Source organism: Ovis aries, chromosome 2 (assembly GCF_016772045.2).
Source record: "Ovis aries strain OAR_USU_Benz2616 breed Rambouillet chromosome 2, ARS-UI_Ramb_v3.0, whole genome shotgun sequence".
Classification (NCBI taxonomy): Eukaryota; Metazoa; Chordata; class Mammalia; order Artiodactyla; family Bovidae; genus Ovis; species Ovis aries.
The window spans coordinates 188,715,005-188,859,183 of record NC_056055.1 but is presented as its reverse complement, the minus strand read 5'-3'; the positions used below and the strand labels follow the sequence as shown (position 1 = coordinate 188,859,183).

Genomic DNA, 144,179 nt, shown 5'->3' with positions numbered 1-144,179 from the left:
TGGGAGGAATATTTGGGGGTTAGGTGGGGACAATTTCTGGAACAAATGGTAAAATCAACATGTTTTATGAGCAGTTTAATTAAGAGACTCCCTAAGAGTTGATCTGAATTGTTCTGGATGGAATGATCATCTGAGTCCCATTGTAAGAATTAAGTTTGTAATGGCAAAAATATAATGTACAGAAAGCAACACTACACAGAGAATTATTTGTCTAAAGTATATTTTTGTGAGTATGCTTTTTAAATAACAGTTCCTAATTTTACTGGGAATGTATCAAATTCAAAAGAAATCAAAGCAAAAAATTGTTATAACTATAACAAGACTCTCTCTCTCTCTCTTTTTTTTTTTTTTAGCCTTATTCTAATAATCTATAAAACAGGAGAAAACTCAATCTGATGTCATTCTATTATCTATCATTATCTGTTCAGTTCAGTTCAGTTCAGTTCAGTTCAGTCACTCAGTCATGTCTGATTCTTTGAGACCCCATGAATTGCGACATGCCAGGCCTCCCTGTCCATCACCAACTCCTAGAGTTCACTCAAACTCACGTCCGTTGAGTCGGTGATGCCATCCAGCCATCTCATCCTCTGTCGTCCCCTTTTCCTGCTGCCCTCAATCCCTCCCAGCATAAGAGTCTTTTCCAATGAGTCAACTCTGTTAGTTTCTGAAAAAAACATATTTTCATTGACTAGTTGAAGGTTTCCCATCCATTACCACAACAAGTAGTTCCTATCCCTTTATTAGATTGGCAAGTTATTTATATGTAAAAAAGTTTTGTCAGTGAGTTAAAAGCTGCTTGCTATAGTTGCTATAATAGAATGTAATCATTTTCAGGTAATGGCAACTGGGGAAGAAAGAATGGAAGCTTAGTAATTTACATAATTCCTGCCTTACCCTTTATCTCTGATCCACTCTGAGATTCCCTGCGAAAAGACAGCATGGTTGGGAAATGAGAACTGTCTAAAAAGTACCTTTACCTTTAAAAAGACCTTTTTTTTTTTTTTTCCTCCAGCTTCCTTAATTTGAAAATAAAATTGAAATTTTAGAGAAAAAAGAAAGCCATCAGGTAACCCCATGTATTTATTTTTCATCTGTATAGCTACTGGAACTTGAGAATAAAAAAAAAAAAAAAATGAGAGTGAGACTCTCATCATGCATCGCAAAAATCATACCAACTTACAAGAATGTTGTCTCCCTTGCAGTCTTTTCAAAAGTTTTAAAAACTTCTGAGTGTTCTCAAGAAAGACGGAATATGGCCAGGAGGCTAAATTCAACCAGCAAATGTACTTTGGTCTGCACAATTTAATTGTAATTGAATTTGTTAGGTAGTTAGCATAGGGAACAAAGGAGTCCAGAGTGGTGGTGACTAAAAGACAAAGAAGGGAAAAGCCCACAAAAATAGAACAAAGGAAGGTCCAAGGACCAGAGTGAGAACTCAGGTGAAACAAACAGCCCTCCTGGCTAGCCCAATTTACACATGGCAGGTTCAGGGGGAGAAGAAAAAAACAAAAAGAGGAGCCAGTATTGAGCCTCATGCTCTTCTCTTCACTTCTTTTGGCTCGGCCCACCCTCATGCTCAAGGATGTATTTTCCTTTGCTTACCAAATAAAACTGAACTGTAATTGAGCTGTAACACTGGTCTATCCGTCCCTTCAAATTTTTGCTGCAGAGATACAGAACCAAGGAAATTACACAGTCCCCCAACAAATTTAATATATGTAAATTTAAGGTTTACATAAAACTCTAGACAGATATCCAAATCTCTTTTCTAAGACCTTGCAAGAAAATAGTTCAAATCAAACTCTTTTTAATTTAAGGTGTCTTTTTAAAGTTTATTGTCTAAAATGAAACTAATCTAGCTGATGCTAACTTGGTACCAAAAGAGAGAAACATATGAAGCTAAAACCTTTGGAAGGGACTTGCTCTGTTGCTGAGTTTGAGGTTAATATACATTATCAATGTTTGTATCTTTGTGAACAACAGGCATATTTTCGAGACTAATGAACCAGCGTCCCTGTCCAACACACCTGTATGTCCTTAGAAAGAGTGGTAGAGAAAAATGCTGCCAATGTTAGTCCACAGCTCCTTAAAACTCCTAGAATCTGAGCACCTCCTGGGAAGCTGAGAACTATACAGCAACTTTGCATATATGATCATTTGGATTTTTAGTATTTGTGGTAATCATATTAATGGCCCCAAAGAGGTCAGCACCTTAATCCTGGGAATCTGTAAATATGTTAGCAAAGATAACTCAAGGTTGAAGATATAAATAAGGCTGCTAATTTTTACTTACTCAACTCATATTAAACTAAGGAGAATCTATTGAATTATCTGGGTGGGCCCAATGTCATTACTATGGTCTATAAAAATTGAAGTGGGAGGCAAAAGAGAGAGAATCAGACAGATGGCTGCATGAGAAAGCCTTAGCAGGAAGTTGCTAATGAAGATGGAGTAGGGACCAAAAGCCAAGGAGTGCTGGTGGCCTCTAGAAACTGAAAAAACAAACAAGCCAAACAAAGGAAGCAGATTCCCCCCTAAAGCCTCTGTAGAGAAACAGAGCCTTGAAAAACTAATTTTAGCCTAGTGAGGCCAGTGTCAGACCTGTGATTTAAAAACAAAACAAAAGACTATAAGATAACAAATCTGTTTTCCTTTAAGCCATGACGTTTGTGGTAATTTGCTACAGCATCCATATAACTCTATAATATAGATTTTCCTAACTGAAATAGAGTGATGTTAAAACAAATGCTAAACACGAAGGAATGCCTTTGGAATTTGACAGTGGGAAAAGGCTGGAAACATTTTAAGGAACATGATAGAAAAAGCTTAAATTGACCTGAACAAATGTTAGTAAAAATATGAATGCTAAAGGCTCTGTTGGTAAGGCTTAAGAAAATAGCAAGAAGAATGGTAGATAAAGTATATATTGCCTTTGAGAATACCTAAATTGTGATGAGTAGATTATTTGTAAAAACATGTGCATTTATATCATTGCTCATGAGGGCAATTGCTCAAATGGAAATGAAGAACAGTTTTGTTAGAAATTGGAGAAAAGCTGTTTCTTGCCATACAGTAGGAGAAAGCTGCACAGAATTGTAAAATGTGTAATTTCACATTCGGTTGAGAAAATTTCCCAGCAAAATTTTGCTGCCTGGTTTTTTCTTGCCACTTATAGTAAAATGTGCAAGGAAAGAGACAGCTACAGATAGGAACTGTTAAGCAAAGTGAAATCAGAAATTGGTGATTTGGAATAGTCTTAGTCTATCAGATCACAAAAAAACATTACACTATGAGATTCATGATAGGAAATCTGCTCTAGAGAAAAAGCCAAAAATGTGGCTAGACAACCCTTTGCTGATATCTCAAAAAGATAAAAAAAAAAGTCAGAGTATTTACTCATGTGAAAGGCTCTTTGAGGAAATTAAGCATATGACTCATAGATCCTCTCAGCCATTTAAGCAGAAACCAAAAAATTTAGATGAGATTAAGTAGAGGAAATTTTCGTCTCATGGAGTGAATCCCAGAGAAATGCATGGAAGGCTCACATATGTTTGGAGAATTGTGAATAGTAGAAACAGTGCCAGCTTGGAGATTATCCTGCATTTTATAGGTAGGCTCAATGAAATCAGGAGATGACTTAAACTAGAGGAGGGAGGCAGTAGAGAGAGAACTGGACAAATGGGAATACAAGAAAAAGTAACTTTTAGTTGTTGACATTAACAAAAGATAAAAGAAGGAGAAATGAATCAAGGGATATAGATGACCTTTAGAAACTGGAAAGGACAAGGGAGTTGATTCATTCCCAGAACCTCCCAGAAAGATGCTTGCTCCTTGGAAGAAAAGCTATGACTTACCTAGACAGCATATTCAAAAGCAGAGACATCACTTTGCAGACAAAGGTCCATCTAGTCAAAGCTATGGTTTTTCCAGTAGTCATGTATGGATGTGAGAGTTGAACTATAAAGAAAGTGGAGAGCCAAAACACTGATGCTTTTGAACTGTGGTGTTAGAGAAGACTCTTGAGAGTCCCTTGGACTGCAAGGAGATCCAACCAGTCCATTCTGAAGGAGATCAGCCCTGAATATTTATTGGAAGGACTGATGCTGAAGCTAAAACTCCAATATTTTGGCCACCTGATGGGAAGAACCTACTAATTGGAAAAGACCCTGATGCTGGGGAAGATTGAAGGCGGGAGGAGAAGGGGATAACAGAGGATGAGATGGTTGGATGCATCACTGATGTGATGGACATGAGTTTTAGTAAACTCTGGGAGTTGGCAATTGGCAGGGAGGCCTGGTGTGCTGTAGTCCATGGGGTCACAAACAGTTGGACATGACTGAGTGACTGAATTGAACTGAACAGAACCTCTATGAGGGAACATAGAAGGATAATTTTTTCAACAAATATTGCTGAAGCATCATTAGAAATTCACAGGCAAAAACATAGACCTCAACTCACACTTCACACCTTACAAGTGATTAAGTCAAACTGATTATCAATTTAAACATAAAATGTAAAAATATAATTGTTTTATTTAAAATGTTTAAAAGTTAAGAAAATAAGAGAAAATCTCTGATACATATGGCTAGGCAAAACTTGACACCAAAAGCATAAACCATAAAAATGCATTGAAAAATTATTCCTCATCAAAATTAAAAATGTTTGCTCTGCAAAACCCATATGAAGAGGCTGAAAAGAGGGAAAATGTGTATACCAACCATACATCCCAAAAAGGTTTAGTATCTAGAATATTTAAAAACACTCATAGTTCAAAAGTTAACAAACAAAAATTCAGTTAGAAAATAGCAAATTACATAAACAGACACTTGTTTAAGAGGCTAGACAGGGCAATTAAGCATTTGAAAAGGTAGGGTATCAAACATTAGGACTTCCCTGTAACTCAGACAGTAAAGAATCCACCTGCAGTGCAGGAGACCCAGGTTTGATCCCTGGGTCAGCTAGACCCCTGGAGAAGAGAATGGCAACCCACTCCAGTATTCTTGCTGGAGAAGGCCAGGGACAAAGGAGCCTGGAAGGTTACAGTCCATGGGGTAGCAAAAAGTCGGTCATCACTGAGTGACGAACACTACTACTAAATAAACATTGAAAGTTCCGTGAAATATTAGTACGTGTGTATTAGACTGACTAAAATAATAATTAGTGACAATAGTTCACTATCTGTTGCAACAGGTAAATAATATGGAAGTCATAACTTTTATCCTCACAAGAAAAAAGCTTAAGAAACTGAATCAATAACTTTTTCTGATTTAACATAGAAAACTGCCACTCCAGAGTTGCAAAGATGTATAGATACAGAGTCACAGCTTCAAGAGCAGAAGCTTCTGGAGTTAGCAAGAGACAGAAATACTTAAACAGCCATTAATGAAATGTTGAAAGTTGAATGTGAAGTAGCTTGAGAGTCAAAACTCTTGCAGTCATAGTTTTAGATAACCCTCCACCAATCCACTTCCCGGCAGACGCTCTTGAGATGCATCCTTGATAACTGGAAGCTGTTCGACCCTCTGGCCCTAAGGAGAAGTCGCTTGAAATTCTTTGTGCCACTGCGTGGCCACAGTATCCACTGGGGGACGAGGAACACTGGCCTGAGGATGGGACTTTAAATTACAATAGGAACGGAACGTCTCTCAGTCGTGTCCGACTCTTTGCAACCCCATGGACTGTAGCCTACTATGCTCCTCTGTCCATGGGATTTTCCAGGCAATAGTACTGCAGTGGATTGCCATTTTCTTCTCCAGCAGATCTTCCCAACCCAGGGATCGAACCCAGGTCTCCTGCATTGTAGACAGACGCTTTACCGTCTGAGCCACCAGGGAAGTCTTCCATCCTGCAATTAGACTTATTCTGTAAAAGACAAGGGAAATGGACAGAGGTCCCCTATGTCCAAATTTTCTTCTGACTAAGGAATATGAAGGAACTCTGTTTTAAGTATGTGATTGTTGTATGCCCTAAAAGTGAGCCCACTAGGTAAATGGTGTTAGGCACAGGCAACCAAGAAAAGGAACCCCCTCGTGAAGGCTCACCTCCCACACCTCCCGAGTTGCCTGGTGCTCCTTCTTTGTATTCAAACATGCCCCCATATCTGGGAGCATCCCCCCCCCCCAAAAGTCAGTTCGAGTATGTACCTTAGTTGAAACTGGAGGAGAATTCAGACCAACACGGTCCATAAGCCCTTCTCCCTCTTAGAACTAAGACAGATCAAACAAGACCTGGGAAGCTATACAGATGACCCAGGCAAATATATAGATACATAACAACATATTACCTTGGCCTTTGTCTTGACATGAAAAGACATCATGATCATATTTAGTCAAACTTTATCTGACCCTGAACATACTAGGGCCTTAAAGGAGGCCCAGAGGTATGCAACAGGGCTTCACATGTCCAGTGATAGATACCCAGTAGGGGAAACTGCCAGAGAAGGCAGTGGCATTCCACTCCAGTACTCTTGCCTGGAAAATCCCATGGATGAAGGAGCCTGGTAGGCTGCAGTCCATGGGGTCGCTGAGGGTTGGACACAACTGAGTGACTTCACTTCACTTCCACCTTTTCATGAGTTCTAACACCAGGATTTATAACAAGTTCTCATGTTGAAGATGGGAGAATAATCCCCTTGTGATTTGAGTAGTAGGAGAAAAAAGTAATGATTCTGAAACACATCTGGGGGAAAAGTAACCACTTTGAAAAATTCCCAAAGCATTTTGTTTCTCATAACACAGACCTGGTCCCAACAAAAACTACCAGAACCTTATCCGAACTGGGGAAGAGGAGAACAATTAGTTAATTCCAGACCTTCCAGCCTTCCTGCCTCCCGTAAGAGGGCCAAAAAAGACCTAAGGAAATTTTCTGAAGCTCATAATGCAGAGAGTCTGATCTATTAAAAGAATATAGATTTACTCACCGTAGTATAGAATGCATCCTCTTCTCAGTATTTAACCGCTACATCAACACAGGGTTTCCCAGGTGGCTCAAGTGGTAAAGAATCTGCCTGCCAATACAGTAGCTGCAGGAGATGCAGACTGAAACTCTGGGTGGGGAAGATGCCCTGGAGAAGGACATGGCAACCCGCTCCAGTATTCTTGCTGAGATAATCCCATAGACAGAGGAGCCTGGCAGACTACAGTACATGGGGTCACAAAGAGACATGACCGAGCGACTGAGTACACGTATCAACACAGTTCCAGTATAATAAAAGTGGATTATAACTGAGAGATCTTCAAGACACAGACTATTATATAAGAAGGAGTTGTCAGGGAAACTCTAAGACAAAAACAAGTTTACTAGAGGAAATTGAAGCACCTGGCATCTATAGTTACAGCCACCATGAAACACAGCCCACTTCTAGACAGTTCTAAAATAGCCTATTTACCTCAGTTCCTATTATCTCATACATTATGTCCAGTTTTCAGTAAAAAAATTATAAGGCATTTTAAAAGGCAAGAAAAACCATAGTAGAGAGTCAAACAATCATAACGGTTAAACTCAGATGCAGCGGAGATTTTGAAAAAAAAAAAAAAAAAGACCTAGAATTTAAAACAACTATGATTAATATGCTAAATATTTCTAGTTAAAATGAAAAGTATAGGGAAAGAAACAGAATTCTATATCCAGCAAAATTATCCTTCAATAGTAAATAAGAAATAAAGTCATTTTTAGACAAATAAAAATTGAGGAAATATGCCTATCTTGAAAGACAAGTGAAATTCTTTTTCCAGAGAAATGGAAAATGATATAGATAAGAAATCTGGACCTATGGATCTATCAAAAAGAGATAGAGAAGGATTAATTAATTAATTTTTTTTATCCTTAGCTGATCTAATAGAAAATTATTTTTCAATATAATAATAGTAACAATATATTGGGTTAAAATAGCTTATAGATACATACAATGAATGGAAACAATACTATAAGGGATGGAGGGAAGAATTGAGAATATCCTATTATAGCTTATGTGGTCTATATATAGAGTGGTATAGTGTTATTTAAAAGTAGATTGTGCTGTTTGAAAATGGAGTTAGGTCAGTTGTAAATATTTACTACAAACCTTAGAAAAGATACTAAAATATTCCAAAAGAAATATAATTGATATACTAAGAGGAAAGAAAATGAAATACTTATTTAAAATCAGAAAAGACAGAAAAAAGGGGAATATTTGTTTTTAAAATAACAGTATAAATGGAAAAAAATAGAAAGTAACAAATATGGTATATACAAATGCAATTATATCAATAATCATGTTAAATGTGAATGGTCTAAAAACACCAGTTAAAGTCAGAGTCTAGCTTCCCTGGTGGCTCAGTGGTGAAGAGTCTGCCTACCAATGCAGGTGACACAGATTTTATCCCTGACCAAGGAAGATCTTGCAAGCCATGGAGAAACACCCTGTGCACCGCAACTACTGAGCCTGTGGTCTAAATACTGAAGTCTACATATCTTACAGCCCATACTCTACAACAAAGTGGCTGCCACAGTGAGAAACCTGTGCACCTCAACTAAAGAGTGGCTCTCACTCGTCACAACCAAAGGAAAGCCAGCACAGCAGTGAAGATCCAGCACAACCAAAAATAAATAAATAAATTGCTGAGATATTTTCAAAAAAGTCAAAGACTTATCATAATGATTAAAAAAAATCAAAACAAAAGAAAAAAGCAGTCCTCTACTCAACTATATGGAGCTTCCCTTGTGGCTCAGCTGGTAAAGAGTCTGCCTGTGATGTGGGAGACTTGGGTTCCAACCCTGGGTTGGGAAGATCCCCTGGAGAAGGGAATGGTAATGCACTCCAGTATTCTGGTCTAGAGAATTCCATGGACTATATAGTCCATGGGATCTCAAAGAGACACAACTCAGCAACTTTCACTTCACTCAACTATATGCCGCATTAAAAGAATTCCACTTCAAACACAAAGACACAGATAGATTAAAACAAAGGGGTAGAGGAATATACAGCAATATAAAAGTAACAAAAAGAAAGCTGGAACAGCTATACTAACTTCAGAAAGTCTTAAGAGAAAAAAAATTGAAAATAAAGAGAGGCATTAAATTAAAAAAGTAATTTCTTTAAGAAGACATAATAATCCCAAATGACAAAGCACACAAATATGTTTAGCAAAAATTGATAGGATTTCAAGGAGAAATAGACAAATTCACTTTTATAGTTGGAGATTTTATCACATTTCTACCAGTAACTGAAATACTTAGCAAGCAGAAAATAATAAGCATATAGTTGTATTGAACAGCACCATAAATCAACTAGATCTAATGGACATTTTATACAATACTTTAGCCAACAACAGCAGAATATGCATTCACCTTAAACTCACATAAAATGGTCAGAAAAGTAGACCACATTCTGGGATTTAAATATTTAACACAGTTAAAATAATTAAAATTATATAAAATATGCTTTTAGACCACAGCCTCTGCTATTGAACTCTAAACTACAGATTAATGACAAAAAGACAGCTGGAAATCCCAAAATATTTGGAGATTTAACACTTCTAAATAAGTAACATATGGGTCAAAGAAAAAATCTCAAGGGGAGTTTTTAAATATTTTAACTAAATGAAAATATAACTCAACAAAAAAGAGAAATTTATAGAGGTAAATGCTTCAATTAGGAAATGAACAAGATCTGAACTCACTGATTTGAACGTTCACTTTAGATAATTTAACAGTGAAGAACAACATGAGCATAAAGTAAGGAGGGGAAAATAAATAATAAAAATTAGATTAGAAATTAATAAAGTTGAGAGGAGATCAAATAGTAGAGCAGGAGACCATGAAACTTCTTGTACATAACACACACAAAATACACCTACATGAGAAACAATTCTCACTGAAAACGAAATGGAGAGGGCATAAAGACTCCACCTGGTTGTAATTCTGTACAACCAAGGCTGTAACAATGATCCACACAGAATCAGATAGGAAGAAAAGGGAAGCAATCAGGTTAAGACCTGAACCCCAGGGAGGAAGATAAAAAGAGATTACATGGATAAAAATCTTGGGAGTGACTGGTTCAAGCTACATATGAGACATTCCAGTTTGGGGGTTCAACCCAGGGAAGATGACACTTTAGCTATAAAACATGATGAAGACAAATTGAAGAAAATATAAAGTAATGGAAAGATATCCCATGCTCTTGGATAGGAAAAAATAATATTATTAAAATGGCTATACACAAAATATTTTACAGATTTAATGCAATCCCTATCAAAATACCTGTGACATTTTTCAAAAAATATAATGAGTAATTCTAAAATTTATATGAAACCATCAAAGACCCTCGCAGTTTTAAAGAAATATTGAAAAAAAAAAAAAAAAGAAAAGAAAGAAAGAACAAAGCTGGAAATATCATGCTCCCTGACTTCAGACTACAATACACAGCTGCAGTAATTGCAACAGTACAGTACTCACACACACACACACACACACACACACACACACTAGGTAGAATAGAGAGCCAAAAAATAAATCACACACTTATGGTCAATTAACCTACAATAAAGAAGGTAAAAATATGAAATGAGAAAGACAGTCTCTCCAAAAAGTGGTGCCAGGAAAACAGACCAACAACGTTTTAAAAAAGGAAATCAGAACATTTTCTCATACCATATGCAAAAATAAACCCAAATGGACTAAAGACATAAATGTAAGACTGGAAACCATAAATCTCCTAGAAGAAAACATAAGTGACCATCTTTTGACATAAATCATAGCAATATTTCCTAAGACAAAGTAGTAAAAACAAAAATATGAAATGGGACCTAATTAAACTTAAAAGAATCTACACAGCAAAGAACACCATTGACAAAATGAAAAACCAACCTGCTGAATGGGGAAAAAAATTTGTAAATGATATGACCAATTAGGAGTTAATATTCAAAATTGATAAAAAGCTTAAAGAATTCAATAAGTTCAGTTCAGTCACTCAGTCATGTCTGACTCTTTGCCACCCCATAGACTGTAGTAGGCCAGGCTTCCCTGTTCATCACCAACTACCAGAGCCTACTCAAACTCATGTCCATCAGGTCAGTGATGTAATCCAATCATCTTATCCTCTGTCATCCCCATCTCCTCCCGTCTTCAATCTGCCCAGCATCAGGGTCTTTTCCAATCAGTCAATTCTTCCCATCAGGTGGCCAAAGTGTTGGAGTTTCAGCTTCAGCATCAGTCCTTTCAATGAATATTCAGGACTGACTTCTTTTAGTGTTGACTGGTTGGATCTCCTTGCAGTCCAAGGGACTCTCAAGAGTCTTCTCCAACACCATAGTTCAAAAGCATCCATTCTTCGGTGCTCAGCTTTCTTTATATTCCAACTCTCACATCCATACTACATGACTACTGGAAAAACTGTAGCTTTGACTAGACAGACCTTTCTCTGCAAAGTAATATTTCTGCTTTTTAATATGATGTGTAGGTTGGTCATAGCTTTTCATCCAAGGAACAAGCATCTTTTAATTTCATGGCTGCAATCACCATCTGCAGTGATTTTGGAGCCCCCAAAAGTAAAATCTCTCACTGTTTCCATTATTTCCCCATCTATTTGCCATTAAGGGATAGGACTGTATGCCATGATCTTAGTTTCTGAATGTTGAGTTTTAAGCCAACTTTTTCACTCTCCTCTTTCATTTTCATCAAGAGGCTCTTTAGTTCTTCTTCACTTTATGCCATGAGGGTGGTGTCATCTGCATATCTGAGGTTATTGATATTTCTCCCAGAAATCTTGATTCCAGCTTGTGCTTCCTCCAGCCCAGCGTTTCTCATGATGTACTCTGTCTATAAGTTAAATAAATAGGGTGACAATGTACAGTCTTGATGTACTCCTTTCCCGATTTGGAAGCAGTCTTTTGTCCCATGGCCAGTTCTAACTATTGCTTCTTGACCTGAATACAGATTTCTCAGGAGGCAGGTAATGTGGTGTGGTGTTCCCATCTCTTTAGGAGTTTTCCACAGTTTGTTGTGATCCACATAGTCAAAGGTTTTGGCATAGTCAATAAACCAGAAATAGATGTTTTTCTGGAACTCTCTTAATTTTTCAATGATCCAGCAGATGTTGGCAATTTGATCACTGGTTCCTCTGCTTTTTCTAAAACCAGCTTGAACATCTGGGAGCTCATAGTTCACATACTGTTGAAACCTGGCTTGGAGAATTTTGAGCATTACTTTGCTAGCACGCGAGATGAGTGAAATTTTGCAATAGTTTGAGCATTCTTTGGCATTGCCTTTCTTTGGGATTGGAATGAAAACTGACCTTTTCCAGTCCTGTGGCCACTGCTGAGCTTTCCAGATTTGTTGACATATTGAGTGCAGCACTTTCACAGCATCATCTTTTAGGATTTGAAATAGCTCAACTGGACTTCTTTCACCTCCACTAGCTTTGTTCGTAGTGATGCTTCTAAGGCCCACTTGACTTCAATAGTAAGGCCCACTTGAATTCAATAGTAAAAGCTAAATAAACAAGAACCCAATTTAACTTTGGGCAGAATATCTGACTGGACATTCTTTCAAATACGTAGAGAATGTAAACAGGCACATGTTAGGATGCTCAGCATTGCTAATCTTCAGAGAAAAGCAAATCAAATCCATAATGAAATATCTCCTCACATCTATCAGAATAGCTATCATTAAAGATCATAAATAATCCATAATGTCAAGGATGTGGAGAAAGGAGAACACTTGTACATTTTGGGGAGAAATATAGATTGGTTCAGGCACTATGGAAAACAGGATGGAAATTCCTCAAAAAACTAAAAATGGAACATCCATTTGATTCAGTAATTTTACTTATGGATATATATGTTTGATACCATGAACTCACTAATTCAAACAGGTGTATAAACCCAATATTCATAGCCAGCGTTATTTAAAATAGCCAATATATGGGGAAAAAAACCTAAGTGCCCATCACTAGAGGAATGAATAAAGAAGTCGTGGTGTATTTTACACACATAAAATGCTGTGGAATATTGTTCAGTCAAATAAAGAATGAAACGACCATTTGCAATAACATAGATGGACCTAGGCAGTATTACATTTAGTGAAATAAGTCAGATACATATCACTTGTATGTGGAATCTAAAAAATAAAAAACAATGTATAAAGATTTTTTAATATGTATATATATAAAAAAATAGAATCAATTTCACAGTTATAGAGAACAACTAATTGGTGTCATTGTATAGAAGGAAAGAGGATGAAGCAAGATACAGTATGGGTTTAAGAGCTACAAACTACTCTCTGTGATATAGATAAGCAACAAGGATATAATGTACAACACAGTAAAGATATTTTTGCATTAACTTTAAGTGGACTATAATCTGTAAAAATATTGAATCACTATGTTTTAGTACATCTAAAACTAATGTTATAAATCAACTATATTTCAATTAAAAAGGAAATTGATTAAATTGAAATTTAAAGGGAATAGGGAAAGCAATAATATCAAAAGCTGTTTTTTCAAAGTTAACTAAAATTAATAAATATGTAACTATTCTAACAAGGAAGAAAAAGACACAGATTATTAAGACAGCTACTGAAAGAGGTGTCATAACTGTTGATCCCATCAACATTAAAGAATTGTAAAGAAATATATCCTGCGTCAGACATAGACTATATAATTGACAACTGTAACTAGCAAATTTGAGTTAAAACCAGAAGAAATCCTTGAAAATCATAATATAAAATAACAAAACTCACAGTGGTGGCTCAGATGGCAAAGAATCCACCTGCAAAGTGGGAGACCTGGGTTTGATCCCTGGGTTGGGATGATCCCCTGGAGGAGGGCATGGCAATCCACTCTAGTATTCTTGCCTGGAGAATCCCCATGGACAGAGGTGCCTGGCAGGCTAGAGTCCATGGGGTCACAAAGGGATGGACACGACTGAGCAACTAAGCACACAGCACAGTAATGACTTTACAGGATATGTATAATAAAAACCAACTATTTTTCTGTATACTAGCAATCAGCAATTGGAATTCAACATTAAAAATACAGTAACATATCCATTAGCACCTAAAATGAAACACTTAGGTATAATTTGAACAAAATGTGCACATGATCTTTATGAGGAAAACTATAAACTTTGGTGAAAGAAATCAACCTAAACAAATGGAGAGATATACCATGCTTACTGACAGGAAAAAAAAATATTGAAATTTCTGTTCTTCCCATTTTTTTTTCTATAGATTTAATCAAATCCCAACCAAGATCCCATCAAGTCATTTTGTATATATCAGTAAAATAATTCTAAAATTTGTGTGAAATGTAAAAAACCATAGAATAGCCTACATAATACTAAGAAGAACAAAGTCAGAGGGCTGTCACTTCAAGTCTTCAGGGCTTACTATAAATTTATAGTTATCAAGAGGGTGGTACTGGCAAAATAACTATTAAAAATATAAATGGAACAGATTAGAGATCCCAGGAATAGTCAACTATAGTTGTACAACTATAATCAACTGATTTGTTTTTAAAAAGAGCAAAGGTTATTCAATGTAAAAAGATAAAAGTCTTAACAAATGGTGCTGGAACACATGTATATCAACAAATTAAAAAAAGTATCTGTAAAAAACTTTACTCCTTTCACACAAATAACTCAAATATGGATTATAGTCTTAAATGTAAAACAACAACATAAAAAACACAATGAGGATGGCATAGGGGATCATCTTAGATGACTTCCAGTTTGGCCATGAGTTTTTAGAGAATGCCAAAAGTATAAACCATGAAAGAAAAAAAAAAATTGGATTTCATTGAAATTAAATGTTCTGTATAAGAAACTACTAAGTAAGTGAAAAGAGAGGTCATGGAATGAGAGAAAATATTTGCAAAACACTTGGCTGATAAAGGATTTTTATCCAGAATATATAAAGCCTTAAAATTCTACAACAAGTAAATAATTTAAAAACGAGAGGGCAGCAAGAGAACTGGACACCTCTCCAAAGAAGATATACAGATGATAAGTGTACAAAAATATCATGATTATTTGCCATTGGAGAATTCCAATTTAAAGAAATAATTAGATTCTACCACAATAACCTCAGATATGCAGATGACGCCACACTTAGGGCAGAAGTGAAGAGGAACTAAAAAGTCTCTTGATGAGAGTGAAAGAGGAGAGTGAAAAAGTTAGCTTAAAGCTCAACATTCAGAAAAAGAAGATCATGGCATCTGGTCCGATCACTTCATGGGAAATAGATGAGGAAACAGTGGAAACAGTGACAGACTTGAATTTTGGGGGCTCCAAAATCACTGCAGATGGTGACTGCAGCCATGAAATTAAAAGACACTTACTCCTTGGAAGAAAAGTTATGACCAACCTAGATTGCATATTCAAAAGCAGAGACATTACTTTGCCAACAAAGGTCTGTCTAGTCAAGGCATTGGTTTTTCCAGTGGTCATGTATGGATGTGAGAGTTGGACTGTGAAGAAAGCTGAGCACTGAAGAATTGATGCTTTTGAACTGTGGTGTTGGAGAAGACTCTTGAGAGTCCCTTGGACTGCAAGGAGATCCAACCAGTCCATTCTGAAGGAGATCAGCCCTGGGATTTCTTTGGAAGGAATGATGCTAAAGCTGAAACTCCAGTACTTTGGCCACCTCATGCAAAGAGTTGACTCATTGGAAAAGACTCTGATGTTGGGAGGGATTGGGGGCAGGAGGAAAAGGGGATGACAGAGGATGAGATGGCTGGATGGCATCACCGACTCGATGAACATGAATTTGAGTGAACTCCGGGAGATGGTGATGGACAGGGAGGCCTGCTGGCATGCTGCAATTCATGCAGTCGGCAAAGAGTCGGACACGACTGAGTGACTGAACTGAACTGAACTGAACTGAACACACTTATTGGGATTCCTAGGTGGCATAATTGGTAAAGAACCCGCCTCCCATTGCAGGTTAAACATAAGAGACATGAGTTCAATTGCTGGGTTAGGAAGATCCCCAGGAGGAAGGTATGGCAACCCACTCCAGTATTCTTGCCTGGAGAATCCCATGGACAGATGGAGCCTGGCAGGCTGCAGTCCATAGGGTCACAAAGAGTCAGACAATACTGAAGTGATATGGCACGCACGCACACCAAAAACACTTCTTGGGCTTCCCAGGGGGTGCTAGTGGTCAAGTCTGCCTGCCAGTACAGGAGATGTAAGAGACATGGGTTCGATCCCTGGGTTGGGTAGATCCCCTGGAGGAGGACATGGTAACCCACTCCAATATTCTTGCCTGGAGAATCCCATGGACAGACAGAACCTGGCAGGCTATAGTACATAGGGCTTTAGAATCAGACACAACTAAAGTGACTTAGCATGAACGTACACACAACACGTTTTAGAATGTCTAGTGGTGGGGGCATTTTAGTCACTAAGTCATGCCCAATTCTAGTGATCCTGTGGACTGTAGCCTGTCAGGTTTCTCTGTCCATGGGATTTCCCAGGCAAGGATACTGAGGTAGATTGCTATTTCCTTCTCCAGGGGATCTTCTTGGTCTAGAGAATTAACCCAGCTCTCCTTTATTGCAGGCTTATTCCTTACCAACCTAGCCACTAGGGGAGCCCATTATTATGTCTACAAACCCCTAAATACACACATGGAAGAGGATCTGTAACAACAGGAACTCTCTTTCATCCTGGTGAAGATGAAAATTCACACAGACACTCCAGAGTACAACTTGGCAGGTCCTTAAATTTTCAGATATGCAACTATCATAAGTTCAGTTCAGTTCAGTTCAGTTCAGTCGCTCAGTAGTGTCTGACTCTTTGCGACCCCATGAATCACAGCACGCCAAGCCTCCCTGTCCATCACCAACTCCTGGAGTTCACTCAGATTCATGTCCATTAAGTCAGTGATGCCATCCAGCCATCTCATCCTCTGTCGTCCCCTTCTCCTCCTGCCCCCAGTCCCTCCCAGCCTCAGAGTCTTTTCCAATGAGTCAACTCTTCGCATGAGGTGGCTAAAGTACTGGAGTTTCAGCTTTAGCATCACATGACCCACCAATTCGAATTTTTCATATATTTTCCAGAGAAAATGAAAATTTGTATACATAAAAATTTTATATGAATGCTTATAACACTTAAGATTTTTAGTAGCCCAAACCTGGAAACAGCCCAGATATACATCAATGGGTGAATTGCTAAGCAAAGTGTGATAGATCCATACTATGTAATACTACTCAGCAAAAAAAGAACAGTAGCAGAATATCTTAGCTGTATTATGCTGAGATAAATAAAGAAATAAATTCTGAAAGGTCACCTACTGTATGATTTTATTTATACATAATTTCTTAGTTGACAAAAATATAGAAGTGATGGACAGATATTCTTTGCCAGGTCAAAGACAAAGAGGACTGTGGGTTTGGCTATAAAAGGTCAATACTTGTCATCATTGTGGTGATGGAACTGTTCGATATCTTGACAGTAAATATCAATATCCTGTTTGTAATATTATACTATAGTTTTGCAAGATGTTTCAATGCAGAGAAATTGGGTAAAGGGTACAGTTTTTCTCCAGATTATACCTTACAAGTGAGTCTGTAATAATTTAAAAATTTAAAAAATATCTTTATAAATGGGAGGAATGCAGTCCTTATATGATGTGCTCTCTCAATCTCAGGTTGACATTAAAGTGAATGCTGCAACAAGGCAGCATCATGTCATATGAACCACTGTGTCAGATGGGTCAGGAAACCTGGTAGTGATAAACAACACCGAGAGATGAGGAGCCAACCTCCCACGGTCATTTGGATTACAACAATGGAGAGACTGATTTATGTGTGTTATATCCCCAAGGGCTTCCCAGGTGGCTCAGTGGGGAAAAAAATCCACCTGCAATGCAGGAAATGCAGGTTTAGTCCTTGGGTTGGGAAGATTCCCTGGAGGAGGGCATGACTACCTACTCTAGTATTCTGGCCTGGAGAATCCCATGGAAAAGGGAGCCTGGTGGGCTATGGTCCATAGGGTCACAAAGAGTTGGGTACAACTGAAGTAACTAAGCAAGCACACACTTGTGCCCAAGTCAAGTTTTTCACTGGTTCCTCTGTTAAATATAACCAGATTGCTTATGTTGCTGCTACTGCTAAGTCACTTCAGTCCTGTCCGACTCTTTGTGACCTCATAGACGGCAGCCCACCAGGCTCCCCATCCCTGGGATTCTCCAGGCAAGAACATTGGAGTGGGTTGCCATTTCCTTCCCCAGTGCATGAAAGTGAAAAGTGAAAATGAAGTCGCTCAGTCATGTCTGACTCTTAGCGACCCCATGGACCGCAATCTACCAGGCTCCTCTGTCCATGGGATTTTCCAGGCAAGAGTATTGCAGTGGATTGCCATTGTCTCCTCCAAGATTGCCTATGCTACTGCTGCTGCTAAGTCATTTCAGTCATGTCTGACTCTGTGCGACCCCATAGATGGCAGCCCACCAGGCTCCACCGTCCCTGGAATTCTCCAGGCAAGAACACTGGAGTGGGTTGCCATTTCCTTCTCCAATGCATGAAAGTGAAACGTGAAAGTAAAGTCACTCAGTTGTGCCCAACTCTTAGCGACCCAATGGACTGCAGCTTACCAGGCTCTTCCGTCCATGGGATTTTAGAGGCAAGAGTATTGGAGTGGGATGGCATTGCCTTTTCCGAAGATTGCCTATAGTATATACTAAACTATCCCATCACCAGTATTCAGTCTTTCAAACCCCAAATGTCTATTTAAAAGACTTTTGCCAAAGTTACAGAACAGAACTCAGGAACATAATGATAATATTATTAGCAAAAATAATAGTTAATACTAACTGAATGCTTATTGCATGCCAAATATTATTCTCATTGCTTTACAGGAACTTTATAATTTAAATACCCACTAGGTCCAGGAGGTAAATAAAATTTGAATCACATTTTTTACCTGACTTAACTGATTTACAAAAGAGGCTAAGTGATTTTCCCCATAATGAAACATTTTGTAAGTAGTGGAAGCAGGGTTTGAACTAAGCTAATATGACCCTGGAGACTGTTATCAAAACACTCTGCTCTATTGCCTTTACAGAGCAAAATACTGTAACTCATAAAATGATCCCTGGAGAAACATATTCAGAGGGAAAAAAAACATAATATTAACATTGGAGCAGGTATACTGAGAATAAATGATAAGCATTAAGAACCTGGAAATTGTATATAGGTCTAGTACTCAATTACATAGGAATTCTGGTAAAAGAAATAAATCATTACAGACCATCTGAAGTTTCAGGGTCAAACCCTTCATAGGTACGAGATTCTACATTAGAGCGGGGGGTCAAAACTGCTGATAGTAGACTCTCTGGTACCAGTACACCTACAACTGAAACCTGGCTCTGAATAAGGTCATAATACCTGATATTACTTTGCCTCAATTGGTCTATTTCATAAAAGAGTGGGAAAAGTAGAATATTTGTCATTGAGCTATTAGGGAATAAAATGGGATAAGAAGTGAAAAACTTTTAAACAATTCTCAGAAAAATTAGCTATTTTAACATGTAAAATATGCAGTGCAAATTAAATTTTTAAATGTTAAAAAACTCCCTGGGAGAAAATTAAAGTAGTCTAAAGATCCTAGGCAATTCAATACCTTTGGTAATGCAACTAGTATTAGTATCTTCTTTTTAATGAGAAGAAAAGGACATAAAATCACATGTTCCCAGTTTGCTGAGTCTTTGCAGTCCTATTGTGGTCTCAGGCTAGGTGTTTGGGAATAAAGAAGAAAAAAATATACTTGTATAAAAAGGTTTCTACACACATGGAGTAGCTAAAATAGAAATATGAAAAACTTGGAGACTTTTCATACTCCTTCAAAATCTTGAGTTTATACAAAAATTCATTTTTATACCAATAATACATTTTGTTACTAATATGTTTTATTGCTCTTTGTCTTCCACCAGAAACTTCTGTTTCCTTCCATATTTTCTTTTCATTATCTCTCTTTTTTTCCTTTCCTGTTGCATACTTCGTCAAATGTCTTATAATTCTCAGTTGTCTACTGATATTGAAGACGCAGATGGTTGAAACACTGAAAGGGAGTTCTATATTCTTATTAGTTAATAGAATTGTTTTTAGGATGACCCCAGAGGAGCCAAACAATAGTTTCCCCCTGCCCTATTCAAGATGGGAAGGAAGAGCTGTTGGTGACAACTATTAGCTGTCTCAGTTCATTCCAGCTATTATAAAATTTTAAAGAACAATCTTTTGTTATAGTTGCCAAGGGGCTAACATTTGGGTAGTAGGCATTATGGCTGGAAGTGGGTGAAGCAATGATGAGGTTCACTCTTTCATATAAAAGCATTAAATCAGTTATATATTTTCTTGGCTACATCTTATTTATACTTATAACCCTTCTTCCTAGGCTTCCCAGAGCTCAGCCCTCCTGGGAGTTCTATAGGAGAACCAGATATATGGATATTTTCTCTTCCTCTGTTTGGTGTCATTGTCAAGCTACTTACAGTTTAGGGTTTGTGTGTGTGTGTGTGTGTGTGTGTGTGTCTTTCATACGTTTAATGCTTTTGTTTTCTGAGAGGAGAAATTCCTGTTTACATTGTGTTTTTTTGTGCTACGTTTGTTGAACAACTTTATTGTGGTATAAATGATATACAGAGAATAGTATGTACTCAGTATGTACCATTTAAAAAGTTTATGTAAACACCCATAATACCACAACCACAATCACAAGCAATAGACATATCCAGTACCTCCCGAAGTTACTTGTTTTACTTTTGTGCTTGTGCTTGTGGTAAGAACATTTAATATGAGATGTGCCTTATTCGCAGATTTTGAATTGCACAGTGCTACAGTTATCCATAGGCACTATGTTACACAGGGGTCTCTGGCATTTGCTGATCTTGAAAGTCTAAAACTTGATACCCACTGAGAAACAAGTCCACATTACCCCCACCTCTCAGACACTGACAACCACTGTTTTGATTCCAGTGCTCTACAGGTGAATGGAAAATGAAAATGCAGCAACACAGACAATGGAACATTACTGAGCCTTACACAGCAGAAACACTGCCATTTGTGACATCAGTGAACCCGAAGGACAAGATGCTGGGTGAATAAAGCCAAATTCAGAAGGACAAGAAAAAACTGCATGACTTCATATGTATACATGAGATATCGCAAATAATCAGACTCATAAAAGCAGATAATACAATAGTTTGTTTTTAGTCAAATACTTTATTTCACTATAAGACATCTATGATTGAGAAGAAAAGGATGTAAGTGTGTATCATTTTTTTGCCATGTTGAAAGAAACGGCCACTGGTAATTTTGGCTAACAGCATGTAAACTATAAACTTTGACACTTCTTTTTAAATATTTTCACTGCATTTTAAAGACTATAATGGAAATAACTATGTTGTGTCAGGTGTATCCTTTCTAGGACTTCATCTCTTCTTTCCCCTAGTTTATTGACATAAAATTTACATATAATATTGTGCAGGTTTAAAGAATACAGCCTAGTAACAGGATATATACATTTTTGTGAAGTGATTGCCACAAAATTGTTAGTTAATACATCCATCACATCACATATATACAATTTTGTGTGTGGTGAGAACTTTAGAGATACCATACACCAAGTAATTCCATTCCTGGGCATGTATTTGGAGACAACCATAATTCAGAAAAGATACATGCACCCCAATGTTTATTGCAACACTATTTGCAGTAGCCAGGACATGGAAGCAACCTAAATGTCCATCAGCAGAGGCATGGATAAAGATGATGTATACATATATACAATGGAATATTATTCAGTAATAAAAGAACACAATTATGCCATTTGCAGAGCCATGATTGGAACTAGAGACTGTCATATAGACTGAAGTCTGTCAGAAAGAGAAAAATAAATATTGTATGCTCCTGCTGATAAGCCACTTCAGTTGTGACCCTTGAGACCACATGAACTGAAGCCCACCAGGCTTCTCTGTCTATGGGATTCTCTAGGCAAGAATACTAGAATAGGTTGCCATTTCCTTCTCCAAAATATTTTGTATTAATGTATATATGTGAGATCTAGAAAAATAGTATGCTGCTAAGTCATTTCAGTCGTGTCTGACTTTGTGCAACCCCATAGACGGCAGCCCACCAGGCTCCCCCGTCCCTGGGATTCTCCAGGCAAGAATACTGGAGTGGGTTGCCCATTTCCTTCTCCAATGCATGAAAGTGAAAAGTGAAAGTGAAATCATTCAGTCGTATCCGACTCTTAGCGACCCCATGGACTGCAGCCTCCCAGGCTCCTCCATCCATGGGATTTTCCAGGCAAGAGTACTGGAGTGGGTTGCCATTGCCTTCTCTGAGAAAAATGGTATAAATGATCCTATTTACAAAGGAAAGACAGAGACATAAATATGGAGAACAAACGGATGCATACCAAGAGGAGAAGGAGGTGAGATGAATGGGGAAATTGGATTGACATATATACACTACCATATACACTGCATTATATATATAGAAGGAAATGGCAACTCACTCCAGTATTCTTGCTTGGACAATCCCATGGACAGAAGAGCATGGTGGGCTATATATAGTCCATGGGGTCGCAAAGAGTTGGACATGGTGAGTGACTCAGCATGCACAAGTATATGTACAACTGATAAACTTAGCTATACAGGAGAAATTAACATGGCAAAGCAACTTTACTCCAGGCATTTTTTTTTTTTAAGGAACCATATTCTGGGCTATGTTATAAGATTTTGAACAGAAGTGTATGTAGTTGATTCAATAAAGTATGTTTTGAACACTTTAATTAGAAAAAAAAAATATTACTTGCTAAGCAACTTTCAAATACACAGTATTGTTAATTGGACTCATTATGTTGTGGATTGCATTCCCAGAAATGCTGATCCTATAACTGGAAGCTTGTACCCTTTGATCAGCTTCATACTTTTCTCCCACAGCCCACCCATCTCCCACCTCCAGTAATCATCAGTCTGCCCTTTGTTTCTACTAATGTGACATTTTTATTCCACACATGTCACACAGTATTTGTCTTTATGTCTGATTTATTTCACTTAGCATAATCTCAAGTTTCATTCAAGTGACTTCAAATGACAGTATTCCCTTCCCTTTATGTCTGAATTGTACTCAACAGTTTCACAATGTGTGAGTTAAGAATTGAGCTTTATTGAGAAAGGGGGAAATTCAGAAAGCCACGTTGGCAAAACAGAAAATCATGTGATCCTCATGCTTTCTTAAAATAAATTTTCCATTTCATACATAAAGATATAAAATACATCCACACAAAACATGGAAATCAATGTTTTTAATATACTCATGCATATGTACAACCACTGCGTCGATTTTCATCATATGGAAAAGAACCCTTAGCTGTCACCCTGCTAGACCCTCACCCACCACAGCCCTAAGTCACCACTCATGTAATTTTTGTCTTGATAGTGTCACTTATTCTAGACATTCAACATAAATGAATTGCACAATATCATGTCTTTTGTGACTGGTTTCTTTCACTAAGTATTGCTTTAAGGTTCATCCATGTTGTGACATGTATCATGTATCAGTATGCTATTGATTTTTTGTGTTGTCATTGAAGTATATGACAATGAATGGATATACCATATCACTTCTCCACTCATCAGTTGATGGACTTTTGGATATGACCACCTTTTGAGTATTATGAATTATAATACTAATATTATTAATTTACATGAACACATGATTTTATTTCTATTCAGTATATACCTATTGGGTATATACCTATGCTTGGTTCATTTGGTAAATCTGCTTAATCATTTGCTGAGCCTCAAGACCATTTTCCAATGTGGCCATACTGTTTGACATTTCCATAAGCAAGGATTTCAATGTCTCTACATCCTGGCCAACACTATTACCTGCTTTTTTAAATTTTAGATGCACTAATGAATATTTTTTATGCAGTGTAAGATAAGGAAAAACATCATTCTTCTGTGTGTGGTTTTCCAGTTGTTTCAGCATTATTTATTGAAATGATTATTATTTCTCCATTGAATAGTAACTGACACCTTCTTTAAAAATTAGTTGACTGTAGAGACATGGATTTATTTCCAGATTATTAATACTATTCCACTGATCTATATGTCTAACCTTATTTCAGTACCACACCATAATGATTGTCTTTTTTGTTGTTCAGTCATTAAGTCATGTCTGACTCTTTGCCAACCCATGGACTGTAGCACACCAGGCTTCCCTGATGTTCACCATCTCCCAGAGTTTGCTCAAACTCATGTCCAATGAGTCAATGATGCCATCCAACCATCTTATCCTCTGTCACCCCCTTCTCTTCTTGCCCTCAGTCTTTCCCAACATCAGGGTCATTTCCAATGAGTTGGCTTTTTGCATCAAGCTGCCAAATTATTGGAGCTTCAGCTTCAGCCTCAGCCCTTCCGATGAATATTCAGGGTTGATTTCCTTCAAGACTGACTAGTTTAATCTCCTTGCAGTCCGAGGGACTCTCAAGAATCTTCTCCAGTACCATAATGTGAAAGCATCAATTCTTTAGCACTCAGCCTTCTTTATGGTCCAACTCTTACATTTATACATGAATACTGGAAAAATCATAGTTTTGATTATATGGACTTTTGTCAGCAAAGTGATGTCTCTGCTTTTTAAAATGCTGTCATAGCTTTCCTTTCAAGGAGCAAGTGTTTTAATTTTATGGCTGCAATCACCATCGAGTGATTTTGGAGTCCAAGAAAATAAAATCTGTTAATGCTTCCAGTTTTCCCCCCTCTATCTGCCATGAACTGATGAGACTGGATGTCTTGATCTTAGTGTTTTGAATGTTGAGTTTTAAGCCAGCTTTTTCACTCTCCTCTTTCACTTTCATCAAAGGCTCTTTAGTTTCTCTTCACTTTCTGCCATTGGAGTTGTATCATCTGCATATCTGAGGCTGCTGACATTTCTCCCAGCAATCTTGATTCCAGCTGGTGATTCTGATAGCTTACAGTGAATGATGTCAGATTCGTGATCTCTGAAGAAGATTTAGCTTCAGGACCAGGGACCAGGCTTGATCACTCAAGAGCTTTTGTGTAGCAGAGTTTTATTAAAGTGAAAGAGGACAGAAAGCTTCTGACATAGATATCAGAAGGGAGACAAGAGAGTGCCCCCCTAGCTAGTCTTATCAAGGCCTTATACACTTTTACCAAACCCACTCCTACAACATACAACTTAACAAGATTAGAACTAGCAATAGAAAGGTCTTACCAGACACACAATATGCCAGCAAATTTGGAAATCTCAGCAGTGGCCACAGGACTGGAAAAGGTCAGTTTTCATTCCAATCCCAAAGAAAGGCAATGCCAGAGAATGCTCAAACTACCACACAGTTGCACTCATCTCACATACTAGTGAAGTAATGCTCAAAATTCTCCAAGCTAGGCATCAGCAGTACGTGAACTGTGAACCTTCAGTTGTTTAAGCTGGTTTTAGAAAAGGCAGAAGAACCAGAGATCAAGTTGCCAACATCTGCTGGATCATGGAAAAAGCAAAAGAGTTCCAGGAAAACTTCTATTTCTCCTTTATTGACTATGCCACAGCCTTTGACTGGGTGGATCACAATAAACTGTGGAAAATTCTGAAAGAGATGGGAATACAGACCACCTGACCTGCCTTTTGAGAAATCTGTATGCAGGTCAGGAAGCAACAGTTGGAACTAGACATAGAACAACAGACTGGTTCCAAATAGGAAAAGGAGTACATCAAGGCTGTATATTGTCACCCTCCCTATTTAACTTACATGCAGAGTGAATCATGCAAAGTGCAGGGCTGGAAGAAGCACAAGCTGGAATCAAGATTGCTGGTAGAAATATCAATAACCTCAGATATGCAGATGACTCCACCCTTATGGCAGAAAGTGAAGAGGAACTAAAAAGCCTCTTGATGAAAGTGAAAGAGGAGAGTGAAAGCGTTGGCTTAAAGCTCAACATTCAGAAAACGAAGATCATGGCTTCTAGTCCCATCACTTCATGGGAAATAGATGGGAAAACAGTGGAAAAAGTAGTTGACTTTATTTCAGGGGCTCCAAAATCACTGTAGATAGTAACTGCAGCCATGAAATTAAAAGACGTTTACTCCTTGGAAGGAAAGTTTTGACCAACCTAGATAGCATATTCAAAAGCAGAGACATTACTTTGCCAACAAAGGTCTGTCTAGTCAAGGCTATAGTTTTTCCAGTGGTCATGTGTGGATGTGAGAGTTGGACTGTGAAGAAAGCTGAGCACTGAAGAATTGATGCTTTTGAACTGTGATGATGGAGAAGACTCTTGAGAGTTCCTTGGACTGCAAAGAGATCCAACCAGTCCATTCTGAAGGAGATCAGCCCTGGGATTTCTTTGGAAGGAATGATGCTAAAGCTGAAACTCCAGTACTTTGGCCACCTCATGTGAAGAGTTGACTCATTGGAAAAGCTTCTGATGCTGGGAGGGATTGGGGTCAGCAGGAGAAGGGGACGGCAGAGGATGAGATTGCTGGATGGCATCACTGACTCGATGGACGTGAGTCTGAGTGAACTCAGGAGTTGGTGATGGACAGCGAGGCCTGGTGTGCTGATTCATGGGGTCCCAAAGAGTAGGACACGACTGAGTGACTGAACTGAACTGAACTGAACTGGACCAGACACACTCCTGCAACATACTTCTTAAAATAAGAAGATTAGTTAGAAGGTTCTTGTTAAGGAGAAACATGTCCTTGGGCAAGATACATTGTTATATTGACTAAGGTAAAACAACTTAGAAAAAACATTTCTCTTTTTCTCCTTGAGAGTCCCAGATTCCTTTTGCTTTCTCAAGGGCTCTGGACCCTTTTCTCTTCCTTGGGCACCCTGGACTTCTTATCAACTTACCTAGGAATTGACTCTTTCAGTTCATCAAGCTGGCATTTCACATGATGTGCACTGCATATGAGTTAAAAAAGCAGAGTGGCAATATACAACATGAAGTACTCCTTTCCCAATTTTGAACCATTCCATTGTTCCAAGTCTGATTCTAACTGTTGCTTCTTGACTTGCATAGTTTTCTTAGGAGACAGGTAAGTTGGTCTGCTATTCCCATGTCTTTAAGAATTTCCCATAGTTTGTTGTGATCTACACAATTAACGGTTTTAGCATAGTCAACAAAACAGAAGTAGATGTTTTTCTGGAATGTTTTTCTGGAATCATAAAGAAAGCCTTTGTTTTCTTTATGATCCAATGAAACTTGACTATTTGATCTCTGGTTTTTCTGACTTTTCTAAGTCCATCTTGTATACCTGGAAGTTCTCAGTTAACGTACTTGAAGGATTTTGAGCATTACCTTGCTAAAATATGAAATGAGCACAATTGTACCGTAGTTTGAGCATTCTTGGGCATTGCTCTTCTTTGGGATAAAAATGAAAACTGACATTTTCCAGTCCTGTGACCACTGTTGAGTTTTCCAGATTTGGTGACTTAGTGAGTGCAACACTTTAACAACCTCATCTTTTAGGATTTTAAATAGCTCTGCTGTAATTCCATCACTTCCACTAGCTTTGATTACCATTGCTTTGTGGCAAGGTTTGAAATTGGGCTGTTCCCTGGTAGCTCAGCTGGTAAAGTATCTGCGTGCAATGCAGAGACCCTGGTTCTATTCCTGGGTCAGGAAGATCCCCTGAAGAAGGAATAGGCTACCCACTGCAATATTCTGGCCTGGAGAATTCCATTGACTGTATAGTCCATGGGGCTTCAGAGAGCTGGACACAACTGAAGGAGTTTCACTTTTCACTTCACTTTGAAATTGTGAAGTTTAAAATTTTAAGCTTCACACTTTATTCTTTTAAAGATTTTTGTATCATTTTGTGTCATTTTCAATTCCACATGAAATTTAAGATCTGCTTGATAATTTTTACAAAGAAGTCACCTGAGAGTCTGATACAAATTACATTGAATTGGTGGATCAGTTGGGGAGTATTGCTATCTTTACAATGTTATATCTTCTGGTCCATAAATATGAGCTTTTCCTATTTATTTACATAATTTCAATTTATTTTAACAAAATTATCTGACCTTCAGAGTATGTATTTACATTTTGTTTGTTATATTTATGCCCAAATATTTTATTCTTTTGATGATATGGCAAGTTAAATTGTTTCATTAATTTCATTTCTAAAATATGAATTGCAAGTGTATAGGAATACAATTGGTTTTGAAATATTGACTCTATATCCTGAAACTATTGAATTCATTTACTAATTCTCAAAGATTGCTAGTGATTCTGTAGGACTTATTATATACAATATCATACCATCTGCAGATAGAGATAGCTTCACTTCCTTTTTTCCACTTTGGATTCTTTTTTATTTTTCTTACTGAAATGCCCTGCTTATGTCCCACTCTCATATCTGTTCATGAACGGCTGAGCAGAATTCATGGACACCGGACACTGTGTAGATTTTACTGCATTGGAGGGACTTCTGTCTGAGGCACTACTTCGCTCGGAAGTAAGCAGGAAGATCATACATGCTATTTGGTTGTTCTACTCTGGAGTAGGGCACTAGCTGTTATCTGAGACTAAATACCTTATGGTCTATGGAATCTTGAAGTATTTCCTTGAGACTAAAGGAAGCTGGTATTGCGGGAAGTCCTTTCCTCTGAAAAAGGGGAACCTAATTCTTGTTCATTTGTTGTCCATAAAATCCAGAGTAAGGACTTGAGTGTCTTCTGCTTATTGCACCACCTATGAAGTGGATAACATAAAATATCCATTTGTAAAGTCAATCTGTTTGCTTATTACTTATTACTGCATGATGTTCTTTTCTTGGAGTGAGGGCTTGAGTGTGATTTTGTTCATTAAGTTCATTTTTAAATTTGTGTAAACTCCTGGAAATGGGAAACCTAAATTGAAACCACACACACTATCTCATCTAGAGAAAATCACTTTATGCCATTTTCACAGTTTCTGAGTAGACTTGTCTCAATGATTTTTTTTTTTTAAGTTACAAAGGTAAAGTAAAAGTTCAGACATATACACATGTACACATACATTCATTTTTATAGGTTTATTTATATGTCAGAGATATATTTTAGAAAAGCTTTCTTTGCAAGTTATGAAAAAAAGTGAAAGTTAGTCACTCAGTCATGTCTAAATCTTTGTGACCCCATGAACTGTAGCCCACCAAGCTCCTCTGTCCCTGGAATCCTCCAGGCACGAATTCTGGAGTGGGTTGCCATTTCCTTCTCCAGGGGATCTTCCCAACCCAGGGATCAAACCCAGGTCACCCACACTGCAGGCAGACTCTTTACTGACTGAGACACCAGGGAAGCTTTGCAAGTTGTGACTCTATATTAATGCCTATGTTCTGTTGATGCAATCACAACTCTATTGAAAAATAACTTGATTCTTCTACTAGGAAAAGTTGTAAGTAATAGAGACTGGTTTCCCTACCTTTATCATTGTACGTGTCTCTCATTTGTAAACCAACCACTCCAGAGGGGCTGCTCATTTCATTTCTCTCTGAATATACTTTAAGCATTTGCCTTTATACCATGCCATTCCCTTACCTACAGCCCTTTTCTCACTCTGAGATTACACTAAGTTTCACCTTATCTTTTTATTTTAGTTCATATTCTACATCATCCACAGATCTTCCCTGGGTTTATGGGCATCACTCTTCCTTTGAATACCATTAATTCAATCGTGTATCATTCATGAAGTATTGTATTTTTTAAATTATACTATAATGCAATTGCTGCAACTGACTCTCAATTGGATTACAGAATGATTTAAAAGCATAATACTTTATTAATATTAATAAAACAGTAATGCAGGATCTGTTAACAAACAAATATATATTTATATACATATATACAGAATATATGTAAGTTTACATTTGAATATTTTGTGTATATGTATATACATTTGTGAGCACATATATATGTGTGTATATATGTGTATATATATGTAAATAATGTATATATTTAAAAAGTTTTTTACAATAATGTCAAGTTTAATCTGCTGAATATAAAATTGAACTTGTGGATCGTGTTTGCCTGGGTGCTACACCCTAAACAGAGGCTTTTATTAAAGTGATAGATGCATATGTACACACACACATACACACATATGTACTATACATACATATATACATACATGCAAATACTTAGTTACATATATTTGCATGTGCACAGATGTATATGCATGTATTTACAACATGGTCTTAAAATTATCAAGTAAGCATTTATTGTTAATTATGAGTAGATTCCACACATACTACATGCATATGAATATAAATATATATTCCAATACATACTAGTATGTATATACATATTAAACACACACATGTAAACTAATGTGTGCATACCTATCTATGTATGTGTGTGTATGTATACATATGCCATTTATGATGAGCAATGAATACTTACTTTATACTTCTTCAAGGCCATGTAGTAAATGTTGTCTCTTCATGGAGCCTAAGTGTCCACATAGAAATTCTTGCTCCTAGGGAAAGAGGGTGAGAAAGAGGTTTTATCTAGAAAGAAAGTGAAGTCACTCAGTTGTGTCTGACTCTTTGTGATCCCATGGACTGTAGCCTACCATGCGTCTCCATCCATAGGATTTTCCAAGGGAGAGTACTGGACTGGGTTGCCATTTCCTTCTCCAAGGGATCTTCCCAACCCAGGTTTTATCTGTTATCACCTAATTATAGTATCTCTAGGTCATCTTGACTGATAATTCCTGGGAACCTAAGCAAGATTTGCTATACTTAATGGTGAATTCACCTAATCAAAATACATCATGTGAAGCCTCTTTGAAAGATAAAAAAGCATAGATGAGACCGGGAATTTTATTAACTTCTGCAAGAGGAGGCAACCAAAGCCATACATAACCAATTTATAGTAGACTAACTTAATGCCGTATTCAGAGGCTTTCTTTGTTCAACCTTAATTCGATGACTCTTAAAAGGTAATGTTGGGAGTGTGAGGAAATGCAGTTTGCAGTCCATTTTCTCAGGTTTGATATAAGAGCAATCTTCCAAAATATGAACAGTAGATAACATTGCCTCTAACACATAATTTTTCTACAGTAAGGAATCCTGATTGACCCCATCCAACTCAATATATTTCATAAATATAAAATCTAATTCAGAACTCAAATGCAATGCAGGAGTAGAAGATTTTTGGGAATGGATTATAAAATTATGGCCCCAAAGGTTTAAAGCAGCATAGAAGAGCATACAGGTCAGAATTTACATTGATGTTAATTGACAGATGGGATCAATATCTTCAAATCATAAGGTTTCATATCTGCCAGATCTCTTATTTGTATATGTGAAATATGGATATTTTTCATTACCAGCTTTTGCTCTTAAATTTTTGGTAGCTTGAACTACAAAAGGACTGGGCTTTTTTGGATAGAAAATAGTTTCTCAGCATAATTTTTTACCACAAGTTTCTTTCATAAAGCATTTTTTCATACTTGATTAATTTGTTAGTGTGAGTTAAATTAGTTTATGGCTTTGTGTTAGTATTTCCTAAATTGGAAGCTTGTTTTACTCCTTCTGACTTAATTCCAATAAAATTTAATGGCAAAAATATCACAATAATTTTCTCATAAAATGGGATAAGAGTTGAGGCACTAGACATACTTGGAATATATTTTGTTAATAATGGGTACTTGTTAGTATTACTCTGAGAAATCTAGGATTAACCAGTTTGAATAAAACCATGGGAAATAAACTAAAAACCACCCTTTTATTTTGAATAGTCTAGTTTTTGTATGTTAGTCTTTCTCTTCCTCCTCCTAATCTTCTTCATTCTCTTATTCTTCTCTTCTTTTTCTTCTGTATTCTTATTTTGTTCTATTTTATCTTTACACTAATTTGAGCCAAGTGGTAGACTAAGAAGCTCCAAATTCTAGTACCTTTACAGAAACAGTAAAAAAACAACCAAAAGCTGCTTGAACAACTTTGTAGAATCTCTCAAAAACAGTAAAGGATTGCAGCACCAAGCAAGAGCCCAGTGAAGAAAAAACAAAAGAAAATCTTTAAAATGATAGAAAACTTTGTGAAATGTTGGTTTCCCTCTGTTCCACCATTTCCTGGCAAAGTAGCAGTCCTCCTTCTTGAGCAGTAGCAACCTGTTTCCTAGTTTCCTTCCTTAAACACTTGGGATAATAACTAATCTTATTTGCAAGATACTTTGTATGTCTGTTACAACCTGCTAGGAGGCTAGTTTCAAGACTAAATGACTTGTCTTGACTTGTTATAAAAACTCCAAGGGAAATACAGACCTACTGATATCTGGAAAAGAAAGTAGAGGCAGATATATACAACATAATATAAAAGGCCTGAAGAGAAGCTGGAGTGACATTCTTTGGGAAATTAGGACATTCAAAATAAGCCCTGTATAAAGGGGGAGTTTATCTTTAAGTATCCTACCTTTTTTCCTTTTCATACCATTCATCAAGATAAATGGGAAGGAGATGGCAAGAGTGAACATCGACACTTTAGCAATCAGTGAAATAAATAGATTGGAAAAGGTGAATTTAGCTCAGATGACCATTATATCTACTACTGTGGGTAAGAATCCTTTAGAAGAAATGGAGCAGCCATTATAGTCGACAAAAGAGTCTGAAATGCAGTACTTGAATGCAGTCTCAAAAATGGAACATTGACCTTTGTTCGTTTCCAAGGCAAACCATTCAATATCACAGTAACCCAAGTCTATGACCTAACCAGTAATGCTGAAGAAGCTGAAGTTGAATGGTTCTATGAAGACATACAAGACCATCTAGAACTAGGCCACAGAAAAAAAGCCATCCTTTTCATTATATGGGACTGAAATGCAGAAGTAGGAAGTCAAGAGATACCTGGAGTAACAGGCAAATTTGGCCTTGGAGTACAAAATGAAGCAGGTCAAAGGCTAACAGAGTTTTGCCAAGATAACTCACTAGTCATAGCAAACACTCTCTTCCAAACACACAAGAGATGACTCTACACATGGACATCACCAGATGATTAATACCAAAATGAGATTAATTATATTCTTCACAGCCAAAGATGGAGAAGCTCTATGCAGTCAGCAAAAACAAGACCAGGAGCTGACTGTGGCTCAGACCATGAACTCCTTATTGCCAAATTCAGACTTAAATTGAAGAAAGTAGGGAGAACCACTAGACCATTCAGATATGACCTAAATCAAACTCCTTATGATTATACAGTGAAAGTGAGAAATAGATTCAAGGGATTAGATCTGATAGACAGAGGTCCTAAAGAACTATGAAGGGAGGTTTGTGATATTGCACAGGAGGCATGGATCAAGACCATCCCCAAGAAAAATAAATACAAAAGGGCAAGTTGTTTTGTGAGGAGGCCTTACAAATAGCTGAGAAAAGAGAAGCAAAAGGCAAAAGAGAAAAGGAAGATAGGCCCATTTGAATGTAGAGTTCCAAAGAGTAGCAAGGAGAGATAAGAAACCCTTCCTCAATGATCAATGCAAAGAAATAAAGGAAAAAACAGAATGAGAAAAACTAGAGATCTCTCAAGAAAATTAGAGATACCAAAGGGACATTTCATGCAAAGATAAACACAATAAAGGACAGAAATGGTATGGAATTAACAGAAGCATAAGAGATTAAGATGAGGTGGCAAGAATACACAGAAGAACTGTACAAAAAAGATCTTCATGACCCAGACAATTATGATGGTGTGATCACTCAGCTAGAGCCAGACATCCTGGAATGTGAAGTCAAGTGGGCCTTAGGAAGCATTACTATGAACAAAGCTAGTAGAGGTGATGGAAGTCCAGTTGAACTATTTCAAATCCTAAAAGATGATGCTGTGAAAGTGCTGCACTCAATATGCCAGCAAAGTTGGAAAACGCAGCAGTGGCCACAGGACTGGAAAATATCACTTTCATTCCAATCGCAAAGAAAGGCAATGACAAAGAATGTTCACACTACCACATGGTTTCACTCATCTCACATGCTTTCACTCATCTCACATGCTATCAAAGTAATGCTCAAAATTCTCCAAGCCAGGCTTCAAGAGTACACGTACCATGAACTTCCAGATGTGCAAGCTGGATTTAGAAAAGGCAGAGGAACCAGAGTTCAAATTGCCAACATCCATTGGATCATCAAAAAATAAGAGATTTCAACAAAAATATCTTCTTCTGTTTTACTGACTACACCAAAGCCTTTGACTATGTGGATCACAAGAAACTGGAAAATTCTTAAAGAGATGAGAATACCAGACCACCTGACCTGCCTCCTGAGAAATCTGTATGTGAGTCAAGAAGCAACAGTTAGAACTGGATATGGAACAACAGATTGGTTCCAAATAGGGAAGGGAGTACGTCAAGGCTGTATATTGTCACCCTGCTTATTTAACTTATATGCAGATTGAATCATGCGAAGTGCAGGGCTGGATGAAACACAAGCTGGAATCAAGATTGCTGGGAGAAGTATCAATAACTTCAGATATGCAGATGATACCACACTCATGGCAGAAAGGGAAGAAGAACTAAAGGCCTCTTGATGAAAGTGAAAGAGGAGAGTGAAAAAGTTAGCTTAAACCTCAACATTCAGAAAATGAAGATCATGGCATCCTGTCCCATCACTGCATGACAAATAGAAGGGAAACAGTGGAAACAGTAAGAGATTCATTTCAGCAGGGGGGCGCGGGGGGGCTCCAAAATAACTCAGATGGTGTTGTAGCCATGAAATTAAAAGACTTTTGCCTCTTGGAAGAAAAGCTATGACCAACTAAACAGCATATTAAAAGCAGAGACATTACTTTGCCAACAAAGATCCACCTAGTCAAAGCTATGGTTTTTCCAGTAGTCATGTATGGATGTGAGAGTTGGACTATAAAGAAAACTGAGTGCCAAAGAATTGATGCTTTTGAACTGTGGTGTTGGAGAAGACTCTTGACAGTCCCTTGGGCTGCAAGGAGATCCAACCAGTCTATCCTAAAGGAAACCAGTCCTGAATATCCTTGGAAGGACTGATGCTGAAGCTGAGACTCTAATACTTTGGACTCTGATGTAAAGAACTGACTCACTAGTAAAGACTATGATGCTGGGAAAGATTAAAGGTGGGAAGAGAAGGGGACAACAGACAATGAGATATTTGGGTGGTGTCACTGACTGGATGGACATTGTTTGAGTAAGTTCCAGGAATTGGTGATGGACAGGATAGCCTGGGGCACTGCATTCCATGGGGTCATAAAGTGTCGGGCATGACTGACTGAACTGAATTGACTGATAAAGAGGGAGGGGAGTGTAAAACCACGTGCATATCTAGGTAAGATATATACTAAAACATGTCCTGTGAATACTGAAAAACTCTCACCTCAGTCTCCTCCATAAGGTCAGAACAAGTTTATCTTATTAGTAATGGACTTCTCCAGCACAGAACCAGTCTGCAAAGACTAGGAGAGGTGAATCATTTCAATATTAGTTTGTCTGTTCTCTTCAGCTCCTAGAATTCAAGGAAATCTTGGTCCTTAGTTGGACATAAAAGGACCAGAAACTTCAGGGAATACATAAGTAAGAAATAGACTTTTAAAATATAGTTTGTAAAGGGCTTAAAGAAACAGACTAATATAACTTTGGGCTTTCCAGGTGATGCTATTGGTAAAGAACCCGACTGCCAGTGCAGGTAGATGTAAGAGACCCAGGTTCTACCCCTGGGGTGGGAAGATCCCCTGGAGAAGGAAATGGAAATGTCCTGAAGTATTCTCACCTAAAGATCCCCTTGGACAGAATAACCTGACAGGCTGCAGTCCATAGGGTTGGATATGACTGAAACAACTTACTGCACACTGTAGTTTCAACAGCAAATAAAACCCAGTACACTGGAGAAGGAACATAATCTAATTTCTGGATATATCACATTAAAAATTTCAAAAGTCTAGTTTTGAAAAAAAAAAAAGTACAAATAAACAGGAATGCATGGCTGATTCAAATTAAATTGACAGAAGCTGTTCTTACTAGACAAAGACTTAAAAAATAGCTGTTGTAAATATTTTCAAAGAACTAAGGGAAAACACAGACAAGCAACTAAAGAAAATCAAGTAAACTATGTATGAATACTTTGGGAAAAAATGCACAAAATATTTACATATTAATGTTAATAAGTGTACAAGATACACGTAATTTGTGATATTAGTAACATAAAAGGGAAAGGAAGAGCTATAAGGAGAAGAGTTAGTGCAATCGACATTAAAGTGATATTAATTTAAGACAGACTGTCAGGGGCCTCCTTGGTGGTCCAATGGTTAAGAGACTTACTCCCATTGCAGGGAGGCCGTTTCAATCCCTGGTCTGAAAACTAAGATCCCACGTGCCATGGGGCAATGGAGCCTACAGGCTGCAATTACAGAAGCCCATATGCTGCAACAAAAGCCCATCACAGACAAAAATTTAAAAAAAAAAATTAAAGAAATAACAACAAAAGCCCAGTTTTTTAAAAGGAACAAGAACAAAAAAGACCTTGAATAAATAGTTCTCCCCAAAAGAAAGTGAAAGTTGGTCAGTTGTGTCCAACTCTTTGCGATCCCATGGACTGCCCACCAGGCTCCTCTGTCCATGAAATTCTTTAGCAAGGATCCTGGAGTGGTTTGCCATTCCCTTCTCCAGGGGATTTCCCCAGCCCAGGGATCAAACCTGAGTCTCCTGCACTGCAGGGAGAGTCTTTACCATCTGAGCCACCGCCACCGGGGAAGCCCAAATCTCCCACAAAGAAATACAAATGGTCAATAAGCATATAAAGAAGTGATCAGCCTTAAAAGTCATTAAGAAAATGTAAATCAAAACCACAATGAGATGTTACTTCACACCTATTAGAACGGTTCTCATTTACCAAGACAAAACAAAACAACAACAACAAAATAATAAGTCTTTATGAGTATGTGGAAGGATTAGAAGCCTTAAACACAGCTATCAAAAATGGAAAATGGGTGCAGCCACTTGGAAAAGTATGGAAGTTTCTCAAAAAGTTAAACATGGAATTACAATATGAACCACTATTTCTACTTCTGAGTATAAACACAAAAGAATTTAAAGCAGGGCTTCAATAGGTAAATGTACACCAATATTTACAACAGTCATGACAGCTGAATGTTGGAAACAAAAAGTGCACCAAAAGATTGAACAAGCAAAACGTGGTACACATAGTGGGATATTGTTTAGCCTCAAAAAGTAAAGCAACTCTAACACATGCTCTAACATATGAGCCTTGAAAACATTATATAAACTGGAGTAAGGCTGACATCAAAAGACAAATATTGCATGATTCCACTAATTTGAAGTTCCTAAAATAGGCCAATACACAGAAAATTATGATGTAGTCTGAGATTTGAGATTGAAAAATGGGAAGTTATTGTTTAACATTTTCAAAGAAATCCAAGAACTACGGTCAAATCAACAGAAACAAACATGTTGCAGGTGATTTCGTCTCTAAGCTTTATGGAGAACATATTTCTCAATATCACCTTACTTTCTACTTGGGCATTACTAAAATATGGGCTGCTGTCAGAACAGCAATGCATTCAACCTGAGTCCAGTCTAACCAGAGTCCAGTTCAATCCAAGTTCAATAAAAACCAGATAGGCATGTATTACCTTTTAGAGTACTTGCCCCAAATTGTTAAATGTCCCAAAGAATGTATGCTTCTAACCGATTAATTATCTACTTCTCTTCTTGTAATATCAAATTGCCAGCATCTGTTGGATCATAGGAAAAGCAAGAGAATTCCAGTAAAACATCTACTTCTCTCATTGACTATGCTAAAGACTTTGACAGTATGGCTCACAACAAATTGTGGAAAATTCCTAAGGAGGTGGGAATACTAGACCACCTTACATGCCTCCTGAGAAACCTCTATGTAGTATAAGAAGCAGCAATTAGAACCAGACATAAAAGACTGGTTCCACAATGGGAAAAGAATACATCAAGGTTGTATATTGTTACCCTGCTTATTTAAATATGCCTAGTGTATCATGCTAAATGCTAGGCTCAGTGAATCACAAGCTGGAATCAAGATTGCCAGGAGAAGTATCAATGACATCAGATATGCAGATAATACCACCCTTATGGCAGAAAGTGAAGAGGAACTAAAGAGCTTCTTGATAAAGGTGAAAGAAGAGAGTGAAAAAGCTGGCTTAAAACTAAACATTCAGAAAGCTAAGATCATGGCATCCAGTTCCATCACTTCATGACAAATAGATGGAAAAACAGTGGAAACAATGACAGACTTTATTTTCTTGGGCTCCAAAATCATTGCAGACGGTGACTGCAGTCATGAAATTAAAAGACAGTTTCTCTTTGGAAGAAAAGCTATGACAAATATATACAGCATGTTAAAAATCAGAGATGTCACTTTGCTGACAAAGGTTCATATAGTCAAAGCTATGATTTTTTTCAAGTAGTCATGTATGAATGTGAGAGTTGGACCATAAAGAAATCTGAGCGCTGAAGAATTGATGCTTTTGAATTGTGGTGTTGGAGAAGACTCTTGAGAGTCCCTTGGGCTGCAAGGAGATCAAACCAGCTAATCTTAAAGGAAACCAACACTAAATATTCATTGGAAAGGCTGATGCTAAAGCTGCAATAATTTGGTCACCTGATGTGAAGAGCCAACTTATTGGAAAAGACCCTAATGCTGGGAAAGATTGAAGGCAGGTGGGGAAGGGGATGAGAGAGGATGAGATGGTTGGATGGCATTACCGACTTGATGGACATGAGTTTGAGCAAACTGAGAGTTGGTGAAGGACAAGGAAGCCTGGTGTGCTGCAGTCCATGGGGTTGCAAGGAGTTGGATATAACTCAGCGACTGAACAACTTCTTGCAAGAAGAAGGATATAAACAACTAGAGATAGAACCTAGAGTGTGTACTTCTCTGCCAATTCCTCATTCCTTGATAACTAACTAGATGTCCAATCTGGAATGATGATGCAGAAGGTAATCGACCTGTCAACAATAAAGACATAGAGTAACTCGTATTTGTAAAATGCAAGGAACCAGTGAAGTTGCTTAGTCATGTCCAACTCTTTGTGATCCCATGGACTGTAGCCCACCAAGCTCTTCCATCCACGGAATCTTTCAGGCAAGAGTACTGGAGTGGGTTGCCATTTCCTTCTCCACAAAATGCTAGGAGACAAAGTGATAGTCTGATTAGTCTTATGGATTTCTTCCAAAAATAATTTTAATGAAATATGGAAATCATACAATTCTTCTTGTCTTTACATGATCCTATCAATGTGAATAGCATAAACAATAGATTGTCAATTAAGGTTTTACCCTGAAGATTCTGTTACAAAGAAGAAAGTTGAAAGCAAGATGTGTCGGTAATAATCTAGAATTTTTTACTTACACGTGCAAGGAATACAATAATGAATTAACTTGTTAATCAGGCAGATTTATTGTTTCATAAAATTAAAGGAGGTTTTGAATAATCAAACCTTGAAAAGAGGAAGAATGTACCTTGGCCCTAGGAATAAGTTTACTCGGGCATCAATTTTTCCCAGACCAGTGTGTGCAGCCTTCTTTTTGCATATTTTGTGTATTTTCTCACTTTATAGAGCTACCTCACGAACAAGCAGATTTCATTGCTCCCAAAGTTCAGATCTTTTTCCCCGTGGTCTACATCATTAGAGAGCCACATGACTGTCTGTTCCTTCTAAAAAGTCTTAGAGAAGGACTAAGGATAGACATACACTGGGCTATTTATCAATCTTTGGAACAACAGTTTCAGGATGTCATATAAGAAAATGAGCATGGAGTCATCAGAGTGGAGTTCTGAATTGTTCCTATAAGAACAAGAAATATAGTTCTCAGAAAAAGTGAGGTACCAGGGTCAGATAATTTACTTTTCTTCACAGGAAAACCTGGTCGAAACAATTCTTATTTTTGTGAAAGCTATACAGGGAAGGAGTGCTTAAAAGGAGGAAACTTTCCCCAAATCTAAGAAATAGAATAAATAATGAAAATAATTTTTATGTAATAAACAATAGCACATGAAGGAAAAGATAACAAAAATTAGAGGATTTCAGACTCTCAGGCTTGTGAAATACTTTCTACCCCCCACACATATAATATTCTACCTACTCTTCAAAGTTTATGGGACTGGTTATTGCTTATAGATCCATGAGGCAGTCAACAAACTGCATTGCAATTATGTCTTTATTTGTCTCCTCTTGACTAGACTCTGGGCTGCTTACTCACATCTGTATTTTTCACAGCTATATTCTAGTTACCTCCCTCAGTGTCTGGTAGAGTGAAATGCCCGATGTAATGCATGCTATTTCCTAACACTCTAATCAATCCACTGGCACAGTTGTTTATAATCTATACTTTATATATTAATCAACTTGTCCTTAGCATTTAGCACAGATGCAAGCAATATAATAAATACTTATTAATTTTATTTCATTTTGACATACATAGAAGAGAAATATTATGCATAAAATAGCATATTTGTGTAACTTTTCATATTAAGCAGTGAAAATCAAGTACATTTATTAGAAACATTGAGCCAAAGAGTTGATAAATCACCTTCATTCTTTGAAAGGACTATGTAATTGGACAATGTACATCCCAGAAAGCTCTGATTCTCCTGATTATGTGAACTTTACAAAAGAATGTTGACTGGGAAGACTTTTGGTTTCCTCCTGTGCCCAGAGCTCTAGGGTCTGGTTATAAAACAGGCATTGCCAGGCTAACCAGTGTGAAGGTTATATAAGGAGAGCTCTGAAATACAAGGCTGCTTGTGGAATATTCTACCTCAACTTTCATGTGTTATTATAAGAATTTTCTGTTCTATGTTCCTATTTTAACCTACAGCCTGTGTCTGTTTGAGTCATCAGGTCAATTGAGTGAAGTTATGTAGTGGAAAGGTTTCAGATGAGATTTTCACTCACATTTAAAAAAGTCGTATTGCTATGGCTTCCCCTGCTTAGCCTTGGGAAAAGAAAAAAAAATCATATATCAATACCTAAGTGCTGCAAAGAGCACACAATGCACTTTCTCTTTTAACTGGTTCATAAAACTGAATTTTTATCCACAGCACCAAAGTTAAATATGAACTCATTCTGTAAGGGCAGGAGGACTAATTTTCTTTTTAGTGTTCCATATGGCTAAATTTCACATAAAAGTCCTCATGTGACTGGGACTAAAGCAGTTTCCATAGCATGACAAAATACAAGAAAAACTTCAAGAAAAATGAGAAAATCCATATTAGATCAGATCAAGAGGTCAACTTAATCAAACTCTTTTTAATAGCATTATTGTATGTGCTAAAATTTTTGAAGTGTAAGAAGCAAAAAAGGTCAGACCTCAGATAGCTCATCAAATAATTAGGCAGATAACACCAATATATAAAAGGAGTGTGTGTGATGGTCTTTCCATCATGTCCAATTCTTTGTGACCCCATGGATTGTAGCCTACTAGGCTCCTCAGTCCATGGAATTCTCCAGGCAAGAATACTGGAGTGAGTAGTCATTCCCTTCTCCAGGGGATCTTCCCAAGCCAGGGATTGAACCTTGGTCTCCCACATTGCAGGCAGATTCTTTACCTTCTGAGTCACCAGGAATAATAATAATAATAATATGGCATGAATAACTCTGACAGTTCCATCAAGGTAAACTATGACTTATTTTTGGCTATATTTTCAGTAAATTGTATATTTCTTGTTGTTGTTGTTCATCGCTGTTGTGTGCAACTCTTTGTGACCCCATGAACTGTAGCACCCAGGTTCCTCTGTCCTTAAATATCTTCCAGAGTTTACACAAATTTGTGTCCTTTGGGTCAGTGATGCTATCTAACTATCTCATCCTCTGTCACCTGCTTCTCCTTTTGCCTTCAATCCTTCCAGGATCATGAGAGTCTTTTCCAAGAGCTGGCTCTTTACATCAGGTGGCCAAAGTATTGGAGCTTCAGCTTCAGCATCAGTCCTTCCAATGAATATTCAGGGTGGATTTCTTATAGAATTGACTGGTTTGATCTATATCTAAACAAACATGGAACTGAAAGCAGCTCTTTTGCTTCTTTTCCTGTTTTCCTATTTCCATTTCATTTTAACCTTAGAAAAAACTATGTATAGGAATGAGATCACTAGGCAATTTAGCCTAACTCCTGACTTTTGTTCTCCTGAAAGCACACCATTCTGCCTAAACTGTTGATCCTTTTCCTGGGTAAAAAAGAAGTAAGAATAAAGCAGGTAAAAAAGTTACTAGCTATCTACCTTCCAACAGTTTCTCTAGCAATCCTGCTGACTGATCACAGGGGCAGGATAATATTGATGAGAGAGCCAGCCCATTTGCACACAACAGAGAAGGCTACAGAACCCAATCTCCTTTCTCAATGATTCATGATATTCTTCACCCATTTTCTCCTTGAAATACTGTCATGGCTGAGCCAAATCTTTGGAATTGGCCTCAAAACACAAGTCCACCCTCTCCCCAGATTGCTGGCTTTTCTAGTTAAAGCTAGTTTCCATTCTATTTACACTTGCTTCTCAAATTATTGTCTCTGGAGCAGCAAGCAGCTGAACCTGAGCTGAGTAACATTTCCTTTCATTCACTCAAAAGTTATTTATAGTTACTACATGTTTGATATCAGGAACCTTAACTAGTAACATACTGCTAAGTCGCTTCAGTCGTGTCCGACTCTGTGCAACCCCATAGAGAGAAACCAGCCAGGCTCCCTGTCCTTGGGATTCTCCAGGCAAGAATACTGGAGTGGGTTGCCATTTTCCTTCTCCAAAGTAATATACTAGAGAACAATATGTAATATTTCTTTTTAATATTTCCCAACATTTAAAACATAATATGAATGCTCTCTCTAAGGTCATGGCTTACTTTTGGTCATCCAATTGCTGTCTAACAAATCCAGGCTAGAAGCAGAGTTATTTGTAGTTCAAAGTAATTTTGAGACTTGAGATATTAGTATTGAATCTGGTTCTGGCAAGACTGAATTATGTTGAAAGTAAACAAAAACATATTAAATTTTAAGAATTTTTTTTTTTTTCAGCAAAAATTGACTTGAATCTAGCAACATCAAACCAGAACTGGTTAGGAGTGCTCTACCAGCTTGGGGAGAGACTTTTACACAGAAAAACCAGGAGCAAAGCAAGAAAATTATTGATTAAAGCACATTTGGCTCTTTGTTATTGGTCATGCTTATTTAATTTATATGCAGAGTACATCATGTGAAATGCCAGGCTGGATGAAGCTCAAGCTGGAATCAAGATTGCTGGGAGAAATATCAATAACCTCAGATACACAGATGACACCACTCTTATGGCAGAAAGTGAAGAGGAACTAAAGAGCCTGTTGATGAAAGTGAAAGAGGAGAGTGAAAAACCTGGCTTAAAATGCAACATTCAGAAAACTAAGATCATGGTGTCTGGTCCCATCACTTCACGGCAAATAGATGAGGAAACAATGGAAACAGTGACAGATTTTATTTTCATGGGCTCCAAAATCACTGCAGATGGTGACTGCAGCCATGAAATTAAAAGATGCTTCCTCCTTGAAAGAAAAACTATGACCAACATAGACAGCATACTAAAACGCAGAGACATTACCTTGCTGACAAAGGTCTATCTAGGCAAAGTTATGGTTTTTCCAGTAGTCATGTATGGATGTGAGAGTTGGACTATAAAGAAAGCTGAGCACCAAAGAATTGATGCTTTTGAACTGTGGTGTTGGAAAAGATTCTTGACAGTCCCTTGGACAGCAAGAAGATAAAACCAGTCCATCCTAAAGGAAATCAATCCTGAATATTCATTGGAAGGACTGATACTGAAGCTCCAATACTTTGGCCACCTGATGAGAAGAACTGACTTATTGGAAAAGACCCTGATGCTGGGAAAGACTGAAGGCAGGAGAAGAAGGGGATGATAGAGGATGAGATGGTTGGATGGTATTAGGGACTCCATGGGCATGAGTTTGAGCAAGCTCTGGGGACTGGTGATGGACAGGGAAGCTGGGGGTCCTGCAGTTACTGGGGTTACAAAGAGTCGGACACGACTGAGTGACTGAACTGAACTGAACTGTGCATAGGCTTCATTACTGTGATACTGAGGTATTTACAGGCTTAAATTTTTATTTGCTTACATGAGCTGTCAAGGAATTAAAGTCATCTCCCTCTAATGGCCTCCTCGTTTAGTTAATTTAACACTTGTATTCAATCTTAGCACTTTTCCTCTCCAGACTGAGACTCATTTACATTGCTGGAAGGCTACTGATGTTCCTCTGCATTATCAGGGGGTTATAATTAAATCAATATGTAGAACCCAGATTCTCTACACCAGGATCATTTGGTCTCTCAACAAATGACTCTCCCTGAGTTGTAAGAGGGAATTTTTCTTATATTGATTGTTCAGGGAGTGACATGAACTATTTCATTCCAATTCTTTAGAAAGTCACAAAAATAGTATTCATTTCTGCAATCAGCGTCAGCTATAGAAATAGCAAAACAGGCAGAAATAACAACTTAAGGTTATCAGAATGGGCTACTACAAGTTAACCCCTATGCCATAAGGATAATTTTAAGGTTTTTATTTTATTTGAGATATCTGAGAACTTTTTTTTTTTAATTGGAGTATAGTTGCTTTACAATGCTGTGCTAATTTCTGTTGTACAAGGAAGTGAATCGGTTATCTTACACATATATCCTTTCCCTCTTGGTCCTCCCTCCCCTCCATCCCACCTCTGTAGGTCATCATACAGCACCAAGTTGAGCTCCTTATGCTATTCAGGAGCTTCCTACTAGCTATCTGTTTTAAACATAAAGTATATGTATGTTGATTAAGACCCATGAATAGATGCTCAACATCAATAAGCTGACTATTTCTGAGGAACTACAGATAGAAGAGAAGCTGTGAAAACAGTAGGAGGTACTCTTTTTTAAGGCAAATGTACACTTATAAGGGAAATCTCCCTTTATAAGGGTCTCTCTTAGTACCAGAAAGAAAAGGATATGATTCTAAATGACAGGACAGTTTTACCAGTGGAGAAGGCAATTACTTAAGTCTGCATAGCAACTTTAACCACATTTACTATGCTTTTCTGGTCACCTTTCATAGCTCTCCCAATATCTTTCTTTTGTTTTTATCTGAAGCTGGTATTTAAAGTGTCAATTGAGGCCATCTGGAAGAATTCTCACTTTTCCTTTCCTGGGTATCTCTCATCTGTACCTCGGTTATAGATAACAACAAACTTATGCTTATTTTTCTTTTATTGATCTGTCTTTTATTACAAGGTTGTCTCAGTCAAAAACTCACAAGGGTATTGAGGAAATTATTTTTCCTCCCTACACTATATATTTAAAAGCCAGGGAAATACCTGGTCTCTTGAGAGGTTTGTTATGGATTTTCTTTTTGAACTGATGTATCGTGTAAGTCACAGCTTTCATTTTTTCTCTAACCTCTTACACAATAATTAAATTTATGATTCAGTTTGAAAAACTGTTTTGTTTTGCTTGTTTTTCCCCACAGCCTGGATATCACTGTATTAGATTTCTATTCCCAATTCAAAAAAGGATTCAGTAAAATAGTTATCCTCCAATGAAAATTAAATTTAAATAAAGATTCATATACTATTATTACATTCTTGATTATTTTCACTTATTTTCTTCTGATTCACTTTGGCTTAACCAAATCCTCTGATAAAAATGTGCAAAATTCATAAACAAGTTCAGTTCAATTCAGTCGCTTAGTCGTGTCCGACTCTTTGCAGTCCCATGAATTGCAGCACGCCAGGCCTCCCTGTCCATTACCAACACCCGAATTCACTCAGACTCATGTCCATCGAGTTGGTGATGCCATCTAGCCATTTCATCCTCTGTTGTCCCCTTCTCCTCCTGGCCCCAATCCCTCCCAGCATCAGAGTCTTTTCCAATGAGTCAACTCTTCGCATGAGGTGACCAAAGTACTGGAGTTTCAGCTTCAGCATCATTCCCTCCAAAGAAATCCCACGGCTGATCTCCTTCAGAATGGACTGGTTGGATCTCCTTGCAGTCCAAGGGACTCTCAAGAGTCTTCTTCAACACCACAGTTCAAAAGCATCAATTCTTCAGTGCTCAGCCTCCTTCACAGTCCAACTCTCACATCCATACACAACAACTGGAAAAACCATAGCCTTGACTAGCCAGACCTTTGTTGGCAAAATAATGTCTATGCTTTTCAATATGCTATCTAGGTTGGTCATAATTTTCCTTCCAAGGAGTAAGCATCTTTTAATTTCATGGCTGCAGTCACCATCTGCAGTGATTTTGGAGCCCCAAAAAATGAAGTCTGTCACTGTTTCCACTGTTTCCTCATCTATTTCCCATGAAGTGATGGGACCGGATGTCATGATCTTAGTTTTCTGAATGTCGAGCTTTAAGCCAACTTTTTCAGTCTCCACTTTCACTTTCATCAAGAGGCTTTTAGTTCCTCTTCACTTTATAGAAGCTCAATTATTGGGAATTTTAATAATTATTTCATATGGCAAATTAAACATATTGTAAGAGCCTGAAATTTTCACAAGGTCTTTGCCTTTTTCATAAAAGCATAATTTAGAGAGTTTACAAAGCTGGATTTTTGAATGAGATTTGAAGCTGGATTTTTCTTGAAGGAAAAGGTCAAGATTGCTTAGTTCCTACTATTTTGAAAATGAATATGATTTAAAAAAAAGGCAGCTCTATACAGTCAGCAAAAACAAGACTGGAAGCTGACTGTGGCTTAGAATATGAGCTCCTTATTACCAAATTCAACTTAAATTGAAGAAAGCAGGGAAAACCATTAGACAATTCAGGTATGACCTAAATCAAAGCCCTTAAGATTATACAGCAGAAGTGACAAATAGATTGAAGGCATTAGATCGGATAGACAGAGTGCCTGAAGAACTATGGATGGAGCTTTGTGACACTGTACAGGAGACAGTGATCAAGACCATCCCCAAGAAAAAGAAATATAAAAAGGCAAAATGGTTGTATGAGGAGGCCTTATAAAGAGCTGTGAAAAGAAGAGAATCTAAAGGCAAAGGAGAAAAGGAAAGATATGCCCATTGGAATGCAGAGTTCCAAAGAATAGCAAGGAGACATAAGAAAGCCTTCCACAATGATCAATGCAAAGAAATAGAGGAAAACAATAGAATGAGAAAGACTAGAGATCTCTTCAAGAAAACTAGAGATACCAAGGGAACATTTCATGCAGACAGGCACGATAAAGGACAGAAATGGTATGGACCTAACAGAAGCAGAAGATATTAAGATGAGATGGCAAAAAATACACAGAAGAACTATACAAAAAAGATCTTCAAGACCCAGATAACCACAATGGTGTGATCACTCACCTAGAACCAGATATTCTAGCATGTGAAGTCAAGGGGGACTTAGGAAGCATTACTATTAACAAAACTAGTGGAGGTGATGGAAGTCCAATTGAGCTATTTCAAATCCTAAAGGATGATGTTGTGAAAGTGCTGCACTTAATATGCCAGCAAATTTGAAAAACTCAGCAGTGGACACGGAAGTGAAAGAGATCAGTTTTCATTCCAATCCCAAAGAAAGGCAATGACAAAGAATGTTCAAACTACTACACAATTGCACTCATCTCACACGCTAGTGAAGTAACGCTCAAAATTCTGCAAGCCAGGCTTCAGCAATACTTGAACCGTGAACTTCCAGCTGTTCAAGCTGGATTGAGAAAAGGCAGAAGAACCAGAGATCAAATTGCCAAAAATCTGTTGGATTATTGAAAAAGCAAGAGTTTCAGAAAAACATCTACTTCTGCTTTATTGACTATGTTAAAGACTTTGACTGTGTGGATCACAACAAACTGTGGAAAATTCTTAAAGAGATAGGAGTACCAGGTGACCTGCCCCACTGCCTGTGAAATATGTATACCAGTCAAGAAGCAGCACTTAGAACTGGACATGGAAAAACAGACTGGTTCCAAATAAGCAAAGGAGTATGTCAAGGCTGTATATTGTCACCCTGTTATTTAACTTATATGCAGAGCACATTATGCAAAATGCAGGGCTGGATGAAGCACAAGTTGGAATCAAGATTCCTGGGAGAAATATCAATAACCTCAGATACACAGATGGCACCACCCTTATTGCAGAAATTGAAGAACTAAAGATCCTCTTGATGAAAGTGAAAGAGAAGAGTGAAAAGCTGGCTTAAAATGCAACATTCAGAAAACTAAGATAATGGTAACTGGTCCCATCACTTCATGGCAAATAGATGAGGAAACAATGGAAACAGTGACAGACTTTATTTTCTTGGGCTCCAAAATCACTACAGATGGTGACTGCAGCCATGAAATTAAAAGACACTTGCTCCTTGGAAGAAAAGCTGTGACCAACCTAAACAGCATATTAAAAAGCAGAGACATTACTTTGCCAACAAAGGTCCATCTAGACAAGGCTATGGCTTCTCCAGTGGTCATGTATGGATTTGAGAGTGGGACTATAAAGAATGCTGAGCGCTGAAGAATTGATGGTTTTGAACTGTGGTGTTGGAGAAGACTCTTGAGAGTCCTGTGGACTGCAAGGAAACCCAACCAGTCCATCCTAAAGGAAATCAGTCCTGAATATTCTTTGGAAGCACTGATGCTAAAGCTGAAACTCCAATACTTTGGCCACCTGATGAGAAGAACTAACTCATTGGAAAAGACCCTGATGCTGGGAAAGATTGAGGGCGGGAGGAGAGAGGATGACAGAGGATGAGATGGTTGAACAGCATCATTGACTCAATGGACATGAGTTTGAATAAGCTCCAGAAACTGGTGATGCACAGGGAACCCCGGCATCTGTAGTTCATGGTATCGCAGCGACTGAACTGAACTGAACTGAACTGATGATTTAGAACCTGACTCAGTGACCCACTTATATTTTTCTTTTTTTAATCCCCTGACGTGTTCTTATGCCTTTTTGATTGCATATCTATAAAACAGTGGATTTATGTGTGTATTAGTCATTCAGTAGTATCCGCCTCTTTGTGACCCCCATGGACTGTAGCCCACCAGACTCCTCTGACTGTGAGATTCTCCAGGCAAGAATACTGGAATGGATTGCTATTCTCTTCTCCAGGGAATCTCTAGACCCAGGGATTGAATCCAGGATCTTTCACATTGTATATTAATTCTTTACCAACTGAGCTACCAGAATGCTTAGCAAAATTTAAAAAAAAAAAAAGGAAAAGAAAATATGCAATAAATTGAACACAATCAGTTCTAACCTCATTCCTGTTTTGAAATGAATGCAATATAGCACCATCATCATTAAAAGTGACAGGAAAGACAGAGGCTTATTAAAAATATATTATCTTTACAGTTTTACATGCATTAAATATGTCAACCCTTTTCCAATTGTTTTACTTTCTCAGCCTGAAACAGAAGGGAATTCAACAGGGGACTCTCTCTTGTGCCAGGGTTCCACTGAGGTATTGCATTTCCTAATCCAAAAAGCAGGTTTTATTATTTTATTTGATGATAAATCTTGTTAAATGTCTGTGTTATTTTTTTCTTCTGAAATCAGAGAGCATACTTGCTTCTAATATTACTCAACAATCATTAAAACGTAATACAATTTTTATACATATATTCCTTGTAAGCTTTTGCTAAGTTTGTTCTGGAAATGCAGACTTTGCAAAGATGAAGCGAGTGTGCCAACACAAAGCCAAAGTGTCATGTGGGCTAAATGTATAGGAAGATAAAAGGCTCTCTAACAGACTCTAGGTTAATCATTCTACTCAGGGTGATTTTAATATGGTTGCCCTCCATCGACTGCCCAAAATTTCCCACCAGGGAACATGTTCATGGCTACTTTATCCTTCAGAGACATTATTATCCATCTATACCAAGTCCTTTTCCCCTCTACCTGTATTGTCCATATTTACGTTCAACTGGTTGAGTTTTATTCTGCTCTGTCACAAGTCATTTGGATTTTAACTAGAAAAAGAATGATAAAAATACTAGTAGAATGACTTTTGAGAATGCTGTATGGGTTGTGGAAAATTTTTAAGGGTGGATAGATCCTTAAAATCTTGCAACATGAAAAATTAATATTAATTCTGTCAGTTATTACCAGAAATCTAGAATATGAAGAGAAGTATCTGCTGCCAATGGAGGCAAATTCATGCACTCTTTAAATCTGGTATTTTCTAGGGTTGCAATAAATATCTCTAGGAATAAATTATGACATCCGATTTGTGGTGAACATTTTGTAGCAATCTAGATGTCCAATTGGTTTAAATATTTTACTGAACCAATACCATATAGGTATGCAAAGATATATTGCAAAGAAATGTTTAATAACATTGGGAAAGTAGGCAAGATCTATTATTATATGAGTAAAACAGGGGCAGGCTTCCCAGGTAGCACTAGTGCTAAAGAACCCACCTGCCAATGCAAGAGACATGAGACTTGAATTCAGTCCCCGGATCAGGAAGATTCCCTGGAGGAAGACATGGCAACCCACTCCAGTGTTCTCACCTACAGAATCCCAGGGGCAGAGGAACCTGACAGATTATGGTCCATACGGTCACAAAGAGTTGGAAGAGACTGAATAAACTTAGCAAATAGGGTCAAATATGCATAAAATTTTCCAAATTTATAAAAATAGCAAAGTCATAAGTTCATGCAGAAAGAAAAATAAAACACTCAAAAATATTTACTTTCTCTTCTCTACCAAAAAGTACAATTTTTTTCCCTTAAATAATGTTTCTTAATGGAAAAATTCTATTATTCTATTTTTTTCTGAATTCTAGCTTCATTTTGAAGCATATACTAATTTAGACACAATAGTTTTTGATGAATCCCTAATTCCTTTCTCAATTAAAATCTGAGATGCATGAATCTCATCTGAATACCTCAAGTTCATGACAATGATTTTGACCAATAAAAGAAAATACATTACCATTGGCAGTGACCATCAGTCTCTATCAAAGAACCTTGCATCAATAGGCTGCTTCTTGATTTATGAATATCAATTAAACCTCTGCTAATGTAGCAAGAAATTGAAAAGCAGTAATTTTCTTTCAGAACTTGTGGCCAGGAGATAAACAGAACAAAGGGTCACTGATATAAGGAGCAAAAACCATTGTAAAGAAAGATTATTTACCATAATATTGTAGCAAATTCTGGCAAATATCTGTGACACAAGAAAATCATCAACATACATTTATTTCACAAAGTTTATCTTGGACAGGTCGAATCTGATCCAAAATAAGAGAGAAATACTGCACTCGATACTGTCTTTTAGCATCACATTCAGGAAGTTGTGACGATGCCACGTTTCAGGCATTACTAATGCTTTAGTTTTATTAATATGCTAGCCTTTTGTCAAAATCTGTCTGCCAAGGTAAAGGGACTTCCCTTGGAGGGGCACTTAAATATAACTTTTACCATGAAGTTTCTTCAGGTCAGGAATCTTCATCTGTTTTGTTGACTATCAAATGTGTGCCATGTCATTTAAATGTGGTAGTTTATGTGAAGAATAAACCAATAGCAAAATGCTATTATTTTAATTTTATACATGCAAAAGCTGATATTTAAAGGGGTTCTTTGACACTTCCTAAGAAGAAGTATAGCTTAGATGTAGAGTGTATAGCTTCCAGCTTATTGGGTGATGCTTTCCACTGTATCCTAGTGTCTTAAGGCTAGAGGAATGATCTTTAAGACTGTGAAGCATTGCCAACATTTTCAAAGGCTTCCTACAACTTTAGGCTTTTCAGTTATATATTTTTTCATCAGAACAGATATTCTTCCTTTTTTTTCCCCCATCAGTTCCACTTGTTACATTTTTAGCATCTCAACCTCCAGCTTCATTATCAAAGTTTATCCATAGTATAGGTTGACTAGTCTATGTTGTTTTCATTCTCTTGTGAAATTCTATAGAATTTCTTACTTACACATTTATGTGTAATTAATACCTTTTGAGATTTTTTTTATTCATTTCAGTTTCCTTTCTGTGGCTTCTTTATCTTCCTAAAAGTTTAATGTTTCTCATTTGTCATAAATATTAATATATTTGTAACATCTACCATTTATTCAGTGCTTATTAGCAATGTGTTTCAGAAAAATTTATTAAGGCTTTAAACTGTTCTCATGTAATAACAGCAAAAGTGCCAGAGGTTGATAGGGTTTTATTACTCCTTTTTGAAATTTTAGCAAACAGAAGCTCAGTGAAATTAAATAAAAAGCTTCAAAGCTAGTATATTGTGGTGGAAAAAATATTTCTGGCTTTACTCTGAAGAGAAATCACAAAACTAAAAATTTTAATGTTTAAGAGTAACTTTAGAAGCTGGAGAAGCCTTCACAAATCACAAAGAGATTTCCTGACTACTTTTCTTATGCATATCTTGGACCCAAACTGTTTTTTATAAATATTATGCCATTTAATATTTTAAATTTCTTATAAAGAATAAATGGTGAAGAATAAATACATCTATCTTGTTCTTTTTTTTTTCTTTTTTGCAGAAAAGGAAACAAAACAACATTGCTATGTGCCTTCGCTCTGGAAGCTGCTGCTCCTGCTGCTGCTAAATCCCGTCAGCCGTATCCAACTCTGTGCGACCCCATAGACAGCAGCCCACCAGGCTCCTCTGCCCATGAGATTTTCCAGGCAAGAGTACCGGAGTGGATTGCCATTGCCGTTTCTGTTTGGAAGCTAATTGCATATAATACTATGAAGTATCCCAGAAATGTTCTCACTGAGAGTGCTTAAATTTCCATCACTGTTCTTTTTTCTAAATATTTAAGAGTATCCTCTAAATCTTAGCTAACCTGGAAAGGAAAGGAAAGGAAAGTGAAGTCTCTCAGTCATGTCCGACTCTTTGCGACCCCATGGACTGTAGCTAACCAGGCTCCTCTGTCCATGGAATTTTCCAGGCAAGAGTACGAGAGTGGATTCTCATTACCTTCTCCAGCGGATCATCCCGACCCAGGGATGGAACCCAGGTCTCCCACATTGTAGACAGACGATTTACTGTCTGAGCCACCAGGGAAGTCCAGTTGAGCTGGAGGTTCAGTCAGTCCAGTCACTCAGTCATGTCCAGCTCTTTGCGACCCCATGAATTGCAGCACACCAGGCCTCCCTGTCAATCACCAATTCCCGAAGGTTACCCAAACTCATGTCCACTGAGTTGGTATTGCCATCCATCCATCTCATCCTCTGTCATCCCCTTCTCCTCCTGCCCCCAATCTCTCTCAGCATCAGGGTCTTTTCCAATGAGCCAACTCTTCGCATGAGGTGGCCAAAGTATTGGAGTTTCAGATTCAAAATAAGTTCTTCCAATGAACACCCAGGACTGATCTTCTTTAGGATGGACTGGTTGGATCTCCTTGCAGTCCAAGGGACTCTAAAGAAGCTTCTCCAACACCACAGTTCAAAAGCATCAATTCTTTGGTGCTCAGCTTTCTTCACAGTCCAACTCTCACATCCATACATGGCCACTGGAAAACCATAGCCTTGAATAGATGGACCTATGTTGGCAAAGTAATGTCTTTGCTTTTCAATGTGCTATCTAGGTTGGTCATAACTTTCCATCCAAGGAGTAAGCGTCTTTTAATTTCATGGCTGCAGTCACCATCTGCAGTGATTTTGGAGCCCAAAAAATAAAGTCTGACACTGTTTCCACTGTTTCTCCATCTATTTGCCATTAAGGGATGGGACCAGTTGCCATGATCTTTGTTTTCTGAATGTTGAGCTGTAAGCCAACTTTTACACTCTCCCCTTTTGATTATACAGTGGAAGTGAGAAATAGATTTAAGAGACTGGATCTGGTAGATAAAACGCCTGATGAACTATGGAATGAGGTTCGTAACATTGTACAGGAGACAGGGATCAAGACCATCCCCATGGAAAAGAAATGCAAACAAGCAAAATGGCTGTCTGGGAAGGCCTTACAAATAGCTGTGAAAAGAAGAGAAGTGAAAAATAAAGGAGAAAAGGAAAGATATAAGCATCTGAATGCAGAGTTCCAAATAATAAAAAGAAGTTATAAGAAAGCCTTCTTCAGCAATCAATGCAAAGAAATAGAGGAAAACAACAGAATGGAAAAGACTAGAGATCTCTTCAAGAAAATTAGAGATACCAAGGGAACATTTCATGCAAAGATGGGCTCGATAAAGGACAGAGGGTATGGACCTAACATAAGCGTAAGAGATTAAGATGAGGTGGCAAGAATACACAGAAGAACTGTACAAAAATGATGTTCACGACCCAGATAATCACGATGGTGTGATCACTCATCTAGAGCCAGACATCCTGGAATGTGAAGTCAAGTGGGCCTTAGAAAGCATCACTATGAACAAAGCTAGTGGAGGTGATGGAATTCCAGTTGAGCTATTTCAAATCCTGAAAGATGATGCTGGGAAAGTGCTGCCCTCAATATGCCAGCAAATTTGGAAAACTCAGCAGTGGCCACCGGACTGGAAAAGGTCAGTTTCACTCCAATCCCAAAGAAAGGCAATGCAAAAGAATGCTCAAACTACCACACAATTGCACTCATCTCACATGCTAGTAAAGTAATGCTCAAAATTCTCCAAGCCAGGCTTCAGCAATACGTGAACTGTGAACTTCCTGATGTTCAAGCTGGTTTTAGAAAAGGCAGATGAACCAGAGATCAAATTGCCAACATCTGCTGGATCATAGAAAAAGCAAGAGAGTTTTAGAAATACATCTATTTCTGTTTTATTTACTATGCCAAAGCCTTTGACTGTGTGGATCACAATAAACTGTGGAAAATTCTGAAAGAGATGGAATACCAGACCACCTGACCTGCCTCTTGAGAAATCTGTATGCAGGTCAGGAAGCAACAGTTAGAAATGGACATGCAACAACTGACTGGTTCCAAATGGAAAAGGAGTGCGTCAAGGTTGTATATTGTCACCCCGCTTATTTAACTTATATGCAGAGTACACCATGAGAAACGCTGGACTAGAAGAAACACAAGCTGGAATCAAGATTGCTGGGGAGAAATATCAATAACCTCAGATATACATATGACACCATCCTTATGACAGAAAGTGAAGAGGAGCTAAAATGCCTCTTGATGAAAGTAAAAGAAGAGAGTGAAAAAGTTGGCTTACAGCTCAACATTCAGAAAATGAAGATCATGGCATCTAGTCCCATCACTTCATGGGAAATAGATGGGGAAACAGTGGAAACAGTGTCAGATTTTATTTTTGGGGGCTCCAAAATCACTGCAGATGGTGACTGCAACCATGAAATTAAAAGATGCTTACTCCTTGGAAGAAAAGTTATCACCAACCTACATAGCATATTCAAAAACAGAGACATTATTTTGCTGACTAAGGTCCACCTAGTAAAGGCTATGGTTTTTCCTGTGGTCATGTATGGATGTGAGAGTTGGACTGTGAAGAAGGCTCAGCGCTGAAGAATTGATGCTTTTGAACTGTGGTGTTGGAGAAGACTCTTGAGAGTCCCTTGGACTGTAAGGAGATCCAACCAATCCATTCTGACAGAGATCAGCCCTGGGATTTCTTTGGAGGGAGTGATGCTGAAGCTGAAACTCCAGTACTTTGGCCACCTCATGTGAAGAGTTGACTCATTGGAAAAGACTCTGATGCTGGGAGGGATTGTGGGCAGGAGGAGAAGGGGACGACAGAGGATGAGATGGCTGGATGGCATCACTGACTCGATGGACGTGAGTTTGAATGAACTCTGGGAGTTGGTGTTGGACAGGGAGGCCTGGTGTGCTGTGATTCATGGGGTCGCAAAGAGTCAGACACAACGGAGCGACTGAACTGAACTGAACTTTGACTTTCATCAAGAGGCTTTTAGTTCCTCTTCACTTTCTGCGATAAGGGTGGTATCATCTGCATATCTGAGGTTACTGATATTTCTCCTGGCAATCTTGATTCCAGCTTGTGTTTCTTCCAGTCCAGCGTTTCTCATGATGTATTCTGCATATAAGTTAAATAAGCAGGGTGCCAATATATAGCCTTGACGTAATCCTTTTCCTATTTGGAACAAGTTTGTTGTTCTGTGTCCAGTTCTAACTGTTCCTTCCTGATCTGCATATAGATTTCTGAAGATGCAGGTCAGGCGGTCTGGTATCCCCATCTCTTTCAGAATTTTCCACAGTTTATTGTGATCCACACTGTCTAAGGCTTTGGCATAGTCAATAAAGCAGAAATAGATATTTTTCTGGAACTCTCGTGCTTTTTCAGTGATCAGCCTAAATTAATTTCAGAGAGTGCACTCAGAAAAAAGCATAGGGTGGTTCACAGACAGATAGGAGGTATTGTTCAGGAGGAGACTGATTGCGGTAATTTTAGTTTCTCCCCTCATTTTATCAGGTAGCACAGATTTATTAATCTGAGGTCAACACAAGAACTGGCTCTTTCCAAAAGGCTTTTCTTTTCTAAATAATCTGATTTCACAATCAGAACACTCCAAATGTTACAAAGGTGCCTAGGAATTCACTTTTCCCCATGTGTATAAATGGATGGATGGATGGCATGCATGCTCAGTTATGCCTGATCCTTTGTGACCCCTTGGTACTCCACCAGGCTTCTCTATCCATGGAATTTTCCAGGCAAGGATACTCGAGTGGGTTGCCATTTCCTACTCCAGAGTATCTTCCTGACCCAGGGATTGAACTCACATCTCTTTCATACTCTGCACTGGCAGGCAGATTCACAGTATTAAAGGAGGCATTCCTCTAATAAGCTAATTTGATGTTACATCAGCCTCGTATTTCTGACTTTACCGCAGTTCTTCAGATTGAGAACTCAAGGAGTAATGCATTATCTTCTATGTGTTTATTACTTCTTCCCAGGTATTCCCTATCTTAGATTTATAATGTGTTGTACTGATGAGGTGTGTATACATGCCCTCATGGCAAGATGGTTCATTCAGTCAACATTTAGTGGGTAATCACCAAAATCAGGCAGAGTAGCAGGATCTGGGAGCATAGTGATAAGACATAGCATTTTATGGAGCACATAGTTTTGTGGAAAGACAATAAGTACACAATTATAATACAACTTACCAATACCATGCAGCATCTTTGAACAGGGGCCACAGGGTCTATACCTGAAAGCAGCTTTATCCCTCTGCTGGGAGCAGCTCTTAGTGAAAAAAAAAATAATCTTGTCATGGTCCAGGGGAGGTGGAGGAGTCTTCCAAACAGAGAGAACAGAATACAAAGAGTCATGAATTTTAAAATTCCAGAGATGCTCTCTGGCAACTTATAATTCTTTGGAATGAAGGAATTGTTCAAGAATTACAAGGCATTACTATCTTAAGAAATATGCCGGATGATTTTCATTTTCTAGTGTTTTGGGAACCAGTCTTTCAAAGTGTTCTAAAACTGTCCATTGAATACATCGATCTCCTCCTACCTATTACGTTTCCTGTTTTTTAATTTTTCCTTGTCCTATTTTTTCTATATCTATGTTATATCATTCTGATGAAGGATCTTATCACCACCCAGACAGCTATGGTTATAAAATTTTTCATTAAGGAAACACCAAATGTGACTCGTGGCTCAGGGGTTTCTTATGTAGCAGAAGATGAAGTTAATTAGCAATATATATAGATGAAAATTGAGTTGTCACTGTTGTAATAAAATCAACTACAGCTAAGCTGGGGGAGATAAGGTTACAACCTAAAGTTAAAAAAAAAAAAAAAAGGAGCAGACATTTGAATTACTCTTACCCTTGGGCAATAAGAGAAATTATAGTTGGATTCCCAAGTATTGAGTTCTGTCCACTCGTTTAATGACTAAAAGACAAAACCTTCCATAAAAATGCTAAATGACCAGTTCTATCAAAAGAACAATATTAATAACAGTAATTGCAAAATTTAATTTTAGTTATTTATTTTAGTAAAAATAAAAATTTAATTTTAGTAATCAACATATGTTGGGAGTTTACTATGAGCAAAGCATGGTGCTAAGTATTTACCTTCATTACATTATTCAGTTCTCACTGGAATTTAATTTTATTCCTGTTATTTTTTCTATTCTGTAGAGATTGTGAAGGTAAGATTTGAAAAGTTTAGAAAGAAAGTAGCACAGATACTCAAAATTAGTAAACACTTCCAGTGATTGTTGCACTCACTGTTCAGTTGCTAAGTCGTGTCTGACGTTTTGCGAGCCCATGCGCTGCAGCATGCCAGGCTTCCCTGACCTCCACTATCTCCCAGACTGCTCAAGTTCATGTCCATTGAGTCAGTGATGCTATCATCATCTCATCCAGTGATTAATAACCAATCATTCCAGTGATTCAGACTATTTTAATTCATTCTCATGTTTATTCTGCTTTAACCAGATATATTTTTAATTGTTAGATTATACCAAAATAAATGTTCTAACAAGGAGAGAGTACAGTGTTTTTCTTCTGAATGTACTTGTATACTGTTTTTTTCCTTTTTAATTTTTATTTTTACTTTACAATACTGTATTGGTTTTGCCATACATTGACATGGATCTGCCGCAGGTGTACATGAGTTCCCAATCCTGAACCCCCCTCTCACCTCCCACCCCATATCATCTCTCTGGATCATCCCCGTGCACCAGCCCCAAGCATTCTGTATCCTGTATCGAACATAGACTGGCGATTCATTTCTTACATGATAGTATACATGTTTCAGTGCCATTCTCCCAAATCATCCCATCCTCTCCCTCTCCCTCAGAGTCCAAAAGTCCGTTCTATACATCTGTGTCTCTTTTGCTGTCTCGCATACAGGGTTATCCTTACCATCTTTCTAAATTCCATATATATGTGTTAGTATACTGTATTGGTGTTTTTCTTTCTGGCTTACTTCACTCTGTATAATCTGCTCCAGTTTCATCCATCTCATTAGAACTAATTCAAATGTATTTTTTTTAATGGCTGAGTAGTACTCCATTATGTAAATGTACCACAGCTTTCTTATCCATTCATCTGCTGATGGACATCTAGGTTGCTTCCATGTCCTGGCTATTATAAACAGTGCTGCAATGAACATTGGGGTACATGTGTCTCTTTCAGTTCTGGTTTCCTCGGTGTGTATTCCCAACAGTGGTATTGCTGGGTCATAAGGCAGTTCTATTTGCAATTTTTAAAGGAATCTCCACACTGTTCTCCATAGTGGCTGTACTAGTTTGCATTCCCATCAACAGTGTAAGAGGGTTCCCTTTTCTCCACACCCTCTCTAGCATTTATTGCTTGTAGACTTTTGGATCGCAGCCATTCTGACTGGTGTGAAATGGTACCTCACTGTGGTCTTGATTTGCATTTCTCTCATAGTGAGTGATGTTGAGCATCTTTTCATGTGTTTGTTAGACATCTTCTTTGGAGAAATGTCTATTTATATTCTTTGGCCCATTTTTTGATTGGGTTATTTATTTTTCTGGAGTTGAGCTGCGTAAGTTGCTTGCATATTTTTGAGATTAGTTGTTTGTCATTTGCTTCATTTGCTATTATTTTCTCCCATTCTGAAGGCTGTCTTTTCACTTTGCTTATAGTTTCCTTTGTTGTGCAGAAGCTTTGGAGTAAAGACAATCTCTTTAACAAATGGTGCTGGGAAAACTGGTTACCACTTGTGAAAGAATGAAACCAGATCACTTTCTAACACCATACACAAAAATAAACTCAAAATGGATTAAAGATCTAAATGTAAGACCAGAAACTATAAAACTCCTAAAGGAGAACATAGGCAAAACACTCTCCGACATAAATCACAGCAGGATCCTCTATGATCCACCTCCCAGAATACTGGAAATAAAGGTAAAAATAAACAAATGGGATCTAATTAAAATTAAAAGCTTCTGTATACTGTTTTAATTTAAGCACTGTGTGTATCATGGAGTGATAGTGACATTAATGTATTTTACAAACTAAATATATTTTCTTCAATTGGAAAAATAGGTTTGCTCCAGTAGAGCTAAAAGTCATGAATTCTAGAGTAGATGCTATAAATTAGAAGTTTAGTTCACTACAGTTCATCAATGTTGGAGACTTGCACAATGAGAAACAAGAATCAATGAGTCAGCCACTTGTATTGAAATTAGTTGATTAATGGTAGATTACATCAACATTTTATTTCCACTCCTTGTGTGATCCTGTTAATTAGGAAAATTCTTTGTGCTCATTAGAAATTTTAAATAAATTCATTTGCCTCCTGAATATGTTGACTTAGAACAAATATCTTTGGTAAAACACACACATTATAGAATTGACTCTTCCTAATCAGACTTTCAGAGAAGGCAATGGCACGCCACTCCAGTACTCTTGCCTGGAAAATCCCATGGACAGAGGAGCTTGGTGGGCTGCAGTCCATGGGGTCGCTAAGAGTCGGGCACCACTGAGTGACTTCACTTTCGCTTTTCACTTTCATGCATTGGAGAAGGAAATGACAACCCACTTCAGTGTTCTTGCCTAGAGAATCCCAGAGAAGGAGAAGCCTGGTGGGCTGCCATCTATGGGGTCGCACAGAGTTGGACACGACTGAAGAGACTTAGCAGCAGCAGCAGCGTCAGACTTTATTTTGGGGGGCTCCAAAATCACTGCAGATAGTGACTGCAGCCATGAAATTAAAAGATGCTTACTCTTTGGAATAAAAGTTATCACCAACCTACATAGCATATTCAAAAACAGAGACATTACTTTGCTAACAAATGTCCGTCTAGTCCAGGTTATGGTTTTTTCAGTGTTCATGTATGCATGTGAGAGTTGGACTGTGAAGAAGGCTGAGCGCTGAAGAATTGATGCTTTTGAACTGTGGTGTTGGAGAAGACTCTTGAGAGTCCCTTGGACTGCAAGGAGATCCAACAAGTCCATTCTGAAGCAGATCAGCCCTGGGATTTCTTTGGAGAGAATGATGCTAAAGCTGAAACTCCAGTACTTTGGTTACCTCATTTGAAGAGTTGTCTCATTGGAAAAGACTCTGATGCTGCGAGGGATTGGGGACAGGAGGAGAAGGGGACGACAGAGGATAAGATGGCTGGATGGCTGCGATTCATGGGGTTGCAAAGAGTCGGGACAGGACTGAGTGACTGAACTGAACTTAACTGAACTGAATGAAACTGCAAGTGGTCTCCAGTAAGTCAACTTCTTTCTCTAATTTTCAGTCACTAACATAAGAACCACCTTTGATTAAATGAGAAAAAAAAAAAAAAAACCCTTAATTTTATTTTCTGTAAAATTTATACAACTTCCTTTTTTTATAATTGATTTTTTGTATCCATTCAGACCAAATTTCCCATATTAACACAATTGTCAGAAAGATAAGAACACATTGAAGCATCTATATTTTTTAAAACTGTTTAATGTCGGCTAGTTTTTAAAGTCTTTATTGAATTTGTTACAATATTGCTTCTGTTGTTTTTACATTCTATTATTTCAATGTGAGATATGTGGGATCTTAGCTCTCTTACCAGAGATCAAACATGCATCCCCTGCATTGAAAGGCAAAGTCTTAACCACTGGACCCATATGAAATCCCAAAGTATTTACATTTTTTATTCTACATAAGTCTACCTTCTAAAAATTATAGATTTATGTTGTATAATTAAAATACATATCATATATATATATAACAGAATGTCTTAGCATTTTAACATATATAGACAGATGTAAATATGCTGAATGCATTTGAAATATTATGTGCATTATTGCATTATAAATTAAATTCAAACTACAAATGTGTAAATTGTACAACTGAAATTGTCTACAAGTCTTCTGGCAGACTTCCCTGGTAGCTCAGTGGTAAAGAATCCACATGACAAGCAGTTGATGCAAGTTTGATCCCTGAGTTGTAAAGATCCCCTGGAGCAGGAAATGGCAACCCACTCCAGTATTATTGTGGGAAAATACCATGGACAGAGGAGCCTGGCAGGCCACAGTCCATGGGGTTGCAAAAGGGTCAGACATGACTTAGCAACTAAACACCTGATATTAAGATCATGCTTTTAGAATGGAAATCATTGCTACACTTTCCAATTTTATTTAGAAACTGGGGACTCAGATGATTCTTATTTAAAATCAATTATTTGTTGCTATTAATTTGAGGAAGTATTAATTCTATAAGTATACATAGAACTCAGAAACCAGACTCAGTGCTTACTACTTATATAAACAAGATTGGCAGTTTTTGGCCTCAAGGAATTAAGAATTAAGCAGATGTTGACTTAAAAAGAATGGACAATGTGAGAATTATGAGTTAAGATTTATTTGGGGCAAAATGAGGACTGCAGTCCAGAAGACAGGATCTCAGATAGCTTTGAGAAACTGCTCCAAAGAGGTGAGGGTAGGGAGTTCAATACTGTGATTTTGGTGAAAGGGAAGTTCATGCAATCAAGCATTTATCTTTGTGAAATATTTTCTCCTGGTCACAAGAAACTGATGTCACCATGAAGGGATTTAGTGCTTTTCTAGGTGTGAAGTGTTTCCCTGGTGGCTCAGGTGGTAAAGAATCTGTATTGCAGGAGACCTGGGTTCTATCCCTGGGTAGCGAAGATCCCTTGGAGGAGGGACTGGCTACACACTCCAGTATTCTTGTCTGGAGAATTCCACTGACTGAAGAGCCTTGCAAGCTAAAGTCCATGGGTTCACAAAGAGTTGGACACGACTGAGTAAGTAACTTTCACTTTTTAGATAGGAGGAGATGCAAGATTGGGCTCATAAAAATAGTCCCTGAAAATATTGATATGAAGACCTGTCCTAACAGATTCCTGAAACACGGAGTGCCTCATTCTTGTTTTCCATGCTGAACTCCCTTCAGGGCTTGTAGAAGGTCAAAAGGTGCCATTACAGAGGATTCCAGCAGAGGCAGATGACAAATGCCCTTGGCAAGCACCAATTTAGCTGTGTCAACTGTAAACTGATAAACATCTTTTACTATTATGATTATGTAGCTATTATTCATTCAATATTATCACATCATGATTGGTCAACAGAAAATCATACAATTCTATATCACCAAATGTACCATTTAACAGAAAAAAAAGAATACTCATAATTTATAAATATGCATGTATTATTGGATATAGATCATAAAATATGCAAATATGTAAACATGTGCCTATATATATATACACACACACATATACATATAGCTTCTGTAGTAGCTTCATGTTTGGAGGTATCTAGTTAACTAAACAATGGTTATGTGACCACCCTATCTTCCAAGACCAATTAAAATAATATTAGTCCCATAGGATTATGAGAGAATTTCATGGTGGTCCACTGGTTAAGACTCTGTGCTTTCAGTGCAAGAGACGCAGTTTAGATCTCTGGTCAGGGAATTAAGATCCCACAGGCCATTAAGTACAGATAAAAGAAAAATTAAAAAAGCTAACCTGCATGGGATTATGAATCAACTGCTCATAGCCAGCAGGTAATGTTCATTCCAGCGACTTCTAAACATACAAATGCCTAAAAATTAGATAATAATGGATTAAAGTAAGTATCCTGCATCTTCACATTTATTAGTTCTAATTGTTTTTAGTTTTAAAGATTTCAGGGCTTTCTATATATAGTATCATGTTATTTGGAAATAGTAACAAGTTTGCTTTTTGCTTTCCAATTTGAATGGTTTATTTATTTTCTCTAACTTCTGTAGCTAGGACTTTCAATATTATGTTAAATAGAAGTGGTGAAAGTGGGCATCCTTGTCTTATTCTTGATTTTAGAAGAAAACCTTCCAACTTTTTATAATCGAGTATGATGTTAACTATGTAATTGTCATAAGTGGACTTTATTATGTTGAGAATGTTCCCTCTATACCAATTTTGATGAGAGTTTTTAACATATATGAAGTTGAATTTTGTCAAATCTTTCCTGCATTTATTAAGATGATCATGTTATTTTTACCTTTTATTAACATAGTAAAAACATTGATTGATTTTCAGGTATTGAACCATATTTGCATCTCTGAGGTAAATCAAACTTGTTGATACAGTGTGATCCACTTAATATATTATTAAATTTGAAAATGATGCAAAGAAATGGAAAGATATCCCATGTTGATGAATTGGAAAAATAATATTGTTAAAATATTCACAGTGCATAGAGACAGAATCTTTAGATTTAGTGCAATTCCTATCAAAATGTGAATGGCATTTTTCACATAACTAGAAAAAAATCTTAAAGTTTATATGGAACTATATAATATCTCAAATAACAAAAGCACTTTTGAGAAAAAGAACAAAAGTGGTGGTATTACACTCCCTGACTTCAGACTATGCTATGAGCTACAGTAATAAAAACAGTATGCTACTGACATACAAAAATATAGATCAATGAAATAGATTAGTGAGTCCATAAATACACCCACACATATCTCCAATTAATCTACAACACAAATGGTAAAAATGTAAAATGGAGAAAAGATAATCTTTTCAAAACTGGCACTGAAGAAATCAGACAGTTACATGTAAAACAATGAACTTAGAACATTAACTCACACCATAGAGAGAGAGAGAAAAAAAAAAAGATAGTTTAAAGATCTAAATGTAACACTGGAAAACTTTTGAAGATAAACTTATTTTCATAAGAGAAATAAAGTTACAGATATAGAGAGCAAATTTAGGATTAACAAGGGTTAAAGGGGAGTTTCTAAATCCAATATTGTTTTAAAAAATATGTTATGTTCCCCATGGTTATAGAACAACATCAAAATGTTGTTCTCATCCTGACAATTTATGCCCTCCATATTAAGCAATTTTTTCTTAAACCTAATGTCATGTGCTTTTCACACCCTACTGTTGACTGAAAGACTCATCATTACTAAAAATCTTATGCTGATTTCTACATCTTACCTAGGCTTAGGTTATTTACTAAATAGATATAGCCATGTTTGTCCTTTTTATTGTATTAATTTTTTCTATACTTAAAGCCCATATAAGCAGAGACATTACTTTGCCAACAAATGTCTGTCTAGTCAAGGCTATGGTTTTTCCAGTGGTCATGTATGGATGTGAGAGATGGACTGTGAAGAAAGCTGAGCACCAAAGAATTGATGATTTTGAGCTGGGGTATTGGAGAAGACTCTTGAGAGTCCCTTGGACTGCAAGAAGAACCATCTAGTCCATTCTGAAGGAGATCAGCCCTGGGATTTCTTTGGAGGGATTGATGCTTAAGCTGAAATTCCAGTACTTTGGCCACCTCATGTGAAGAGTTGACTCATTGGAAAAGACTCTGATGCTGGGAGGGACTGGGGGCAGAAGGAGAAGGGGATGACAGAGGATGAGATGGCTGGATGGCATCACTGACTCAATAGACGTGATCCTAAGTGAACTCTGGGAGTTGGTGATGGACAGGGAGGCATGGTGTGCTGTGATTCATGGGGTCACAAAGAGTTGGACACGACTGAGTGAATGAACTGAACTGAACAAGTATAACATATATTAAGTGCAACACAGTAATATTTACCTTCACTTGAGTAAACTTTTGTCTCCTTAGACAGACAACATATTTCTTGAGAAAAGTCATTGGTTTTCTTAGTTAATCCCCAGCCTACATTCTCAGTTCCAGTTCAGTTTAGTTGCTCAGTTGTGTCCGACATTTTGAGACCCCATGAATCGCAGCATGCCGGGCCTTCCTGTCCATCACCAACTCCCAGAGTTCACTCAAACTCATATCTATCGAGTCGGTGATGCCATCCAGCCATCTCATCCTCTGTCATCCCCTTCTCCTCCTCCCCCCCGTCCCTTCCAGCATCAGGGTCTTTTCCAATGGGTCAGCTTTTCGCATGAGATGGCCAAAGTATTGGAGTTTCAGCTTCAAAATCAGTCCTTCCAATGAACACTCAGGACTGATCTCCTATAGAATGGACTTGTTGGATCTCCTTGCAGTCCAAGGGACTCTCAAGAAGCTTCTCCAACACCATATTTCAAAAGCATCAATTCTTCAGTGCTCAGCTTCTTCACAGTCCAGCTCTCATATCCATACATGACCTGGAAAAACCATAGCCTTGACTAGACGGACCTTAGTCAGCAAAGTAATATCTCTGGTTTTGAATATGCTATCTAGGTTGGTCATAACTTTCCTTCAAAGGAGTAAGCATCTTTTAATTTCATGGCTGCAGTTACCATCTGCAGTGATTTTGAAGCCCCCCAAAATAAAATCTGACACTGTTTCCCCATCTATTTCCTAGGAAGTAATGGGACCAGATGCCATATCTTAGTTTTCTGAATGTTGACTTTAAGCCAACTTTTTCGCTCTCCTCTTTCACTTTCATCAAGAGCCTTTTTAGTTCCTCATCACTTTCTGCCATAAGGGTAGTGTCATCTGCATATCTGAGGTTCTTGATATTTCTCTTGGCTTTCTTGATTCCAGCTTGTGCTTCTTCCAGCCCAGCGTTTCTCAGGATATACTCTGCATAGAAGTTTAAAAAGCATGGTGACAATGTAAGAATTAAATCGCCAGTTTATGTCTGACGCAGGATACAGCATGCTTGGGGCTGGTGCATGGGGATGACCCAGAGAGATGTTATGGGAGGGAGGTGGGAGGGGGGATCATGTTTGGGAACGCATGTAAGAATTAAAGATTTTAAAATTTAAAAAATAAAAAACTAAAAAAAAAAAGAAATTATTTCTAACCAGAAAAAAAATAAATAAATAAAAAATAAAAAGCATGGTGACAATATACAGCCTTGACATACTCCTTTTCCTATTTGGAACCAGGCTGTTGTTCCATGTCCAGTTCTAACTGTTGCTTCCTGACCTGCATGTAGGTTTCTCAAGAAGCAGATCAGGTGGTCTGGTATTCCTATCTCTTTCAGAATATTCCACAGTTTATTGTGATCCACAGAGTCAAAGGTTTTGGCATAGTCAATAAAGCAGAAATAGATGATTTTCTGGAACTGTCTTGCTTTTTCCATGTTCCAGTGGATTTTGGCAATTTGATCTCTGGTTCCTCCGCTTTTTCTAAAACCAGTTTGAACAAAATTGGCCACAAACTCATGCATTCATTTTTTTTTTTAATGGCTCCTATAACTTTAATGTTCCCATGCTGGAATATGAATACATAATCTGCACATCAGACCCAATTAACTCAACTGTTTCCATCATAAACTAATTGCTCTTGGTCTGGTTTTATGCTCACCAATCTTCTGATTACAATATTTTCCAACTAAGACACTCTTACTGAAAGAGAATCCATGGCTAAGTTTTGAGTTTTTACTATACTGTCTAATATAAATGATTGTCATTTGGTGTTTATATATCATTGTTTATGAACTAAATGATATTTCAAGCTAGACTTCAGCAGTACGTGAACTGAGAATCTCCAGATGTACAAGCTGGATTTAGAATAGGCAGAGGAACCAAAGTTCAAATTGCCAACATATACTGAATCATAGAAAAAGCAAGGGAATTTTTTTCTTTTTAATCTTCTTCATTAACTATGCTAAAACCTTTGACAGTGTGAACCAAAACAAACTGTGGAAAATTCTTAAAGAGAAAAGAACACCAGACCACATTACTTGCCTCCTGAGAAACCTGTATGCAGGTCAAGAAGCAATAGTAAGAACCAGACATCTAACAGACTGGTTCCAAATTGAGAAAATAGTACATCAAGGCTGTGTATTGCCTGCTTATTTAACTTACATGCAGAGTCCATAAAATGAAATGCTGAGCTGGCTGATTCACAAGCTAGATTCAAGATTGCCAGGAGAAATATCAACAACCTTAGGTATGCAGATGATACCACTTTAATAACAGAAAGCGAAGAGGAACTAAAGAGCATTTTGATGAAGATGAAAGAGGAGAGTGAAAAACCTGCTTTAAAATTCAACATTCAAAAAAGGTAAGATGCATGGCATGTGATCCTATCACTTCATGGCAAATAGATGGGGAAAACAGTGGGAACAGTGTCAGATTTTATTTTCTTGGTTCCAAAATCAATGTGGATGGTGACTGCAGTCAAATTTAAAAGACACTTGTTCCTTGGGAGAAAAGTTCTGACAAATCTAGACAGCATATTAAAAGCAGAGACATCACTTTGAAAGTTATGGTTTTTCCAGTAGTCATGTAGGCATCTGAGAGCTGGGCCATAAAGAGGGCTGAGGGCCAAAGAATTGATTATTTCAAACTGTGGTTCTGGAGAAGATTCTTGAGACACCGCTGAACAGCAAGGAGATCAAATCAGTCAATCCTAAAGGAAATCAGTCCTGAGTATTGATTGGAAGGACTGGTGCTGAAGCTCCAATACTTTGGCCACCTAATGTGAAGAACTGACTCATTGGAAAAGACCCAGATGCTGGGAAAGGTTGAGGGCAAGAGGAGAAGGGGACAACAGAGGATGAAATGGTTGGCTGACATCACTTACTCAATTTTTATGAGTTTGAGCAAACTCAGGGCAATAGTGAAGGAGAGGGGAGCCTTGGGTGCTTGGGGTCACAAATATCAGACGCAGTTTAGTGACTGAACAACAACGTGAAATAAATGAATATGAAATGTCCCTAGAAAATAGATTTGTTCTGTCAAAAAAGTTCTTGAGTTTAGAGAAGAGTCCCTGGAATTTCCTAAGTTTATCAATGTAAATACCTTTAAAGAAGACTCTAAAGCCAGCTGGTTGTTATTTTTGGAAAAATCCTTTTCCATTCAAAGTTTCAGTTTTAATATAGCAGTCCTTCCATCCCTTATTCTTGGTTTCACTTTCCAAGGTTTCAGTTACCATCGGTCAACCATGGCCCTAAAATGCTAAATGGAGAATTTCATAAATAAACAATTAATAAGATTTAAACTTCATGCCACTCTGAGTAGTGGGATGAAATCTTATATCATCCCACTCCAACCTACCTTGGAAGGGAATCCCATTTGTCACTAGTTATCAGATTCACTGTCATGGTGTCACAGTATCATGCGTTCAGGAAATCTTTGCTTTCTTAATAATTTGTAAGAATAGTGATATGAAGTGTAAGAATAGTGATGCAAAGCATAAGAATAGTGATACAGGCAATTCAGCTATACCAAAAAAAAAAAAGGAGCTATGAAGTGCTTCTTTAAGTGAAAAGGTGAAAGTTCTTATCCAAATATGTAACCAAAAAAAAAAAAAATGTATACTGAGGTGGCTAAGATCTGCATTAAGACAAGTTGTGAAATTATAAAGAGGAAAAAACTTGTGCTAGTTTTGCTACTGTACCTCAAATGGGAAAAATAATGGCCAGCACTTACTGAGTGGTAAGTACTTTTTTAAGATGGAAAAAAAAGTACTAAATTGTACAGTAAGATATGAGAGAAAGAGAGAGACCATATTCACATACCTTTTTTTAAAAAGTTTTCTATTAATTTTTATTGAGGTATAGCTTCTTTACAATGTTGTGTTAGTTTCTGCAGTATAGCAAAGTAAATCAGTTATACATATACATATATCCACTCTTTTTCAGGTTTCTTTCCCATTTAGGTAGTAACGTAGTAAAGAATCACTTGCCAATGCAGGAAATGCAGGATATGTGCATTTGATCCCTGGGTCAGGAAGATCTCCTGGAGTCAGATAGCATTGCCTGGCAAATTCCATGGACAGAGGAGCCTGGAGGTGTGTAATCCATGTGGTCCCAAAGAGTCAGTCACAACTGAGTGATACACACACATTTAGGGCACCAAAGAGAGCTGAGTAGACTTCACTGTGCTGTGCTAGAAACCATAAATAGTACCAAACTATGCATATACTATGTGTTTTCCTATAGATACACACCTATGATAAAGTTTAGTTTATAAATTAGGCACACCAAGAAATTAGCAACAAATTTAATGATAAAATAGAACAGTTACAAAAGTTAAGTGACAGTCCTCACTGAGGACACAGAGTATAAAATGTATATATTATACATAGAGTTTGGCAGTATTCATGGTTTCAGGCATTGGCTTGGAGTCTAGGAAGTATCTACCATGAGTAAGAGTGGGTATATCATGTAACAAGATTGTCAGTTATATGGGCTCTGAAGAGCTACTTCTTGGGGTTTGAAACTGGCTGCTTTATTTACTATAAGCAAGTTATTAAACTCCTTTGTAAAAATGTAGATAATAATTTTACCTAAATCACAGTATTGTGGAAAGTATAAAAGAGTTAAAATACATATGTTTCCTAGGATAAAACTAATACACACATATAGAATATATATATATTTTATAATATATATTTTTAAATTATCATTATTAATTTATTTCCCCTCCCTCCCTCAATCTTTTTCTTTTTCGTAATATCTGTGTACATTTCAGATTCTACCCCTAGTGTTTACTTTCTTTCAATGTAGAATCATGGCCTTTTTATTTCTTCATATTAGTTTTTTGATCCTTTAACTTCAACCTATCATAATGATTTGTACATAGGCACTCTGTAACCATAAGACAGTTCACAATCGTCCAGGTTAACTGGCTACAGACTTGAGGCATGTGACAAAATAATAAATAATTTAAAATTAAATAAACAGTAATGCTCATTTTATTGAATATAATTTTAACCTGAATAGTATCATTCTTCTCAAATTACTGTATGTTTATGACTATCTAGTATTCTTATTGGCTTCTCTGATGACTCAGTGGTAAAGAATCCTCTTGCCAATGCAGAAATTATGGGTTTGATCTCTGATCCAGGAAGATCCTCTGGAGAAGGAAATGGCAACTCACTCCAAAGTCTTGCCAGGAAAAACCCATGAACAGATGAGCCTGGCAGGCTATAGTCCATGGGGTCACAAAGAGTAAGACACAACTTAGCAGCTGAATAAAAACAACAAGTGTTCTTGTCATTGTGCATTTAACTTTTATGTAACTGATGAATTATGACTTATTTTCTTTTTATTAAAAAATTGCAAAAAATATGGTTATTTTTGAAGCTAATGATGATACAGACAATTTGTGTTAATCATAAAATCCCATGGATCAGAAGTTGGTCATATGAGAGGAACTTATAATTAAGGAGAGTAACTTAGAGTATGTCTGAAATTTTTTTTTTAATATTGAGCTCCATGACTCTTCATATATTTTAGAGAATAATCCTTTATCTGTTGCTTCATTTGCAAACATTTTCTCCATTCTGAAGTTTGTATTTTCATCTTGTTTATGGTTTTCTTTGCTGTGCTAAAGCTTTTAATTTTAATTAGGTCCCATTTGTTTATTTATTTATTTTTTAATTTAATTTATTTTCATTACTGTGGGAGGTGGGTCAAAAAAGAACTTGCTGTGGCTTATGCCATAGAGTATTTTTCCTATGTTTTCCTCTAAAAGCTTTATAGTGTCTTGGTTTACATTAAGGTCTTTAAGTCATTTGAGTTTATTTTTGAATATGGTGTTAGTACTCTAATATCATTCTTTGACATGTAGCTATCCAGATTTCCCAGCATCACTTATTGAAGAGGCTGTCTTTTCTCCATTGTATATTCTTGCCTCTTTATCATAGATTAGGTGACCATAGGTGCATGGGTCTGTCCCTGGGCTTTCTAGGCAGACTTATACAGATGTCTCTCCAAAGAAGACATATAGATGGCCAAGAAACACATGAGAAGACGCTCAAGATCACTAATGATTAGAGATATGCAAATCAAACACACAGTGAGGTATCACCTCACACCAGTGAGAATGGCCATTATTAAAAATATGTACAAACAATAAATGCTGCAGCTGGTGTGGAGAAAAGGAAACCACCTTTCAGTGTTGGTGAAAATGTAAATTGATACAGCCATTGTGGAGAACAGTATGGAGGTTCCTTAAAAAACTAAACCTGGAACTACCATATGACACAGCAATCCTGCCACTAGGCATATATTTTGAGAAAACTATAATTCAAAAGGAAGCATGCACCTGAATGTTCATTGCAGCAGTATTTACAATAGACAGGGCAAAGAAACAACCTAAATGTCCAAAGACAAATGAATAGATAAAGATGTGCTACATACATACAATGGTACATTATTCAGCCACTAAACGGAACATAATAGGGTCATTTGTAGAGACATGGATGAAACTAGAGTCTGTCATATAGAATGAAGTAAGTCAGAAAAAGAAAAATAAATATTGTATGTTAATGTATATATGTGGAATCTAGGAAAAAATGGCAGACATAAACCTATTTCTAAGACAGGAATAGAGAAGCAGATGAAAAAAACCAACATTGATCATTAGGGGAATGGGATACTGGGATGAATCGGGAGATTGGGATTGACACGTATATAATACTATGTGCAAAATAGAGAGCTAGTGGGAACCAGCTATAAAGCACAGGAAGCTCAGCTCAGCGTTCTGTGATGATCTACACAGTGGATGGAGAGGATTGGGAAGGAGGTCCAAGAGGAAGGGGATATATGTATGCATGTGGCTGATTCACTTCATTGCACAGAAGAAACTCACACAACATTGTAAAGCAATTATATGCCAGTAAAGAAAATGGGGGGGGGGGGGAACAGAGTGCAAAATATAGTGGGAAGCGCTCCAGTATTCTTGCCTGGGAAATCCCATGGACAGAGGAACCTGGTGAGCTACAGTGCATGGGGTCACAAAGAGTCAGACACGACTGAGCAGGAAGAACTACTTGGATATTCTAACCTAAAAATACTCCAGTATCAAAGATAAAAATACATATATAGGGAATAAATGATACTTTTGAATGACTAGCTTGAGTCTGCCAAGCAACATTTTTATTCTTGAACTCCATGAATGGGCAAAGTAACCTTAACATTTATTTTTATGCATAAATCCAAACCTCTGAATGATACCAAAACAACTTTTGAACCCTAAAAGAAATATTCAATGTTATTCAATAGCTTGCTTTTGATTTTTTTTCAGTTCAGAGTCTTAGATAACTAATGGTTCTGGAAAGCATATTAAAGTATTAAATACAGTTCTATTACTCAGAAACTGTCTATATACTAGTGATGTTGGTGACAGATGACTAAGTACAGTCTAACTGTGATTAGTGATTTACATTTTCAAATGCAGCAAAAGGGCAATCTACCACCAGTGAGCAATTCAACTACACAAATATACTTGAAAGGGAAATATAAATTACCCTGAACAATTTGAACCACTGGAAAATATTACCATACAAAACATTCTAATTATTTCGCACAAGGCAAATTTACTTTAGAGCATGTGCTAAACGTGAAATGCTAACAGTTCTTTAAAATGCCAATTACAGTAGACTAAATTTTAGCTACTGTATCTCATTATTCCAATCTTTAGCTTCTTTCTCCTTAGACTGAAAATTAAAACTGTTACTTTTCCATTGTTTGCACCATAATCATTTTGTTTTTCTGAACTATTCATATAGCATAAATGTATATTATTTAGATTGATACTGGTGATCTAGAAATAGAATTTAAAAAGTAAACTAATGTTATATTTCCCAAATTGTATTCCATGATACACTAGTTCTATAATATAGCCATCTTAAAGAATAAGATATCTCACAATTAAGTAATTTTGAAAGACTGCAAGTGGAAGTATGCAGCTTCCTTTACCAAATGTTAGCTCAAAACACTATACAGTTGACAGTTGAAAAATGCGGGTTTACATACTCAGACCCTCCACTGAGTAGATCTGCATATAACTTTACAGTCAGTCCCTCCTTCTCCAAGGTTCAAAATCACGAATTGGATTCAACAAAACCATGGATCCTGCTGTATTTAGTTTAGTCACTCAGTTGTGTCCGACTCATTGTGACCCCATGGACTGCAGCATGCCAGGCCTCCCTGCCCATCACCAACTCCTGGAGCTTGCTCAAACTCAGGTCCGTTGAGTTGGTGATGCCATCCTCTGTTGTTCCCTTCTCCTGCCTTCAGTCTTTTCCAGCATCAGGGTGTTTTCCAATTGCAGCACAATTTACAATACAGTAGCATTTATTGGGGGGAAAAAAATCCACCTCTAAGGCGGCACATGCAATACAAAACTGATGTTATCAATGATAAATTGTATTTTAAATTCATTGGAAATTTATAAGGTGGGGTGTGCTTGGGTACTGCTGCTAAGCCACTTTAGTCGTGTCCGACTCTGTGAAACCCCATAGACAGCAGCCCACCAGGCTCCGCTGTCCCTGGTATTCTCCAGGCAAGAACACTGGAGTGGGTTGCCATTTCCTTCTCCAATGCAGGAAAGTGAAAAGTGAAAGTGAAGTCGCTCAGTTGTGTCCGACTCTTAGCGACCCCATGGACTGCAGCCTACCAGGCTCCTTCGTCCATAGGATTTTCCAGGCAAGAGTACTGGAGTGGGGTGTCATTGCCTTCTCCTCTGCTTGGATACTATAACGTGACATATTTTGAAAGGACAGCTTACACTGAAGGATATTTTGGGAAATGCTGAGCTAGTGGGATTTTGATTTTCGGATGAAACAAAGTTTGCCTCAATATTTCCTAGGAAATGACATGTTGCAAAAGAAAATTCTTGGCTGAAGACTTTGGAGTTTGGGCTCTTGTGTTGGTTTTCCTTTTCCCTTCATCTGCTAAGATCTTTCACCTGAACTTTTCTGTCTTCTGATTTCAAGCTTAAGATTGAAGCATCTGTTTTTTCTTATTTTTTTTCCCTTCTGAAAAGAAACTTTATTTTACATTTCTAAATTGCCCTTATTATGGACCATTGATACAATCACTTTGGTAGCAGAATAATGGAAAAGTGTGGCATTCAGAGGCAGGCAGGTGTTTAAATTTGACTTTAAATTTACAAACAAATAACTAGTTTTAAATAATAATCATGGACGAATTAAAATTTTATTCAATCTTTTTTATCTTAGGGAATTAGTTATTATTCTGTTTTTAAATATATGCAGGTAAGTGCTCCATCATTTTTAAATTGCCAAGACCATTGAAAATTTAAATCTGGGAACTTTCTCTCTAAATTGCACCACACATCAATTTTATTCATGCTCAAGAAAATAAAAATCCTATTATAGTCTGAGCCACTGATAGAAAGACTTTTTAAAGAGAGGTGTCCATCTCTTGTTGGGAGGCTATATTTTATCCTATCATATTACGTGGGTAGAGTAAGTGATTCACACATACTATGTGGAGTTTCCTTGACCAGGAGAAACAGGAAGGTTTCTTTCCTGCCAAATACTAGTGGCTACTGATGGGTTAGGAAGCTATATTAGGAAGAGGACAAGAATGAGTCTTTTCAACCTCAGCAGGCTGGATAGAAGAACTACCTGGGCCCTATGTCTTCTTGAGTGTGAATATCTTCTAGCAACCAGCAAAGTCTAGGTTGTGTTAAAGAAGGTCCCAAGACTAAAAGTATTTTTATTTACTAGAATACTTTGAAACTGACAAGATATTATGAGATATAGAATCAGTATGGGTATCATGGAGATACTCTTCTAGCCATAGGAAAGGCATGAAACAATTTAGTAGTGTTATTTAAATAATAAATGAAATATTTTATTTTTAGAATTCACTGAGTTTAGGTCGCAAAGAGTCGGACACAACTGAGCGACTGAAATGAACTGAACTGAGTTTAGGTTCCTCAATAAAACTCAATATTTTAGTAAAAGAAAGCATAAATGGTATTTCAAACTACGGGCACAGCTGAATGGCTGTCTAGCGGATTCCTATGGCAACTTGGAGCCTGGAATTTAGGAGAGGAAAGGGAAGGTGTTAAGGAGGAAATGCAAATAATCTGCATACTTATTAGGACTCGAAAGAAAACAGAAAATCCTTAAAAGGTGACTGACAGTTTTTGGATTTAAAGATCAGGAAAGTTTCTATCAAGAGTTTCATAGAATAAATAGATAACAATAACATGAAGAAGAAAGAGGAGAAAGAGAATGAAATATTAGTAACAATATAATTCTAAACTGCCCTTATATGGGTCCCCTTATATGGGACATTGATTAAATTACCTTGTAGAATAGTGGGAAAGTGTAAGATTCAGAAATAGGCAAGTCTTTAAATGTGACATTAAAATTTTACAAACAAATGACTAGTTTAGAATAGTAACCATGGACAAGTTAAAATTTTATTGTAAGTACATTCTAATTATTATTTACCTTAAAATACAATTAAAATCCATCGTGGATAGCAACAGAAATGCTATTATGGCTACCATTTCACAGTTAACACAATAGTTTAAGACACTAAATGACAAATATGCTGTGCCATACCACTAAAAAATGAAACTTTGTCAATCTGACTCCAAAGTTCATGCATCTAACCAAACAGGTGCCCAACAAATCTAAGGTATTGGAGAGTTGACAACCTCAGACTTTGGCTTGTCAATTTGCAATTTTGTTAGATCTCAGAACTGACTTTAAACTGCTAGTATGTTCATTTGAAATCCTCATTTTGAGGTTAAAAAAAAAATCAATTATCAGTTCAGTCACTCAGTCATGTCCAAGTTTTTGCGACCCCATGAACTGCAATACCAGGCTTCCCTGTCCAACACCAACTCCCGGAGCTTGCTCAAACCCATGCCCTTTGAGTCAGTGATGCCATCAAACCATCTCATCCTCTGTCATCCCCTTCTACTCCTGCCTTCAATTTTTCCCAAAATCAAAGTCCTTTCCACCAAGTCTGTTTTTTTGCATCATGTGGCCAAAGTATTGGAGCTTCAGCTTCAGCATCAGTCCTTCCAATGCATATTTAGGACTGACTTCCTTTAGGATGGGCTTCCCTGGTGGCTCAGATGGTAAAGCATCTGCCTGCAATGCAGGAGACCCAGGTTCGATTCCTGGATTGGGAAGATCCCCTGGAGAAGGAAATAACAATCCATTCCAGCACTCTTGCCTGGAAAATCCCATGGATGGAGGAGCCTGATAGGCTACAGTCCATGGGGTCGCACAGAGTAGGACAAGACTGAGCGAATTCATTTTCACTTTCCTTTAGGACAGACTGGTTGGATCTTCTTCCAGTCCAAAGGACTCTCAAGAGTCTTCTCCAACACCACAGTTTTCAAAACCATCAATTCTTCAGTGCTCAGCTTTCTTTATAGTTCAACTCTCACATTCATACATGACTCCTGGAAAAACTATAGCTTAGATTAGATGGACTTCTGTTGGTAAAATAATATCTCTGCTTTTTAATATGCTGTCTAGGTTGGTCACAGCTTTTTTTCCAAGGAGAAAGCATTTTTTAATCTCATGGCTTCAGTCACCATCTGCAGTGATTTTAGAGCTCAAAAAAATGTTTCCCTGTTTCCATTGTTTCCCATCTGTTTGCCATGGAGTGATGGGACCAGAGGCCATGATCTTTGTTTTCTGAATGTTAAGTTTTAAGCCAACTTTTTCACTCTCTTCTTTCACTTTTATCGGGAGGCTCCTTAGCTCTTCTTTGCTTTCTGCTATAAGTGTGGTGTCACCTGGGTATCTGAGATTATTGATATTTCTCCCAGCAACCTTGATTCCAGCTTGTGCTTCATCCAAACCAACATTTCTCCTGATGTACTCCGTAAATAAGTTAAATAAACAGGGTGACAATATACAGCCTTGGTGTGCTCCTTTCCTGATTAGGAACCAGTCTGTTGTTCCACGTCCAGTTCTAACTGTTGTTTCTTGACCTGCAAACAGATTTCTCAGGAGGCAGGTTAGTTCGTCTGGTATTCCCATCTGTTGAAGAATTTGCCACAGTTTGTTGTGATCCACACAGTTAAAGGCTTTGGCATAATCAATAAAGCAGAAGTAGATTTTTTTTTTTTTTCTGGAATTCTCTTGCTTTTTCGATGATCCAATGGATAATGGCAATTTTATCTCTGGTTCCTCTGTCTTTTCTAAATCCAGCTTGAGCATCTGGAAGTCCATGGTTCACGTTCCACTGAAGACTGGCTGTGAGAAATTTGAGCATTACTGTGCTAGTGTGTGAGATGAGTGCAATTGTGCGGTAGTTCAATCCCTGAATTTGGAAGATCCCTTGGAGAAAGGAACAGCTACCCACTCTGGTTTTCTGGCCTGGAGAATTCCATGGACTGTATAGTCCATGGTGTTGCAAAGAGTCAGACACGACTGAGTGACTTTCACTTTCACTTTGAACATTCTTTGCCATTGTCTTTGATATCAGAGTGAAAACTGACATTTTCCAGTCCTGTGGCCACTGCTGAGTTTTCCAAGTTGCTGGCATATTGAGTGCAGCACTTTCAAAGCATCATCTTGTAGGATCTAAATAGCTCAACTGGAATTCCATCAGCTCCCCTAGCTTTGTTTATAGTGATGCTTTCTGAGGATCACTTGACTTCCATTCCAGGATGTCTGGTTCAAGGTGTGTGATCACACCATCATAGTTATCTTGGTCATGAAGATCTTTTTTGTGTAGTTCTCTGCTTGCCACCTCTTCTTAATGTCTTCTGCTTCTGTTAGGTCCACACTGTTTCTGTCCTTTATTGTGCCCATCTTTGCATGAAACATTCCCTTGGTATCTCTGATTTTCTTGAAGAGATCTCTAATCTTTCCTATTCTATTCTTTCCTCTATTTCTTTGCTTGGATCACTGAGGAAGGCTTTCTTATCTCTCCTTGCTATTCTTTGGAACTCTGCATTCATATGGGTATATCTCTGCATTCAAATGGGTAATCCCTTGACAAATAGATTAAAGGGATTAGATTTGACAGACAGATGCCTGAAGAACTATGGATGGAGGTTCCCACATTGCATAGGAGGCAGTGATCAAGACCATCCTCTAGTAAAAGAAATGCCAAAAGGAAAATGGTTGGCTGAGGAGGCCTTGCAAAGAGCTGAGAAAAAATTCAGCTATATTGTTATATAAATTATTCAGAGAAAATAAAGCAGTTAAACCCACAGTGGCTATTAAATCTTTTTATTTTCTCCTTTGATTCCAGTAATGAATAACTAGTGAAATTTGATAAATGAGTAAATAAAAGAATGATAAGTTATAGACAAATACTTGATTTGTATTTTTAATCATTATTTGAAAATGACTGTAGTGAAGAAGAAATTCATAGGGTCTGGACTCCATCTTAGGCCTGTTCATGTTGATCATGCTCGGCCACCTTTCCAATGGACTCTGAACTCTGTGTTTAATGACTATGAAAACAACAATTGAAGGATAAGACCCCCTCCAGACAGGGGAACCTTGAAGATCATATCTAGGTTACTCATCATCTAAGAGAAAACATACACTAATCACCCCTTCCTCCAGACAGGCCATAAATTTTTCTGTATCAATCGGAGTGTAACCTCGGGTTTATTGATTATTGGCTATTTGTTTGACTGTTTGAGCACATGAGCACATAGCATGTGAATGATGGAGTTATTGGGATTGCATTTTCCTTGGTTTATGTAAGTCTCAAGGAATTTGGAGTGGTGGGTTCAGACAGGTACACATGGGGTATAAAAGATTTTCACAAATGCTGGTCAGGGTCCTTGGCTAAGAGGAGGCTCTGCCTTGGGCCCGCCGGTGTAATAAACTGCACTCCACTATCTGCATTGTCCTTCTGAGTGAGTTTGTTTCCCAGAACGCTTGGCTACAACATTTGGTGCATTGGCCAGGAAACTCCTCACTTTGATGAAACAGGTCTCATTTGAGGCTACCCTGAGGCTTTGTGGCTTGAATCTCCTAGAGCAGGGAAGGCGCCTCAACCCTCTGGAAGAATTCAGCCTTTCAACGCCCAATTTCTTCGTTTTGGCAGGTAGCAAACGGCAGCAAGGGAACTGAGCGCTCAGGTGAGGAGGAACCCACCCAGCAGGGTGGAAGAGGGGGCCTGATCACCCCCCTGGGAGGGACTATAAGGGGCATGGGCCCACAGGGGCCTGGAATAGGCAGGCAGCAAAGACTGCTTGGTACACAGGTCGACAAGCATGCTACGGTTTAGAAAGGAAATTTGTGAAGGTCATTTAGGAGGTGTGTCCACGCCGTCTCAGGGAAAATTATTACCAGCGATCACCAGAGGATTTTTAGGATAGGAAACTGGTCCTTGTATGCTCGTATTCTGCCTTCACCCAGGAGGTGTCCCATCTGCTGTGAAATTCTTGACCCCTCGGAATTGTTAGGCAAGGAAGGAAGAGGAAGCTCCCACAGCTGTGGGGCTTGCTGACTTGGAAATTAAATAGGGCTGTTGGGGCTCAGAGATATCAGGTCCCCGAGAGCCCATGGTAACCTTAAAAGTGGGGGACCAAAACATTGACTTCATGGAGCAGAACTGTCGGTAGTAAAACCTGTGGCACCACTGTCCAAAAAGACTACTGCTGTAACTAGGGTATCGGGAGAAGACATGATTAAATCATTTTGCCAGCCCAGAAAATGTCAGATGGGGGGGCACCAAGTGATTCATGAATTCCTCCACATTCCTGAGTGCCCAGTACTCAGGGAAGAGACTTGCTCTCAAACTAGGAGCACAAGTGACTTTCTCCCCTGAGGAGAGGCCCACCTTCCAGATGGACACTATGACTTATTTGCTGTCTCCCTCTCAAGACCCCCCAAAGATGAGTGGAGGTTGCATGAGCCTCTGAAGGCAGAACCGGGTGGGCTGGAAGAGCATGAGAGAGAGCTAACTCAATTATTCCCTGAGGTCTGGGTGGAAGACCGCCCCCTCCCCCCAGGCTGGCTAAACATCAAGCCCCAGTGATAATAGAACTCAAACCAGGCACCATCCTGGTTAGAAAGCGCCAATACCTGCTACTGATAGAGGCCTGGGCCGTCATACTGCCCCACATCAAAAGATTGAAACAAGGGGGCATTCTAGTAGAGTGCCAGTCGGCTTGGAATATGCCGATCCTGCCAGTCAAAAAGGAAGGAGGACAGGGCTATAGGCCTGTACAGGATCTCAGGGTAGTCAACCAGGCTACTGTGACTTTACACCCCACTGTTCCAAACCCCTATACCTTTTAGCCTCCTCCCGCCGAGGACTAAAGTTTATACTCGCCTAGATCTCAAGGATGCCTTCTTCTGCGTACACCTCGTCCCAGCATCACAGCCCACCTTTGCCTTTGAATGGGAAGATCCAGTCGGGGGCACCAAACAACAGCTTATCTGGACTCCCCCACAAGGGTTTAAGAACTCCGCAGCCATCCTTGAGAAAGCCTTGGCTTCTGACCTGAACTCATTCCATCCAGAAGAATATAGATGTTGGCTCTTACAATATGGGGATGACCTGCTGCTTGCTGCCGAGACCAAGGAAAAATTCTGGAAAGGGACAAAAACACTGCTCTAGCTGCTGATGGAAGCAGGTTACCAGGTGTTGAAGAAGAAGGCACAGATCTGCAAGGAGGTAAGTTGTCTGGGGTTTGTTTTAAAGAAGGACACAAGGTTCCAGACCTTAGTTGGGTCCTATATACTGATGGCACCAGCCTGATAAAACAAGGACAATGGCTGTCAGGTTAGCCAAAGCAGAAGGGGCCATCAAAACTGAAAAGGGATGGTGGGAATTGCCAAGTGGCAAATTATTGGTACTGGAGGAGCTGGCACACACTCTGGTAAGCCAAACACACCAAGGGACCCACCTAGGCCATGCTGCCTGCTCACAGGTTAATGCTGCCTCTCAGGTATTCAGACAAACACCTCCGAGTATTTAGCAGAAAGGCATGCTGCCCTTTGAACACCTGAGAGTGGACTTCACTGAAATGAAACCTTACTGACACTACTGTTACCTGCTGATCGTGATATGTACATTCTCCGGATGGGTAGAAGCTTTTCCTACCTGGACTGAAAGAGCATCAGAATTAGCCCGGTGCCTGCTTAGGGAAATAGTAAGATTTGGACTTCCTACCAGCATTGGTTCAGACAATGACCCGGCTTTTGTAGCTGATTTAGTACAACAAGTAAGCAAAACTTTACACATCAAATGGAAACCGCACACTGCATATAGGCCCAGAGTTCTGAGATGGTGGAAAGAACCAACCAGACATTAAAGAGACTCTCCAAGTGGATCATAGGGACTGACTGCTTCTGGGTGGACTTGCTTCCAACAGCTCTGCTCAGACTCAGGATGACCCCACAGTCCCAAGGCTATTCTCCATACGAAATTGTGAATGGGAGGCCCCCTCCCATAATAAAACAGGTGTCAACAAATTTGCCTCAGATAAGGGAGAATAGCATTTCACAGCAGATGGAACTGGGCAAGGTAATAAATTGGGTAACTAAGTTTGTACAAGAAAGGGTGCCGTTACCCCTTGGGGAACAGATTCATGAGTTTATGCTTGGTGACCAAGTATGGGTCAAAGATTGGAAACATGATTTGCTAGCCCTTTGGTGAAAGGGCCCTTATGTTATTCTAACTACCCCTACTGCAGGTAAAGTTGCAGGTATTGTCCCTCGGATCCATCATACGAGGGTGAAGAGAACATACAAAGCAGACCCAAAAAGCGCTGAGTGGAATGCACAGAGGGACCCCGCTGACCCTCGAGAGACTAAGACCATCCTTAAGAAAAAGGAAAAGAAGATCCTGGACGAGCCCCTTCAGGATGAATCTGCACAATCAACTCCTGCTTCTTGGCCTCATCAACATGATTTTGAATTTAACTTCCATTTCAACTCAGGACAATGCTTTCATCTCATGGGCACATTACTACGCAGACTTCCACAACACTTCCAGCTGCTGGGTACGTGGGGCTATGCCTCTGTCAGTGATGGATGGACTTCCTTGGTGGGTGTCACCACTCTGCCAAGGAGATTTTAAACCACTCTGGTCTTTTCTGGAATGACAAAAAGAGACTTTTCCTCTCTCTTGTCAATCATAACCTCTTCTTATTCTCTTGGTGTAAGACCTATAGTCAATAGACTCGGGTCATGGAGTTACATTTGATATAAAAGCCAGTGTAACAAAAGCCTAACCTACTTGTTGTAAATCTTATCCCGGTAGCCCTGGTAATCTACCTTATTCACATGCTAGGTGGACAAGATCTGTGTTTGGATGGTATGAGTATATTGCTGCCTTATTCGTACCCTCTATAGGGACAACAGATATCGTGATTAAAGTAGAAGCCTTGACTAATTTCACACAACAGGCCCTCCTAGATAGAACAAAAGCCATCCAAGCCTTAAATGAAGAGCAAATCCAAATGAGAAAAACGGTAATTCATAATAGAATGGCTTTGCACATACTCACAGCTGCTCAAGGAGGGACTTGTGCTATAATTAAGGCTGAATGCTGTGCATACATTCCTGACTTATTGGCAATGTATCGACTGCTTTAGATGACATGAAAAAACAGGTAAAAGCAATGTCAAATGAAAACATTCCCTTCTGGACTTCTGTCCTATCTTGGGTGAAGGGCGATTGGTGGAAAACTATATTTGCCACTGTTGTAGTTGTCTTGATAGTTCTGCTTTGTGGACCCTGAATTTTACAATGTATTATGAACTCTGTAACCTGAAGGTTGATGTCATTCTCCCAAACTGGAGGTCAGAGAGCCAGGGTGCAATATATCCCTATGAATGATGCTCATAATGAGTTAAGAACCTCAAGAGGGGGGAATGAAGAAGGAATTCATAGGGCCTGGACTCCATCTTAGGCCTGTTCGTGCTGATCATGCTTGGCCACCTTTCCAATGGACTCTGAACTCTGTGTTTAATGACTATGAAAACAATAATCAAAGGATAAGACACCCTCCAGATGAGGGAACCTTGAAGATCGTATCTAGGTTACTCGTCGCCTAAGAGAAAACATACACTAATCACCCCTTCCTCCACACAGGCCATAATTTTTTTCTGTATCAATCGGTGTGTAACCTCGGGTTTATTGATTATTGGCTAATTGTTTGACTGTTTGAGCACATGAGCACATAGCAGTTGAATGATGGAGTTATTGGGATTGTATTTTCCTTAGTTTATGTAAGTCTCAAGGAATTTGGAGTGGTGGGTTCAGACATGTACACATGGGGTATAACAGATTTTCACAAATGCTATTTGGGGTCCTTGGCTAAGAGGAGACTCTACCTTGGGCCAGCCGGTGTAATAAACTGCACTCCACTATCTGCATTGTCCTTCTGAGTAAGTTTGTTTCCCGGAATGCATGGCTGTAACAGCAGCACCCCTACACTCATACATTATTAAAATTATCTTTTTTCTTTCCAGTTGTGATATAACTGACATACAGAGCTTTATAATTTTAAGGAATGCAGCATAATGACTATATATATATGTACATATATACAGGTATATATATATATGTATGTATATATACCCAGGTCTCCTGCATTGCAGGTGGATTCTTTACCAGTTGAGCCACAAAGGAAGCCCAAGAATACTGGAGTGAGTAGCCTATGCCTTCTCCAGTGCATCTTCCAGACCAAGGAATTAAACTGGGGTCTCCTGCATTGCAGGTGCATTCTATACCAACTGAGTTACAAGGAAGCCCATAATGACTCTGTGTGTGTGTGTGTGTGTGTATAAACTGTGGTGTTGGAGAAGACTCTTGAGAGTCCCTTGGACTGCAAGGAGATTCAACCAGTCCATTCTGAAGGAGATCAGTCCTGGGTGTTCATTGGAAGGACTGATGCTAAAGCTGAAACTCCAGTACTTTGGCCACCTCATGTGAAGAGTTGACTCATTGGAAAAGACTCTGATGCTGGGAGGGATTGTGGGAAGGAGAAGAAGGGGACGACAGAGGATGAGATGGCTGGATGGCATCACCAACTTGATGGACATGAATTTGAGTGAACTCTGGGAGTTGGTGATGGACAGGGAGGCCTGGCGTGCTGCGATCCATGGGTTCACAAAGAGTTGGACACTACTGAGCGACTGAACTGTACTGAATATATATGCATCTTCTTTTCCATCCACCTGTTGATTGACACTTAGCTTGCTTCCAAACTAATATACCTTGGCTATGATAAATAATGCTTCAACAAACAGAAGGTTGTATACAGCTTTTAAAATTATGGCTTTTGTTTTCTTTGGATAAATCCCGAGGATTGGAATAATTGGATAGTATGGCAGTTATATTTTTAATTTTTCAAGAAATCTTCATACTACTTTTCAAAATGACTGCATGAACTTAATCCTACCAACAATGCAAGAGGGTTTCCTTTTCTCCACATCCTTGCTAACACTTGTTACTTACTGTATTTTTATTTTTATAACAGTCATTCTGACAGGTGTGAGTTGATATCTCATCATGGTTTTCATTTGAATTAGTGAGGATTAGTGATATTGAACATCTTTTCATGGGTCTGTTGGCCATTTGTGTATCTTCTTTGAAAAAAATTGCATATTCAGGACCTCTGCTCCTTTTTCGAATGGGCTGTTTATTGTTTTGATATTGAGTTGTGTGAGTTCTTTGTATATTTTTGATATTAAATCCTTATTAAATATATACAAAAGTCCTCTCCCAGATCTACCTGGAATCTCTTGCAAAAGTCTTCTCCAATTCAGTAGGCAATATTTTCTCTCTCTCTCTCTCTCTCTTTTTTTTATGTTTTTCTTTAATGTGCAAAATATTTCTATTTTAGTATAGTCCCATTTGTTCATTTTTGCATTTGGTTCCCTTCCCTTAGGAGACATAGTCAAATCAGTATTGCTAAGACATATGTCAGAAGGTGTATTGCCTAAATGTTTTTCTAAAGTGTTATGGTTTCAGTCCCTATATTTAACTTTTTATTCCATTTCAAGTGTATTTTTGTTGTGAAAAAGTAGTCTGGTCTGATTTTTTTTTTTTGCATGTAGCTGTTCAGTTTTCCCTATTAATGTATTGAAAATATTGTCTTTTCCTACTGTATATCCCTACAACCCACTGTTTAGATTTATTGATCTTATAAGTGTTGGTTCGTTTCTAGGATCTCTATTCTGTGCCATTGATCTCATTGTCCACTTTTGTGCCAGTGCTGGTGGTATTTTAGTCACTAAGTCGTGTCTGACTCCTGTGACTCCATGCACTATAGCCTGTCAGGCCTCTTTCTTCTCATTACTATAGCTTTGTAATATAGTTTAATATCAGGGCACATGATATCTCCATCTTTTCTCAAGACTGTTTTGGTGAATTGATGTCTTTTCTGTTTCCATACAGATTTCAGAATTATTTCTTCTAGTTCCATGAAAAGCATCCTCCCTAATTTGAGAGAGATTATATTAAATCCATAGTTTGGCTTGGGCATTATGGGCATTATAACAATATTATCTCTTCAAATCCATGAGAATAGTATATATTTCTATTTGTTAGTGTTATCTTCAATTTCTTTCAGCAGTGACTTTTGGTGATCTGAATACACATCTTTTACCTCCTTAGGTGGGTTTATCCCTAGATATTTCATTCTTATTGATGCAATCTTAAATGAAATTATTTTCTTAATTTCTCTTTCAGATAGTTCACTCTTAGTATATAGAAATGCAACGTGATTTCTGTACATGAATTGTGTATCTTGCAACTTCGTAGTATTTTTAGGATGTCCTATATATAGTATCATAATATCTGTAAGCAACGAAAGTTTTACTTCTACCTTTCCAATCTGGATTACTTTTATTTCTTTTTCTTATCTGATTGCTTTAACTAGGCCTTCTCAAAATATGTTGAACGAAAGTAGTGAGACTAGAAATCCTTGTCTGGTTCCTGATGTTAGAAAAAAAAAAAAATTCCGCTTTCAACATTTAAATGTGATGTTAGTTTTAGGTTTGTCACATATGACCTTTATTATGTTGAGGTATGTTCCCACTGTACCCATTTTGTTGAGAGATTTTTGTTTTTAATAAATTGAAGTTAAATGTTGTAAAAAAATGTTTTTGCATTTATTCAGATTATCATATGGCTTTTAGTCCTCATTTCAAAAATCAATCAATTTATAGTTGCTTTCCTGGAATAAATCCCACTTGACTGTGGTGTATGATACTTTTAATGTATTATGGAATTTAATTTCCTATTATCTTGTTGAGGATATTTGTATCTATATTTATCATTAATATTGGCCTGTAATTTTTGTTGTTTTCTTTTTGTTGTTGTATTTTTTGGTGTCAGGATAACTCTGGCCTCACAGAATGAGTTTGAAAATGATCCTTCCTCTTGCAATTTTAAAACATAGTTAGAAAATGATGAAGCCTATCCTGTGAGGCCTACTTCAGGCCTGTGAAGTATTGTCTTAGACTTTTGTTTGTTGAAAGTTTAAAAAATAGAAAAATAAGCTGATTCAATTTCATTACTAGTAATTGGTCTGTTCATATTTTGTATTTTTTTTTTCTGATTCAACCTTGGGAGAATGCACCTTTCAGAATTTATCCATATATTCTCAGTTGTTCATTTTTTTTAGCATTTTATTGTTCATAATAATATTGTATGATTCTTTGTATATCTCCAGTATTTTTAGTAAATTCTCCTTTTTCATTTCTGATTTTATTTGAGCCCCCTGTCTTTTTTTTTCTTTTTCCCCTTGATGTATCTGGCAAAATTGCATATATTACTAAAAAAAAAAAAAACCAAAAACTGTAAGTTGTTTATCTTATAGTTTAATTATTTAATAAGATTCAATGGAATTTTTATTTGAAAAAATTATATATATTCACAAAAATTTGTGTGTCATTTTCTTGATTTATTTCCCTTAAGACAGAAGATGCTATATAACAATCAGGATTCAGATCACAATGAATTTGTTTATAATGAAAATAATTTTTAAAATATTTGAAATTCTGACTCTGTGAAGTTGCCAATAGATATTTTTATAATATTTTCAACCATTTAAAAAAGCATAAATAGATTAATTAAAAGTAATTAAAAAGTAGATGTCAGTGTTGTGATTTAGTTATATGTTAAACTCCAAATTAATTCACACGACTTTAAATTACAGAAAATGTATACTCAGTACATTAATTTTAGCAGCTGGTAATATTTTACCACATTTTATTTGAATCTTTTTAAATTTTAAAAATAGAAAATATGGTTAAAAGCAAAACATCTCATTGGAAATAAAAAGCAAATATAATCATTTGTTTTACTCTCATATTTGTATGTGTGTTTTGAAACTAAAAGTATAATAAAATTTAAGATTAAAATATATTGTTGTTTTAACTTTACAAGTACACGAACCATATTGTACCTACTTTTTAATCAATTGCTTATTTTTCTCAATATTACTTTTTCAATATTCATGTGTATGAGCTTTATTCAATTCAGCTGCTGAATTAAATTTCATTGTTTGGGAACCTATTAATTTCAGTTCAGTTCAGTCACTCAGTCGTGTCTGACTCCTTGCAACCCCATGTATGGCAGCATGCCAGGCCTCCCTGTCCATCACCAACTATCGGAGTTCACTCAGTCTCACATCCATTGAGTCAGTGATGCCATCCAGTCATCTCATCCTCAGTCGTCCCCTTCTCCTCCTGCCCCTAGTCCTTCCCAGCATCAGAGTCTTTTCCAATTAGTCAACTCTTCTCATGGGTGGCCAAAGTACTGGAGCTTCAACTTTAGCATCATTCCGTCCAAAGAAATCCCAGGGCTGATCTCCTTCAGAATGGACTGGTTGAATCTCCCTGAAGTTCAAGGGACTCTCAAGAATCTTCTCCAACACCACAGTTCAAAAGCATCAATTCTTCGGCACTCAGCTTTCTTCACCGTCCAACTCTCACATCCATACATGACCACTGGAAAAAATATACCCTTGACTAGACGGATCTTTGTTAGCAAAGTAATATCTCTGCTTTTGAATATGCTATCTAGGTTGGTCATAACTTTCCTTCCAAGGAGTAAGTGTCTTTTAATTTCATGGCTGCAGTCACCATCTTCAGTGATTTCGGAGCCCCCAAAAATAAAGTCTGACACTGTTTCCACTGTTTCCCCATCTATTTCCCATGAAGTGATGGGACCAGGTGCCATGATCTTAGCTTAAAATACATTTATTTATCTTCTAATGGACAATTTTGCTAGTCTGCTTTTTAATTTACAAATCATGTAGGAACACTATTAATCATACCCCCATATGAATGCAAATGAAAAAGCTGGGTTCTAACTCTACACCTCTTCTTTTGATTAAAAAAAAAAAAAAGTCCATGAAGTGATTTTTACTGTTATAATCTCACCATAGAGGAGTTGCTGCTGCTGCTGCTGCTGCTAAGTCGCTTCAGTCGCGTCCGACTCTGTGCGACCCCATAGACAGCAGCCCGCCAGGCTTCGCCATCCCTGGGATTCTCCAGGCAAGAACACTGGAGTAGGTTGCCATTTCCTTCTCCAATGCGTGAAAGTGAAAAGTGAAAGTGAAGTCCCTCAGTCGTGTCCGACTCTTCCCAACCCCATGGACTCCTCGGTTCATGAGAATTTCCAGGCAAGAGCATTGGAGTGGGTTGCCATTGCCTTCTCCATAGAGGAGTTACCATGTTCTTTAAAAAGTTTGGCTTTATCAGAGATGTTTATCTTTTTAAATTTATAAATATGAAATGTCACTTTCCTGATTTATAGAACTATACACTTTGAATATTTATTGGAAACTCAGGCTCTTTTTAAACTGAGTTTTTATATTTTTGGACCTGTTCTATTGAGTCACTATTAAGTTTTTTTCTTTTTTATGCTTTTTATAACATATAGAAGTTATTTATATATGATCTAGATAGTTTTTAAGAGGTCTTGCCAATGTTTACTATCTTTCTGTACTTAAATTTCAGCTTTTTTCTTTAATATATTTGTTTTCTTTCATATATTGAATTGTAGTTGATTTCCCTGGTGGCTCAGATGGGAAAGAATCTGCCTGCAATGCAAGAGACCTGGGTTCGATCCTGGGGTTGGGAAGATCCCCCAGAGAAGGAAATGGCAACCCACTCCAGTATTCTTGCCTGGAGAATCCTATGAACGGATGACCCTGGCAGATAAACAATCTGTGGTGTCGCAAAGAGTCAGACATGACTGAGAAAGTAACACTTTCACTTTCACTTTCATAGTTGATTTATCCTATTATATTAGCTTCAAGGGTACAGCACAGTAATTCAGTATTTCTATAGAACATACCACGTTTAAAGCTATTAAAAAGAATGGCTATAATTCCCTGGGTTGTACAATACATCCTTGTAGCTTATCTATTTTTACATATAGTAGGTGTTAATTTTTTTTTTTTTATGTGGACCATTTTTAAAGCCTTATGGAATTTGCTTATGTTGCTTCTGTTTTATATCTTGTTTTTTTGGCCATGAGGTATGTGAGATCTTAACTTCCTAAACAGGAATTGAACTGCACCCCATATATTGGAAGCTAAAATCTTAACCACATGATTGCCCCTCACCCCTTACTCTCCCCACCATTAATCACTAGTTTGTTTCTAATATCTATGAGTCTGTTTCTCCTTAGTTATATATATAAAAATTTTATTTTTGTAGCTTCAACATGCAAGTGATATCATACACTGTCTTTTTCTGATTAATTTCACTAAGCATAATATTCTCTAGGTCCATCCATGATGCTGCAAATAGTATAATTCCACTCTTTTTATGGCTGAGTAACATTCCAGTGAATGTATATATGGACCACATCTTTATCCATTTGTCTGTTGATGAACAAAAAGGTTGCTTTCATATCGTGGCTACTATAAATAATACTGGCCCATGTGTATCTTTTCAAATAAGTGTTTTCTCCAGGTGCATTCCCAGGAATAGAATTGCTGAGTTATTAGATAGTTCTATTATTTCTATTTGAAGTTTTCTAGGAACCTCCAGGTTTAAAGCTGTTAAAAGGAAACTACTGGAGAAGGAAATGGCAACCCACTCCAGTGTTCTTGCCTGGAGAATCCCAGGGATGGAGGAGCCTGGTAGGCTGCCATCTGTGGGCTCGCACAGAGTCGGACACTACTGAAGCGACTTAGCAGCAACAGCAGCAGGAACCTCCATACAGTTTACCAAAGTGACAGGACCAACTTTCATTTCTATGTATTTTCCTTTTCATATGTATAAGACAAATCTTTTTTATTTTTTCTATTCACTCACTAAAAGGATTTATTTTTTTTTCCATCTCACATATATCTAAAACAGCATGTTGCCTTTCATGATATGTATTTAATGTTTCTGGAGTTATTAATCAGAATACAGTTATTAATTTTTGTGTATAAAAATCAACTAACGTATATTGTGCTTTTGGAAAGAGACCTACATTATTTCTAATCCTGCAATTTTAATTACATGCAGTAATTACATGCTGTAATTAATTTTAATTACATGCATGAGGACAAATATCAGCTGCCAATGTTACCTATTACCTTTTTATTCTAATACAATATTAGTATATAAACTGTAATTTGTGCTCACAGTTCAGTTCAGTCGCTCAGTCGTGTCTGACTCTTTGTGATGACCATGGACTGCAGCACCTCAGGCATCCCTGTCCATCACCAACTTTCAGAGTTTACTCAAACTCATGTCCATCAAGTCAGTGATACCATTCAACCATCTCATCCTCTGTCGTCCCTTCTCTTCCTGCCTTCAATCTTTCCCAGCATCAGGTGGGCTAAGTATTGGAGTTTCAGCTTCAACATCAGGCCTTCCAGTGAATATTCAGGACCGATTTCCTTTAGGATGGATTGTTTGGATCTCTTGGCCACTGCTGAGTTTTCAAAATTTGCTAGCATATTGAGTGCAGCACTTTCACAGTATAAGTTTTACAATTTGAAATAGCTCAACTGGAATTTCATCACCTCCACTAGCTTTGTTCATAGTGATGTTTTCTGAGGCCCACTTGACTTTGCATTCCAGGATGTCTGGCTCTAGGTGAGTGATCATACATCGTGATTATCTCGGTTGTGTAGATCTTTTTTGTATAGTTCTATATATTCTTGCCACCTCTTCTTAATATCTTCTGCTTCTGTTAAGTCTATACCATTTCTATCCTTTACTGTGCCAATATTTGCATGATATGTTCACTTTGTGTCTCTAATTTTGTTGAAGAGATCTCTAGTCTTTCCCATTCTACTATTTTCCTCTATATCTTTGTATTGGTCATTGAGGAAGGCTTTCTTATCTCTCCTTGCTATTCTTTGGAACTCTGTATTTAAATGGGTATATGTTTCCTTTTCTCCTTTGTTTTTCATTTCTCTTCTTTTCTCAGTTATTTGTAAGGCTTCTTAAGACAACCATTTTGCCTTTTTGCATTTCTTTTTTTGGGGATGGTCTTGATCACTGCCTCCTATACAATGTCATGAATCTCCATCCATAGTTCTTCAGGTACTGTGTCTGTCAGGTCTAATCCCTTGAATCTATTTGTCACTCCCACTGTATAACTCTCAGGGATTTGATTTAGGTCATACCTAAATGGTAGCAGTTTTCCCTATTTTCTTCAATTTAAGTCTGATTTTGGCACTAAGGATTTCATGATCTGAGCCGCAGTCTGCTCCCAGTCTTGTTTTTGCTGACTGTATAGAACCTTTCCATATGGCTGCAAAGAATATCATCAATCTGATTTCAGTATTGACCATCTGCTGATGTCAATGTGTAGAGTCATGTCTTGTGTTTTTGGAAGAAAGTGTTTGCTATGACTAGTGCGTTCTCTTGGCAGAACTCTGTAAGCCTTTGCCCTGCTTCATTCTGTACTCCAAGGTCGAATTTGCTGTTACTCCAGGTATCCCTTGACTTCCTACTTTTGCATTCCAGTTCCCTGTAATGAGAAGGACACCATTTTTGGCTGTTAGTTCTAAAAGGTTTGTTTGGTTTTTTAAAAATATTTAATTATTTCCTTATTCCTATACAGATTTACTCCCATTCACCTCTTTTTTCTATACATTATCTACCAATGTCTCATACATATTTTACATTTCTATATGTTACAGGGCCAATAGTATATTAAGTAGATATCATTTATGCATTCTCTTATAATTTAAGAAAGGCTAAAATGGATTTAAACTTGTGTATGTGTGCGTGTGTGTGTTAGTCACTTAGTCATGTCCGACTCTTTGTGACCCCATACTATAGCCCACCAGACTCCTCTGTCCATGGGATTTTCCAGGCAAGAATACTGGAGTAGTCTGACATTTCCTTCTCCAAAACTTTTATAATCAAATACTATTGATTGCATTTTATTTTTTTAATGTGTATTTCAATTATTGTCTGAGTCTCTTGCTTTAAGACTGCAGAATTTTTTTTTAGTAGTTTTTATAAGCCAGTGATCAGTGTGAAGAAATAGAGGAAAACAATAGAATAGGAAGGCTAGAGATCTCTTCAAGAAAATTAGCGATACCAAGGGAACATTTTATACAAATATGGGATCAATAAAAGACAGAAATGGTATGGACCTAAGAGAGGCAGAAGATATTAAGAAGAGGTGGCAAGAATACACAGAAGAACTGTACAAAAAGTTCTTCATGACCCAGATAATCATGATGGTGTGATCACTCACCTAGAGCTAGACGTCCTGGAATGTGAAGTCAAGTGGGCCTTAGAAAACATCACTGTGAACAAAGCTAGTGGAGGTAATGGAATTCCAGTTGAGCTAATTCAAATCCTAAAAGATGATGCTGTGAAAGCATTGTCCTCAGTATGCCAGCAAGTTTGGAAAACTCAGCAGTGGTGTAGGGACTGGAAAAAGTCAGTTTTCTTTCCAATCCAAGGAAAGGCAATGACAAAAAATGCTCAGACTACCACACAGTTGCACTCATCTCACACACCAGTAAAGTAATGTTCAAAATTCTCCAAGCCAGATTTCAATGATATGTGAACCATGAACTTCCAGATGTTCAAGCTGGTTTTAGGAAAGGCAGAGAAACCAGAGATCCAATGGCCAACATCTGTTATATCATCAAAAAAAAAGAAAAACAAAAACAAGAAAGTTCCAGAAGAACATCTACTTCTACTTTATTGACTATGTCAAAGCCTTTGACTGTGTGGATCACGATAAACTGTGGAAAAATCTTCAAGAGATGGGAATAGCAGACTACCTGACCTGCCTCTTAAGAAATCTGTATGTAGGTTAGGAAACAACAGTTAGAACTGTTTATGGAACAGCAGACTGGTTCCAAATAGGAAAAGGAGTACATCAAGGCTGTATATTGTCACCCTGCTTATTTAACTTATATGCCGAGTTCATCATGAGAAACGCTCAGCTGGGTGAAGCACAAGCTGGAAACAAGATTGCCGGGAGAAATATCAATATCCTCAGATATGCAGATGACACCACACTTATGGCAGAAAGCGAAGAAGAACCAAAGAGCCCCTTGATGAAAGTGAAAGAGGAGAGTGAAAAAGTTGATTTAAAGCTCAACATTCAGAAAACTAAGATGATGGCATCTGGTCCCATCACTTCATGGGAAATAGATGGGGAAACAGTGGAAACAGTGACAAACTTCATTTTGGGGGGCTCCAAAATCACTGCAGATAATGACTGCAGCCATGAAATTAAAAGACACTTACTCCTTGGAAGAAAAGTTATTACAAATCTTGACAGCGTATTAAAAAGCAGAGACATTATTCTGCCAACAATGGTCTGTCTAGTCAAGTTTATGGTTTATCCAATAGTCATGTATGGCTGTGAGATTTGGACTATAAAGAAAGCTGAGTGCTGAATAATTGGTGTTTTTGAACTGTGGTATTGGAGAAGAGTCTTGAGAGACCCCTGGACTTCACAGAGATCCAACCAGTCCACCCTAAAGGAAACCAGTCCTGAATATTCATTGGAAGGATTGATGCTGAAGCTGAAACTCCAATACTTTGGCCACCTGATGCAAAGAGCTGACTCATTGGAAAAGACTCTGATGCTGGGAAAAATTGAAGGCAGAGGAGAAGGGGACGATAGAGGATGAGATGGTTGGATTGCATCACTAACTCAATGGGCATGAGTTTGAGTAAACTCCAGGAATTGGTAATGGGCAGGGAGGCCTGGCATGCTGCAGTCCATGGGGTTGCACAGAATCTGACACGACTGAGAGACTGAACTGAGCTAATGAGCCAGTTATGTTAGTGAAAACTTTCTTTCAGTTGTTTTTGACCTGAAAAAGTCTTTTTTTTTTTTTTTTTTGCTATATATATATACATTTTTTTTCCTAGATATGAGATTCTTGTTTGACTGCTTTTGTTTGGGCTGTATGAATATGTTACTCTATGGCTTCTTGACATCCACTATTTTTCTTTTCTTTTTTTTTCTTTTTTTTTTTTTTGGTTGAGAAATCAACTGTTTATCTTGTTGGAATTCTCTTGTAAAACTGAGTTTTTTTCTCAAGTTTTATTTAAGATTGCCTCCCTGTATTTTATTATAATGGATCTGATTGTGAATATCTTTATCTTTTTCCCACTTGGAATTCATTGAGCTTTCTGGATGTGAGCTTCAGTTTTCAATAAATTTGAGTTCTCAGCATTTCTTTGAAGATTTTTACCATGTTTTTCTTCCCCTCCTTTTGTCCTCTCTGCACATATTGATATATTTGATGGTATCCTACTTTTGTCTAAGGCTTTCTTTGTTTTCCTTCATTTTTTTTTTCTATGCATACTTCAACTTGTATGTGTCACCTTTAGTCCCTCAGTCATGTCCAACTTTTTGCAACTCCATGGATTATAGCCCACCAGACTGCTTTTTCCATGGGATTTCTCCAGGCAAGAATACTGGATTGGGTGGCCATGTCCTCCTTCAGGGGATCTTCCCAACCCAGGGATTGAACCCAGGTCTCCTGCATTTCAAGTGGATTCTTTACTGTCTCAGCCATTTGAGAACCCCCAAAATACTGGAGTAGGTAGCCTATCCCTTCTCCAGGGGAACTTCCTGACTGGGGAATCAAACCGAGGTCTCCTGCATTGTAGGCAGACTGTTTACCAGGTAAGCCACCAGAGAAGCTATGTATAGTATAATGAGCTTGTATAATCCCTATCTGTATCTCTGCAATTTACTTTGTCTTTTTTTTTTCTGCTACTTCAAATTTACTGTTGATATCCTCTAATGATTCTTTTTTAAATCCGGCATCTACAATAATCAAAATTTCCAACTGTATGGAGAAGGAAATGGCAACCCACTCCAGTGTTCTTGCCTGGAGAATTCCAGGGACTGGAGAGCCTGGTGGGCTGCCATCTATGGGGTCGCACAGAGTTGGGCACGACTGAAGCAACTTAGTAGCAGCATGCCTAACATCTGTCATTTTACTACATATGCAATCTACCTCAATAAAAGAGTCTGAACTGGTAAAAAAAAAAATCTACAAATAATAAATTTGGAGAGGGTGTAGAGAAAAATAAAATCCATGCATACTGTTGGTGGGAATGTAAATTGGTACAGCCACTGTGGAGAACAGTATAGAGTTTCCTTTAAAAACTAAAAACAAAGCTACCATATGATGCTGCTATCCCACTTGTGGGCATGTATCCAGATAAAACCAATATTCAAAGCATTCATAGCAGCACTGCTTACAATAGTCAAGACAAGGAAGCAACTCAAGGATCCATCAATAGATGAATGGAGTGATATATATAACTCAGCCACAAAAAGGAATGAAATAATGTCATTTGCAGCAACATGGGTAGACCTATAGATGATTATAATAAGTGAGCCAGGCAAAGATAAATATCATATGATAAAGCTTATATCTATAATGTAAAGAAAAGTATACAAATAAGTTTATTTATAGATCAGGAATAGATTCATAGATACAGAAAATAAATGTATGATTACCAAATGGGAGGGGTTAGGGATAAATTATGAGTTGGGAATTAAAATGTACAGACTGATTTATATAAAATAATTAACCAACAAGTACTTACTATATAACGCAGAAAGCTCTGCTATCTTGTAATAACCTATAATGAAGGAGAATGTTTAAAAAATGTATATTTGTATATGAGGCTTCCCTGGTGGCTCAGCAGGAAAGAATCCACCTGCAATAAGGAGATTCAGGTTCAATCCCTAGTCAGGAAGATACCCTGGAGAGGGTAACAGCAACACACTCCAGGATTCTCTCCTGGAAAACCCCATGGACAGAGGGGCTTTGCAGGCTACAATTATTGGGGTTGCAAGAGTTGGACATAACTTACTGATTATAACCACCAATCATATTTATATACACATATAACTGAGTCACTTTGCTGTACACCTGATAGTAACACATCAGAAATCAACTATATTTAATTTAAACATTCTATAAAAATTAAAAAAAAAACACAGTTGTATTTTCAGTACATTGGATACACTTAACAACAGATTTAATGCAGTAGAAAATGGTTTTAAAAACTCAGAGGTATTGGTTGTTCAGTCACTCAGTCGTGCCCCACTCTTTGTGACCTCACAGCCTGGAGCACCTGTCCAAGGACAGGCTACCCTGTCCTTCACAGTCTCCTGAAGCTTGCTCAAACTCGTGTCCATTGAGTTAGTAATGCCATCCAATCATCTCATCCTCTGTTATCCCCTTCTTCTCCTGCCTTCAGTCTTTCCCAGCATCAGGGCCTTTTCTAATGAGTCAGCTCTTTGCATCAGGTGGCAAAGTATTGGAGCTTCAGCTTCAGCACCAGTCCTTCTAGTGAATATTCAGGATTGATTTATTTTAGGATTGATTGGTTTGATTTCCTTGCAGTCCAAGGGACTCTCAAGAGTCTTCTCTGACATCACAATTCAAAAGCATCAATTCTTCAGTGTTCAGCCTTCTTTATGGTCCAACTCTCACATCCAAACATGACTACTGCAAAAACCGTAGCTTTGAATACACAGACTTTTTGGCAAAGTAATGTCTCTGCTTTTTAATATCCTGTCTAGGTTTGTCATAGCTTTTCTTCTAGGAGCAACCATCTTTGAATTTCATGGCTGCAGTCAACATCTGCAGTGATTTTGGAGCCCCCAAAAATAAAATCTGTCACTGCTTCCATTGTTTCCCCATCTATTTGCACGAAATGATGGGACCGGATGCCATGACCTTAGTTTTTAGACTGTTGAGTTTTAAGTCAGCTTTTTTATTCTCCTCTTTCACTTTCATCAGGAGGGTCTTTAGTTCCTCTTCGCTTTCTTCATGAGAGTGGTGTTATCTGCATATCTGAGGTTATTGGTATTTTTCCTGGCAATCTTGATTCCAGTTTGTGCTTCAATCAGCCCAGCATTTTGCATGATGTGCTCTGCATATAGGTTTAATTATAAATTATATATTTAATGACACTACACAACCTCCACACACTCTTTTCCCAATTTGGAACTGGTCCACTTTTCCATGTTTGGTTCTAACTGTTGATTCTTGACCTACACAGATTTCTCAGGAAGCAGGTAAGATAGTCTGATATTCCCATTTCTTAAAGAATTCTCCTGTTTGTTGTGATCCACCCAGTTAAAGGCTTTAGAGTAATCAATGAAGCAGAAGTAGAGATTTTTTTGGAACTCATGCTTTTTTTTTTATGATCCAAGGGATGTTGCCAATTTGATCTCTGGTCTTCTGCCTTTTATAAATGTAGCTTGAATATCTGGAATTACTTGTTTCTGGTACTTTTGAAGCCTAATTTGGAAAATTATGAGCATTACTTTACTAGCATAGAGATGAGTGCAATTGTGTGGTAGTTTGAACATTCTTTGGCATTGCCATTCTTTGGGATTGGAATGAAAATTGACTTTTTCCAGTCCTGTGCCAACTGCTGAAAATAGCTCAGCTGGAATTTCATCACCTCCACTAGCTCTGTTCTCTGATACTTCCTAAAGTCCACTTCACTTCACACTCCAGGATGTCTGGCTCCAGGTGAGTTATCCACTATTGTGATTATCTGGGTCATGAAGATCTTTTTATTATAGTTCTTCTGTATATTCTTGCCAGCTCTTCTTAATATCTTTTGCTTCTGTTAGGTCCATATCCTTTCTGTCCTTTATTGTGTTCATCTTTGCAAGAAATGTTTCCTTGAATATTTGAAGTTAGAGAAAATCTCTGATTTTCTTGAAGAGATCTCTAATCTTTCCCATTACATCATTTTCCTTTATTTCTTTGCATTGATCACTTAGGGAGGCTTTCTTATCTCTCCTTGCTATTATTTGTAACTATGTATTCAAAGGGATATTTCTTTTTCTTTTCTCCTTTGCCTTTCGCTTCTTTTCTCAGCTGTTTATAAGGCCTCCTCTGACAACCATCTTGCCTTTTTGCATTTCTTTTTCTGGGAGATGATTTTGATCACTGCCTCCTGTATAATGTTACAAACCTCTGTACATATTTCTTCACAGATGCTGTTTATCAGATCTAATTCCTTGAATCTATTTGTCACTTCCCCTGCATAATCATAAAGGATATGCTTTAGGTCATACATGAATTGTCTAGTGGTTTTCCTACTTTCTTCAATTTAAGTCTGAATTTGGCAATGAGGAGTTCATGGTCTAAACCACAGTCAGCTCCTGATTCTGTTTTTACTGACTTTATAGAGCTTCCCCATCTTCAACTGCAAAGAGTATAATAAGTCTGATTTCTGTATTGACTATTTGGTGATGTCCACATGTAGAATCATTTCTTGTGTTATTGGAAGAGAGTGTTTGCTATGACCAGTTAGTTCTCTTGTCAAAACTCAGAGACATATCAGCACAAATTTTCCAAAAAGAAAGCAATAAAGCAAAGTAACACTACATGGAATTGGCACACTGACTGACACTTCAAAAAATTGGAGAGAGAAAAAAATGGAGCAGGATCAATATTTCAGAAAAAAAAATTTTGTTTTAATTGAAAGAATGTACCTAATCAGTCATTCAAAACCCTCAGAAAACAACAGCATGATAAATATCAAACAAAATAAAACAATAACTTCTCCAGAAAGAAAACAATCCCAAATATACAATCAAAGAAACACGTAGATGTTTTAGATGTTTTAAGTTTTTAGAATTTTTTTTATACTTAGCCCCACTCTTTAACCCAGAGGACCATACATATTTCTGAAGAGAGTCTTTGAAGGCATTTGACGACTCTTTGTTGTCATGGGTGAGGGGGCAGGGATGATGCAGGAGGAGATGGACTCGAGGTTGTCCAAAAGAATGGTAAATGTATGCTTAGTCCTGAAACCTCCAAATTAACAGTCTTTAAATACTTAAGCATACTTAAGACTGTCTTTTTAAAGTTCTTGTCTGGTAATTCTGTCATCTATGTCATTTCTAAGTCTGTTTCTGTTGATGAATTTCTTTTCTGGTTATAGGCCAAATTGGTTAGCTTCTATGACTGGATGATGGATATTGCTAATAATATGCTGCTTGACTTGTTAGGGTTTTTTTTGTTTATTTGTTTGTTTTTAAAGAGTTTCTTCCAACAGGCAGAAAATCCTGCTGGAATCTTCCATCAGGCACTTATATTATTTACAGAACAACTTAATTTTTTTAGGTATGTTTAAGTTTTGTTACCGCTGGAAGAGAACAGCATGTTTTGTAGGTTTAGTCCTGCAAGTTTTTAACTGAAGAACGATGGTAAGGTAGCAACAGTGCTTATTTTACAGTTATTCTGATAATTACATTATTTAATGTATGTAAGTATCTTAGAATGGTGCTTACTGCAGAGTATGATACATTGTTACCTAGCATTCATACTATTTTAAATATTACATTGTTAATCTAGTAACACCTTTAACACCTAGGGTGAAGAAAGGGAAGGGCTAAGAAAACAACCAGTACAATTAAAAACAATGAAGAAAACAGAACTTTAGGAAAAGCTGGATAAAAATAAAGTAAAAACAGGTGTTGTTTTATACAAATTTTTTATACAAATATTCATAGAGATAAATGCGGATTCCCAGGTGGTGATAGTGGTAAAGAGCCAGCTTGTCAATGCAGAGGATATAAGAAATGTGGATTCAACACCTGAGTCAGGAAGATCTTCTGGAATATGAAAAGGCAACCCACTCCGGTATTCTTGCCTGGAAAATTCCAAGCACAAAGGAATATGGAAATATAGAGTCTATGGAGCCAGAAAAAGAAAATTTAAAATGTTTTGGTAATTGAATACAGAAAAATTTTACAAAAAAGGCCTTAAGGAACAAAATAAACATGATGATGTGGTCACTGACCTAGAGCCAGACACTCTGGAATGTGAAGTGAAGTGGGCCTTTGGAAGCATTACTATGAACAAAGCTAATGGAGGTGATGAAATTCCAACTGAGCTGTTTCCAGTCCTAGAAGATGATGCTGTGAAAGCGCTGTACTTAATATGCCAGCAAATTCGAAAAACTCAACAGGCAACAGGCCTGGAGAAGGTCAGTATTCATTCCAATTCCAAAGAAGGGGAACGTCAAAGAATATTCAAGCTACTGTAAACTGTACTCATTTCACATGCTAGCAAGGCTGTGTTCAAAATCCTTCAAGCTAGGCTTCAATAGTACATAAACCAAAAACTTCCTGATGTACAAGCTAGATATAGAAAAGGCAGAGGAACCAGAGATCAAATTGTCAACACCCAGTGGATCAGAGAAAAAGCAAGAGAATTATGGAAACAAACATCTACTTCTGCTTCATTGACTACACTAAAGCCTTTGACTGTGTGGATAAAAAAATACTATGGACAATTCTTAAAGAGAGAGAAATGCCAGGCTACCTTACCTGCCTCCTGAGAAACCTGTATGCAAAACAAGAAGCAATAGTTACAACTGGACCTGGAACAATGGATTGGTTCAAAATTGGGAAAGGAATATGTCAGGGTTGTATGCTGTCACTCTGTTTATTTAACTTTATATGGAGAACATCATGGGGGAAATGCCAGGCTGGATAACTCACAAGCTGGAATCAAGATTGCCAGAATTATCAACAACATCATATAAGTAGATGCTGCTGCTGCTGCTACTAAGATGCTTCAGTCATGTCTGACTCTGTGTGACCCCATAGATGGCAGCCCACCAAGCTCCAACATCCCTGGGATTCTCCAGGAAAGAACACTGGAGTGGGTTGCCATTTCCTTCTCCAATAAGCAGATGATACTTCCCTAATGGCAGAAAGTGAGAAGGAACTAAAGAGCCTCTTGATGAAGGTGAAAGAGGAAAGTGAAAAAGCTGGCTTAATATTCAACATTCAAAAAGCTAAGATTATGGATCCAGTTCATCACTTCACTTCCCTGATAGCTGTTAGTAAAGAATTCACCTATACGGCAGAAGACCCTGGTTCAAGCCCTGGGTCAGGAATATCCTCTGGAGAAGGGATAGGCTATCCAGTATTCTTGGGCTTCCCTTGTGGCTCAGCTGGTAAAGAATCTGCCTGCAATGTGGGAGACCTGGGTTTGATCCTTGGTTTGGGAAGATCCTCTGGAAAATGGAAAGGCTAGCCACTCCAGTATTCTGGCTTGGAGAATTACATGGACTCTAGTCCATGGGGTCACAGAGTCGGACATGACTGAGCACTTTCATTTTCACCCATCACTTCCACCCCTCACTTCATGGCAAATAGACGGGGGAACAATGGTAACTGTATCAAATTATATTTTCTTGGTCCCCAAGATCACTATGGATGATGACTATAGCCATGAAATTAAAAGATGCTTGCTCCTTAGAAGAAAAGCTATGGCAAACCTAGACATTGTATTAAAAAGCAGAGACATAACATTTTGGACAAAAGCCCATATAGTCGAAAGTATGGTTTTTCCAGTAGTTTTGTATGGATTTGAGAGTTGGATCATAAAGAAGTCTGAGTGCCAAAGAATTGATGCTTTCAAACTATGGTCCTGAGGAAGACTCTTGCCAGTCCCTTGGACAGCAAGGGGGTCAAACCAGTCAATTCTAAAGGAAATCAGCCTCCAATTAAAATAAAGTAATTATTAAAAAAATAATAATAAAGGAAATCAGTCCTTAATATTCATTGGAAGAACTGATGCTGAAGCTCCAATATTTTGGCCACCTGATGTAAGGAGCCAATTCACTGGAAAAGACCCTGATGCTAGGAAAGACTGAAGGCAGGAGGAAAAGGGGTGACAGAGGATAAGATGGTTGGATAGTATCACTGACTCAATGGACATGAGTTTGAGCAAACTCTGGGAGATAGTGAAGGACAGGGGAGCCTGGTATGCCGCAGTTCATGGAGTCACAATGAGTCAGACACAATTTAGTGACTGAACAACAACAACATACTACAATTATTTGCTGCTGATAGATAATATTCTTTTTGGTTTTTTTTTTTAGTTTTTTATTTTTTAAATTTTAAAATCTTTAATTCTTACATGCATTCCCAAACATGAACCCCCCTCCCACCTCCCTCCCCATAACATCTTTCTGGGTCATCCCCATGCACCAGCCCCAAGCATGCTGCATCCTGCGTCAGACATAGACTGGCGATTCAATTCACATGATAGTATACATGTTAGAATGTCATTCTCCCAAATCATCCCACCCTCTCCCTCTCCCTCTGAGTCCAAAAGTCCATTATACACATCTGTGTCTCTTTCCCTGTCTTGCATACAGGGTCGTCATTGCCATCTTCCTAAATTCCATATATATGTGTTAGTATACTGTATTGGTGTTTTTCTTTCTGGCTTACTTCACTCTGTATAATCGGCTCCAGTTTCATCCATCTCATCAGAACTGATTCAAATGAATTCTTTAAGAACATAGAAACAAAAGTTGGCAAGTTTAGTATCAGTTAATATGGACTTTAAGGAAATGCATTATTGAAGTATTTACTTGTTTGACATATAATGTATAGAATTCTTCAAAGTTTTAAGGCCTAATTTAACTGTAATTCTTGAATGTCATTCCTCACAAACTCTTCCAACTTGGAAGGCTTGCTGGTCATCTTGGCCCAGTTAGAAATCAGTAAATATCTATTTGAAATAGAGAAGATCTTGTCAATAAAACAGGCATCAATAGTCTACAGGGTTTATATTCCTCAGTTTCTAAAATACTTTGAAATTCTGCAGAAGGAGATCCAACCAGTTCATTCTAAAGGAAATCAGCCCTGGGTGTCCTTTGGAAGGAATGATGCTAAAGCTGAAACTCCAATACTTTGGCCACCTCATGCGAAAAGTTGACTCATTGGAAAAGACTCTGATGCTGGGAGGGATTGGGGGCAGGAGGAAAAGGGGACGACAGAGGATGAGATGGCTGGATGGCATCACCAACTTGATGGACGTGAGTCTGAGTGAACTCTGGGTGTTGGTGATAGACAGGGAGGCATGGCGTGCTGCAATTCATGGGGTCACAAAGAGTCAGACACGACTGAGTGACTGAAATGAACTGAACATTATACTTGATCACAATTAAGCTGTCAAGTTACTATTACTATATACAACTACTACTTGTTATTTGATGATATATAATATTATAGATAAATAGATTATATCCGATTTAATATTCAAACATGTTCTGTGATCATTTTCTGTTAATAATCATGTCTGATTATAAATATCATATTGTCACTTTTACCTCATATGTAGATAATTTTAATTGCTCAAATTTGAGTTAACCATTTAGTTTCTTCACATTAATTTCCAATTGAGGGATATATATAACTACTTGAAATGGAAACACTGCTTTCTAGTGAACGTTGAATTTAATCTTTAATTAGTTAATTTCCAAATAGCTTTTCCTAGCCATAGCTATTAACTGTCCTGCTATGCCTTATTCATAATATACAGAGTTTAAGTTAACCAACTTTCATGCCTAGTGGTTCTCAATATTTGGTTTCTCACACAATGAATAAATTACAAAAATGAGAGAAAATTAAAAGTGAATTGAGTAAATTGAGTATTTGACTCTATTGATGTATCAGTGCAGAGCAGTTAATTTCTTCGAATTTGGGGGAAAAAACCCTAGAGGTATAGAATGTATCTCATGATAGTCTGCTTAATTTTTTAAATGGATACCTTGTCTACTTTTAGACTGCTAATTATAATTACTCTTTTCACTTGAAAAATACAAATTTTAAAAAAGCCTTTGATTCATTACTTTTAGACAAATTGAAGTTTTGATAGACAGCTTGAGGTTTCAGGAGTCTGTAAATTCAGGATAAGTTATGAACTGTGGATAATGGTATGACCAGGCTAAAGCAAATTGTGCTTAAGATTTTATTAGCCTATGTTGCAGTGATCCAACTCTTACCTAGTGTCACTGTCTTTCTAGGATTTGTATAGCAATTCTATTATAAATTTCAGAAAGATATAGTTAACTATGTAATAATTTAAAATGGAGTATAGAGTATCAGAGAAGGCGATGGCACCCCACTCCAGTACTCTTGCCTGGAAAATCCCATGGAGAGAGGAGCCTGGTAGGCTGCAGTCCATGGGGTCGCAAAGAGTCGGACACGACTGAGCGGCTGAACTGAACGGAATTGAACATATATAATATATTAATAGGTATATATATATGAATCCTCTTATATAACTACATTTTCCCTATATTGTTAAGATTTTCAGTCTTTGTACTTTATAAGACAAAGATCTGGCAATATAATTTTCTACAGCTAGAATAAAATATTTTATTCTGTTACCATTTTCTATTTATCCTTTCATCCTTTAATATGATTGATTTTTAATAAATATTTCTTTCAGTGTGACAATTTATTATTGGTATTGTCATGCAAAATTCTCAAATTAAACTGTCTATATGAGAAAAATTATAAATATTTGATGAATGAAATATAAGAACTATATAAATGGAGAGGCATTTTATTTTCCTAGATAGAATGTTTCTTCAAGAAAATTAGAGACACCAAGGGAACATTTCATAAAAAGATGGGCACAATAAACGACAGAAATGGTAAGGACCTAACAGAAGCAGAAGATATTAAGAAGAGGTGGCAAGAATACACAGAAGAACTGTACGAAGATGATCTTCATGACCCAGAAAATAATGAGGCTGTGATCACTCACCTAGAGTCAGACATCCTGTACTGCAAAGTCAAGTGGGCCTTAGGAAGCATCACTATGAACAAAGCTAGAAGGAGATGATGGAATTCCAGTTGAGCTATTTCAAACTCTGAAAGGTGATGCTGTGAACATGCCGAACTAAATATGCCAGCAAATTTGAAAAACTCAGCAGTGGCCACAGGACTGGGAGAAACTCAGCTTTCATTCCATTCCTGCTGTTGCTGAGTTGCTTCAGTGGTGTCCGACTCTGTGCAGCCCACCAGGCTCCCCCGTCCACGGGATTTTCCAGGCAAGAGTGCTGGAGTGGGGTGCCATTGCCTTTTCCAATTCCATTCCTAAAGAAAGGCAATGACAAAGAATGCTCAAACTACCACACAAGTGCACTCACCTCACATGACAGTACAGTAATGCTCAAAATTCTCCAAGCCATCTTTCAACCATATGTGAACCATGAAGTTCCAGACATTCAAGACGGATTTAGAAAAGGGAGAGGAACCAGAGATCAAATGGCCAACATCTGTTGGATCATCAAAAAAGCAAAAGAGTTCTAGAGAAACATCTACTTCTGCCTGTATTGACTATGCCAAAGCTTTTGACTGTGTAGAACACAATAAACTGTGGAAAAATCTGAAAGAGATGGGAATACCAGACCACCTGGCCTGCCTCTTGAGAAGTCTGTATGTAGGTGAGGAAGAAACAGAATTGGACATGGAACAACAGACTGGTTCCAAATTGGGAAATGAGTACATCAAGGCTGTCTATTGTCACCCTGCTTGTTTAACTTATATGCAGAGTACATCATGAGAAATGCTGGGCTGGATGAAGCACAAGCTGGAATCAAGATTGCCAGGAGAAATATCAATAATTTCAGATATGCAGATGACAGCACACTTACGGCAGAAAGTGAAGAAGAACTAAAGAGCCTCTTGATGAAAGTGAAAGAGGAGAGTGAAAAAGCTGGCTTAAAGCTCAACATTCAGAAAACAAAGATCATGGCATCCAGACCCATCACTTCATGACAAATAGATGGTGAAACTGTGGAAACAGGGACAGACTTCATTTTGGGGGCTCCAAAATCACTGCAGATGGTGACTGCAGCCATGAAATTCAATGACACTTACTCCTTGGAAGAAAAGTTATGACCAAACTAGACAACATATTAAAAAGCAGGGATATTACTTTGCCAACAAAGGTCTGTCTAGTCAAAGTTGGGATTTTTCCAGTAGTCATATATGGATGTGAGGTTTGGATTATAAAGCTGAGCGCCGAAGAACTGATTTGGATTGGAGAAGACTCTTGAGAGTCCCTTGGACTGCAAGGAGAGCCAATCAGTCCATCCTAAAGGAAATCAGTCCTATATATTCATAGGAAGGACTTATGCTAAACTGCAACTTCAATGCTTTGGCCACCTAATGTGAAGAACTGACTCATGTGAAAAGACTCTGATGCTGGGAAAGACTGAAGGCAGGAGGAGAAGGGGACAACAGAGGATGAGATTATTGGATGTAATCACTGACTCAATGGATATGAGTTTAAGTAAGTTCTGGGAGTTGGTTATGGACAGGGAGGCTTGGCATGCTGCAATCCATGGGTTCACAAAGAGTTGAACACTACTCAGTGACTGAACTGAGAATATCTCAATATTGCCAAGCTATACATTTTTCCTAAATTGGTCTATATATTCATTGTAATATCAAACAAATCCCAGCAATGTATTTGAGATCAATATATACATAATAACTTGCTGTGATCCCAAAATTTATATGGAGAAGAAGAAGACTCAGAACTGTCAATAATATTGAAGAGAAGAACAAAGTTGAATAACTGTCACTACCTGACTTCACAAAATACTATAAAACCACAGTAATCAAGAATCTGTAATGTTGGTGAAGGAATAAATATAGATTAGTGTAACAGAATAGAGAGCCAGAAATAGACTCACATACAGGTAATCATTTTATCTTTGACAAAGGAACAAAGAATATACAATAGACAAAAGATGTCTTTTCAGGAAATGGTCTCTGAACACAGGACATCATGTAGAAAGAAGAACAACAGCAATAAGAAGAAGCAATAACATAGACAGAGATTTATCTACTTCACAAAAATTAACTCAAAATGGATCACAGACCTAAATGTAAAATATATACTTTAAAACTCCTAGAAGATAACATAAGAGAATATCTAGATAACTTTGAGTATGGTGATGACTTTTAAAGTAAAATACCAAAGACATGATTCATGAAAGAAAGACTGGATACATTTAAGCCCATTAAATATTTTTTTTTTAATTTCTTGGTACAACATAGTCAAGAGAGTGAGAAGTCAAGTCACAAATTAGAAAAACATGCAAAAGACATATCTGGTAAAGGACTGTTACTCAAAATAGACAAAGAACTCTTCAACTCGACAATAAGAAAATAAGCAAACTGATTATTAATAAAAAAATGAGATGAGAAACTTAACCAATGTTGCAGCAAAGAAGACATATAGATGGCATATACACATATAACAAGAAGCTTAATATCATATATCATGAGGGCATTAAAACATAAAAAGGGTATCATTATACATCAGAATGGCCAAAATTCAGAACACTGAAACCAAATGCTGATAAGGCTGTGAAACAACAGAATTGTCACCCACTGTTGATGGGTGTGCAGAACGATTCAGTCACTTTGGAAGTCAAGCTACTGGTTACTTACAAAATTATACATAGACTTACCACAAGATATAACATTCAGATTTTTTGGTTTTATTATAATGAGTTAAAAACCATGCTCAAGCACTGCACACAGGTGTTTATAGCAACTTTATTGATAATTGTCATAATTGTCAAAACTTGGAAACAACTAAAATGCCCTTTTGTAGATGAATAAATAAACTGTGATACATCCAGACAATGGAATACTATTCAGTGCCAAGAAGAAACAAATTGCCAAGCCACGAAAGACACAGAGGAAACTTTAACTCACATAATTAAGAGAAAGAAGCCAAACTTAAAAGGCTACATACTGTATGACTCCAAATATATGACATCTTGGAAAAAGCAAACTGTGAAGACAATAAAAAGATCAGTGATAGCCAGGGTTAGGGGAGAGGCAGAGATAAATAGGAAGAACACATAGAATTTTTAGGTTAGTAAAACTACTCTATATAACACGATAATGTCTGATACATGTCATTATCCATTTGTCCAGCCACAAAATGTACAAATCCAAGAGTAATTCCCAATGTAAACTGTGGACTTTGGATGGTAATAATGTGCCGATATAGGTTCATCACTTGTAACAAATGCAGCACTCTGTTGGGGGATGCTGAGAATGGGGGAAGTTATGGATGTGTGGATCAGGGAGTATAAGAAATCTCTGAACTCCCCTGACTCAGTGTTGCTGTGACTCTAATTTCAGTTCAGTTCAGTCACTCAGTCATGTCTGACTCTTTGTGAACCCATGGACTGCAGCACACCAGGCCTCCCTGTCCATCACCAACTCCCAGAGTTTTCCCAAACTCATGTCCATTGAGTCGGTGATGCCAACCAACCATCTCATCCTCTGTCATCCTCTTCTCCTCCTGCCCTCAATCTTTCCCAGTATCAGGGTCTTTTCAAATGAGTTCAGCTCTTTGCTTCAGGTGGCCAAAGTATTGGAGTTTCAGCTTCAACAACAGTCCTTCCAATGAACACCCAGGACTGATCTCCTTTAAGATGGACTGGTTGGATCTCCTTGCAGTCCAAGGGACCCTTAAGAGTCCTCTCCAACACCACAGTTCAAAAGCATCTAATTCTTCAGCGCTCAGCCTTCCTCATAGTCCAACTCTCACATCCATATACGACCATTGAAAAAACCATAGCCTTGACTAGATGGACCTTTGTTGGCAAAGTAATATCTCTTCTTTTCAATATGCTGTCTAGGTTGATCATAACTTTTCTTCCAAGAGTAAGCATCTTTTAATTTCATGGTTGCAGGTTAATGATTTCTAAATGCCTAGAATAAGAATAACCTTCTACGATAATACACTGTGTCCAGCTTCTATGAAGCTACTAACATACTAAAAGAAAGTATAGATTTCTTTTTATATCTCTTATAGAATTCTTATGAAACAGTTGAACATTTTTTCTTTAGTCCTTGTGAGAAAGAAACATTTTCATATGCTCTAAAGCACAGCCTTCATATCAAATATAATCCTTTCCTATTGTAGAGAAAACTCACTTAGATTCTCCATTTGAAATGGTAATATCCTATTTAATACAAGTGGAGACAAAACTTAATGTACAGGAACTACTTAGTCCTCATGAACTCCTAAATATGTTGTGATTATCTACGAATGAAATTTCTCACCTAGTGATAATTATGAATTCATAAGGCAAATTGTCTCTCTAACCTGGCACACTGGCATCAAAGATAATCTTTTCACTAAGGCTATTTCTACTGTTGTCTTGCTGATCATCCTACATGCCAAGAGCAGAGATCAAAACTGAGCCCATATTGTTTCACCATCTGCTTAGGAATCCAGCCAGACATTTTCCAGGACCAGTACTTTTTCTTATTAACATTGACATCTACTCTTGATGTGGATTTGTCTATTCTGTTTGCAGTTGATCTGCAACTACAAACATTTGAAGGTTTAGGAGCTGTCCAATACAACAGCATGGAATACTGAATGAAATAGTTCCAGTTCAAGAGTGGCTTTCTGGTAAAAGAGATGGGACTATAGTTTTATGGTCACAGGGAGAACTTGTCTTCTCAACTACTATATCACTGAAAACAGGTTGACTAACAGATCGTGGAATGTTCATTAAAAAAAAAAATAGCTTAAAGCACTTGGTCCACCTTCTGAAATTTCAGGTGCTGTCCTCTTTAGAGGTAATATTCACATTGTATCAACAACCTATATATGTAGCTGCATCCAAATACATATTTACATGGGTTGAGCAAGCAAAGGGTACAAACATCATGTCATTTCCACATTTCTTGCAAAACATATGCATTCTATCCTGATAATTTAGGCTATACCAAATAGGAACTACTAGTTCCTGAATGAGGGTTTCTTTCACTTGTTGGGAGGGGGGCATGTTAAGAGTTCCACTGAATCTGAAGTTATATGACTATAACTATATATGACTATCATATAGTCATTTGTTCATGCTAAAAAATTAAAGCAAAGGAAAGAGTTAAGATATGGATCGAGTTGTTCTAAGTGACCTAAAGAGCTAAGGTTGCTACAAGATAGAAATCTGCAAAGAATAAATACAGAACTCAAGGGGTTAATCTCTTGATGTTCCTTGTGGAGTGATTACTACAAATAAACAGTGTAGCAATAACAGACTAAAAAGGAGGAAGTAAATGATTCCCAGTCTCTTGAGGATAGAACCCAAGACACTCCATCAGGTAACCAAACTAGATTTGCTAAAGTCTTGACTAATTCTAAGGGAAATCTAGATTGGCTGATGAAGGGAAATAATGAAAATCAGTGACTTACTTGGACTTGTTGTATGAGAAAGAACTGGAGCAGGTTTTATCCTTCCCCTGTTTGTTTGTATTTTTTTTTTTTTTAAACCACTACCTTAAAGGTCCTTCTATGGATTAGGCCTTATGTAAGACAGAAAGAAAAAAGAAATTTAAAAGCAGAACTACTCCATGTTTAAGGTCAGGAGAGGCAGTTATGAGGAGATACCCTTCATCCAAGGTAAGGACCAGTGGCTGCGCTTTGCTGGAGCAGCCATGAAGAGATACCCTATGTCCAAGGTAAGAGAAACCCAAGTAAGATGGTAGGTTTTGCAAGACGGCATCAGAGGCCAGACACACTGAAACCATAATCACAGAAAACTAGCCAATCTGATCACATGGACCACAGCCTTGTCTAACTCAATGAAACTAAGCCATGCCTTGTGGGGCCACCCAAGACAGATGGGTCATGGTGGAGAGGTCTGACAGAATGTGGTCCACTGGAGAAGGGAATGGCAAACCACTTCAGTATTCTTGCTTTGAGAACCCCATGAACAGTATGAAAAGGCAAAATGATAGGATACTGAAAGAGGAACTCCCCAGGTTGGTAGGTACCCAATATGCTACTGGAGATCAGTGGAGAAATAACACCAGAAAGAGTGAAGGGATGGAGCCAAAGTAAAAACAATACCCACCTGTGGATGTGACTGATGATAGAAGCAAGGTTCCAATGCTGTAAAGGGTAACATTGCATAAGAACCTGGAATGTTAGGTCCATGAATCAAGGCAAATTAGAAGTGGTCAAACAACAGATGGCAAGATTTAACACCGACATTCTAGGAGTCAGTGAACTAAAATGGACTGGAATGGGTGAATTTAACTCAGATGACCATTATATCTACTACGGTGGGCAGGAATCCCTCAGAAGAAATGGAGTAGCCATCATGGTCAACAAGAGAGTCTGAAATGCAGTACTTGGATGCAATCTCAAAAATGATAGAATGATCTCTGTTCGTTTCCAAGGCAAACCATTCAGTATCACAGTAATCCAAGTCTATGCCCCAAACAGCAATGCTGAAGAAGCTGAAGGTGAACGGTTCTATGAAGACCTACAAGACCTTTTAGAACTAACACCAAAAAAGATATCCTTTTCATTACAGGGGACTGGAGTACAAAAGTAGGAAGTCAAGAAACACCTGAAATAACAGGCAAATTTGGCTTTGGAATACAGAATGAAGCAAGGCAAAGGCTAACAGAGTTTTGCCAAGAGAATGCACTGGTCATAGCAAACACCCTTTTCCAACAACACAAGAGAAGACTCTACACATGGACATCACCAGATGATCAGATTGAAATCAGATTGATTATATTCTTTGCAGCCAGAGATAGAGAAGCTCTATATAGTCAGCAAAAACAAGATCAGGAGCTGACTGTGGCTCAGATCTTTATTGCCAAATTTAGACTTAAATTGAAGAAAGTAGGAAAAACCATTAGACCATTCAGGTATGACCTAAATCAAATCCCTTATGATTATACAGTGGAAGTGAGAAATAGATTTAAGGGTCTAGATCTGATAGACAGAGTGCCTGATCAATTTTGGACAGAGGTTCATGACATTGTACAGGAGACAGGGATCAAGACCATCCCCATGAAAAAGAAATGCAAAAAAGCAAAATGGCTGTCTGAGGAGGCTTTACAAATAGCTGTGAAAAGAAGTGAAAGGCAAAGGAGAAAAGGAAAGATATAAGCATCTGAATGCAGAGTTCCAAAGAATAGCAAGGAGAGATAAGAATGCCTTCCTCAGCGATCAATGCAAAGAAATAGAGGAAAACAAAGAACGGGAAAGACTAGAGATCTCTTTAAGAAAATCAGAGATACCAAGGGAACATTTCATGCAAAGATGGGCTTGATAAAGGACAGAAATGGTATGTAAATAACAGAAGCAGAAGATATTAAGAAGAGGTGGCAAGAATACACAGAAGAACTATATAAAAAAGATTTTCATGACCCAGATAATCACGATGGTGTGATCATTCACCTAGAGCCAGACATCCTGGAATGTGAAGTCAGGTGGGCCTTAGAAAACATCACTATGAACAAAGCTAGAGGAGGTGGTGGAATTCCAGTTGAGCTATTTCAAATCCTGAAAGATGATGCTGTGAAAGTGCTGCACTCCATATGTCAGCAAATTTGGAAAACTCAGCTGTGGCCACAGGACTGGAAAAGGTCAGTTTTGATTCCAATCCCAAAGAAAGGCAATGCCAAAGAATGCTCAATCTACCACAAAATTGCACTCATCTAACACACTAGTAAAGTAATGCTCAGAATTCTCCAAGCCAGGCTTCAGCAATATGTGAAGTGTGAAATTCCGATGTTCAAGCTGGTTTTTGAAAAGGCAGAGGAACCAGAGATCAAACTGCCAACATCCACCAGATCATTGAAAAGGCAAGAGAATTCCAGAAAAACTTCCATTTCTGCTTCATTGACTATGCCAAAGCCTTTGACTTTGTGGATCACAATAAACTGTGGAAAATTCTGAAAGAGATGGAATATCAAACCTGGATCTTGAGAAACCTATATGCAGGTCAGGAAGCAAAAATTAGAACTGGACATGGAACAACCGACACTCCAAATAGGAAAAGGAGTATGTCGAGGGTGTATATTGTCACCCTGCTTATTTAACTTATATGCAGAGTACATCACGAGAAACGTTGGGCTGGAAGAAACACAAGCTGGAATGAAGATTGCTGGGAAAAATATCAATAACCTCAGATATGTAGATGGCACCACCCGTATGGCAGAAAGTGAAGAGGAACCAAAAGCGTCTTGATGAAAGTGAAAGAAGAGAGTGAAAAAGTTGGCTTAAAGCTCAACATTCAGAAAACGAAGATTATGGCATATGGTCCCATCACTTCATGGCAAATAGATGGAGAAACAGTGTCAGACTTTATTTTGGGGGACTCCAAAATTACGGCAGATGGTGCTTGCAGCCATGAAACTAAAAGACACTTACTCCTTGGAAGGAAAGTTATGACCAACCTAATAGCATATTGAAAAGCAGAGATTACTTTGCCAACAAATTTCCATCTAGTCAAGGCTATGGTTTTTCCAGTGGTCATGTTGGATGTGAGAGTTGGACTGTGAAGAAAGCTCAATGCCAAAGAGTTGATGCTTTTGAACTGTGGTGTTGGAGAAGACTCTTGAGAGTCCCTTGGACTGCAAGGAGATCCAATTAGTCCATTCTGAAGGAGATCAGTCCTGGGTGTTCACTGGAAGGACTGATGCTAAAGCTGAAACTTCAATACTTTGGCCACCTCATGAGAAGAGTTGACTCATTGGAAAAGACCCTGATGCTGGGAGGGACTGGGCGCAGGACGAGAAGGGGATGACAGAGGATGATATGGCTGTATGGCATCACTGACTTGATGGACATGAGTTTGAGTGAACTCCAAGAGTTGGTGATGGACAGGGAGGCCTGGCGTGCTGCGATTCATGGGATCAGAAAGAGTCGGACACGAGTGACTGACTGAAGTGAACTGAACTGAACTGAAGATAGAAAGATCTAAATGGTACAACATATACACTACAGGATAATATCTGTATCATGTCTTATTTCATAACCTCTTCTCCATGTTACTGTGTCAAATTAATGATTTGCAAAGTTGATAGTTTCAATTTTCCTACAGCTGATCTATAAATTGAATATTGTCAAAATAGAAATCCAAATAGGTTACTATGTTTTAAATTGAAAGGCAATTATCAAATTTATCAAAATGCTAACATTTGTTGGATTATAGAGAAAGCAAAGAAATTCCAGAAAAGTATCTGCTTCTGCTTCACTGACTATGCTAAAGTCTTTGTGTGGATCACAGCAAAGTGTGGAAAATGTTTAAACAGATGGGAATACCAGGCCACCTTACTTGTCTCCAAAGATACCTGTATACCTATCATGAGGAAACAGTTAGAACCGGCCTTAGAACAACCTAGTTGGGGCAATATATGTCAAGGCTCTATATTGTCACCCTGCTTATTAAACTTCTATGCAGAGTATATCATTTAAAATGCCAGGCTGGATGACTTACAAGCTGGAATCAAGATTGCCAGGAGAAATATCAGCAACCTCAGATAAGCAGATGATATCATTCTATTGGCAGAAAGCAAAGATGAACTAAAAAGCCTCTTGATAAAGGTAAAAGATAAAAAAGCTGGCTTAAAACTCAACATTTGGAAAACTAAAATCATGGCATCCTGTCCCATCACTTCATGCAAATAGAAGGGGGGAAAGTGGAAACAGTGACAGATTTTATTTTCTTGGGCTCAAAGTACCGCAGATGGTTACTGCAGCCATGAAAGTAAAAGATACTTGCTGCTTGGAAGGAGAGCTGACAAACCTAGACAGCATATGAAAAAGCAGAGACTTCACTTTGCCAACAAAGGTCCTTCTAGTCAAAGCTACAGTTTTTCCACTGGTCATGTATGGATGTGAGCGTTGGGCTAGTAAAAAGGCTGAGTGGTGAAGAATTGATGCTTTTGAACTGTAGTGTTGGAGAAGACTCTTGAGAGTCCCTTGGACTGCAAGGAGATCCAACCAGTCCATTCTGAAGGAGATCAGCCCTGGGATTTCTTTGGAAGGAATGATGCTAAAGCTGAAACTCCAGTATTTTGGTCACCTCATGCGAAGAGTTGACTCACTGGAAAAGACTCTGATGCTGGGAGGGATTGGGGGCAGGAGGAAAAGGGAAGACAGAGGATGAGATAGCTGGATGGCATCATCTCACGATGATGAGTTTGAGTGAGTGAATTTGAGCGAACTCCGGGATTTGGTGACGGATAGGGAGGCCTGGCATGCTGCGATTCATGAGGTCACAAAGAGTCGGACATGACTGAGCGACTGAACTGAACTGAAGACAAATTAAAGGGCAACATCACATGTTGTCTTGACAGCTTGTGAAACCAAGAGCATGTCGAATAGACTCACCACAAGTTACACTTCCTACTCTGCTCCCTTGGAAAAGGTCCCCCAGCCAAAAAAACCTTCCTTATCGAGGGGACCAGGCACAGTTCCTGTTTATCCTTGGGTAGGAGTTTCAGTTTCCTTTCAGTTCACATTTTTCAAATAAGCTAATGATGTCTTCCAGGGGAGCTAGAGGTCAGCCAACCTCTTGATATTGCTAAATCTGCAACCCATGGTCCCTGGTTGCTCACTTTGCACCTGAGTAAAACTTCTAGGTAAAATCGTGTGACACATGTTCCTTCCTCATTTCATGAGTGCATGGGACTAACAAGCTTCTGTCACCTCATGGGTCCATTTTACAATGTCCTGGGTTCATCCACCTCGATAACTCTCAACAATAATCCTTCCCTCACCAAGGAAATGAACAGAAGCTGATTAAAACAATAGTAGATCTCAATGTGCATGATGATATTTAAAGCTTGATCATTTGGGAGAATCCAAATCTCCATCCACATCAGAACATAAATAATATTTTGTATATGCAACCAGTGAAATAATATGAATTAAAAGAAAAAATGAAATACATTATATGCAAGAACATAGATGAAGTTCAGAAACAAAATATTGAGGCCAAAAAAAGATAGAAGTTTGCATATAGCAATATGATTCCATTTATGTAAGTTTCAAGAAGAGACTAACCTGCATCCCTATATGGTTATTCTAATGTGCAGAGTTGGGGGTTGTCTTTTGGGGAATGACTTCTAGATGCTCTAATTGCCAATTACATGGGTATTTTTATTATGAAAAAAATCATCTAGCTGTATCTTTTTGCTGTTTTTATTTTCTCTATATACAATATATCAAATAAGACTTTCCTCCTACATTATTTGAATCTTGAAACTTTTAGCAAAATATTTCAGAGTTAGTATATTAAGTGCTGGCTTAAGTTAAACAGTCAATACAAGTTAAATACTGGATAGTTTTAAAGCCTATATTGAGACCTCATTTAACATTAAGTAAAACATACCTAAAGATATTTATTAATTCTCTGTAAATTTTAAATCCTTTTAAAGAGAGCAATGCGAACAGCTGACTCATTAGGAAAGACCCTGATGCTGGGAAAGATTGAAGGCAGAAGGAGAAGATGGTGACAGGGAAAGATGGTTGGATGACATCACGGATTCATTGGACATGAACTTGGGCAAACTCTGGGAGATGGTGAGGGACAGAAAAGCTTGGCATGCTGCAGTCCATGGGGTCACAAAGAGTCGGACATGACTTGGAAACTGAACAAGAAAAAATGATAGCTAGAAGAGAAAGAGAGATATTTTCTTATTTTATAAATGATAAAATTAAGGCTTAGATAATTGTCCCATAATAATTGTTTGAAGACACAATTTTATCCCAGGGGCATTCCATTCTTTTGCAGTATAATATAGTTTCCATTTACAAGTGGACTTAAATTATTTCTCATGAGAGAAAAAAAGTGGGTTTAATTATCCATACATTGGATATATTCATTATTTTATTTCTCACTCAGTTTTATATTTCAGTTTTTGTCCATGTTCTCATTAAATACAAAAATACTTACCTTATCAGTATTTGTCTTCTTTTAGAACATTTTTGCAAGAAATATGCATATATATTTATACAAATGCAGAAACATTTCATGGTTTAAATGATAAGATACAAGAGGAAATTATATGCATGTTGGAAATTAGTAATTTATTTTTAAGGATTTCTGGGTGTAATTATTTCCAAGTTTTTATGAGTAAAATAAAGTATATTTAGTTACAAGTATTTAGACCATAATTGGTAGGGCTCATTAATTTAAATAGCTGTTTTGTGTGTATTGGTTTATTCCTCTCTAAAACATATAGAGCCTAGAATTAAATAGGCATGGAAAAAATTATTTTCTTCCCCTAAGGCTTTCTTTCCTGTTACCAACAGCAATCACTTTCACAGAATGAGAATGGAATTGAGGAATTGAGAAGGCAAATAGTCCATAAGTGCATTTAACTATCAGAATCGAGCAATCATGACATATTTAACATTTGTAATATTTCCTTTTTCAGCAGGGGTTTGTGATTGCTGAGCAAGTCTGTCCTGATATTTTACTGTCATCAAAATTATCCTTCATTTCATTATCAATAGGAAAAATAAGGAGAAAAATTGTCAAAAACTGTGACTACTATCTTTCCTCCAACTGCCAGACTATCAACTAGTAAATATTTTCTTCCCTGCCTATACTAGTATATGCAGCAAGCAATTCATTCACCCATCTTGAACTAACAGTTCTCCGATCTCACTAAGTTGCATGGTCTTTCATAGCTTTAGGCCTCTCTTCTGCTTACTCAGGTCAGATTCCATCCCTTTCTTGCCTGTGCTTTCCATGACAATGCACCAACGCAGGCTCCAAAGGCTGCTCTGTCAACTCTGCATCTGTAGCACATAGCTGAGTTGGGACTAGGCGAAAAAACAAAAAAGCAAAAAAACTACAACATGCAACTCTGATGACCATGATGACTTGAATTCACAATCACTGACATTAACATTCTGTCTAATATCCCGATTTAAGTTCCTTCATCCTCTCATGCTCCCACATATTTTTATTTCCTTTTGGCTGAACTGCTCGGCATGTGGGATCTTAGTTCCCTGTTGTGTGGTTGTCCTTTTAGTTGCTAAGTCACGTCCCACTGTTTGCAACCCCATGGACTATAACCCACCAGGCTCCTCTGTCCATGGAATTCTCCAGGCAAGAATACTGGAGTGGGTTGCAGTTTCCTACTCCAAGTGATCTTCCCGACTCAGGGATCAAACCTGCATCTCCTCCTTGGTAGGCGGATTCTTTATCACTGAGCCACCAGGGGAGCCCCTTAGTTCCCTGACCAGGGATCAAACCTGCAGCCCCTGCATTGGAAGAAAAGAGTCTTAGACAATGGACCACCAGGGAAGTCCCTGTGCTCCTATATTTTCAGAAAACTCTTTCACATCTTCTCAAATCACCAGCATCCTCTCTTTAAGTTGATTACGTCACTTCCTATTTTAGCTGAAGGAAGAGAAGGAAGCAAAACAGAACCTGCACATGCATTCAGCATTAGATATACCCACCTGCCTCCATCTGTCCCTATATGCTTCACATTTCCTCTGAGATCCCATAGCTACACCTATAATCACTTTCATGAACTTCCTTAATTTACTGGATGAAGTGTGCATGCACGAAAATAAGTAGACTAAATATAAATATAGTGTTAGTCGCTCAGTCGTGGCTGACTCTTTGTGACCCCATGGACTGCAGCCCACCAGGCTCCTCTGTCCGTGAGATTTCCCAGTCAAGGATACATAAGTATATAAATAAGTATATTAAGTGGTACTCCTTTTTGCCTACGGGGTGACATACTTCCCACAATTGTGCCCTCTCTCCTGCATCATCAGTATTTTTCTTTCTGCTAGATAATTCACAGCTGCTTCATATGCTATAATATCCTTCATGATGAAAATGTTCTCTCTAGTTACATTTAATCTCAGATACTGCTCCCATCTTTTCAGATAACATTTTGAGCAAAATATTTCCCTCAGGGTACATAAACTTCAAGTCTTCAATCCTTCTCCCAGTCTCCTTAGAAACCACTTGAACAGATGTTTTCTTGGCCACTCTAGGGACAAAGGCTTTATTAATTTTTTTTTTTTTTTTTTTAGCGACAAAGGCTTTATGATGATCTCCACATTGCTAAAGCCAATGGTTAATTGTTAAATTCCATCATATTTAAATTATCAGTAACACATAGACTGCTTCATCATTTCCTCCATTTTAACACATTTCTTTATTTTAACTTCTAAAATAACATCCACTCTACATTACTGGTAATTCCTTTCTAGTCTTCATTTCTATTTTCTCATTATCTTTCTGACTTTTAAATAATAACATGCCATAGACTTACACCTTAGAATCTCTATTCTTATCTACTTGCACTCACTAAGTTATTTATTGCACATCTTGTATATTTAAATACTCAGTCCTGAAAGATTCTGATTTTTAATCTCCAACCAATCAAGTGCTCTACCCAAAGCTCTATGCTCTTTGTGACATATGTACTTGAATTTTTGACAGATTCAGCTGCAATTGAACCTTACTAATCAAATTTCTGATTTTCTCTCCTACTTACTCTGATCTTTGATGTATAAATATCTTGTCTTTCCAGTTGCCCAAATATATTGATTATACATGGTCTAGGATATACTCCAGAAAAAAATAGCCTGCAGAATTTTGGTGAATTAATTGTTTTCTCTCTCATACTACTTCAGCTTTAGGGTAAGCTTGGAGCTCTGCCCCATGCTGTTCTCACTTCAGAACTCAGACTGAGGAAGTAACCAATTTTTGCGACACTTCAGTTTTAGCAGAGTCAAAAAGGGTATTTGGTTAATCATACAAAGGATGGGAGAGAATTAGGGATGCCAGTAAAATGTATCAATTGTCATATTTCAGTAGCCAAAGACCATCATGTGACAATATCCAAAGGCAAACAAGCAGAATTCATTCTTCTCATATATCAAACAGAGGAAAGATATTCTATTAGTTCAAGGACAATCAGGAATATTTGATGAACTATGTTAATGACTACATTATCAAACCTAAAATAGTAAAACTCCCACTGACCCCTTTCTTTCTCTTTCACATCACAACCACATTTTGTTTCCAGTCCTCTGGTGGCTTCCTGTTCTCTACTTCCAAAATATATCTAGAATATAGGCCATATTATTTCCTCTACTGCCTCATCCCAGTTTAAGTTGCCATCACCATTCATCACTATGACTGTAATAGCCTCATCACTGGTCTTTCTCCTGCCTTTCCTCGTCTATAATTTCTTCTTCATGCAGCAATGTCCTGATACTGTACCATTTATCTGATCACTTCACTCCTTTGCTCAAGCACTTTAATAGTTCACCTAATCCAGAGTGAAATGCTTTGGGGTCCATGAGCTCTATAACGTCAGGATTCTTGCTACTATTCTGATTTCATTTAAACATAATTTCTACCTCCTTCATTCTGCGTTGATGCACCAGCTCCTTACTATAGTGTGAAATTAGAAAGTGTGTTTTTTCCTCAAGACCTTTGTACTTGTTGTTCTCTCTACAGAGGATGATTTTTTCTAGGATATCTGCATCATTCATTATCTTTTATCCTTTAGACAGTCTTTATTCATATGCCACATTTTCTTTCTTTTTTTTTTAATTTTTATTTTTTATTTTTTGGCTGCATAATGTGGCATGTGAGACCTTAATTCCCTGACCAGGGATTGAACCTATGTCCCCTGTCTTGGAAGCATGGAGTCTTAACCATTGGACCACCAGAGAAGTCCCATATACCACACTTTCCAAGAGATCTTTCTTGAAAAGTTTATATAAACAAAACATTCCTGTCTTGCAATTTTGTCTTCCTTACCCTTATCCATAACAGTACCAAGGGATATATATTGATTTATTTGTGTATTTCTTGTCTGCATTGTTTAATGTATTACTTTCATGTGGCAAAAGTTTTTCTTATTCATGAATACATCCAAAGCTTCTAGGGTATTGTCCATATAGAAAAGATACTCACAGTGTTAGAACTATTAATTGAGGAGAAAAATAGATACATATTTATTAATACATAAAAATATTTAAACTTTATGTTCTATATATTGTGCTAGCACATGTGTGCAATAAAATGTGATACAAATTTTCACCTCAGCTTGCTTGTCTGAAGAGACTGAAAGTACAGAGAACAATTGTAAAATCTGGGAGTTTTGAAACCTATAGCTGTGAAAGAATAAAAGATGTGTCTACTTCTTGACAATGACAAATAAACAGAAGTAATGTGAGCCCCTTCAAGGAGTCTATACCCCTCCATGTTCCTAGCTGGATATAGACAATGCAAAGGGATCATTCTAATGATTGAATGGAGCCTGGGTCTCTGAATAACCGGAGAGATTAAAGTTGCAATTTTTCCAAGGATATCAGTTTTTAACTCTTTTGTGAGAGGGAAATCATTTTATTTCAAATGGAGTCATTTTACATATTGCGTGTGCATTCTAGCTTCCTCAGTTGTGTCCAACTCTTTGTGAACCCCAAGACTGTAGCTCACCGGGCTCCTTTGTCCCTGAGATTCTCCAGCTAAGAATACTGGAGTGGATTGCCCCTTCTTCCAGGGGATCTTCCCAACCCAGGGATCAAAACCACATTTCCTGAGGCTCCTGCATAGCAGGCAGATTCTTTACCACTGAGCCACCAGGGAAGCCCTTTACATCTTGTACAAGTATCATATTATAGCCTTATATCAAAAGGCTACATTTTTTCCACAGAATTAAATTTATTGAGAAGCTTAGAAGGAAGATTAAATTTGTGAAAGTGGAGTAAAGAATGATGAGCTCACTTTTTAGACTTGGTGATTTGAAGGCATGAGAGATATTCAAGAATATATTGTTTGGAGCTCAAAAGAGAGGCCTGGGATAGACAGTTTTACTATCATCAAATATAAATGAGTTAAAATTGATAGTGGGTAGTAAGGCACTGAGTAAATGGTGAAGAGTAGGTTATGAGTGGAATCATGAGAAATGCCAACTATTAATGAGCAGGCAAAAGGATATGGCAACCCACTCCAATATTTTTGCTTGGAAAATCCCATGAACAGAGGAGCTTGGTAGGCTATAGTCCATAGAGTTGCAAAGACTCGGACACAACTGAGCATGCACATTCTCGTTCAGAGGAAGATGAACCTGGAGAAGACTTGCTCGCATGTTATGTGTTATATTCCAACCAGACTGCAAGGAAGGGTAATCACATCCACATTAGAGCTAATGGAGCAGACATTCTGTCTTTCCAAACTACTCAGACTAATTTATCTGGTGTAGAGAATTGTTTGAATTTCTAAGACCTGAGGACTCAACAAGCAGGTTTTCGCCTCAGAACTTCACAAATGTGCCTAGAAAAAGGTTTATGCAGACTGCAGAACATTTAATTAAACTGTTGAATACTCCAATTAGAGCTTATATTTACTTTTTTTAAAAGCTCTAAAATATACCTGTTAACTGTGTCAATTGTTATTTTATTCCCTATACTCCAAATATTGACTTATTGTTCTACAGTCTAGCCTAAACCACTCATGCATTGGTTCAGCTCCAATAACACAAACTATATTTTAAAATTTACTCATTGGAATCCAATGCTACATTATAATTCCACTAAATACAGTGATTTCACCTTTATTCATCCCTGACTTCAAATTCACAGTTCTTAGAATACATTTAGATACATAAATATATTCATTTATTTTAATGTAACAGCATTAACCTGCGTTTGGCTACTGTTTTGGATAAAGACATTTGTGGACAATTGTGCTCTTTAGTTTAGTTATTTTTAATATTAACTTATGCACCCATCCTAAGTGTTCCTCACTCTTAAATATCTGTCAAGTGTTTGTTATGTATATGGATGCTGATACACTTTTGTAATGAATCTTTTGTCAAAATTGTTCTAGGTCCTGCTCTCCCTTTATTGTTTTTCCCCTCATTTTAATTGGTAGCTTACAGGCGGCACTTGAATGTCTTGTAGCCATTTTAACCTCCTAAAGAAAATTGTTTATAAATGTATCAAAGTTCTTTCTCCCTTAAGTATACAGACTATGAGTGTTTCTACCTGTAAAACAATGCAACATTACAAGGCAGTGGAATGGGGGAGGGGTAAATTGGAAATTAAGATTGACATATACACAGTGTTACATATAAAAGAGATAACTAATGAGGGAAAGCTGAATTCAGAAAGGCAGAGGAACCAGAGGTCAAATTGCCAACATACACTGGATCATGGGAAAAGCAAGAGAATTCCAGAAAAACATATGCTTCACCGACTATGCTAAAGTCTTTGACGTATGGATCACAACAAACTGGAAAATTATTGAAAAGATATCAGACCACCTTACCTGCCTTCTGAGAGCAGCAGTATGCAAGTCAAGAAGCAACAATTTGAATCAGATGTGGAACAACAGACTGATTTAAAATTGGGAAAGGAGTATGACAAGGCTGTATGTTGTCACTCTGTTTATTTAACTCCTACACAGAGTACAACTGAAGGACCTAAGCTACTCCCTTTTGTTAACAGAAAAACTCCATTTTGTAAGGATCCAGGAAAAGAGCCTTTGAAAATCCAAGAGCCTTTGGAAATCCCCCTGACTTCACCCCACCACCCTCGAGCCAATTGGACCCCAGACCAAAATCTCCTGACTTAACGTAGTCTACCTAGGTAATGGGAACCAATCAGAACCCATGGCCAGCCTGGGAAATGGGAACCAATCAGAAACCAACACCTAACCCTTCCACAGAAAGTAACCAATTAGATGTCTCCCAACTCGGAAACTCTCGTTTTTCAAATTTCTCACTCGAGAATACCCTATATAAGCAATGTAACCCAGAACTCGGGGCTCCTTCCTATAGCCACTGCCTTGGTATCGGTGGGAGCCCCAGCTCGAGCTTGGTAATAAAAACTCTTTTGCTTTTGCATTGGATATCGGCTCCCTGGTGGTCACTGGGAGATTTCACGACTTGGGCACAACACAACATGCAAAATGCATATCCAATATGCTACTGGTGAAGAGTGTGTGCTGTACTAAGACGTTTCAGTTATGTCAACTCTTTGGGACACTATGGTCTATAGGCCACCAGGCTTCTCTGTCCATGGATTTCTCCAGGCAAGAATATTGGAGTGGCTTGTCATGCCCTTCTCCAGGGGATCTTCCCAACCCAGGGATCAAACTGTGTCTCTTGTGTCTCCTTCACTGACAGGTAAATTCTTTACAACTAGCACCACCTGGGGAAGCCCTCTATATGTCCTTTAGAGGGCTTAATATTATTGATGAAATGAGTAGCAATATATGCCGCAATAATTATTCTCCTTTTATATGCAAATGACTCTGACTCTGGCCAGCTTTCCAAGAAAAGGAAATAAAATGAATGACAAAGAGGTGACTATTGGTATCAAAGGAAAATGAAAGTGAAAGTGAAGCTGTGTCCAACTCTTTGCGACGCCATGGACTGTAGCCCACCAGGCTCCTCTGTCCGTGGGATTCTCCAGGCAAGAATACTGGAGTGGGTTGCCATTTCCTTCTCCAGGGCATCTTCCTGACCCAGGGATCAAACCCAGGTCTCCTGCTTAAGGCTAGAAAGAAAGAAAGGTACGGGAGTCATCAGCAGCCACATGCATTTAGATTATGCACATTATATAACAGCATCAATGCTCCTCAGACTCTATCTCCACTCACTCTGCACTCCACATCCTAACATGAGAGCATCTAATTGGCCTATAACCAGAGAGGTAACTTTAAGTTAACGTCATTGTCACTGCATGCCCATCCTCATATGTTGGAATTCATTGTCAGAGTTAATGAGTATGTTAAAACATCAGAAATAAAATAACTTTAGAATGTATTCCATTACAGTCTGAAGAAAGACACCAATTTTTTTTTTTTTCAAAAATTTGGTTAACTCCTAAAAATTTTCTAGTTAAGCTGCATAAAATCATTTGTGTGCAATTGATATGTAGGAAGTTCTCATATCAACATCACTGAGATAAAGATATAATTGAAAAAGAACATGTATAAATACATAGGTATGTGTATGTCAGTCACTCAGTTATGTCTGACTCTTTGTGATCCTATGGACTATAGCCCACCAGGCTCCTCTGTCCATGGGATTCTCCAGGCAAGAATATTGGAGTAGGTTGCCATTCCCTTCTCCAGGGGATCTTCCTGATCCTCAGATTGAACCCAGGTCTATTGCATTGCAGGCAGATTCTTTACCAGCTGAGCTACCAGGGAAATCCATGGAAACACGTTATGACTAATCAACAGTAAAGCCGAAGGGAGAGGCTATAACCATGTTAGTTATACATTTTGCTCCCATTGTATCCTTGCCCTTATCACAGCTTGGAAAGGGCTGGTGTTTTCATTGTACATTATTATGTACATTAGAAGATTTACTTCCCAATAGTGGCAGTTTCTCCACTGAACTCTGCCCCAAATCTTGCTTGAACTTGGCATTGCTCTAGGACGCAACAAGCCAGGATACCAGGATACATGTGAGTACTCTGTCTTCAGTGAGTTTTCAACTATGTTGAGGGAGTTCCTTAGTAACAGTCACATTAATTTGCATGGTAGATCCATTAATATTAATGCCAGGCACCTTCAGTTCAATTTAGTCACTCAGTCACATTTGACTCTTTGTGACCCTATGGATTGCAGCACGCCAGGACTCCTCGTCAATCACCAACTCCCAGAGTGTACCTAAACTCATGTCCATTGAGTCGGTGATGCCATCCAACCATATAATCCTCTGTTGTCCCCTTCTCAGCCTGCCCTCAATCTTTCCCAGCATCAGAGTCTTTTCCAGTGAGTTAGCTCTTTGCATCAGGTGGCCAAAGTATTGGAGTTTCAGCTTCAACAACAGTCCTTCCAATGAACACTCAGGATTGATCTCCTTTATGATGGACTGGTTGGATCTCCATGCAGTCCAAGGGACTCTCAAGAGTCTTCTCCAACACCACAGTTCAAAAGCATCAATTCTTCTATGCTCAGCTTTCTTTATAGTCCAACTCTCACATCCATACAAAACCACTGGAAAAATCATAGCCTTGACTAGACGGACCTGCATTGGCAAAGTAATGTCTCTGCTTTTTAATATGCTTTCTAGGTTAGCCGTAACTTTTCTTCCAAAAAGTAAGTGTCTGTTAATTTCTATGTTTTCTAGGTTAGTCATAACTTTTCTTCCAAGGAGTAAGCGTCTTTTTATTTCATGGCTGCAGTCACCATCTGCAGTGATTTGGGATCCCCCAAAATAAAGTCTGCCACTGTTTTCACTATTTCCCTATCTATTTGTCATGAAGTGATGGGACCGGATGCCATGATCTTTGTTTTCTGAATGTTGAGCTTTAAGCCAACTTTTTCACTCTCCTCTTTCACTTTCATCAAGAGCCTCTTCAGTTCTTCTTCACTTTCTGCCATAAGGGTGGTGTCATTTGCATATCTGAGGTTATTGATATTTCTCCCAGGAATCTTGATTCCAGCTTGTGCTTCATACAGCCCAGTGCTTCTCATGGTGTACTCTGCATATAAGGTAAATAAGCAGGGTGACAATATACAGCCTTGACAGGCTACTTTTCCTATTTTGAACCAGTCTGTTGTTCCATGTCCAGTCTACTTCTGTTTTATTGACTATGCCAAAGCCTTTGACTGTGTGGATCACAATAAACTGAAACATTCTTAAAGAGATGGGAATACCAGACCACTTAACCTGCCTCCTGAGAAATCTGTATGCAGGTTAAGAAGCAACAGTTAGAACTGGACATGGAACAACAGACTGTTTCCAAATCTGGAAATGAGTATGTCAAGGCTGTATATTGTCACCTTGCTTATTTAACTTACATGCAGAGTTTGTCATGAGAAATCTGGATTGGATGAAGCATAAGCTGGAATCAAGATTTCTGGGAGAAATTTCAATAACTTCAGATATGCAGATGACACCACCCTTATGGCAGAAAGTGAAGAAGAACTAAAAAGCCTCTTGATGAAAGTGAAAGAGGAAAGTGAAAAAGTTGGCTTAAAACTCAACATTCGGAAAACTAAAATCGTGGCATCTGGTCCCATCACTTCATGGCAAATAGATAGGAGACAGTGGCAGACTTTTTTGGGAGGGCTCCAAAATCACTGCCGATGGTGACTACAGCCATAAAATTAAAAGACGCTTGCTCCTTGGATGAAAAGTTATGATCAACCTAGACAGCATATTAAAATTACTTTACCAACATATGTTCGTCTAGTCAAAGCTATGGTTTTTCCAGTAGTGATATATGGATGTGAGATTTGGACTATAAAGAAAGCTGAGTGCAGAAGAGTTGATGCTTTCTAACTGCAGTGTTGGAGAAGACTCTTGAGAGTCCCTTGGACTGCAAGGAGATCCAATCAGTCCATCCTAAAGAAAATAGTCCTGAATATTGATTTGAAGGACTGCTGCTCAAGCTGAAACTCCAACACTTTGGCCACCTGTTGTGAAGAACTGACTCATTTGGAAAAACCCTGATGCTGGGAAAGTTAGAAGGCAGGAAGAAAAGGGATGACAGAGGATGAGATGGCTGGATGGCATCACTGACTCAATGGACATGAGTTTGAGTAAAATCCGGGAGTTGGTGATGGACAGGGAGAACTGGTGTGCTGGAGTCCATGGCATCGCAAAGAGTCAGACACGACTGAACGACTGAACTGAACTGAAGAAATAAACTTACATAAACAGTATAACTGAAGAAAAGCATACAAATTGATATTTTGCTTGACACAAGACACCTCATAAGGAATGAAGATCGAGTGAAAATATGAAGCTTATGTATTTTTATAGTATTTTGAACAAAGAGAGATTATGCAAAAGGAGAAAACTATGTCAGGATTCTATAAGAAGATAAGTATTATTTAACAACATCTGCTTGTATACAGTCCCTATGGTCTCAGTTTGTCATCCTTGCCTATAAGATTTCTACTTTCCTTTTGGAACAGGGAAGACACTTTTCATACAGAAATTCTATCGCCTGCCTTCAGGAAAATAAAGGAGGGTCCAGATGCCCTTCTTGCATCAGCTATTTCTCAAATGCCCTTTAATCAAAATAATCATTACGCCAAATGGCATGCAATAAGTCCTCTACATACAAACCATCAAGTTGTGAGCTTTCAAAGTGAATATGCATCTGGTCCCAGCAAGGAACTAAAATTTCTGCCACCAGCGTCAGGCATGAGTGAAACCGCAGGTTTCCTTCCATCTCCTGTTGTTGATGAGCCTTCAGTTCTACCATCCCCCACCTCCTCTACTTCCTTCAGTCAATAACTCTTCTTGCCTGTTCACTCGATGCCTGCCTGAAATGTACTGTAAGTTTTAAAATGTTTTATTTTTGTGTTTGCTTTTGATGTATTATTTGTGTGAAAACTACTATAAACCTATTACAGTACACTACTATATAGCTGATGCTATTTGTTGGCTAACTTTGTTGGACTTAGGAACAGATTGGATTTATGAACATGCTCTCAGAACAGAACTGGTTCATACGTAGGGGATTTACTGTAGTTAGTGGTGACATGACCTGAACTCCTTCATTATATTTGGATCTAGAAAACAATAGCACTGAGCTGAGGAAATGACTTACAGGGTTAGCACAGGGACACAGGACCTGTTTCTCCTCAAAGATGGTGATGCTAGAATGCATAGCTGACTTGCATCTTGATTTTCTGTCAGCAGGATATGAGGTAGGAGGACCTCATCTTTGCTGCTTTCCTGTCTTCTTTTACACGATAGTATGATATTTTATCAGGCACTGAGCTTTCTCTCCTCCCTGAGAACCTTGCTTTAGGTGATTAGCTGTTAATCTCCATTGATAATATTAAGTCCTGTCTCCCTAAGGAGACAATTATTATTATTTTTCTTTACTTGAATAAAAATATCCTCAAAGTATATATCTTCAGAAAATAAATATATAGCTGGGTAGTTCACATGTCAAGGGAGCCTATTAGAGGATATTTTTATCATGTCTGTCAGAGAACACCTGAAAATTTACTCAGAATACTTCTTTATCTAAGGGTGAAATTATGTTCCTCTTTGCTTAGGGTTGAAGTAAGATGTGAAAGTCCTTACATTTAGAATACCCACTCACCCCACCCTCCACCCTGCCCTCAAACAAAAAAAGCAACTAGCAATGTCAAGCAAAATATCTTGTTAGGTATAAAGACCTTTAAAGCCCCATTAATCATATTTTCTAAGAAATATGTTTTAAAGCCTCATTATAAATATGAAATGAAATAAAAATCAGATAGAATAAAAGGTACCTCCATGCCAATGGCATCCTCCAAGTGCTACTCTAGAATTCTGTTAGGCAGATGTAGTAGCACTACGCCTTCAGACCTAAGTTCCTCCTAAATTATTCACCAATGCTTGGAACAATTGTATTTCCTTGAGGATGAAATAAATCTGTGCTTGCAGATATTTACTCCTAAAAATTTTGAAATTGTTGGGACTTCACTGGTGGTCCTTCAGTATATTTTGAAAAGTAAGACTTTGCATTCCCAATGCAGGGGGCCCATTTTAATACCCAATCCAGAAGCTGGATCCCACATGTGGCAACTAAGATTCCATACGCTGCAACTAATACCTGGCATAGTCAAATAAATGAATAAATATTAATAATAATAAATGGTATTTTTGAAACTTTATTGAGGATTGAAGAAAAGACACTTAAAATCTGATGTAGAAGAGGAAGGTGGTTTCTAGTAGGGAAAATGCCAGAGAAGAGTCAGACTGGGGGTGCTATTGAATCATACACGCTTTTACACTATGCTATCTATGACTGCCTCAAAAAGAAATTAATTTGAAGAAATTAATTTTGCAAGAAAATTCTGGATATACCCTACAAACTGGAAAGATCTCATAAACACTTTGGTGTTGACAATACATGCTTCATGGTTGAATTAATCCTTCTTACAATGTGAACCATGAACTTCTAGATGTTCAAACTGGATTTAGAAAAGGCAGTGGACCCAGAGATTAAATCACCAACATCCACTGGATTATTAAAAAAGCAAGAGAGTTCCAGAAAGATATATACTTCTTTTTTATTGACAATGCAAAACGCTTTGACTGTGTGGATCAAAAAAGACTGTGGAAAATTCTTAAAGAGATGGGAATACCAGACCACCTGATGTGCATCCTGAGAAATGTTTTTGCAGGTCAAGAAGCAACAGTTAGAACTAGACAAAGAACAGACTGGTTCCAAATTGGGAAAGGAGTATGTCAAGGTTGTACATTGTCACCCTGCTTATTTACCTTACATGCAGAGTACATCATGAGAAATGCTGGGCAGGATGAAGCACAAGCTGGAATCAAGGTTGCCAAGAGAAAAATCAGTAACCTCAGATATGCAGATGACACCAGCCTTATGGCAGAAAGTGAAGAAGAATTAAAGAGCCTCTTGATGAAAGTGAAAGAAGAGAGTGAAAAACTTGGCTTAAAACTCAACATTCAGATAATTAAGATCATGGCATCTGGTCTCATCACTTCATGGCAAATAGGGAAACAGTGTCAGACTTTATTTTGGGGGGCTCCAAAATCACTACAGATGGTGACTGCAGCTATGAAATTAAAAGATGCTTACTCCTTGGAAGGAAAATTACGATCAACCTAGACAGCATATTCAAAAGCAGAGACATCACTTTGCCAACAAAGTTCTGTCTAGTCAAGGCTATGGTTTTTCCAGTGGTTATGTATGGATGTGAGAGTTGGACTGTGAAGAAAGCTGAGCACCCAAGAATTGATGCTTTTGAACTGTGGTGTTGGAGAAGACTCTTGAGAGTCCCTTGGACTGCGAGGAGATCAACCAGTCCATTCTATAGGAGATCAGTCCTGGGTATTCATTGGAAGGACTGGTGCTAAAGCTGAAACTCCAAAACTTTGGCCACCTCATGAGAAGAGTTGACTCATTGGAAAAGACCCTGATGCTGGGAGGGATTGAGGGCAGGAGGAGAAGGGGATGACAGAGGATGAGATGGCTGGATGGCATCACCAACTCGATGAACATGAGTTTGCATGGACACCGGGTGTTGGTGATTTACAGGGAGGCCTGGTGTGCTGCGATTCAATGGGTCACAAAGAGTTGGACACGACTGAGTGACTGAACTGAACTGAACTATTTTGGAGCAAAGTAAAAATTGTCAAACGTGAAATCCCTAACATCATGAGGACTGAAGAACATTTTACCTGGTTGTGATGCCCCATTCTGTGGAGGTTACTTGTTTCTCCACTGACCCTTGAGAACATTCATGGCACAACAAGAGGGTATATATTTGTTAGCTAATACAAAGGATAATACAGAGGATATTCCTTTTCCTAATGAGGAAGCAGAGAGGCATCTTAATCAAGATTCCCTTAGTCACTAATCATTTTTTACATTGAGAAGGTTTTCCCTGGACTATAAAGTGAGAGTACAGCAGCACCTTGATGGGAACTCGCATTAGGAACTGGTTGCTGATAGGAACCACAGTCTGTCCCTCTGTCTGTCTGTCTGTCATTCTCTCTCTCCTCCCCTCTGTCTAACTAGACGCTGTCTTATCTCTCACCTCTATTTTGAGTGTCTGATCTATCCTTCAGTTTCTGTATGTTGAATACCCATTCTTGTTGTTTCCATTTAATAGCATCTCCAAACTTGGAGACAGTTGTATTACCATAATTATAGTCATTTATAAAATGGTGAGATGGGCAAATTTCAAATTCAAGTTTCTAGAAAGTAGCATCTTATATAGGGCCAGTTTGACTTTAATCAACTATTTTCAAAAGGTTTTCTTGGTCCATTTCAGAGATAAAAGGAAACATTTCAGCTCCAGTTTCATCCATCTCATCAGAACTGATTCAAATGTATTCTTTTAACAGCTGAGTAATACTCCATTGTGTATATGTACCACAGCTTTCTTATCCATTCATCTGCTGATGGACATCTAGGTTGTTTCCATGTCCTGGCTATTATAAACAGTGCTGCGATGAACATTGGGGTATATGTGTGTCTTTCAATTCTGGTTTCCTCGGTGTGTATGCCCAGCAGTGGGATTGCTGGGTCATAAGGTAGTTCTATTTGCAATTTTTTAAGGAATCTCCACACTGTTCTCCAAAGTGGCTGTACCAGTTTGCATTCCCACCAACAGTGTAGGAGGGTTCCCTTTTCTCCACACCCTCTCCAGCATTTATTGCTTGCAGATTTTTGGATCGCAGCCATTCTGACTGGTGTGAAGTGGTACCTCATTGTGGTTTTGATTTGCATTTCTCTAATAATGAGTGATATTGAGCATCTTTTCATGTGTTTGTTAGCCATAGTAAGCCAGAAAGAAAAACACCAATACAGTATACTAACACATATATATGGAATTTAGAAAGATGGCAATGACGACCCTGTATGCAAGACAGCAAAAAAGACACAGATGTGTATAATGGACTTTTGGACTCAGAAGGAGAGGGAGAGGGTGGGATGATTTGGGAGAATGGCATTGTAACATGTATACTATCATGTAAGAATCGAATCACCAGTCTATGTCTGACGCAGGACACAGCATGCTTGGGGCTGGTGCACGATGATGACCCAGAGAGATGTTATGGGGAGGGAGGGGGGAGGGGGGTTCATGTTTGGGAACACATGTACACCTGTGGTGGATTCATGTCAATGTATGGCAAAACCAATACAGTATTGTAAATTAAAATAAAGTTAAAAAAAAAAGGAAACATTTCAGATAAAAGAGATCTTTCTGCTCATGGCAGGTATTCCAAATAGGGCCTGTTTCAGATGAAAAGACACCATAGATGACAAAAATATAAGTCCTATGGAGGCCCTCCAATAACTCGCTGTAGGATGTAAGGAAGATCATGCCACCACAACCCTCAACCCATTGAGAACCAGTCCTAATTAGACCAACCTGACAACTAAGTGGAGGTTTCTTCCCTTCTTTATCTTCTTTGTGTATTTATCTGGATTTTGGTCATATACTTCTCAAATTTGTGGATATGACTGAAGAATGCAGCCTCCAAACAGCAGAGAATGACTTTTTTCTTTTTGGCCGCCCCATCTGGGATCTTAGTTCTCCCACAGAGGGTCGAACCTATGCCCCCTGCGTTGGGAGTACAAGGTCTTTACTACTAGATGGCCAGGGAAGTCCTGAGAATGATTTTTTTCTTAAAGAATGGCTGATTTACAATGTTGTGTTTATTTCTATTATACAGCAAAGTGATTCAGTTATACATGAGAGTGACTCAGTTTATCCTGAGAATGACTTTTATCCAAGGGCAAAAACAACACAGCTATTCTAAAGAAGCTATCAAGCATCACCATCTATTTGGGATCTTGGGAAAGTAATTTTGTAATCTATAAAAATAAGATATATGTATCTCCTCCCCTAGCTAGACCTGATGGAGAACTCATTAATCTGATTCAATGACTAGTATGGAAAAGTACTGCTTTTTAGCCAATATCATTTTTTAAAAAAGTTACAACATGTTAAACAATATGGATCAGTCAATTCAAAATGTAAATATTTTGAGAAAAAAATTGTAAACCAAAGTATTAAAAACAGTTGTTAATATAGAATACATGGAGAATTAAACTGGTGAAATAGAGAAGGATAAGAAAGGCCAGTATGGAATAAACATGAAAAAAAAAACCCACTACTGTTTGAAAGTGATTTCAAAACACCAAGATCTGCAAGAACTCTTGAGGGGTAATCCTATTTATTTAAAGTACCAAAAATCGATCTAAAAATGATGCAAATGAATGTTATCTATTAAACAGAAGCAGACTCACAGACATAGAGAACAGACTTGTGGTTTAAGTGGAGTGGGTGAGGGATGGATTGAGAATCTGAGATTAGCAGATGCAAGCTATTATACAGAGAATGGATAAGCAAAGACCTACTGTATAGCACAGGGAACTATATTCAATATCCTGTGATAAACCATAATGGAAAACAATATAAAAAAGGATGTGTATGTGTGTGTATATATACATGGAAAACTGAATCACTTTCTGTACAGCAGAAATTAGCACAACATTGAAAATCAATTATGCTTCAATTTAAAAATGAATTTTTTTAAAAAAGTAGCAGAAATGGAAAACTAAATAAAACTAGTTGTTTCCTTGGATAAACTTGAGTCTATTATTCATTAAACCAACAAATATAATCTGTGGCATGTGATGGATGGAGCAGAGTGAGGCAGAGTAAAATCTAAAAAAGTAATATTAAGAAAAGTTTGGTTAACACTTCTAGATTTATTTGCAATTTTGTAGCTCTTGTGCTTACAACAAGAAAAACCTGGGCAAACAGAAAATCAGTGATTCCCCTATAGTCCATGGAGAACTGATGTTTCAAGGAAAACCATCAACCCACAAAATAAACTATCACCCACATCTGAACAGACAGGCACCTCCAGAGGGACAGAACAACTAAGATCTGCTACCTGGAATAGAAGCCACTGGAGGTATAATTTAGTAGGAACATTTAAATGGCAATTTTGATGAACTGCTGGGAACTGAGAAAGTGTTAGCACGAGAGTAAGTAACTGCTGGGCTTCCCTTGTAGCTCAGTTGGTAAACAATCTGCCTGCAGTGCAGGAGAGCCAGGGTCGATCCCTAAGTTGGGAAGATCGCTTGGAGAAGGAAATGGTGACCCACTCCAATATCCTTGCCTGGAAAATCTCATGGACATAGGAGACTGGTGGTCTGCAGTCCATGGGGTTGCAAAGAGTCGGGCATAACTGAGCAACTAACACTTACTTATTTAAATAACTCCTTGGGGGTTGCAAGTAAAATAACTTAGTTTTCATGGACTTTACTTCTAGGGACATGATTTTCCTGATGTAGATATGAAGAAGACATTCTTGTGGCTCTATTAGGGGGAGAGGAAAAATAACCATTGTGAGATATTTGCAGAGCCTTCTCCAGAACAAAAGCCAATACCCTTTTGGAAAAGACTGCAAGCATTATATCAATCATGCTTTCTTCTCTGTCCTTCTCTACCTTTCTGTTTCACTTAAGGAGGGAGGAACCTAGTTCATAGCATCAGTGACTGACGTATTACAGAATGATAATCTTCCATACCACCACACCTCCAGGAGTCCAGTATAATAAATAAGGATGGGGTGCAGCTAGAAAAAAAAAAAAAAGCTGTAAGATTCATACTCTGAGAAGCACTTAGGAAAGCCCAAAGTCAAGAGAGGAGACATAAACAAGGACACTGGAGAAATCTGAAGTCTCTTGCATACTTATAACTATATAAAACTCTAAACATAGCCCAGCTGTAGCCATTTAACATAAATGTCCACACTAAAACCTTATCCATGTCAATTTTGAGAAACTTTATAAAATATGTTCACTTTCAACAACAATAAAAAAATTATAAGGCTGCAAAAGAGTAATAAATACAGTCTGTAGAGAAAAAAACATTAGAACTATACTGAGATATGAGCAGGCAATAGGATTACCAGTGAGGGAATTTAAAATAGCTATAAGCAAAGGACTTTAATGGATAACAACACACAAACCACATATAAAAACAGATGCAAGCAGAAATATAGAAATATATAGAAACTCCAAGACAGACTAAAAAAAGTGTAGAAAATTTAAAAACTAACAGAATGTGATGGACCTAATAGTAAACTTGATGCAGCTGAAGGAGAAATCAGTGAGCGACATAAAGATATAAAGATAATCAATAAAGATTTCCCACCTTAAATATAAAGAGGAAAAAATGAAAACAAAATAAACTGAATATAAAACTACAAAAGTCATAACATATAGGTATTCGGAATATCAGAAGGAAAATGGATGGATTTAGAAGGATGCTTGAAGCAAAAATGGTCAAGAATTTTCCAAAATCAGTTATAGATACCAACTACAGATCCAGAGAACTCTAAGAACCAGAAGCAAGAAAACTACAGAGAAAGACTAGAAAACCTCATACACATTTAGGCTAATCTTATTCAAATGGCTGAAAAGCAATAGAAAAAAAAAAAAGAAAGTTCTGAAAGGCAAAAGAAAAAAAAGTCAACCTTACCAGTAAAGAATAGGAATTATAGGACAATTCCAACAGAAATCATGCGTGCAAGAGAAGAGTGGAGTGAAATATTTAAAGTGTTAAAAGAGTGGGGATTGGTGGCCAAGATGGCAAAGCAGGAAGATCATGACCTCAACTTCCTGCATAGACCCATCATAATTAAAAGTACTTAGAGAACAACTATCAGTGAAAAAGACCTGAAGAATAGTGCAAAAGATTTTCCACAACAAAAAAAATATAAAGAAGGAATCACAAAGAGGCAAGTAGGAGGAGCTGAGACTTCAAAACCTACACTATCGAGTAGGGAACCCATGAACAGGAGGATGTTTGTCATTGCAGGGTTTTCCCCAAGAAATGAGGGGTCCAAACCCCACATCCAGCTCCCCAGGTCCAGCAATGGGAAAGCAGGCTCCAGAACACCAGGCTTTGAGGACCAGCAAGGCTTGCAGATAGGAGAGCCAGAAGGGTGTAGTTAACAGAGACTCTACTCTTAAAGGGCACACACACAATCATACATGCTCTAGGACCCAGGGAAGAAGCAGGTCAATTGAAAGAAACCTGGGTCAGACCCACATACTGTTTTTAGAGGGCCTCCTAGAGAGATGTGATGTCACTGGGATCCCCCCTTGTGGACACAGATGCTGGTTACAGACATTTGGGGAGTCTGTCCCATCAGGAGGACACTGGTGCTGGCAAGAGCCATTTGGACATCCTCCCTTTAGACTCTTAGGCTGGGACCTGGCTCCACTCACCAGCTGGTATGATTGATTGGAAACAACCCAATCCACTGTTACTAGCAGCAACAATGCTTTTGCATATTTCTTTATAATACTTAAAAGTCTAGATTTCTGTGTTTATCAAGTCAATTTCCAGTCAATTTTGGAGCAACCTGTACAAAGAGAAACTACCTACTTTAGCTATTTCATTTTGCAAACCTGTCTACATTTTTTATTCTTCACATCATACAAGCAGCTAGCATAGTGAGATCACATAGTAGGTGCTCAATATAGAATGTATGTTGAATTATTTAATGTACAAATAAATGTACATGTTTGGGCCTTAGATTTGTCTCTTCAAGTAAACTAGGAAACGCTTAACTTTTCTCTGCATCAGTCTTTCCAATCATTATTTGAAGCTAAGTGTTTTTCATAATCTTTTCTAAATGTTAAATGTCCCTACTGTCTTCCACTGTGTTCCACAAAATGATTCACTTTGTATACTTTCTACTGAATGAGTTTTGATTTTTCATTTCCTTCTTAACATACTTCAATGTCAATTGCCAATCCAAATCTTTCATCTTTCATTCCCATATTGACATCTCAGGTTTATTTTGCAAACAAGCTTTCTCATTCAAATATTAATAACTCTGTCTGAGAGTTGTGTGTTTCTGATGTTCTGATTACCCAACCACTCATCTCTAGGAAGTTTCTACACTGTTATGTTTTTCCATGTCATGTATGACTAAGATATGATCAGTGGAGAATTGGAGATTAGTCTAAAACTTGGCTGTCTAACATAGTAGCTAGTAGGTACATATGATCATAGATACTTAAAATGTGGCTGGTGTGAATCAAGATATACTGATAAGTGTAAAATACACTCTGAATTTCAAAGAATTATTTAAAAACATAAACTATCAATAATTTTATGTTGATTACACATTAAAGAAAAATATCTTAGATATATTGGTTAAATAAAATATATTATTAAAATTAATTTCATCTATTACTATTAATTTTTTAAATATGTTGATTAGAACATTTTAAATTACATATATGGCTTGCCTTTGTCGCTCACATTTTATTTCTGTTTGACAACACTGGTTCAAAGCCATGTCACTGTCCAGCAAGTTACGGAAAACTAGAACTTAAATTCTCTGACTTAAGGTCCATGTTGACTAGCTCTGTATATCATGACTTGAGAAGAAACCCAATTCAAGACAATCGAATGATCTCAATCTTTATCGCATAGGTTTTATAGTGCAGTCACCATATTCTGCCTTTAATAATTTGACAAATTGACTTCCTTATGATGAAGGACAGCAGCAGGCATACATTGGAAATGTTTTATTACTTGGGATTCTGCAGGTAAGATCTGCATATATGTAGCTTTCATTGATCCTCATTTAGGACCTGTGCTAAGAAATCCCCCTTAGACAGACTGAACAAAAAATCAAGTCCTTAGTGGCACTCTCACTTTTAAACCTTAGTACAATGGCATGTGATACATTAAAGTTAATTTGTCACTTCATGGAAAGTCACCCTGAAGCAAGGTTTTGATAATAGGCTTTCTTTAGATCATTTCCCAGGCACATTTTGCAACATTCAAATGAAATAAAGGTATGATTTGTTCCTCCTTTCTACTGGATTCAGTCTAGCAGCTGATAGAAGTTTATTTTTATCTTGCCATTGGAGGTAGGCCCTGGGGCTGCTGAATAATTAAGGAACATGTTTCTGATAGTTCCTCAATAACAAGATATTAGTTAATAATAGAAACAAAGTTAAGTTTTCTGCTCAGAAGAGTAGTAACTTTTTATCATGCAAAACTGGCAATTCTATTTGCACTTTCCTCCTCTAAATCTGCAAAGCCCTTGACACCCCAGCAACAGTATGAAAACCCATAGGTTTCTTGTTACATAAGTGATGTTGATCTAACAGTTCAACAAAATCTCTAAATAGAAATCACAATTAGTTTTTTTGTCTTCCTTTGGAAAATAATTTGTTAATTTATAGTCATGTAAGTATTGACACTTTATGAAGGGATCTTAGAAACTTTATGCATTGTACCAAGACTTTAGGAAAAAACGTCTTTTAATTACTTATATTATGTCCCACTTTTAATTGTTTGTGGCTGGTCTGAACATTTTAGTCTGTGACGAAGAAACTTTTAGTTCCTGGTCTGCAGTGTGAAGCAACAGTCATGGTAGGATTAAAAAATGCATCACTGATCTGCAATCTTCTCAAAGAGTGGTAGCTCGAAAAAGCTCCTTGGTGTACATGTAATGCAACTACACAAAGCTGGCTAGCTTAGTGCACTATCTCTAAAGTTACCACTAAGGGAAAAAAAATGGACTCAAGGTTTCAGAGTTATATGGCTTGACTAGATATTGTCAAAAGGGCATACTTGTCAATATACATACAATGGCATTTGTTTTCTTTACTACTAACTAGCCCTCTTTTCTCACATTTCTCATTTTGAAGTTCACGACAGAAAACATTTTAACTAACTTGTTCCACTGTACAGCTAATTAAATGATCATGCCTAACTTCAACTTACCCTCTATGATTCTAATATAGAGTCATATCTATGATCTTCAAGGCAACTATGAATTTTTGAAATCATAAACTTGTTTAGTTACCTAATTTCTATCTCCTCTAGACTCTAGGTTTCAAGAGGTAAGTGTTTTATTTTTTCCCTGTGTTTCATCTCCAACATCTAGCACAGTGTCTATAATATAAAGGAGACACCATAACTGCTTGATGAAAATTGTTGGATCTACATGTATGTATGTGAGAGTTGCATCCATAAGAAGACTGAGCACCAACGAATTGATGCTTTCAAACTGTGGTGTTGGAGAAGACTGCTGAGAGTCCCTTGGACTGCAAGGAGATCCAACCAGTCAATCCTAAAAGAAATCAACCCTGAACAATCATTGGAAAGATTGATGCTGAACCTGAAACTCCAGTACTTTGGTCAACTGTTGCAAAGAGTCTACTCATTGGAAAAGATCCTGATGCTGGGAAGGATAGAAGGCAGGAGAAGAAGGAGGTGACAGAGGATGAGTTGTTTGGATGGTATCACTGACTCAATGGATATGAGTTTGTGCAATCTCTGGGAGATGGTGAAGGACAGGGAAGCGTGGTATGGTGCAGCCCATGGTGTTGCAAACAGTTGGATATGACTTAATGGCTGAACAACAAAAAATTGGATCTACAAGAGAAACCCTGTTACAGCTGGAAAAGTGACTGATGATACAATATGCTGATCAAGAAAGACCAAGAAAAGGTCTACTTGAGCAACAGAAGTCTGGTGAACTAGAAGGTAGAATTTCAAAGGAAGAGCTTATGACTGGATAAACTGAGGAGGAGTTCTTCTAGTTGGGTCACTGAAGGGCACTGTCAACAAAGTGTAACATTAAATATATAACACCTTGATGTATAGTAGAAGTACTTATAATTTATATTAATCATTTATCCCACTGTTTTCTGGACCAGCTCAGATTATTCATAGTTCTTTATTGTCCATATTTTGCACATTATGTCTGTATGTTTGCAGTACCATTCTATTAGCAAAGGTTGCTTCTTTTTGTTAAAGCACTTATGTGCTGACTTCTAAAAAATATTGCATCTTCAAATCATTCCAACACATTGTAAGTACTATGCCTTTATCATAACATTAACTTAAATATCCATTTATCCTCGAGATCTCTTTTGATATGTACATTTGCTTGCACTGACAGCTCCATTTCTACTCAGGTTTGAGGAGTAAGGGAGTGCCAGAGAGAGGAAATTTCTAATGTCTTTTAATACAAATACTCTCTTACAAAATAGAAACAGACTTACAGACTTAGAAAACAAACTTATGATCACCAAAGGAGAAAGGTAAGGGCTAAAGATAAACTGGGATCTAGGGACTGACATATATACACTACTATATTTAAAATTGATAACATACAGAGAACTCTGCTCAATATTTTGTAATTACCTAAATAGGAAAGAATCTGAAAAAGAATAGACACATGTATATATATGTATAACTGAATCACTTTGCTATACATCTAAAACCAACACATTTAAATCAACTATAGTCCAATATAGAGATTCCCAGGCGGCACTGTGGTAAAAAAAAATCTACCCGCCAATGCAAGAGATGCAGGAGACACAGGTTCTATCTCTGGGTTGGGAAGATCCCCTGGGGAAGGAAATGGCAACCCACTTCAGTATTCTTGCCAGAAAAACCCCATGGATAGATGAACCTGGCAGGTTATAGTCCATGGGTTTACAAGAGTCAGACACGACTGAGTACACCCACACATAGGCCAATACAAAATAAAAATTAAAAAGTGAAATACTCTCTTACGCAAATCATGAATGAAGTCAAAGCTGAAGAGCAACAGAGGCCATCATTTATCCTCACCGTCTTTCTCCAATAAACACCAGTTGTGTGTGTGCTCAGTTGTGTCTAACTCTCCGTGACCCCATGGAATGAGCCTACCAGCTTTCTCCGTCCATGGTATTTTCCAGGCAAAAATACTGGGTTGCCATTCCCTTCTCCAGGGGATCTTCCCAGTCCAGGGACTGAAATACTGTCTTCTGCAATAGCAGGCAGATTCTTTATCACTGAACCAGAAGGGAAGCCCTATAAGTCCCAGTAAATACACACAAATGTAAACAACAATGCTGTTAATTATTTGTAGCTGTTAAGATGCAAAACAGTTAGGACACCAGTCCAGGAACCAAGTTTTTCTGGGCTTCAAATTCCAGGGATAGGCAATCTGAATTAAAATGAAATTCTTCCTAAAAAGATTGTATAAAAGTGTAACATATATATGGCCAAGCAACTAAGAAAGAAAATGAATACTTTAAATGCTAGGGAAAAAAAGAGCAACAAGCATGGGGATTCTTTTATGTCTTGTGAATGTCTGTATTTAGAGCGGACATATTTAAATGTTTAATTATGCATCAGTGTGTGTGTGCGTTAGTTGCTCTGTCACGTACAACTCTTTGGGAGACCATGGACTGTAGTCCGTCAGGCTCCTCTGTGGAATTCTCCAGACAATAATACTGGAGAGAGTAGCCATGCCCTTCTCCAGGGGATCTTCCTGACCTGGGGACTGAACCCAGGTCTCTTGCATTTCAGGCATATTCTTCACTATCTGAGCCACCAGAGAAGCCTGTGCAGCAACATACTCAGGCTCCGATGTCAGTGTCCATACAGTGATTTGAAAGGAAACGTTTAATTGCATGGTTAGAAGAGACAATAAAATTGTGCTTTAAAGCATTATATACCCCTAGTGAAAGTAACTTTCCAGAAAAGCAACAAGGAAGCTGCTCTGGACATCTTCCACTTCCCCCAGAGATCCGTCTTGATCCTTCTTCACCCTGTCTGTTCCAGAACCCGGACCCATGGGAACCATATCAGCTGGATTATTTGCCTCCTGGATTGTGGATTTTCACTGATGGAAGGTACAAGCAAGAGAATGAAGGGATGGAAGGGAGATGTGGATAGCTATTTCCCTAGCTTCTTATTTTCAGTTTTGCCACAATGAAGTGCTTCCTCACCTAAGGTCAGGAGGTCATCCACAACAGTTTTATCAGTCTGAAGTTTCTAATGAATGGGTCTGCCTTTTCATGTCTTCAAACTTAGCATCAGGTACTAAGCCTTTGCATTACCGTCCCTGGGGTATTATATACTTCGGGCTTCTTAACAGCTTGTCTACATCTCTAACAGTACTTTATTAACTCCTCTTAAATATTCCAGTATTAATGGACCATATATTATCTGCTAGGATCCTGGATGATAGGAAAACTAAAAGAAATGTACCTTTCTCCTTGTATTTACAAGAGGAAGAATACTTTTTTTCAAAGTTATATACAAAAAGCTTCTAGTTCAAGTTTAGTTTACTTATATGTTAGAGGAATAATAGAATTTAAATAGTAACATGAAAATTGCTCCAAGCCAAGTATAGCAATGGCTAATTTGACAAAACAAAAAGTTGAAAATTGCTGTGAAAGACATGTCCATAACACAAAGACATAATTTTCCCAGAAGTGTCAGGATTTTGATCCTCACTGAATATGAGCTCATAATTTAAAACTGAAGAAATAATATGAAGAAAACATAAAGAAATAATCCATCATGAATGAATCAAGAGACATATCAGAACATAATTAGTATGTCAAAAACAAACACAATACAATAACCTGAAATAATTAATTGAACTAATGTACTACATTGCCTTTCTTTGGGATTGGAATGAAAACTGACCTTTTCCAGTCCTGTGGCCATTGCTGAGTTTTCCAAATTTGCTGGCATATTGAGTGCAGCACTTTCACAGCATCATCTTTCAGGATTTGAAATAGCTCAGTTGGAATTCCATCACCTCCACTAGCTTTGTTCATAGTGATGCTTTCTAAGGCCCGCTTGACTTCACATTCCAGGATGTCTGGCTCTAGGTGAGTGATCACACCATCGTGATTATCTGGGTCGTGAACATCTTTTTTCTATAGTTCTTCTGTGTATTCTTGCCACCTCGTCTTAATATCTTCTGCTTCTGCTAGGTCAGACCATTTCTGTCCTTTATTGAGCCCATCTTTGCATGAAATGTTCCCTTGGTATCTCTAATTTTCTTGAAGAAATCTCTAGTCTTTCCCATTCTGTTGTTTTCCTCTATTTCTGTGCATTGATCACTGAGGAAGGCTTTCTTATCTCTCCTTGCTATTCTTTGGAAGCCTGCATTCAGATGCTTATATCTTTCCTTTTCTCCTTGGCTTTTCGCCTCTCTTCTTTTCACAGCTATTTGTAAGGCCTCCTGAGACAGCCATTTTGCTGTTTTGCACTTCTTTTCCATGGGGATGGTCTCGATCCCTGTCTCCTGTACCATGTCGCAAACCACCGTCCTTAGTTCATCAGGCACTCTATCAGATCTAGTCCCTTAAATCTATTTCTCACTTCCACTGTATAATTATAAGGGATTGGATTTAAGTCATAACTGAATGGTCTAATGGT

General features: G+C 37.9%; 1 non-coding gene and 1 pseudogene across 1 annotated transcript; both read left to right on the top strand.

The window, feature by feature from the left end:
* Positions 1 to 76,508: 76,508 nt before the first annotated feature.
* On the top strand, positions 76,509 to 76,580 carry TRNAC-GCA (transfer RNA cysteine (anticodon GCA)). Its single transcript has one exon. It is a non-coding gene; the product is annotated as a tRNA-Cys (tRNA).
* Positions 76,581 to 81,149: 4,569 nt separating this feature from the next.
* Positions 81,150 to 142,679, top strand: LOC105611871 (uncharacterized; annotated as a pseudogene).
* Positions 142,680 to 144,179: the final 1,500 nt, after the last annotated feature.